Source organism: Lycium barbarum, chromosome 5 (genome assembly GCF_019175385.1).
Source record: "Lycium barbarum isolate Lr01 chromosome 5, ASM1917538v2, whole genome shotgun sequence".
Lineage (NCBI taxonomy): Eukaryota > Viridiplantae > Streptophyta > Magnoliopsida > Solanales > Solanaceae > Lycium > Lycium barbarum.
Window position 1 is genome coordinate 44,159,616 of NC_083341.1, and position 144,179 is coordinate 44,303,794.

Here is a 144,179-nt window from a genome sequence, read left to right on the forward strand (position 1 = left end):
ACACCGGACCCACGACCCACAAATGTGACTACAGGCCTCTAGACAAAACAGAACATATGAACATATGACGGGACAGGGCCCCGCCGTACCCACACATCCCCAAATGTACCGAACACACACACAACAGAAGGTATGTACCAAAAGTAGGCTCCGAATCAAGGGGAGCTCTCCAACACAGCAGAATGAGTAGCCGAAACTGGAGGACCACCCAAACGAGCTTCTGTACCTGCGGGCATGAAACACAGCCCCCGAAGAAACGGGGGTCAGTACGGGAGAAGTACTGAGTATGTAAAGCAGAAGGTACAGGAATCACAAACACAACTGGAGTTTAGAAGAAACAAACACGAACGTCAACGTAGCAAAGCAAACCTGTGCGAAAGGCAAATGTACAAATGCAAATCAAATCATGTATAGGGTTTAGGAACGTGGTCACCCCCGACGCTGGTGCCACAACACATCATAACTCCAAAAATTTTCAAATCTCCGTACAGTCTCCAGACACATCATATCACACACATATCACATCATCAGAACATATCAAATGCCATATCACATCATAACTCCATAGACGGTAACCGGCCCTATGGCGAGGCCTCGGAAACCGTAACACATCATAACTTCCGAATATGTTATAGCGCGCACGATCACAAAGCTGGCCCGGGTACCGACGAACGAAATCATAGTAAATGGAATGAACGGAGTAGTGCAGAAACCATATGCAAATTAAAAGTAAATTACCGAACTCAACACATGATTATCCATGGCATATACTTGACGTAAAAGGCTCGGAGTAGGAGTCAGGACAATAAAAATTTAGTAGGTAATAGTTACGGAGTTCCAAACTGCAAAGTCTTTGAAAAACAATTCACAAGTCATTTTCCGAAAATCTAACATCATTCAAAGTGCAAAACGTTCAATAACAGCATAGGGAATTTCAAACGGACCCTTAAGTCATACACAAACGATTGCCTTTCATATCGGACGAAAATGAGCCAAACGAACCAAATAAGGGAAGCCTCGGGGCTTGCGGGCCCACCTCCAGTCAAATTGAGGCGGCGGACACAAATCACAGACTTTAGGCTCCATAGAGCCATCCACAAAAGTTTCGGAGAGTTTCGGACACAACAGCAGAAGTTACGAAGGTTCGAACATTCTTTTAACTAAATGCAACAAAAAGGGTTCAATTACGCTGGATGAATAGTACCCAAACTTGAACCTAGATTTCCAAGAGCAGAGTTATCCCCGAGGGTCCGATCTTAACCTAGTATGACTAGGACATGCCAAAGGAAGGATAGGTAGGCTTTACATACCTGGTTGGCGCCTTACGCTCGTCAAATCGCGAATTCCCGTTTCGTCCGAAAACTGCAAATGGTCACTTTTACCAGTTACTATTCGTGAAAGTTAACATTTTCATCTTTGGGCTATACTTGGCTACCGAAATTTCGGCAGCATTTCCCCTATAAATCTAACACCCCCGAGACTTAGCTCGGCTCAAAATACAACAACAACAACAACAACCCCAAACATCATTACACAATACAAACCACAATCAAACCGCACTAGCTTCAAAATTTCACCTTATTACATAAGTTGGTAATTCTATATTCAAACTTCAAAATTCCAAATCTACATCCATATTATTGTATTCATTCAAGATTATTCAATCGCATTACAAACAAGTTCCAAACCATATACAAAGTTCCTCAAAACTCATTACTTTCCATATTTCTTTCAAAACTTCAAAACTTACAACGAACGTTCTAACTTGCGTCGTTTCATTCCGAATTCATTAACATCATTGTAAGTTCACATTTAAAGTCTTTAGCACCCTAAATATACAATGATATACACCATGATACCAAAGGTATACACTTTCCGATAATATCCGAAATCATTTTCTAACGCCAACTCAATTCTTTAATCAATCCTTTACGACATAAAGATCACAACAACACATTATTCAAACTAAACAAGATAAAATTCCTATGCCTTGCACTTCATGAAACTCACGGCCAAACACACCCTTTCTACACACACACGCCATGCACAAACACAACACCATCCCACAATCTTCATGCAACATCAATCACTATAACATATAAATCCATTTCATAATATAAAAACATAGATTTCTTACCTTTTTCTTGAAATTCCGATTTGCCGCAAACGAGCACCTTACGCCAAACTAATTGTACCCCGTTGAAGAGGGGCTCAAGTACTTCATAATATGTGAAGAACAAGAATTTTTGGATCAATAACCAAGCTTGGAAATTTTCTTTTTCTCTCTTTCTCTCCTACGGCCGAATGCCTCTTTCTTGGGTGTTCTTGAATTTGTTGTGGTTCTTGATAATTCTAAAGGCTAGCATGATATATATCCAAATAGGAGTCATGTGCATAGCACATGACTCTTTAAAAGTGGGCTTGGGCTTGCCTCTTGGCCGGCCACTTCAATGTTTTGGGCCTCAATTTTGTGTTGCATTTTTCTTAGCCCCAATCCACTAAACGTCCCGTTTTGTAATTCCCGAAACTAATTTCTGAAATTTCAAATTTACCCTCGGCCTTCCCCGATGCCTTAACATTAGTGATTCCATAACCAACATAGTCATTTTCACCAAAATTAAAATATCTCCTTATAACACACAAGTCGTGATTATTTCCCAATTTTTTTCTTATACGAAACACGGGACATAACAGACTTGGCAGGAATTCTCGAATGCTTTCTTGCGCCATCATATGCCACCTGAGTTAAGGCGGGCAAGAGTTGACAGGTTCCTTAACCTGCGGCAGGATAGCATGTCTGTTAGAGAGTACAACGTGGAGTCTGATTCTTTAGCCAGATATGCCCCTTCTATTGTGCAAAACATGGAAGATAGAATTCACCGATATGTGATGGGATTAGAGTCGGAGTTGCAGGAGGCTTGTATGGCAGTGGCAATGCAGCCGGGCATGGATATAGCTCGTGTTCAGGCTTACGCTCAGGGGTCAGAAGACCGAAAGCGTCAGCGAGAGGCTACCTCAGAGTGGAGTAGTGGCCAGCCCAAGAGGGCCAGGTCAGAGCGTCAGAATACAGGCGCCTCCAGAGAGAGCAGACCCCAGTATAGCGCACCCTTGTAGTTTCAAGGATCTCAGCGGGGTAGGGAGGCTTTCCCTAGGCAGAGACAAAATTCTTCTTATGCGTCGGGTTCTCAACAACAGGTGGGGTCAGGGCAGGAAGTGATGCCCCCTCCTCGATGTGCGACTTGCGGGAGGCGTCATGTAGGACGATGTCGATTGGGTGTGTGCTATACTTGCGGGGACCCGAGACATTATGCTAGAGACTACCCACAGAGTAGTGCCATTCCTGGGAATTCAGTAGCAACGTCGTCGCCCTCAGTAAGAGCACCCGAGACAGGACCCCAGACTTCTTCCGGCCGTGGTAGGGGCAGAGGTAGAGTACCTAGTTCCAGTACGGGGCCCCATCGTATTTACGCGCTAGGTGGGAGACCGGCTCTAGAGGCATCGCAGGATGCACCACCAGGTATATTCTTCTTCAGATAACCTATTGGTAGACTTAATCTATATATGAGTTGTCTCCTATCACTATGACATGATGTATTATGACACAAGTTAGAACATGAGCCTAGCGGCTAATAGAGTGGGTCAAGGCAAGAGGCTTCGTGAAACCCTTAGTTGAAACCTTAAGGGAGGAAGAGCCCATAACATAGCAAGATCATAGCTATAAATCTGAACTAGGGAAACGGATAAAAGGTTACCTTTGACAGAATCCTAAGAGGACAAATCCAACATTCGAGGCCGAATGTTCTAAAGGAGGGGAGGATGTTATATCCTGCATTTTGTGTATTCGAATAATTCAAGACAATTGCGGGGGGTTGAGAGCAAGCTTATATTTTTAACCTTGTTTAGCATACAAGTTGTTCATAAGAATTACGGATGTGGAAATATCGAGGAAGGCTAAGGGCAAAATCGGAAATCGAGGAAAAAAATAGCTTTCATGAGCTACAAGTTGTCATGAAGCAATTGGGCTTGAAAGACAAAAAAAAATATGATGCAAAGGCCCAAAGGTGGCCGGCCATGGAGCAAAAGGGCCCAAGCCCAAGTGATAATTTAATTCATGAGATAAATAAGATAAGAGCCTTGTATTTATCATCTAGAACCTTCAAGACAAAGAAAAGGGTGAGTGCAAGAACAAAGGGCCTAAGTTTCGGCCAAGAGAGGGAGAAACCAAACCCTAGAAATATTGTCCCAAAATTTTATTTCCTCTAGTATTCCTACTAATTTAAGGGTCCCTTTTAACGTGGTATAAGTATTGAATCAAGAAAACCGCTCTTGGTTGCAAAAATTGCAACCTTGGTCAAGTGGGAGGTTGAAGGAAAAGGTAAAAATTCTTCTACTTTTACATGTTATGGAAGGTTTGTTTATGTTTTAGTATGTGGGAATGGATAAAATTCATGAAAATATGGAGGTTTTGTATGGTGTGGCCGTATGTGTGCATGTGTTGAGAAGGCAAGATTAGTTAATTTTTATGTAGCATTCTAATTGTAGTTGTTGTGGGTTCTATATTGGAAATGGAAGTTTGATGAATTTAGTTGAAGTTGTGGGTAGTGGAAGGTGGCCGTGTATGTGTGTATATGGTGTGAGAAGTATGAGCCAAGCTCTATGTAATGAATTTAGTTGTTGTTGATATGTATTCTATGATGCAAATGAGAATACGATGATTTTAGTGAAGTTGTAATTGTTGGAAAGTTGTTGTAGAAGTTAATGTGAATTGAGTGTAGACTTCTTGCATTGATGAAAGATAATGTTGTTAGTATGTGGATTGTTGATGTTTTAGCCGAGTTAATTCTCGGTGATGTTAAAATTATAGGGGAGATGCTGCCCAAATTTTTGTAGACAAGTGCTGAATTAAGATTTAATTCTTAAAGGCATATAAACAAAGTTTGGTATTTGTGACCAATTGTAGGTTTTGGGCCATTCGAGATTTGAGATTGGAGAAGCGTGAGAAGCGAAAAGGTATGTAAAGCTATCCCATTCCTTCTCTTGGCATGTCCTAGATGTACTAAGTTTGGATTCGAGCCTCGGGGATCATTCCGTTCATAGGAATCCGAGTTTACTTCTAGCACTATTCCATTCAGTGAAATTGAATTAGAAACTTATGCTTTGTGAAAAGGAAATGTTCAAACATTCGAAACCTCCGTAAACATGACCGAATCACCCCTAAACTTTCATGGATGACTTCACAAGGCTTAATGTTCGTAATTTCTGTACGCCACTCCGACTTGATCCGAGGTGGGCCCGCAATTCCCGAGACCCTTTTGTATCGCCCCATTGGACTTATTTCTGTACGGTAGTGAAAGGAAACTTTAGGCCAACGTCCCTAACTTTTGTAGAAGGTCTGGAATTACCTGAAAGTGGTCGTAAAGGTCTTATGATGAATGCTGTCCATAAAGACACTTGAAAGGCATTTAAGTTCTCACTAGTCTGCACGTGCATACGGTTATTAATCCTTTAGGTTAAATTGGACGTATAAGGAACGTGGTTGTGGTTCACTAGCGATTTCAAAAGAAAACTTAATTAATTAAAATTTATTTATTATTAGTTTCAAGCTAAAGAAAACATAAAGTCGATTTTCAAAACCACTCCGAAGGGGGTGCGGTGGCCTCAGTTTAGGTGTGAGCGTGCTATGGCCTCGGTTGATCACTGAGTGTGCTATGGTCTCAGTTCGCGCCTGAGTGTGCTACGGCCTCAGCTTATGTCTGAGTGTGCTATTTTCAAAACCACTCCGAAAGGGGTGCGAGATTTTACTACCCCATTTCATTTATGACTTATATTTAATTTGTACATTACTATTTTTATGTCCGAAGGGACTACTATGTTATTGAGCCGGAAGCGGCTGTCCGAAGGGACTATTATTGATATTGAGCCGGAAGCGGCTGCCCGAAGGGACTATTCTTGATATTATGCCGGGAGCGGCTGCCCGAAGGGGGTTATCATTACTATGTCGGAAGCGGCACGTACGTGGTATCGCATTATTTACTTGAAGGAGATGTGTTAGATTATAACACTTCTTTAAATAAAAGAAAGAGGTTGGCTGAATTACATTACTTAATTAAGGACTGTTTTGAGGCCTTGTGTACACATTTATGTTTCGTCTAGCGAATGCGGCAGGTATTAGGTTTAAGTTATGACTTCTTCTTTTCTAAATTATGCGATGGTTATAATTTATTACCGCTTTACATACTCAGTACCTATTTCGTACTGACCCCCTTTCTTCGGGGGCTGCGTTTCATGCCCGCAGGTCCAGGCACGCGACCCGGCGATCCAGCTACTTAGGGGGAGTCAGCACTGGGAATCAGACAGCTCCACTTGTTCCGGAGGCTGTTCCTATTTTGGTATAATTTTGTATATATGTTTTGCAGGTCGTACTCTGTAGAAGTCTGCGAACAGTGCGGGTGTCATGGGTACTGTTTGGTTTTGTCGGTCACTACATTGTTGTATAGAAGTGGTGTAAGCCTCTTTGGCTCGCCTGGTCCTATGTCATGTATATGTCTGTATATATGTAAACACGCTTTGGGACGTTTTGAGTTACGTGTTGACTTGGTGTTCTATTTATACCTTTCAACCAAAAAAAAATAAAAAAATGAATGACGTAAGTTGGGTCATCGGGCAGGATAAGCTCGATCGCTTGTCATGGCCCTAGTTTGGGTCGTGACAAAAATACATATACCGTACCCGGCCCATTAAGGGACTCGGTGAACAATGCAGAGGAGTGCGCACAATAACACACCCGGCCCGGGACTCGGTGAATAGACATATTGAGCTTGCACGAACAGAGTAGTGAGAAACCATATGCACAAAAATCAAGACTCGATAGGTAAGTACATAAACTGACACTTGAGGTTCGTAAACACGTTCCGAGTCAATCGGAGTTCGTATGAAAAAGTTATGGACGTTCTAGTACATAATTTTTTCAAACGTTTCAGAAACCAGTTTTGGAAAATCAAAGCAACAATCATGTTAAGTACCTTTCGAATATCATTATGGATCAAATCAATATGCCGACATCATATATCATATATACATATAACAGATTCATGCATGCATACTCATAGAACATCAAACAGTGTATTGCTGCGGAATGTGCAGCCCGATCCATACAATATATTGTTGCGGAACGTGCTGCCCGATCCATAAATATATTGCTGCGGAACGTACAGCCCGATCCATAATTATATTATATTACTGCCGAGGAACGTTCGGCCCGATCCAAGACTGTATGCAAAGGTTAGAAACATTAATACTTACAGAACCATTTTAGGACATGAACTCTTATACCTGGCTCGTTATCCAATCAGGCCATAACCTCAACCATACTAAGTATGCTAATATCAATAGGCAAATAATAATCGTAGACACGTTCTAAAGCATATCCAATAGAACTTTGGAAACCATGGATACGTATCAAAGCTGTAACACCTCGTAACTTTGTCCGTTCATGCACAGTGAATTGACTGACGAAGGGCATGATGCATATGATGTTTCGATAAGTAAGGAATAATATTTAATGATTCTAAATGAGGTTTCAAAGATATTGGAGGTAGGAGACGAAAGTTGTTAAGGAAAGCAAGGTATATGTTGTGTATCGGGAAAGAATTTCGAGTATCGAATTAATGATGGCTTAATGAAATTTTGGAGAAGAGTTATAATGTCCCTTATATTGGTAATGAAGTGTTAAGTAAGTTTCAAGAAGGACCCATAAGCCAAATATGGGCATAAGCCATCCAAAAGGGCGAGTTAAGGAAAACGTTTTCGGATGATCTGATTTGAAGGGGCCGAAACGCTATTATAAAGTTGGAATTTGGGAAAAACACCACAGTACGAAAGTTGTAGATAATTGAAAGAGCCTTTAACCATATGTCGTGGGCCCTCACAGCATATCGGGATCAAAAGTTATGGCCATTTTACGGCAGATAGTTCATCACGTTCTGGCGCAACATGCGACTCGCATGTTCAACATGCGACTCGCATTTGGTGTCGCATGTTATGCCAGTGAGAGTTAGGCTGCTGGCATGATTTGCGACACAACATGCGACTCGCATGTTCCACATGCGACTCGCATATGGTGTCGCATGTTGTGCCAGTTCCGAACCTTCTGGACAATTATATATAGACCCAACTTCGTTTTTAACCCATGTTCTCACCATTTTTGGTCCGAAAACCCTCTAGAACCCTCTCAACATTTCATCCACAAGAAAATTCAAGGGAAATCCATGATCAATAACACCAAATCCATGAACCCAAATGTATGAAACCTAGCCAAAGTTCATCTAATTCAAGAAAACCCAAGGGAAGTGAAGTAGGGTTTTGGTGCTAAAGGAGTAACTCCACTCAAGACTTGTTCAACCACTATCTAAGGTAAGTTTCATGACTTTCTCATGATGATTAAAGTGTTGATGTATTCTTGGGAGAATAATAATTGGGTTTGATGAAGGGAATTATATGAACTATGCTAAAGTTGTTAGATTGTTGACTTGGGATTTGTTGTATTCATATGAGTGATGAAGAATGATGTTAATTACATCTAATTGAGATTGTAGAATCATCTAGAAGTAATAGAATGGGATTGGGTGAAGAAAACACCATTAATGAAGGTTGTGGAGCTTCATGCCCACCAAGTGTTTGATAAAATGCTTAGATGACCAAAGCATGAATATTATTGCTAATATAGAATCCCTTTGACTTGTATTGATATAGATCAAAGTTGAGAGGGTTGACGAACATTGTATTACGCTCAAAGGCTGGAATTGAGGTATGTGAGGCTAACTATCTACGTTAGGGAATGTTCATGATTCTCCCTACGCCTCATTCTTCATACTTGTTAGAAATTTGACTCAGAATATAGTTTAACTCTAGTTTCATGAAATGATATAGAGCTGTTATCTTCTAGGGTTGCAGTTATAGAATTCGTTCATGGTTGTCACTTTGAACATCATGAACCCAGCACGTTATCGTTATAGACTTATGCATTATTATCATATGAGTCTCAGTCAGTGTATAACCAGTTAACTGCAAGAGTCCCAGAATCAGAAACAGTTATCATGCTATCAGCTATAGCCCATCTTAGTTTTGTAAAATATCAATGTTGAACACCTGTATCTGTACTTTTGGGCCCTAGGCCACAGTTTATGCATACGTATTGCTTGGGCCAGAGGCCACAGTTTTTGTGCACATTATTTGGGCCCCAGGCCACAGTTATATTTACAGTTTTACAGGTGATTCTTCATCCAGAACAGGGAGTACTTCAGCTTCTTGCTTTCCTGTTTAGTTCAGTTTCAGTTTTCAGTTTCAGTTCCAGTATTTTATTGCTTCAGTTTCTTTACATACCAGTACAATTCAAATGTACTGATGTCCCTTTTTATTGCTTGGGGGCCTGCATCTCACGATGCAGGTAACGATACACAGGTTGACGACCCAGCTAATTAGGAGTGCAAGTATCAGCTACTGGTGAGCCCCACCTTCCTTCGGGGCGTTGTCAGCTATCCAGTTATTTCAGTTTATAGACAGCTCTATCATTCAGTACTCTTAGAGGCTTCATAGACACAGCCCAGACAGTCAGATATTTATTATGTTAGCCTTGTTGGCAGTTGTTCAATCATTTTGGTTTAGCCATGCCGGCTACTGTCAGATATATTTCAGATTGTCTAAGTATTTCCGCATTATGATATTTCAGTGAGACTTTTAGTTAATCAGCATGTGTTAGTTTTATTTTATAAATTAGTTATGTTTTGGTATCACATGTTGATTCAGCCAGCCAGTTGGTTCGCTCGGTCACATGCAGTCAGGCACCGGGTGCCGTGTTACGTCCAGGCCCAGGTTCGGGGCGTGACAAAGCTTGGTATCAGAGCTCTGGGTTCAAGTTTCTTAGGGAGTCTATGAAGCCGTGTCTAGTGGGGTCTCTTTTATATGTGTGAGGGCCCCAGACATATAAACAGTTGACCACCAAGACATTCAGGATTTGTTTCACTTCCTTCATACTCTAGATCGTGCAAGATAGAGTAATGTTTTTAGGTATTCTTCTAACTCGTGCGAATTACGTATTTCAGAAATGGCTCCAAAAAGGAAGTACAACAAGAAAAATATGACTACTAGCCAGTGGGCTACCGTTGATGTAGCAACAGAAGGGGGCACTCAGGCCCAGGCAGCCGCCACAGCTAATGTCGCTACTACGCCTTCCAATACTTCTTATGCAGATGTTAGAGGAGCTATTCAGCTGCTCACTCAAATTTTGGCAAATCAGGCCCAGCGACAGGAAACGGCCCCTAGCTCAGGCGCTAGTAGTGGGTCAAACAGTTCTAGGACTCAGGAGTTTATGCGGATGAAGCCGCCAGTGTTCACAGGGTTAAAGAAGGAGGAAGACCCCCATAATTTCATTGATGGACTCCAGAAAATATTTCGTGTGATGCATGCTACTGATACAGAGGCAGCAGAATTCGGGGCTTTCCAGCTGCAAGATGTGGCCCATATTTGGTATGAGACATGGGAACAGTCCCGAGGGGAGGATGCACCTTCTGCTACTTGGGACGAATTTGCAGACGCTTTTATTGAACACTTCATGCCAATTGAGGTTAGAGAAGCCAAGGCTATAGAGTTTGAGAATCTAAGGCAAAAGGACATGACTGTTCAGGACTATTACCTCAAGTTCGTGTCATTGCCCAGACTTGCTCCTCACATGGTTCCTGATATGAGAGCCGTGGTTAGGAGATTTGTACTTGGGCTTAAACCCGAGTTGCACAGGGATGCCAACACAGTTGCTCAGAACGACAAGATGACTATTTCCAAGATACTGGCATTCGTGCAGGGTAACGAGACAAGAATGAAGGAAGAAGAAGCCCTACAAAAGCAAAAAGATAGGGAGTTCAGCAAGAGGGCTAAGTCTGCAGGTAATTTCAGTCATGGGGGATCTCAAGGTGATGGCAACCGTCAGTTTTTTAAGAATAGGTCATCAAGACCTACTCCCTCAACAGCTAGTGCTCCATTTCAAAAGTCCAAGTTTAACTAGAAAGACCGGAACTTCGGAACGGCACGCTCACATTCACAGGCCAGCGTGACCAACCGTGGTTTTCAACACCCTACATGCAACACTTGTGGTAAGAAACATTCAGGAGTATGCCGTTTGGGCATGGATGGTTGTTTTGGGTGTGGTCAGCCGGGTCATTTTCTGCGGGATTGTCCGTCCGCAAGACGGAATACCGGAGGTAACAATAATGCAGCTCAGTCCACAAATTCAGCAACTCCGCGAAATTTCCAACCCCAGCAGGGGCGCGGAGCACCAAATCCCGGTAATACGAGTGGTGGTCAGAATCGTCTCTATGCACTGTCAGGTCGCCAGGATACAGAGGCTCGTGGAGATGTTGTCACAGGTATACTAACATTCTTCACCTTCGATGTATTCGCTCTTATGGACCCAGGATCCACTCTATCTTATATAACCCCGTATATTGCTAAGAAATTTGGGATAAAACCCGAAAAGTTGCAAGAACCTTTCGAAGTATCCACACCGGTTAGGGAATCAGTTATAGCTAGGCGTATCTATAGAGGTTGTCCAGTGTTAATCTACTATCGCAGCACCACAGCAAACTTAATAGAATTGGAGATGGTAGATTTTGACGTAATTATGGGTATGGATTGGTTAGAGTCCTGTTATGCCTCTGTGGGTTGTAGAACCAAAACTGTGACATTTGATTTTCCCGATGAACTTATAGAATGGAAAGGTAATTCAGTAGCACCTAGGGGTAGATTTATTTCCTACCTTAGAGCCAGAAAGATGATCTCCAAGGGGTGTATTTATCACTTAGTTCGAGTTAGGGATGCAGATGCCCAGACTCCAGCTCTTCAGTCAGTGCCAGTTGTCAGTGAATTTCCAGAAGTATTTCCAGATGACCTACACAGAGTCCCTCCCTATAGGGAAATTGATTTTGGAATTGACCTACTTCCCAGCACTAAACCGATATCTATTCCACCGTATAGGATGGCCCCAGCAGAGTTAAAGGAGTTAAAAGTTCAGTTGAAGGATCTTCTTGATAAGGGATTTATAAGGCCAAGTGTCTCACCTTGGGGCGCACCGGTCTTGTTTGTCCGAAAGAAGGATGGATCCTTGCGTATGTGTATAGACTACCGCCAGTTGAACAAGGTCACCATTAAAAATAGGTATCCTCTTCCCAGAATAGACGACCTATTTGATCAACTTCAGGGTGCTCAGTGTTATTCCAAGATTGACCTCAGATCAGGCTACCATCAGTTAAAGGTTAAGGAAGTTGACATTCTGAAGACCGCTTTCAGAACCCGTTATGGTTATTTTGAATTTCTTGTCATGTCGTTTGGGTTGACGAATGCACCAGCAGCTTTCATGGACCTTATGAACAGAGTATTCAAGCCTTATCTTGATTTATTCGTCATTGTGTTTATTGATGACATATTGGTGTATTCCCGTAGTGAGACAGATCATGCAGAGCATCTCAGAATAGTGTTGCAGACTCTCAAGGATCGTGAGCTTAATGCAAAATTCTCAAAGTGTGAGTTTTGGCTCAAGTCAGTGGCATTCCTAGGCCATGTAATTTCAGGTGAAGGTATTAAGGTGGACCTTCAGAAAATTGACGCTGTCAAGAACTGGGCCAGACCCACCTCAGCAACAGACATAAGAAGTTTCTTGGGTCTGGCAGGTTATTATAGGCGTTTTGTTGAGGGATTTTCCTCTATCTCAGCTCCGCTGACTAAGCTGACTCAGAAGAAAGTCAAATTCCAATGGTCAGAGGTATGTGAGCAGAGTTTCGAAGAGTTGAAGAAGAGATTGACTTCTGCTCCAGTTTTGACACTACCAGAGGGAACCGAGGGATTCGTCGTCTATTTCGATGCTTCGGGAGTTGGTCTCGGATGTGTTTTAATGCAGCATGGTAAGGTTGTTGCTTATGCGTCTAGACAGCTTAAGACTCATGAGAAGAATTATCCAACCCATGACTTAGAGTTAGCAGCTGTGATTTTTGCACTCAAGATATGGCGGCACTACTTATATGGAGTACATGTGGATATTTTCACCGATCATAAAAGCCTGCAATATATTTTCAAGCAAAGAGAGTTGAATCTTAGGTAGAGAAGATGGCTCGAATTGCTTAAGGATTATGATGTGGATATTCTTTATCATCCGGGGAAAGCGAATGTTGTAGCTGATGCTCTTAGTCGGCGTTCCATGGGAAGTTTAGCCCACGTGGACGTGGATAAGAGAGTTATGACGAAGGAAGTTCACCGTTTGGCCAATCTTGGAGTTCGACTTTTGGACTCCGAGAATGGTGGTGTGGTTGTTCAGAACATGGCCCTTTCCTCTTTAGTCGTGGAAGTCAAGGAGAAACAGTTTAATGATCCTTACTTGTTGCAGCTAAAAGAGGGAATTCACAAGCATAAGACAACGACTTTCGAACAGGGAGGAGATGATGGTACCTTGAGGTACCGAGGTAGATTGTGTGTTCCAGATGTAGATGGGCTCAGAGAGCGAATCATGATAGAAGCTCACAATTCCAGGTATTCCATTCACCCAGGTTCCACTAAGATGTATCATGATCTTAAGGAGATTTACTGGTGGAACGATATGAAGAAGAATGTGGCAGATTTTGTAGCTAAGTGCTCGAATTGTCAGCAAGTGAAAGCCGAACACCAGAGGCCTGGTGGCTTAGCTCAGAACATTGATATTCCTGTCTGGAAATGGGAAATGATCAATATGGACTTTGTATCAGGTCTACCTCGTTCAGCTAGGAGACATGACTCTATTTGGGTGATCGTTGACCGGCTTACTAAGTCAGCGCACTTTTTGCCAGTCAAGACCACAGATTCAGCAGAATATTATGCCAAGCTGTATGTTAGTGAGATTGTGAGATTGCATGGGAAACCAGTGTCCATTATTTCAGATCGTGGTGCTCGGTTTACAGCGAACTTCTGGAAATCCTTTCAGAAAGGATTGGGAACCAAGGTGAACCTCAGCACAGCTTTTCATCCACAAACAGATGGCCAGGCAGAGCGTACTATTCAGACTCTAGAGGACATGTTAAGAGCATGCGTTTTGGATTTCAAGGGTAATTGGGATGATCACTTACCTCTTATCGAGTTTTCCTATAATAATAGTTATCATGCTAGCATTGGGATGGCACCATTTGAAGCTCTGTATGGGCGAAGGTGTAGATCACCAATTGGTTGGTTCGAAGTTGGTGAAGCGGAGTTGTTAGGACCAGACATAGTTTATCAAGCTATGGAGAAAGTCAAGTTAATACAGGAGCGTTTGAAAACTGCTCAGAGTCGCCAGAAGTCTTACACAGATGTGAGGCGAAGGGACTTGGAATTTTCAGTCGATGATTGGGTGTTCCTTAAAGTCTCACCCATGAAGGGTGTCATGAGATTTGGCAAGAAGGGGAAGCTCAGTCCCAGATATATTGGACCTTACAGAATTCTACGAAAGGTTGGTCTAGTAGCTTATGAACTTGAGTTGCCACAAGATTTGGCTGCTGTTCACCCAGTGTTTCATGTATCCATGTTGAGGAAGTGTGTAGGAGACCCATCGTTGGTTATTCCTGCAAATACTATAACAGTTAAGGATGGCCTCACCTATGAGGAGATCCCTGTAGCCATTCTTGATCGTCAAGTTCGCAAGTTGAGAACTAAGGAAGTAGCCTCAGTGAAAGTCCTGTGGAGGAGTCAGAAAGTTGAGGAAGCTACATGGGAAGCCGAGGAGGATATGAAATCTAGGTACCCACACTTGTTTCAGCCTGCAGAAGAGATTTATGATGAAGCACCAAGATTTTGAGGTATGTAAGTTTTCTTTTCATGCTATTGGTCGTGTGTGGCCAATTTATAATGCTATTGTGATGTAGCCCTGTGAGGCAATGAAATTATGGGTTGTTGTGACAGGTTGGTAGTGCCTTATTACAGGGGAAACTCTGGCGAAATTTTTGTAGAATCCCGAATGGTTATCATTCGAGGACGAATGATCCCAAGGGGGAGATATTGTAACACCTCGTAACTTTGTCCGTTCATGCACAGTGAATTGACTGACGAAGGGCATGATGCATATGATGTTTCGATAAGTAAGGAATAATATTTAATGATTCTAAATGAGGTTTCAAAGATATTGGAGGTAGGAGACGAAAGTTGTTAAGGAAAGCAAGGTATATGTTGTGTATCGGGAAAGAATTTCGAGTATCGAATTAATGATGGCTTAATGAAATTTTGGAGAAGAGTTATAATGTCCCTTATATTGGTAATGAAGTGTTATGTAAGTTTCAAGAAGGACCCATAAGCCAAATATGGGCATAAGCCATCCAAAAGGGCGAGTTAAGGAAAACGTTTTCGGATGATCTGATTTGAAGGGGCCAACACGCTATTATAAAGTTGGAATTTGGGAAAAACACCACAGGATGAAAGTTGTAGATAATTGAAAGAGCTTTCCAACCATAGGTCGTGGGCCCTCACATAATATCAGGATCAAAACTTATGGCCAGTTTACGGCAGATAGTTCATCACGTTCTGGCGCAACATGCGACTCGCATTTGGTGTCGCATGTTGTGCCAGTGAGAGTTAGGCTGCTGGCATGATTTGCGACACAACATGCGACTCGCATGTTCGACATGCGACTCGCATATGGTGTCGCATGTTGTGCCAGTTCCGAACCTTCTGGACAATTATATATAGACCCAACTTCGTTTTTAACCCATTTTCTCACCATTTTTGGTCCGAAAACCCTCTAGAACCATCTCAACATTTCATCCACAAGAAAATTCAAGGGAAATCCATGATCAATAACACCAAATCCATGAACCCAAATGTATGAAACCTAGCCAAAGTTCATCTAATTCAAGAAAACCCAAGGGAAGTGAAGTAGGGTTTTGGTGCTAAAGGAGTAACTCAACTCAAGACTTGTTCAACCACTATCTAAGGTAAGTTTCATGACTTTCTCATGATGATTAAAGTGTTGATGTATTCTTGGGAGAATAATAATTGGGTTTGATGAAGGGAATTATATGAACTATGCTAGAGTTGTTGGATTGTTGACTTGGGATTTGTTGTATTCATATGAGTGATGAAGAATGATGTTAATTACATCTAATTGAGATTTTAGAATCATCTAGAAGTAATAGAATGGGATTGGGTGAAGAAAACACCATTAATGAAGGTTGTGGAGCTTCATGCCCACCAAGTGTTTGATAAAATGCTTAGATGACCAAAGCATGAATATTATTGCTAATATAGAATCCCTTTGACTTGTATTGATATAGATCAAAGTTGAGAGGGTTGACGAACATTGTATTACGCTCAAAGGCTGGAATTGAGGTATGTGAGGCTAACTATCTACGTTAGGGAATGTTCATGATTCTCCCTACGCCTCATTCTTCATACTTGTTAGAAATTTGACTCAGAATATAGTTAACTCTAGTTTCATGAAATGATATAGAGCTGTTATCTTCTAGGGTTGCAGTTACAGAATTCGTTCATGGTTGTCACTTTGAACATCATGAACCCAGCACGTAATCCTTATAGACTTATGCATTATTATCACATGAGTCTCAGTCAGTGTATAACCAGTTAACTGCAAGAGTCCCAGAATCAGAAACAGTTATCATGCTATCAGCTATAGCCCGTCTCAGTTTTGTAAAATATCAATGTTGAACACCTGTATCTGTACTTTTGGGCCCTAGGCCACAGTTTATGCATACGTATTGCTTGGGCCAGAGGCCACAGTTTTTGTGCACATTATTTGGGCCCCAGGCCACAGTTATATTTACAGTTTTACAGGTGATTCTTCATCCAGAACAGGGAGTACTTCAGCTTCTTGCTTTCCTGTTTAGTTCAGTTTCAGTTTTCAGTTTCAGTTCCAGTATTTTATTGCTTCAGTTGCTTTACATACCAGTACAATTCAAATGTACCGATGTCCCTTTTTATTGCTTGGGGGCCTGCATCTCACGATGCAGGTAACGATACACAGGTTGACGACCCAGCTAATTAGGAGTGCAAGTATCAGCTACTGGTGAGCCCCACCTTCCTTCGGGGCGTTGTCAGCTATCCAGTTATTTCAGTTTATAGACAGCTCTATCATTCAGTACTCTTAGAGGCTTCATAGACACAGCCCAGACAGTCAGATATTTATTATGTTAGCCTTGTTGGCAGTTGTTCAATCGTTTTGGTTTAGCCATGCCGGCTACTGTCAGATATATTTCAGATTGTCTAAGTATTTCCGCATTATGATATTTCAGTGAGACTTTTAGTTAATCAGCATGTGTTAGTTTTATTTTATAAATTAGTTATGTTTTGGTATCACATGTTGATTCAGCCAGCCAGTTGGTTCGCTCGGTCACATGCAGTCAGGCACCGGGTGCCGTGTTACGTCCAGGCCCAGGTTCGGGGCGTGACAAAGCTTGGTATCAGAGCTCTAGGTTCAAGTTTCTTAGGGAGTCTATGAAGCCGTGTCTTGTGGGGTCTCTTTTATATGTGTGAGGGCCCCAGACATATAAACAGTTGACCACCAAGACATTCAGGATTTGTTTCACTTCCTTCATACTCTAGATCGTGCAAGATAGAGTAATGTTTTTAGGTATTTTTCTAACTCGTGCGAATTACGTATTTCAGAAATGGCTCCAAAAAGGAAGTACAACAAGAAAAATATGACTACTAGCCAGAGGGCTACCGTTGATGCAGCAACAGAAGGGGGCACTCAGGCCCAGGCAGCCGCCACAGCTAATGTCGCTACTACGCCTTCCAATACTTCTTATGCAGATGTTAGAGGAGCTATTCAGCTGCTCACTCAAATTTTGGCAAATCAGGCCCAGCGACAGGAAACGGCCCCTAGCTCAGGCGCTAGTAGTGGGTCAAACAGTTCTAGGACTCAGGAGTTTATGCGGATGAAGCCGCCAGTGTTCACAGGGTTAAAGAAGGAGGAAGACCCCCCAGAATTTCATTGATGGACTCCAGAAAATATTTCGTGTGATGCATGCTACTGATACAGAGGCAGCAGAATTCGGGGCTTTCCAGCTGCAAGATGTGGCCCATATTTGGTATGAGACATGGGAACAGTCCCGAGGGGAGGATGCACCTTCTGCTACTTGGGACGAATTTGCAGACGCTTTTATTGAACACTTCATGCCAATTGAGGTTAGAGAAGCCAAGGCTATAGAGTTTGAGAATCTAAGGCAAAAGGACATGACTGTTCAGGACTATTACCTCAAGTTCGTGTCATTGTCCAAACTTGCTCCTCACATGGTTCCTGATATGAGAGCCGTGGTTAGGAGATTTGTACTTGGGCTTAAACCCGAGTTGCACAGGGATGCCAACACAGTTGCTCAGAACGACAAGATGACTATTTCCAAGATACTGGCATTCGTGCAGGGTAACGAGACAAGAATGAAGGAAGAAGAAGCCCTACAAAAGCAAAAAGATAGGGAGTTCAGCAAGAGGGCTAAGTCTGCAGGTAATTTCAGTCATGGGGGATCTCAAGGTGATGGCAACCGTCAGTTTTTTAAGAATAGGTCATCAAGACCTACTCCCTCAACAGCTAGTGCTCCATTTCAAAAGTCCAAGTTTAACTAGAAAGACCGTAACTTCGGAACGGCACGCTCACATTCACAGGCCAGCGTGACCAACTGTTATATCCCGTATTTTTGAACCTCGGAGCATCTGCTGGGGTGGGGCCCACATACCGAGATTTTTTTTGGAACATCTGAAAAGTCATATGAATCACATATGTAAAGTTAAACACAACTCATGAAGTACCTTTGGACCAAATCAAAGTGGAAACCCTCCAAACGAATATTTTTAAGAAAACGTTTTCGGGTGACCTGACTTTGGGGGGCAAAACCTGTATTGTAAGTTTGGAATTTCGAAAATACCTTGAAATAGAAGTTGTAGATAATTGAATTAGCTTTCCATCCATAGGTCGTGGGTTCCCAGGTGATGTCGGTACAAGGAGATATGAACGTTTTAAGGTCGATAGGTCAGTGGGCTAGGCCCAACTCGGGACCAACCGAGTTGTCCCAAAAAAATGAAAAAAAAAATTCAGGCCCAAGTGAGGAGCCATTCGGCCATGGTCCATAAAAAGGATCCAAGCCCATGGAATTAAGTCATGTGGTCAATGAATAAAAGACCACTTAATCATCCAAATTCCATAGAACTTTCAAGAGAAAGAATAGGAGGAAAAACAAGAGAAAAACAAGAACAAAAAGAGGGCATTTCGGGTTTGGCCATAGAAAAATCACCCCTCAAAATCTTGCCTCTAAAATTATTTTCTTGTTGAATTCCTACTAAATTAAGTGTCCTCTACAACTTGGTGTAATTGTTTTGGAAGAAGGAGCACTTATTTCTTCAAGTTGACAACTTGTTCAAGTGAAGAAGTTTGTAGAAAAAGGTAAGAATCAATTCCTTTTTCTTATGTTATGAAGGTTTGTTTATGTTGTGGTATGTGGAAATGAGTAGAAATTATGGAAATAAGGAAGTTTGCAAAGTGGGTATGTATATATATATGTAGCCATGGGTGTATATATGTTGTATACATATATGAGTTGAATTTTATGTTGCATTCTAGTTGTGGTTATGATGGAAATTATATTGGGAATGAAAGTTGAATGAATTTTGGTTGAAGTTGGAATGTAGATGATTATGTCACTTTAGAATAATTTTGTGATATTATGGAAATGAAGTTGTTAAGATGTGAATTATGATTATGGTTGATGAATTTGGAAGTTGGAAACTTGTTATGAAGTTGTATGCCAAAGATTTGATGTTTTGCATAAGTTATGATTTTGGCGGAAGATTGTATATCATGTATATCGAGTGTATATCTTAAGGAAAACGATATGAAATGTTTCTAGAACTATATGGTGATGATCATGATGGTTGTTGAATATGAAATTATTGATCTTAGTTGAAAGTTGGGTTGAATTGAAGATTATGTCAACTTGTGAGAAAAATGACTAGTTGAAGGATATTTGTGTTTTAATGTTCATTGTTGATATTGTTGTTGTCGTTTGGGTTGTTGTTGATGATTTATAGCCGAGTTGAATTCTCGGGGTGTCATATGTATAGGGGAAGTGCTGCCGAAATTTCGGTAGCCAAATATGCTTAAAGTTGAAATAATGGCATTAATAATTCACAATTGGTAAACTTGACCAATTGCAGTTTTTCGACGAAACGGGAAGTGAGTTTGGAAAGGCTTAAGGAGCGCGAAAGGTATGTAAAGCAACCCCAATTCTTCCCTTGGCATGCCCCTAGTGTGTTAGGGTCGGATCCGGGCCTCGAAGGACCTCTTGGCCCTCGGAATCCGCAAGACAAAATTTCAGTTTTTCCTTCAGTAGAATTGAACCATTTTGATACGCTTTTTCTGAAATTATGCAATTTTGCTCTAAATTATTCAGAAAGTCATAGAATGTTTGTATAACCTTTTTAGGTGATACTATATGCTTAGAGGGCACAATTTGAGCCCGCCGCCTTGTTTGTCCCAAGGCGGGCCCGCTATTTACGGTTTTGCCCCTAATGTGTTAAAGCTTCCTTTTTAAGCGATTTTTGAAAGAAATGTTTTAATTACCCTACTAATCGCTTAACGAATATTATTTTAAATATTCTGTTAAATATTATAAATTATTTTGACACTCGGAATGACTTCGGGAAAGTTATACTTCTGTAATTTATTATGATATCCGAAATACATTTATTATGATTCCGTCCGACCCCATTGGATTTGTTTGTCTTTGATACGCTTCATCGAGTCTTTGAAAACATTTATTATATTTTTAAATTGCATAAGTCTCTCACTACTCCATTCGTGGATGTCCCAATGTTTCCCACACTGAGCCCGGGCCAGGATATGTTGTCAAGCGTAATTCTCTGCATTGTTCGCCGCGCCCCGATGTGAGGGGGCAGGTATACGCGTACATGGGTCTGTGGAGTATGATGTGCCATGTCCGCCTATTCTGATCTGATCTGTTATGGCCATTCTGATATGACATTTTATGATACGGGGCCACGCCCCTTTTTCTGATTCCTCTGTATAGTGGCACCGGCGTCGGGAGGGTGGCCACATTCTGTCTGCCGAGTCCCGTGTCAGGGACCGGATATGATATGATATGACATATGTTTCTGTACGCATTCTGTCTGTTTTGGAAATATGCATTTGACACTCTGGATTTTGTACTCATTTTTTGTAACCATTATGATTTGACTTCTGTGATTCCGCTTTACATATTCAGTACATATTTCGTACTGACCCCCTTTCTTCGGGGGCTGCGTTTTCATGCCGCGCAGGTACTGACGACAGGTTCGCTGATCCACACGTTTAGGATCCTATTTCTGCTATTTGGGGCGCTCTCTTCTACAGAGCCCATCTTTTGGTACAGTCTGTCACTGCTATCTGGATATGTACTTTGTTCAGGGTATGACGGGGCCCTGTCCCGTCTTATGATTATGATATGTTCTGTAGAGGTCTGTGGATACATCTGTGTGGGTTCTGTACATATGTTTGGGATATTCTGTTCTGTGATGGCCTTATCGGCCTATGTGTGCCAAGTCTGTTTTTCTGCTAAATTCTGTAGCGACCACTAATATTATTATTATATTATTATTCTGTTAATATGCTAATTTGGGGTATCGGGTACGTATAGGTGCCCAGCTCGGGCACTGGTCGCGGCCCACGGGGTTGGGTCGTGACACCAACCGTGGTTTTCAACACCCTACATGCAACACTTGTGGTAAGAAACATTCAGGAGTATGCCGTTTGGGCATGGATGGTTGTTTTGGGTGTGGTCAGCCGAGTCATTTTCTGCGGGATTGTCCGTCCGCAAGACGGAATACCGGAGGTAACAATAATGCAGCTCAGTCCACAAATTCAGCAACTCCGCGAAATTTCCAAGCCCAGCAGGGGCGCGGAGCACCAAAGCCCGGTAATACGAGTGGTGGTCAGAATCGTCTCTATGCACTGTCAGGTCGCCAGGATACAGAGGCTCGTGGAGATATTGTCATAGGTATACTAACAGTCTTCACCTTCGATGTATTCGCTCTTATGGACCCAGGATCCACTCTATCTTATATAACCCCGTATATTGCTAAGAAATTTGGGATAAAACCCGAAAAGTTGCAAGAACCTTTCGAAGTATCCACACCGGTTGGGGAATCAGTTATAGCTAGGCGTATCTATAGAGGTTGTCCAGTGTTAATCTACTATCGCAGCACCACAGCAAACTTAATAGAATTGGAGATGGTAGATTTTGACGTAATTATGGGTATGGATTGGTTAGAGTCCTGTTATGCCTCTGTGGGTTGTAGAACCAAAACTGTGACATTTGATTTTCCCGATGAACTTATAGAATGGAAAGGTAATTCAGTAGCACCTAGGGGTAGATTTATTTCCTACCTTAGAGCCAGAAAGATGATCTCCAAGGGGTGTATTTATCACTTAGTTCGAGTTAGGGATGCAGATGGCCAGACTCCAGCTCTTCAGTCAGTGCCAGTTGTCAGTGAATTTCCAGAAGTATTTCCAGATGACCTACCCGGAGTCCCTCCCGATAGGGAAATTGATTTTGGAATTGACCTACTTCCCAGCACTAAACCGATATCTATTCCACCGTATAGGATGGCCCCAGCAGAGTTAAAGGAGTTAAAGGTTCAGTTGAAGGATCTTCTTGATAAGGGATTTATAAGGCCAAGTGTCTCACCTTGGGGCGCACCGGTCTTGTTTGTCCGAAAGAAGGATGGATCCTTGCGTATGTGTATAGACTACCGCCAGTTGAACAAGGTCACCATTAAAAATAGGTATCCTCTTCCCAGAATAGACGACCTATTTGATCAACTTCAGGGTGCTCAGTGTTATTCCAAGATTGACCTCAGATCAGGCTACCATCAGTTAAAGGTTAAGGAAGTTGACATTCCGAAGACCGCTTTCAGAACCCGTTATGGTCATTTTGAATTTCTTGTCATGTCGTTTGGGTTGACGAATGCACCAGCAGCTTTCATGGACCTTATGAACAGAGTATTCAAGCCTTATCTTGATTTATTCATCATTGTGTTTATTGATGACATATTGGTGTATTCCCGTAGTGAGACAGATCATGCAGAGCATCTCAGAATAGTGTTGCAGACTCTCAAGGATCGTGAGCTTAATGCAAAATTCTCAAAGTGTGAGTTTTGGCTCAAGTCAGTGGCATTCCTAGGCCATGTAATTTCAGGTGAAGGTATTAAGGTGGACCTTCAGAAAATTGACGCTGTCAAGAACTGGGCCAGACCCACCTCAGCAACAGACATAAGAAGTTTCTTGGGTCTGGCAGGTTATTATAGGCGTTTTGTTGAGGGATTTTCCTCTATCTCAGCTCCGCTGACTAAGCTGACTCAGAAGAAAGTCAAATTCCAATGGTCAGAGGTATGTGAGCAGAGTTTCGAAGAGTTGAAGAAGAGATTGACTTCTGCTCCAGTTTTGACACTACCAGAGGGAACCGAGGGATTCGTCGTCTATTGCGATGCTTCGGGAGTTGGTCTCGGATGTGTTTTAATGCAGCATGGTAAGGTTGTTGCTTATGCGTCTAGACAGCTTAAGACTCATGAGAAGAATTATCCAACCCATGACTTAGAGTTAGCAGCTGTGATTTTTGCACTCAAGATATGGCGGCACTACTTATATGGAGTACATGTGGATATTTTCACCGATCATAAAAGCCTGCAATATATTTTCAAGCAAAGAGAGTTGAATCTTAGGTAGAGAAGATGGCTCGAATTGCTTAAGGATTATGATGTGGATATTCTTTATCATCCGGGGAAAGCGAATGTTGTAGCTGATGCTCTTAGTCGGCGTTCCATGGGAAGTTTAGCCCACGTGGACGTGGATAAGAGAGTTATGACGAAGGAAGTTCACCGTTTGGCCAATCTTGGAGTTCGACTTTTGGACTCCGAGAATGGTGGTGTGGTTGTTCAGAACATGGCCCTTTCCTCTTTAGTCGTGGAAGTCAAGGAGAAACAGTTTAATGATCCCTACTTGTTGCAGCTAAAAGAGGGAATTCACAAGCATAAGACAACGACTTTCGAACAGGGAGGAGATGATGGTACCTTGAGGTACCGAGGTAGATTGTGTGTTCCAGATGTAGATGGGCTCAGAGAGCGAATCATGACAGAAGCTCACAATTCCAGGTATTCCATTCACCCAGGTTCCACTAAGATGTATCATGATCTTAAGGAGATTTACTGGTGGAACGATATGAAGAAGAATGTGGCAGATTTTGTAGCTAAGTGCTCGAATTGTCAGCAAGTGAAAGCCGAACACCAGAGGCCTGGTGGCTTAGCTCAGAACATTGATATTCCTGTCTGGAAATGGGAAATGATCAATATGGACTTTGTATCAGGTCTACCTCATTCAGCTAGGAGACATGACTCTATTTGGGTGATCGTTGACCGGCTTACTAAGTCAGCGCACTTTTTGCCAGTCAAGACCACAGATTCAGCAGAATATTATGCCAAGCTGTATGTTAGTGAGATTGTCAGATTGCATGGGAAACCAGTGTCCATTATTTCAGATCGTGGTGCTCAGTTTACAGCGAACTTCTGGAAATCCTTTCAGAAAGGATTGGCAACCAAGGTGAACCTCAGCACAGCTTTTCATCCACAAACAGATGGCCAGGCAGAGCGTACTATTCAGACTCTAGAGGACATGTTAAGAGCATGCGTTTTGGATTTCAAGGGTAATTGGGATGATCACTTACCTCTTATCGAGTTTTCCTATAATAATAGTTATCATGCTAGCATTGGGATGGCACCATTTGAAGCTCTGTATGGGCGAAGGTGTAGATCACCAATTGGTTGGTTCGAAGTTGGTGAAGCGGAGTTGTTAGGACCAGACTTAGTTTATCAAGCTATGGAGAAAGTCAAGTTAATACAGGAGCGTTTGAAAACTGCTCAGAGTCGCCAGAAGTCTTACACAGATGTGAGGCGAAGGGACTTGGAATTTTCAGTCGATAATTGGGTGTTCCTTAAAGTCTCACCCATGAAGGGTGTCATGAGATTTGGCAAGAAGGGGAAGCTCAGTCCCAGATATATTGGACCTTACAGAATTCTACGAAAGGTTGGTCTAGTAGCTTATGAACTTGAGTTGCCACAAGATTTGGCTGCTGTTCACCCAGTGTTTCATGTATCCATGTTGAGGAAGTGTGTAGGAGACCCATCGTTGGTTATTCCTGCAAATACTATAACAGTTAAGGATGGCCTCACCTATGAGGAGATCCCTGTAGCCATTCTTGATCGTCAAGTTCGCAAGTTGAGAACTAAGGAAGTAGCCTCAGTGAAAGTCCTGTGGAGGAGTCAGAAATTTGAGGAAGCTACATGGGAAGCCGAGGAGGATATGAAATCTAGGTACCCACACTTGTTTCAGCCTGCAGAAGAGATTTATGATGAAGCACCAAGATTTTGAGGTATGTAAGTTTTCTTTTCATGCTATTGGTCGTGTGTGGCCAATTTATAATGCTATTGTGATGTAGCCCTGTGAGGCAATGAAATTATGGGTTGTTGTGACAGGTTGGTAGTGCCTTATTACAGGGGAAACTCTGGCGAAATTTTTGTAGAATCCTGAATGGTTATCATTCGAGGACGAATGATCCCAAGGGGGAGATATTGTAACACCTCGTAACTTTGTCCGTTCATGCACAGTGAATTGACTGACGAAGGGCATGATGCATATGATGTTTCGATAAGTAAGGAATAATATTTAATGATTCTAAATGAGGTTTCAAAGATATTGGAGGTAGGAGACGAAAGTTGTTAAGGAAAGCAAGGTATATGTTGTGTATCAGGAAAGAATTTCGAGTATCGAATTAATGATGGCTTAATGAAATTTTGGAGAAGAGTTATAATGTCCCTTATATTGGTAATGAAGTGTTAAGTAAGTTTCAAGAAGGACCCATAAGCCAAATATGCGCATAAGCCATCCAAAAGGGCGAGTTAAGGAAAACGTTTTCGGATGATCTGATTTGAAGGGGCCAACACGCTATTATAAAGTTGGAATTTGGGAAAACCACCACAGGATGAAAGTTGTAGATAATTGAAAGAGTTTTCCAACCATAGGTCGTGGGCCCTCACAGAATATCGGGATCAAAACCTATGGCCAGTTTACGGCAGATAGTTCATCACGTTCTGGCGCAACATGCGACTCGCATGTTCAACATGCGACTCGCATTTGGTGTCGCATGTTGTGCCAGTGAGAGTTAGGCTGCTGGCATGATTTGCGACACAACATGCGACTCGCATGTTCGACATGCGACTCGCATATGGTGTCGCATGTTGTGCCAGTTCCGAACCTTCTGGACAATTATATATAGACCCAACTTCGTTTTTAACCCATTTTCTCACCATTTTTGGTCCAAAAATCCTCTAGAACCCTCTCAACATTTCATCCACAAGAAAATTCAAGGGAAATCCATGATCAATAACACCAAATCCATGAACCCAAATGTATGAAACCTAGCCAAAGTTCATCTAATTCAAGAAAACCCAAGGGAAGTGAAGTAGGGTTTTGGTGCTAAAGGAGTAACTCCACTCAAGACTTGTTCAACCACTATCTAAGGTAAGTTTCATGACTTTCTCATGATGATTAAAGTGTTGATGTATTCTTGGGAGAATAATAATTGGGTTTGATGAAGGGAATTATATGAACTATGCTAGAGTTGTTGGATTGTTGACTTGGGATTTGTTGTATTCATATGAGTGATGAAGAATGATGTTAATTACATCTAATTGAGATTGTAGAATCATCTAGAAGTAATAGAATGGGATTGGGTGAAGAAAACACCATTAATGAAGGTTGTGGAGCTTCATGCCCACCAAGTGTTTGATAAAATGCTTAGATGACCAAAGCATGAATATTATTGCTAATATAGAATCCCTTTGACTTGTATTGATATAGATCAAAGTTGAGAGGGTTGACGAACATTGTATTACGCTCAAAGGCTGGAATTGAGGTATGTGAGGCTAACTATCTACGTTAGGGAATGTTCATGATTCTCCCTACGCCTCATTCTTCATACTTGTTAGAAATTTGACTCAGAATATAGTTAACTTTAGTTTCATGAAATGATATAGAGTTGTTATCTTCTAGGGTTGCAGTTACAGAATTCGTTCATGGTTGTCACTTTGAACATCATGAACCCAACACGTAATCCTTATAGACTTATGCATTATTATCACATGAGTCTCAGTCAGTGTATAACCAGTTAACTGCAAGAGTCCCAGAATCAGAAACAGTTATCATGCTATCAGCTATAGCCCGTCTCAGTTTTGTAAAATATCAATGTTGAACACCTGTATCTGTACTTTTGGTCCCTAGGCCACAGTTTATGCATACGTATTGCTTGGGCCAGAGGCCACAGTTTTTGTGCACATTATTTGGGCCCCAGGCCACAGTTATATTTACAGTTTTACAGGTGATTCTTCATCCAGAACAGGGAGTACTTCAGCTTCTTGCTTTCCTGTTTAGTTCAGTTTCAGTTTTCAGTTTCAGTTCCAGTATTTTATTGCTTCAGTTGCTTTACATACCAGTACAATTCAAATGTACTGATGTCCCTTTTTATTGCTTGGGGGCCTGCATCTCACGATGCAGGTAACGATACACAGGTTGACGACCCAGCTAATTAGGAGTGCAAGTATCAGCTACTGGTGAGCCCCACCTTCCTTCGGGGCGTTGTCAGCTATCCAGTTATTTCAGTTTATAGACAGCTCTATCATTCAGTACTCTTAGAGGCTTCATAGACACAGCCCAGACAGTCAGATATTTATTATGTTAGCCTTGTTGGCAGTTGTTCAATCGTTTTGGTTTAGCCATGCCGGCTACTGTCAGATATATTTCTGATTGTCTAAGTATTTCCGCATTATGATATTTCAGTGAGACTTTTAGTTAATCAGCATGTGTTAGTTTTATTTTATAAATTAGTTATGTTTTGGTATCACATGTTGATTCAGCCAGCCAGTTGGTTCGCTCGGTCACATGCAGTCAGGCACCGGGTGCCGTGTTACGTCCAGGCCCAGGTTCGGGGCGTGACAAAAGCCATATGAAACAGCTTATGGAAATCAAGAACGTTAGCCATCCTAGTGGCTCTAAGAATAGGAATCTCTTTGAAATCATACATATACATCATATACTCGTTTCATAGGGATCATGCCAAAACAAAGAAAGGGTAAGCCTTACATACCTGTGCCACGCCTTATTAGCTACGCTTATTTGTCCCAAAGTTGCTTGTCTACATTCAAGAAGATTTTACATAATCATTAGACTCATCGACATATTGTCTTAGTATTCCAAATGAGTTCACTTATATTCTACCGAAATTTTGGCAGCATTTCCCCTGTAAACACATCATCCCCGAGAATCTAACTCGGCCAATTTATCAACAACAAACCCGAGAGTGCAACTCGGCGAAATTATCAATAGCAATACCAACAATCATATCTTCCAACTTCAACAATTATTTCAAAATACGTTCTAACATTAACAATTCTTTCTACACAATCCGACGGCATTCCATTTTTACTCAATTCAATCACATGAAATCAAGCCAACATCAACGCTTACACATTAAAATACTTGCCCAAGACCTTACAAACACAATTCAAGAATACTTCAAACAAGTCATACAATATTCAAAACAATCTAGCCAATATCCTATTTCACCCGAAACCTTCCAAAAGCAACAAGAACCATAACAACACACTTCCTTCTTTCAAATTCAATTACAACAACCCAACTTACAATCTTCCAAACACATGTCTCATTTCCAATATTCATGAATTATATTTACAACATACACAATAGCAACTCTATTCTTATAATTATAAGGAACCATACTAATGTCACATTAACTTCTTCCATAATCCACAAACGATTACAACTTCATTTTCAACCATTAAATCCTCATTTTACATCATAGAATCCACAACACAACAACAATCAAATTACTAAATAAAATCAATTCATTTGTTCTACACAATACAACTACATTCGGCCACAACATCAACCCACACGGCTACAACATAGCATCCACACTTTCATGAATTTCATCCCTTTCTTCACTCTACAACACATACAAACCACCCACAACATATAAAAGAAGATGAAACCTTACCTTTTTCACTTAGTTCTTCAACTTGGCTAGAATTATGCCTTGCAAGAATGAATGGTTTTATTTCTCCAACAACCACTCCATGTTAATTAGGTCCTTCAACTTGCTTGGAACACTAGGAGAAAACATTGTTTCTTGATGAATTTCCATGGCACTAAATTTTCTTGCCCTGGCCGAACCTAGCTCCTCTTCTTTCTTTTTCTTTCTTGTTCTCTAAGCTTCTTGAATCTTCCCAAATGTTGAAGGTGAATAAGATGATATACTTATCATCTTTTGGGACATTTATTTTAAACTTCCATATGGGCCAAGGCCCACTATAACTTGGACGGCCACATGGCCATTTTATTTCAAGCCCATCTTTATTTTTTTGTAATTCATGAAAAATTATTTTCCTAATTCCAAATTTGCCCTCAGCCTTCCTCATTATTTCCATGAGCCATCTTGTCAATTTCCCTTTTTACCCTTAGCCTTTCTTAATATTTCCATACCAATAGTATTCATAAATAATATTCACAAACAACTTGCACACTAAAATAGTTTTGGAAAATGGTCTTGCCTTCAACGTACCACGACTACCTCGAAATATCCGAACGTACGAAGTACGGGCTATAACAGAAAACTGAACTCTAACCCTAAGTTATGAAAATCAAGAACTAGGGAAAAATCATAAACTTGCTGGATTACTGGGAATTATGATTATTGAGGTATGAGGATGATTAAACAATGTTCCTCATGTAGATAGTATGCTTAACATACCTAGAATTGCTCCCAACTTCAATAATAATCTGGTCTTGGAAAAGAGTTCCAAGGTTTTGCTCTTTATGCTCTTTAACTGGGTTTTCTTGAAAACCCTATGTTAAGAACATGGTTTCATGATTAGATTAAGAGCATATATGATAGAATTGATTTGGAAGAGCTTGGAATGACATACCTTGATGTTTTGGTTTGTTGGGAGAAGAACACTTCGTTTCTAGGGCTTGGAATTATGAAAAATGAAATAAAATAACTGAAGGTTGGTATTTATAGGTTCTGGTGCGGGTTGGGAAATACAAACAAAAATATGGTCGGTATACTGAATTACGGTCCGTAAACCTGGACCGTAATTCAATATATTTCAAACAGAATCACTGCTTTATGTTTCCTTCTTAAATACGATCAAAGTTTACGGGCCGTATTTCAAAATACGATCCGTATTTAATAATATAAAATTCTACAAGCCAAATTCCAGAATGCACAGTGATTTTGGGTGTCACTTTACGACTTGAAATGCGGGCCGTATACTGAAAAACGATCCGTATTCTGGGGTGTATATCCCTATATGACGGCTGAAGAGAAATTTCCAATTCCCACATTCTTTATGTAGTTTTCTTAGTCTGGAACCATGGTCAAAGCTTAAGTTACATGTTACACCCCATAATTTCTATACGTTGAGATTCGTTAGGTATTAGCTATTCAATTGCAGACATCGGAGTTATTGTCGAGAAGATGCAAGATCATAGGTGCTCGTTTTACGATTATAAGAGTTCGAGTTTGCGTAACGGGTTATAGGAGGATTCGAAAATCAGTGAACTAAGGAGATTAAGGTTCCGAGGCTTTGAAGGAAAGTTGGGCAAGGTTTGGTACGGTAATTTTGGTCTAACTGGAAGAAAGAATATGTTTTTAGTATATTAAGAGTTTTGAAGTGAAACAAAAGTCTAAAGTGAAGTTCGGGAAGTCTAGTTTCCAACGCAACAAACTGCTCCTCAATAGGACATCAGGGTAAGCAGATATAGACGTTACAAGTCGGGCTGGTAGACCAGAAAATGGTCTGCGCGAACGCGCCAGGGAGTGGCGCGAACGCATAGGAGGCCAAGGGCCAACACAGTGCGAACGTGCCACCACGAGGCGTGAACGCGCTTAATAAATTTGAGGCCCAGATTCGGGATGAAGGTTATATTATAAGAGTGTAATAATATATATATATATATATATATATATATATATATATATATATATATATATATATATATATATATGACATTTGGAGACCATATGGTGTGAATTGGTTCATATGTTACTTGACGAAAAACCTTCGTTACAGTAAGCAAAGTAGGGCCCACACGCCGGGACTTGTATAAAGGACATATTAAAAGATATATGAGTAGTACATGAAAAGTTGAGCAAGTCCTAAGAAGGGACCTTAAGCCAAATATGGGCATAAGCACTCCAAACATACGATTTAAGGAAACATTTTCAGATGATCTGACTTGGATGGGCCTAAACGAAATTATAAGTTTGTAATTTGGAAAAACACAAATAATAAAAGTTGTAGATAATTGAACGATATTTCCAACCATAGGTCGTGGGCCCTCACACGATATCGGGAACAAGAGTGATGATCTTTTTACTGAACGAAGGCGCAGTTAGAAAAAACTAAGCCAGCGCGAACGCGCTGAAGGAAATTTAAGTCGGTCCAGGCAGAACCTGGACCGCTATTTAAAGGGGGAGACCCCATCATTTTCGTCCCAAACCACCCCAAAGTCTCTCTAATCTTCCAAAATATTTCCCAACCTTCCAACCATCAACCTTTTAGCCCGAAACCAGGTATAATTCCCAAATCCCGATCCAGACGGCGTATAGTTGCAACTACAAAATTGTGTATTAACGCGTTGTGGCTTAATATAAAGGTGGGGGAGTGAAGATATAGCATTCGTATTGAAATAAAGGTTTGAATCTCTTGCTATTAATGTTAATCTTGGTTTATTTACAGAAAAGGAGCTGTAAAATCGTTATAAAATGGTTCTGTGATGGAAATATGGGACAAACACCATATGGGATGTTTATGAAGTATTTTGGAGTTGGAAATATTATGGTTAATGTTGGTATTGTTGTGATTGTTGTTAGTTGTTGAATTGAGAATTCGGGCTAGGCATATAAACAGGGCAAATGCTGCCCGATTTTTGGCAGAATATAGAATAGTATAATTTGAAACTTGGTACAAGTGTGCGATGAAGAGGCTAATGTTAGTGAAAATCGTCATAAATGTAGACTTACGAGTTCGGACGCATAAGCGTAGCCAATAGGAGGTTTAACAGGTATGTTAAGGTTCGTCCACTTTCTTTCAAAGGCATGACTCCTATATTGTGATACCATAAATGTTTCCATAATATCCCTAGTGTCAAAGTTGGAAGTCCTTGAGTCAAAGGCATGGCTCCTTTTTCTAATAATCCATACATGTTTTCTAAATGCCCGTATTTTCCAAACCAAAGGTTTATGATTATTTGAACTCTTATGATAATAACGATGAGCATGTTTTCACATGATGACAGTGATGCCAAAGAGGAGAATATTTCTATGATGACTATGATGAGAACGATTTCATGTCCAAAGGATTCCAATTTATGATTTCAATGATGATATGAGAATATTGAGCTATTCCCTGATCCTTAACCTTATTCTTTGATAATGACTCTGTTTTAAAAAGACTTCAAAGTAGTATATGAATTGACGCCTCATGAGATTTATGATCTTATTCTATGTTCTCTTAATGCTATTCTTCATTGATAGTCTCACCTTATAATAATTGTTCCTTCAAGGAGAGAAAAAGTGTTATATCCCGTGTTTTAACACGTTGGAAAAATTTGGAAATATTCTTGGCTTGTAAGAAATAAGGTCATAATTAATTTTTATTTGACATAGGAGTTGTGCATGAAAGAATATTGTTGTGAAAGTGTGGGATAAGGCTAAGGGTAAATTTGGAATTTCAGAAAATTAGTTTCGGGAATTACAAAAGGTGAGCCATACGTCATTGGGCCCAAAATGAATGAAGAAAATTTGGGCCCAACACAAAGGGGGTGGCCGGCCAATATACTTGGCCCAAACCCAAGTCACATGGTAAGCATGTGACAATTTAATTAAGGGAGTATATACATGTGCTTATCCCTTAGATGGTTCAAGAAAATTAGAAGAGAAAGAACAAACTGTCACGACCCAGCCCCGTGGGCCGCGACTGGCACCCTACCTGGGTACCCAGACCAAATCGCATATTCATTTCCGAATCCAAACTTATTTCAGAATTTTTCAAATTTTATATCAAACATAATTTATATCGAAAATACGTCTTAAGCGGTCGTAACAAATCAAACTCAAACAAAGCGGCGGAAATAGGCATCGCCGGTCAAAATGCAAATATATACAGAAGGGCCATTTGGGGCCATCATATCAAACAGACCGCTTTAAGACCCGAAAACAAAATCAGACAACATACACATAGGACCCTCGCCCCACACAGATGACTACAGGCCTCTACGAATTCAAAACATAACATATGGCGAGACAGGGCCCCGCCGTACCCAAACCGTCAAATGTACAAAGTATATACAAAGTGGAGGAGTCTGTACCAAGAGTGGACTCCGGATCTAGCAAGAGTACTCCGAGAAAGAAATAGGTGAAGCCTACTGCGGAAGATCACCGGAATCTGCACCTGCGGGCATAAAACGCAGCCCCCGGAGAGAGGGGGTCAGTACGGAATATGTACTGAGTATGTAAAGCACGGAGTACAGAAATATGAATCAAAATCGAAAGCAAATCAGATGTCAAAGTCTGTATCGAAATCATATACATATATATTATGCAAGTAAAATCATGCAAACGCTTAAGAACGTGGTCGCCACTCCGACGCTGGCGCCACACACAGCATAACACCAGAAGGTTTCAAATCTCCGTACATCCCCGAACATAATCATAATCATCGGTGAGCGTATCGCATCCCGAGCCATATCACAGCATAACTCCAAACGGAACCGGGCCCTATGGCGAAGCCTCGGGAACCGTAACACAGCATACTGCCGAATTTATCATACAGCGCACGAATCAAAACCGGCCCGGGAACCGGTGAACGAAGTCATACTAAGGCACGAGCGGAGTCGTGAGCAAACAAATGCAAATCGTATTTCAAAATAGTCTTTCAAAGCAAAGTGAACTCATAAGTCATTTTACAATACAAGTAGTCGAGTACTTAGCCGACATAAAGTTTCATTTTGCAAAACGTTTCCAAAATGGTCCATATAGTGCAGAACATAGATTAGCGCATCGAATAGTCCAAACATACCCCGTAGGAGGATGTTCCAAAGATCAGAAGTAGTACGTTTCAAGGTTAAGTAGTGTTTGGAAATACCTTTCAAGCGAGGCGTTAGAATATATACATATGTATGCGTATGATATCCCATTTATGGTTGTATTAGCGGGTATGTGTAACCCAGTAATCGACGTTGCGGCATATTGAAGGCATTGATCGAACAGGGTAATAAAGTGCAAGTGGCGGAAGAACGTTACCAGATAAGCTGATGTTATTTTCACTACAGGTTAGGCTTGGAAAGTTCTAATGCAACGACATCTGGAAAGGAGAGAAAGTGAATATATGGAAGGTAAGGAGATCAAAATGTCAAAAGTAAGAAATATGAGTGAGTGGAGCCTCCAAGAGAGACGATGGGCAAAGCACGAGACTATTTGGGTAAAAATTTGAAGGTAGGCATGTGAAAGGGATAAAGTGTGGTAGCATGTAACAAAAGAGGAATGTCTGGGTTTCGAGAACAGAATTCTATAAGTGGGGCTAAAAGGATAGTTACCACGACAAGGAATGTAAAGTAAGAGAAAGAAAGATTAGGCGTTGCAACGATGCTAAGAGATTTCCAACTCTCGAAAGATATATTTATAAAGGGATAAATGTGTAGCCATATTGATATGGTTGCCTCGGACATGGAGAAGCTTTCCTAAAAGATGACTTAAGAATAGAACGGATTTGCACGTTTAAAGGAATGTCTCACGAACTTCAGGGTCGATACTATAAATAACAAGAGGAGAAGGGCGCTCGGGAAGGAAGGAACCTAAGGAAGGTTAAGGATGAAAATAGGGAAGGTATACTAATGGGCTGATCGAAAAAAAAAGGAGAGCATTTGGTAGCAAAGTAACTGGAAATCTTTAACGATGAGAGTAAGAAGGATACATTAACGAGTTGGTGGTAGGAAATCGATCAATCACCGAGATAAGAACGAGGATGATGGGGTGACCCATGTGATTAGAAAATTAATGATATGAGGCAAGAACTTCCGTAAAGACCGAGAGGTTCGATTATAAAGGAAATAGAATGAAATGTAAGGAACGTGCATGGAAGAGAAGACAACCTGGCCGTGACATTAGAAAGACGGATGAAGGCTCGATGAACGAGGATGGAGAGAGTGTACATTGTAAGAATTCTGTGCTAAGAGCAAGAAGTAGCAGGACACTCGGAAAACTTGGATGCGCAGCTGCAACACAAACGCGTAGTTAAGAAGAATTATGAGTAAGTGAGCTAAATGGGCGAAAGGACTAGTAGTGGATGGAAGGGCATGGAAATATTGACAAGAATGACGATATAGACATAAATGGAAGAAGAACTCAGAGTAAGAAGTTTTAGATATGTTATGAGCAAAGTCGGGAAGAAAGACGAGGAGTAAGGTATAATCGAAGACTTCATAAAAGGACGTGGTGAATCTCGATATCCCAGTAACTTGTGGGTCCAGGACACCATTAGTCATAAAAGACAGAGGTATGAAAAGACGAAAAAGAAGGAATCGGAATTGGATACCCTTATGGGTATTCCAATTGAACACAAGAGTGTAACTAGCAAAAAGGATAAATAAGGCAGACCATACGATGACAGAACCCCGACCTTGAGAAGGTCGTGAAGGGCAGCAGATAATTGCCGAAGATAATGGATATTCGAAAGCTATTGGTGTATTAGGACATCCTTAATAAGGGGAGAAGAACATATTGGACTTGAAAGGAATTATGACGTTCTCAAGCTCCAGAAGAAGAAATTTATTAGCTCAAGGCCAAAGTTTAAGGCGTATCGGCATATCAGGAAGGTACCAGAAAGAAACAGAAACGAATGGAAAATAAGTGTGCCATGAGGCAGACATAGAAAGAAAGTATGGAAGACAACTCAAGGGAATGCTTCACGTCGAAATTTCTAGACCATGGTTTGAACCCCCCGTATCGAGCAAAATTGCGCAGTGCCTAAGTATGCAGCGACATATCCTAAAGGGTAATAAAGAGAGCAAGAAAGGTCTACAAGCTAAGTTCACAAAGAATAATAGAGAGGATGCCAAATCCAAAGGACACTTCGGATGACAACGACTGTTATAACGAAAGTAACAACGATTGGTAGTTTGGTAATTTTCCGAAGAAAGGAAGAACGCTGCTCTTATGAATGGAAATAAAAGAGTTCACCGGATATTAGAAAACATTTTATGGATCGCTAATTATACTGAACATGAGAGTATATTCTATGGAATTATATGAACCATCAACGCGAAGCTATGCCCAACTACAATTGTAAGAAGGCCACACCGGAAAGCCAAGAAGGAATAACAACTGACGAAGCGACCGTCGGTACAAGGAAATCGAAGCTAGATATATATATATATATATGTTGTAAGAGAATCCTGATAAAGTGAGAATTGCTGTAGCCCTATGCTTCTGGGTTGAATTGCGAGATTTGGGAGCAGGAAGCTAAAGAAAAAGTTGTGGCAGGAGCCCCAGGGATTTAGCTTGAACTCGGATTATAAGTTTGCCATAAGTATAATGGTACTGCAAAGGATAATAAATGGTGAGGAAACATTATGTATATACGTATTTTGGATATTGATATAACTGGTCTTGGAAAGGAACTGGGGAGAATAACTTAAGGAACACGGCCATTATGCCCACCAGCAACAAGGTCATGTTGGATAAACACTCGGAATGTAAGGGTAAGAGAGATGGTGACAAGGATGTAAGGACTAATGAAGCTGTACAATGAACTACAAGGAGTCAGTAAAGTGTATATCCAAGACCAACAGATATCAAAAAGAGTAGCCCGAGATGGTACCGAAGGGATAAACGCAGAAAGGGCACCGTATATGAGAAAGGCAATGGTTCACTAACAAGGAAACAAGGAACGAGAAAAAGAGAAATACTTACGGGCCGATGAATAGTTATGGCACGATAAGTCAAGACTACAATAATGGAGACAAAACGAGAGCGAGATGCTAGTTACTTTTCGACTGTACATGAAGACAAAGAAGTGAAAGAACCTAACTGAAGGCAATAAAAGAGTTAAGGGAAGATGAGAAGAGACTGAACCAATTTATAGTCTAAGAAAACGGTAATCGGGCCCTAAGGGAAGAATGATGGTTCTAATGAATCACATATGGTGTTGTGGGTTGGAAATACTACAACATTCGAGGACGAATGTTTTTAAAGGGGGGAAGGATGTTACACCCCGTAATTTCTGTACGTTGAGATTCGTTAGGTATTAGCTATTCAATTGCAGACATCAGAGTTATTGTCGAGAAGATGCAAGATCATAGGTGCTCGTTTTATGATTATAAGAGTCCGAGTTCGCGTAACATGTTATATGAGGATTAGAAAATCAGTGAACTAAGGAGATTAAGCTTCCTAGGCTTTGAAGGAATGTTGGCCAAGGTTTGGTACGAAAATTTTGGTCTAACTAGAAGAAATAATATGTTTTAGTATATTAAGAGTTGTGAAGTGAAACAAAAGTCTAAAGTGAAGTTCGGGAAGTCGAGTTTCCAACGCAACAAACCACTCCTTAATAGGACATCGGGGTAAGGAGATATGGAAGTTACAAGTCGAGCTGGTAGACCAGAAAATGGTCTGCATCTGCATGAACGCGCCAGGGAGTGGCGTGAACGCGCAAGAGGCCAAGGGCCAACACAGCGCGAACAAGCCACCATGAGGCGCGAACGCGCTGAACAGTTTTGAGGCCTAAATTCGGGATGAAGGTTATATTATAAGAGTGTAATAATAATAATAATAATAATAATAATAATAATAATAATAATAATAATAATAATAATAATAATAATAATAATAATAATAATAATAATAATATATGACATTTGGAGATCATATGGTGCGAATTGGTTCATATGTTACTTGACGAAAAGCCCTCGTTACAGTAAGCTAAGTAGGGCCCACACACCGGGACTTTTATAAAGGACATACGAAGAGATATATGAGTAGTACATGGAAAGTTGAGCAAGTCCTAAGAAGGACCCTTAAGCCAAATATGGGCATAAGCCCACCAAAAGGATGATTTAAGGAAACATTTTCAGATGATCTGACTTGGAGGGGCCTAAACAACATTATAAGTTTGTAATTTGGAAAGACACAAAGAATAAAAGTTGTAGATAATTGAAATACCTTTACAACCATAGGTCGTGGGCCCTCACACGATATCGGGAACAAGAGTGATGATCTTTTTACTGAACGAAGGCGCAGTTAGAAAAAACTAAGCCGGCGCGAACACGCTGAAGGAAATTTAAGTCTGTCCAGGCAGAACCTGGACCGCTATTTAAAGGGGGAGACCCCCTCATTTTCGTGCCAAACCACCCCAAACTCTCTCGAATCTTCCAGAATATTCCCCAACCTTCCAACCATCAACTTTTTAGCCCGAAACCAGGTATAATTCCCAAATCCCGGTCCAGACGGCGTATAGTTGCAACTACAAAATTGTGTATTAACGCGTTGTGGCTTAAGATAAATATGGGGGAGTGAATATATAGCATTATTTTCGAAAGAAAGGTATGCATCTGTTGCTATTAACGTTAATCTTTGTTTATTTACAGAGAAGGAGCTGTAAAATGGTTCTGTGATGGAAATATGGGACAAACACCATATCGGATGTTTATGAAGTATTTTGGAGTTGGAAATATTATGGTTAATATTGGTATTGTTGTGATTGTTTTTGGTTGTTGAATTGAGAATTCGGGCTAGGCATATAAACAGGGGAAATGCTGCCCGATTTTCGACAGAATATAGAATAGTATAATTTGAAATTTGGTACAAGTGTGCGATGAAGAGGATAACGTTAGTGCAAATCCTCTTAAATGTAGACTTACGAGCTCGGACACATAAGCGTAGCCAATAGGAGGTTGAACAGGTATGTTAAGGCTCATCCCCTTTCTTTCAAAGGCATGACTCCTATATTGTGATACCATAAATGTTTCCATAATATCCCTAGTGTCAAAGTTGGAAGTCCCTGACTCAAAGGCATCGCTCCTTTTTCTAATAATCCATACATGTTTTATAAATGCCCGTATTTTCCAAACCAAAGGGTTATTATTATATGAACTCTTATGATAACAACGATGAGCATGTTTTCACATGATGACAGTGATGCCAAAGAAGAGAATATTTCTATGATGACTATGATGAGAACGATTTCATGTCTAAAGGATTCCAATTTATGATTTCAATGACGATATGATAATATTGAGCTATTCCCTGATCCTCAACCTTATTCTTCGATAATGACTCTGTTTTCAAAAGACTTCAAAGTAGTATATGAATTGACGCCTCATGAGATTTATGATCTTATTCTATGTTCTCTTAATGTTATTCTTCATTGATAGTCTCACCTTATAATAATTGTTCCTTCAAGGTGAGACTAAGCGATGATGATTATTCTATAAAATAATCGGAGGTTACCGACCTTACGTCACTCCGATTGAGACATAACTTTCCTTGGGCTATCCTGCATGCTGCTTCTATGATATATGTATATGATACATGAACATGATATATGTACATGATACATGAACATGATACATGTATATGAATATGGGAAAGAGGGCCAGAGCACTATAGACACGTAACCACCTGATCAGTTGGTATTATATGACAAGATACCATCCCGGATGTGGGATGCCCGGACGCGGCACATATGTGGCTAAATGGATCGGAGCCGACGCCTCGGAAACATGATATGTTCTATTTTATGTATACGTGAACAAGAAATATTTTTCAAAGAAAGTTAAGCATGCATGGCATCCGCCCTAAGAGGCACTCATATGTACAGGTTAATCTTTTATCTTACGATATGCTCTATATTTCCTTATATGCTATTATTCATGCTATGTATCCCTCATATGTTATTGTTCATGCCTTACATACTCGGTACATTACTCGTATTGACATCCCTTCTTGTGGACGCTGCGTTCATGGCCGCAGGATCAGGTAGCTAGTCAGACGATTCACAGCAGTAGTGTTATATCCCGTATTCTCGCGTATTCGGAAAAATTTGAAATAATTTTGATTTGTAAGGAATAAGGTCATTTGGTGATTTGAATTAGTATATGTGTGTGTTGTTCATGTAAAATATTGATGTGGAAGTGCGGAGGAAGGCCAAGGGCAAAATTAGAATTTTGGAAATTAGTTTCGGGAATTACAAAAATGAGAATTATCACTAATTGGGCTCAAAATAAAAGATGAAAAATGAGGCCCAAAAAAATTGAAGGGTGGCCGGCCATGGGTTAGGCCCAAACCCATGGAATTGGTCATGTGATTCATCATGTGACCAACTAATATAAGAAAGGATAAGTCTCATTATTATTCAAGAATGTTCAACAAAAAAAAAAAAACAAGAGAAGGGGAGCAAGAACAAGGGGAGATTCGGCCCCTTCAAGGAGGAAAAAAAATAATTCCAAGTCCCTTAGTTGTGATCCAAAAATCATAATTTTCTAGCAATATTACTAACTCAAGGGTGCTCTTCAAGATGGCATAATTTTTAAGGCAAGAAAGTACTTGTGATTGGCAAGTGGAAGTTGAAGAAGTTGAAGAGAAAAGGTAAGAATTCATTCCATGTTATTATGTTATGAAGGTTTGTTTGTGTTGTAGTATATGGAAATGAGTAGAATTCATGAAAACATGGAAGTTTGCAAAGTGGGTGTGTATGTATATATGTGGCCGTGTAAGTGCATGGTTGTGTAGTTAAGATGTGTTGAATTTTATGTTGTATTCTAGTTGTGTGTATGATGGAATTCATATTGAGAATGAAAGTTGAATGAATTTGATGGAAGTTGGAAAAATGGAGTGCGGCCGTGTGGTATTTGAATTTTGGAATGAGAATGAATTAATTTGGTTTAACATGTTAGTTATGTTGTTGCGATGCTTGCAATGTAAATAAAGATAAAATGATGCAAGTTTGCATTGAAATGGAATATAGAAGTTTATGTCGTTTAGGTATGATCTTACGACATTATGAAAATGAAGTTGGTAGGGTGCAAATTATGATGATCATTGATGAACTTGGAAGATGGAATCATGTTATGAATAAGTATGTTAAAGATTAGAAGTTTTGAATGAATTATGACTTTTGGTGGAAAGTTGTATATTTTGTATACCGTATGAATATTTTGTACAAATGATATGAAATGTTTCTAAATTATATTGTGATGATCTTGGTTAATGATGAATGTGAAATCCTTGAGATTTGTTAGGAAATTTGAAATTTGAAATGGAAGTATTGCTTTATGTAGAAGAGAAGAATATTGACGTTAGAACCATTTTAATGTGATTCGTGATAACATTGGTATTGTGGGTTGTGTTGTTGATATATATTGAGCCGAGCTAAGCCTCGGGGGTGTTATATGTATAGGGGAAGTGCTGCCGAAATTTCGGTAGACAAATATGAAGTTAAGTGAATTCTTAAGTCTTGAAATTCTTAATTGGTAACTTTGACCATTTGTAGATTTTGGACGAAACGGGAATCGAGTTTGAACAAGCGTAAGAAGTGAGAAAGGTATGTAAGGCTACCCCATTCCTTCTTTTGGCATGTCCTAGGTATACTAGGCCGATATTGGAGCCCCGGGGGCAATTCTGTTCCTTGAAATCCGAAATGGAAATCGAGTACTATTCATTCAATTGAATTGAACTATAAAACTCATATTTTGTTAGAAAGTGACCATATGTTCAAAACTTTTGTAAATGTAATCGATTTGCTTCGAAACCTCCACGTATGATCCCATAGACCCCAAATGTCCGTAACTCATGTCCGCCACCTCGACTTGACCCGAGGTGGGCCCGCTAACTCCGAAACTCTTTTGTTTGCCCTATAAGGCTCATTTTTGTATAACGTCGGCAAAAGACTTTTGTTTATGAATTTGGCTATTGTAAAATAATGTTTTGATTGCCATGATGTCCTAAATTATATTTTGAACCATAATTACCGTTTTGGAAATACTTTTGTGAAATGAACCTCGTTTTGATTAATTGTTCGAACTATTTTTGACTAATGAGTCAACATATGATTTTGTCAAGTTTGCAAAAGTATTTTGATATGTAAATTGCATTGTTTGCTCACGACTCCGCTCGTGCCCTTATTATGATTTCGTTCACCGGTTCCCGGGCCGGTTATGATTCGTGCGCCCTATGATTAATTCGGCCGTATGCTGTGTTACGGTTCCCGAGACCTCGCCATAGGGCCGGGTTCCGTTTGGAGTTATGCTGTGATATGGCTGGTGATATGTTATGATGATATGTGTGTGTTCGGGGATGTACGGAGATTTGAACCTTCTGGTGTTATGCTGTGTGTGGCACCTGCGTCGGAGGGGTGACCACGTTCCTGAGCTTTGCATGATTTTTATCTGCATTATGTACATACGTTTTGGTACAGATTTTGATATACTGGTCAGTATTCCTTTATTTTTGTATCCCGTTTGGTTTCAGTTATGGTTTATACTTCTGCACTCTATGCTTTACATACTCAGTACATCTTTCGTACTGACCCCCTTTCTTCGGGGGCTGCGTTTCATGCTCGCAGGTACAGACGCCGGTGATCCACTACTGTAGGCTCCCCGTCCTGCTATTACAGAGTGCTCCTTTTGATTCGGAGCCCATATGTCGGTATAAATCTTTTGTGATGTACATGTATCTGTATATTTGACTATTTGGGGTACGGCGGGGCCCTGTCCCGTCATATGTTTTCGTTTTGTATTTGTAGAGGCCTGTAGTAATGTTTGTGGGTCGAGGGTCCTATATGTGTCTGTTCGATTACGATCTGTGTCTTAATGCGGTCCGTCTGTTATGGTGGCCAAAATGGCCCTTATGTTTATATTTGTACATATGATCGGCGATGTGCATTCCGCCGCTTCTATTTGTTCCGATATGATCTTTTGGTATGCGACCGCTTAAGACAAGTTTTGTTTTAAATTATGTTTAAAATAACTATTGTGAACTCTGAGCTAAGTTTGGATATGATAATTGGATATGTAAGTCTGTCTGGGTGCCCAAGTAGGGTGCCACTCATGGCCCACGGGGCTGGGTCGTGACAAGTAGGACCTCCCCTCAGCGGCAGTCCGTACGCTCCATTGATCTAGAGCTTCAGTCCGTTTGGTATGCCATATTGTTACGTACATATATGGGTACGGCAGGGCCTTGTCCTGTCCTTTCTACAGTTTGTATTATATAGAGGTCTGTAGACAGTAATATGTAGTCGTGTTGTTATGCAGCCTCGTCGGCACTTATTTTGTTGTACAGTATATACGTAGAGGCCAAAACTGGCTCACGCTGTTACTCTCAGTGTTTACATTCATATGTATGTGTTGGCCGTGAGTTCCCGGTGCAGTGTCTCTTATGTTGATTGCTCGAGAGACAGTACAGCTTAGTTACAGATTGTATATGGGCCCAGGATAGTCAGTGAGAAGTAAATGCAAGCACAGGAGTGCTTGGTCAGTAGTTGTTACACCTCGGAAAATTTTCCGTTGATGCACAGTGAATAGACCAACAGAGAGCACGAAGTATATGGTATTTCGATAAGTGAGAGATGACATTTGATGCCCCTAATTAAGATTTCGAAGACATTCGGGATAAGGGAAGAAAGCTGCCGAGGAAAGGCTAGGTATATGTTATGTATCGAAAAAGATTTACGAGTACCAAGTTAATGATGACTTAATGATGTTTTGTAGAAGAGTTATAACGTCCCTTAGATTGTTAATGAAGTATTATACAAGTGTTAAGAAGGTTCCATAAGGATTGGAGATCGAACGAAATGATGGAAACCATTTCAAAGAAATGGAGTCATACGACCACTTATACGGTCTGTATAACTTTATACGGTCCGCATAAGGTGTCCGTATAACTCCCAGCAGGGAGATGGTTTTCTGGTTGGTGAACCACGACCGCTTATACGGACCGTACATGTCACGACCCGGCTAGGGGCCATGACGGGTACCCGGGGCTAACCACCGAGCACTACTCATTAAGCGTACGTTCATTAATATAATACTCAAATCATTTTTCATTTGGAAATATAATCACTTCCATCTACTTAAGCCCTTTGGCTATCAAAATAATAAAATATATACAATAGTAACATCGTGAGACCATACTACCCACACATGCGTATCTACGAGTCTCTACTAGAGTACTAGACATATGGACGGGACAAGACCCCGTCGTGCCCAAAATACATATATAAATATATACACAAAAGAATAGACCAAATAGCACCTCCGGAATAATGGAGTGCTCCTGTAAATCTGTTGATAACTTATACGAGTCCGGATCACCTCCCTGTCTACCTGTGGGCATGAACACAGTGTCCAAAGAAAACGGACGTCGGTACGAACATTGTACTGAGTGTGTAAGACATGAATGAAATGAACATAATAAGACATAGGATGAAGATATAACCTGCAGGAGTTTTATGGGTGAATACATTTCATACATATATCATATATATATATATATATATATATATATAGTCATAGTACATGTATCATCATAGCGCATATATCATCGCATCATAATCATCATCGTTAACTCACGTTCGGGTAATCATCATATGCCGCCCACTAGTGGTGATCATACCCGGCCCTCTAGGCTCGGTGTAAACATAGCAGCCCATCTTAGCGGTGACATGCCCGGCCAACTAGGCGCGGTGGAATCGTATCATCATATAATCAATCATAAATTTAACCTTTTCATACATTACCTAGGCATAACATAAACTTACATTATTTTACACCTCATAGACATATCATGACTTAGCATCATTATACATTTATCATCAAAACATACCTCAGAATATGAAGGCAACTATGGCTATGCCGGGGTGACAGGAGGTCGTGAACCCCCGATTATATTATGGAGTAATCATCAACATCATATCTCACCTTGAACGAACTAACATTTTAAGGTGAGTGTACACAAGGAAAAGCATCAATGGAACCATACTTAGAATCATTAGCTTCATGAACATCTTACTTTACTCTAGGATTCTTCATACTTAACTCATCATCGTCATTATCTTGCTCGTCGTATCTCTTTTCTTTATCTCATACATATATAGCTCATTACAGTCATAGACTCATAGTTCCTTTATTTAGGAAGATTATGGAAAATTTAGAAGATTCATGTCATAGGAGTCATGCCTTAGAAAGAAGGGGATAGCCTTACATACCTCTTTTATTTAACAGTTTTATCGCTTGATCGTTCTCCTTCGATGCTCGCGTTTCTACCTTCAAGAGGGTTCACATCAACATTAGTTAATCGATTATAAGAACGTGTTACTATTTCTAGAGAAAATTGTGCAGAATTTCCTTTGTTTATACAGCTTTCCACATTTTACATATCAACTCCCAACATCCATCACAACATTCACAATATTATACACAAAAATCATCATTCATCTACGTTATCCGCATTTCACAATTCACTTCGATTCCTCCATAATGGTGGTCATCGTTCGCTATCATGTTTTCCCATATATAATAGTTATCCCATGTTCTAAATGTCACTTAGAGCAGACTTATAATCACAATATATCAATATTCATAATTCACTCCAAACTACTACTCCACAATGACACTATTCCCACATTCATGACCCAATTTCTACACCCTTCTACAATCCAAGTGTTTTAACTTTTCAATATCTTAAATAACATGGAATGATCATAAAACGCACCTTAGGTAATGGAGGAATAAGCCTTGAGTGGAAATTCTCTTCGTGCACCAAAACCCTAGCTCACTTCCCTTGGGATTTCTTGGCTTAGATGAACATTGATATGTTTCATACACTTGATTTTGTGGGTTTGATGAAGTTGGTCATAGATTTCTCTAGGGTTCTTGTGGATGAAGAGTGGAGAGGATTCTAGAGTGTTCTTGAGGTGTGGAGAGTGGAAAATGAAATGAATTAAATGAGAGAGAGGGTCCTTATATCAACTTAAAAATCTATCCCGACCTGAACATACGGTTTGCATATTTTATACTGACCGTATGTCTGGACCGTATGTTTGGTCTAGTGAAGACCCTCATTATGGGCAGAACATACGGTTGGACATATAGTCCGTATGTTTTATACGGCCAGTATGTTTGGCCGAATAATGCCCAGCTTTTTGAAGTTTGTTCTCGTTGACTCGTTTGATCTCCAATCCTTATGAAACCTTCTTGACACTTGTTTAATACTTCATTAGTAATCTAAACATTCATGTAGATCGTTCTCAAGGCCTTACCAACAATCCTAAACGCATTAATTTACGAAATATTTCCTACACCCCATTTATACTCCACTTGTCCTTATCAATCCTTATTTCATCAATTCATATAACTTCAAAATCTTAACGTATGCATTCTAAAACCACTAAATATCCATCTTATAGTCTTAAGAACTTCCTGTTATCCTTAAACTCGCATTGGTTTATTCACTACACGACAACATGAAATTTCCAAGGTGTAACACTCTTCCCCCCTTTTAGAACAATCGTCCTCGAATGTTAAGCACTCGGGAATTCTATGAACATTTCGCCAGAGTTTCCCCTGTAATATGACACTACCATCCTGTCACAACTGTTATAACCCATATTTTCATACATTGGGACGTTTGAAAATAAACGCGACAAGTTAAAGACAAGACTATCTTAAGATACGAAGTAGAGACTTTAACTTCCGGCTTCGTTTCAAGTCACAAATTACCTACGAATTTCGTTTGGCATGGAAGTATTAATGGGAAATTGCGATTAAATTAATCATGATTAGATTATTAGTGGGATTGGGAACAAAAATCAGTCCATTATTTTAAGCCATGTTTGGCCGTGTAGTTGAGTGAAATGGTCAAAGATTCTTGACCCAAAAAACTTGAGTGGGACACTTGTCCAAACCTTGTAACCCATATATAAGGTAAAAATCTGATTATTCATCAACTCACTACATCATTTCAACATTAAAAAGTGTAGGAAAATATAGTGTTAGAGAGAGAAGCTCTCGGCCTAGAGCTAGCCAAGAGTGGTGAGGTGAAATTGCTCCAAAAAAAATCAGTTTCTCCATCAAATCAACTCCTCATCAAGTGCATAAGAACGTGTAGTAGTTGTTGGAAAGAAACAAGGAGGTGTAGCATTTCAATAGGGTTTAAGATTCGGCCAAGGTTGAAGAACAAGTTGTAAGGTAAGAATGATCATTGTTCTTGTGGTGCATGATGATTTGAATGTATAATTCATGCATGTTGTTGTTGGATTGTTGTTGTGGTTGAACTTGAGGGTGAGCCATGAGCTTGGTGAAGCCATGGTTGGTCTCATTTTGCATGTATTATTGACGGAGTGAATGTGTGTCAAAATATGTAAATGAACAAAGATTGTACAAGTTTGTTTATGATGTTGCATATTGGTATTGGACTGTTTTTCTTAAAAATTGAAATGAGCCGTGTAGACTTAATGGAATCATGTTTAATCTTCTTGTACATATATTGCAAATGGATTGAATGTGTTGTGGTTTGGATGAATGGATGAAAATCATGAAGATGTGGTAATTGTGTTGAAGCCGTTTAAGGAGACTGTTTTAGGGGAGTTTGTGGACTGTTTTGTGCCAAGTTTTGATTGTTGTTGTTATGGACATTGTGGTGTATTGTATGCATATTTAATATGTAAATTGAGGTGTTAAAGAAACGAATCATGTTGAAGTATACAAGCAGCCCAAAACCGTGGACTGTTTTAAGGTTAGAAGTGAATTAGTGTATGTTAAATGTTGAATGTTGTTATGAACATATAGTGAAAGTGAAGTGCAATGATTCAAGTTGAAATTGAAATGATTTGTGGGCTGTTGTAAGAATAAAAATGATGCTAAAACAGTTCCAAGAATCGTGAAAGTAATGTTATTAAACGTGTTGTTGTCGTTGTAAGTTAAATCTGGAAAATTGCTAAGTGAAAATGGTATTGTGGTATGTGTTGTTTGGCCGTGAGTTTGGGACTGATTTGAATGATGTGCAAGCTGTCCAAAGTCCCCTAAGTCATGTTAAACAAGTTTGGATTGATATATGAAAGAATGATTAGCAATGTTTGCTTGTAGCACTAGTGGGTTTGAATGCGAACGAAACGTAGTTTAAATGTTAGAAAGGGATTCTGAGCGTCAAAATACGTATTAAATTCCTTTGTAGACTAATTGTAGCTCTTGATATCTTGATATAGGATAAGTGTTTTGGGCAGCAAGTACAAGTTATGATACGACTAAACGCTAAAGGTATGTAAAGCCTATTCTTTCTTTCTTTTGGCATGTCCTAGACGTAAGTATGAAATGATATGAACCTTGGGGGTAAATTCTATTCTATAGCTCCATGCATGACTTATGATTCTATACTCCCTTAATGCTATTTTCACGAGCCTACTACATGATTGACTAATGAATGATGTATAGAAGTTCTTACTCTTAAAAGAATGGCATGAACAGAAGCATACTTGACTTTCAAAAACTACATCATGGAAATTGATACATGTACATGAAAGCTGAAACGTTCCTTGCTATAACTTATAATAAGAGTTTAAAAGAATTGAATATGATTATTATCCCAATACTTTAGAGCTGGTTAGTTGCTTATCTATTGAGTCTCAAAAGATGAATTGCGTATATGTGGTTGCTTATTATTCTGTTCGTGCTTACCGCTATATCCTTCACTGAGTCCCGGGCCAGGACACGTTCTCGTGCGCATATTTACTATATTAATCACCGAGTCCCTCACTAGAGGGCCGGGACACGTTATATATATATACATATGATGATATGATGATGTGATGATGATGACATGACGATATGGAGATGGTGGCCAGGAGGGCATATTCCCTATTACCGAGTCCCTCACTAGAGGGCCGGGACACATATTTGTTTATGTTTATGATGCTATGATTTTAATTACCGAGTCCCTTACTAAAGGGCCGGGACACGTTATATATGTTATATACAGAATGACTATGCAGCTTTGATTACAACACTCTACATTGATATTGAAATGAGAATGATACTGATGAAATATGTTCAAAGGCAAATTTTATGAAATTCTGTTTGTTGCATTGGGTCCTATACACCTTGTCTCAGTATGAGTCCATTACAATATTTCATGCTTTACATACTCAGTACATGTCCCGTACTGACCCCCTTTCTTCGGGGGGCTGCGTTCATGCCCGCAGGTACAGATGCTCGTTTTGGAGATCCGCCAGCTTAGGATACCTATTCAGCTACTTTGAAGTTCTCCTTTGTTCCGGAGCCTAGCTTGTGGTATAACTCCCTTTTATTGTATATGTATGTGTTTATTCGGGGTACGGCGGGGCCCTGTCCCGTCATATGATACTATCACTACTCCTAGAGGTCTGTGGACATCTATGTGGGTCTATGTATAGTTGACGTTGTGTTGTATGAACATGACTTATGTTTGGGGCGTACCCATTCGTGATGGCAGCCTTGTCGGCTTGCATAAGTATGTATGTTTGGAATGTTGCGTGTAATGGCAGCCTTGTCGGCTTGCGTATATATAAATATATGTTGTTGTTGAAAATGGTAACTCCTCAGGAGACAGGTGCTTATGACATACGGAATCGTGACAGCTTTAAAATAACGCCCTGCCTTTTTATACAAATAAGTTCATGACATGCTAGTTATAAATGATTACAGTTAACAGGCAATTTTAGTGTCCAATTCGGGCACTAGTCACGGCCTACGTGGTTGGGTCGTGACAAAAGTGGTATCAGAGCGGTTAAATCCTCGGAGTGTCTATAGGCCGTGTCTAGTAGAGTCTTGTTTATCGATGTGTTGTGCACCACGTTTATTAACAGAAGGCTACAGGACATTTAGGATGTCATCTTTCCTTCTCATTCTAGATCGTGCGATAGAGCTGTATTATCAGGATAATCTTTCCCTAACAGATTGTTATGTTTACAGCGATGCCTCCAAAGAAGGCAACAGCCGCCCAGAAGGGCAAAGCGGTAGTTGGAGAGACCAGTGGGACCCGGAGGGTCACTAGAGCTTATTCCCAGTATGTGCCTGAGATTAGGCTTCAGTCAGCGAGCTCCGCTACACCATCATTATCAGAGGAGCCTAGGGCAGCAACAGCTGCAGATCAGGAGACAGAGTTACCACCAGCTCCTGAGGCTCCAGCACCCGAGCCTCCAGCTCCCCAGTTTGGGGCGGAGGACAGGGCTATGCGTGACGCAGTACAGTTATTGACCAGGTTGGTGGCGGGGCAGGCTCGCAGACGCGGGTCAGGAGGTGATTATGCGGGCAGACACGATAGTTTGAGGGTCCGTGATTTTTTGACTTGTAACCCCCACAGAGTTTTATGGGTCAAAGCCCGCAGAGGATCCACAAGAGTTTATTCGACAGATGCTGCGTAGGTTGCGGGTGACTAATGTCACGACCCATCCCCGTAGGTTGTGACTAGAGCCCGAACTGGGCACCCCTACGCGCTCATTTATCAGATTCAGCATACAGACGACTCGTACACAATAAATACTAGACGTGGCTCCACACTGGTGCCTACATTCATATATACTGCACAGAAGCCGGCAAGGCTATCATACTATACATAACTTACCAAAGCATACATACACCCGGCCGATAGGGCTGCCACGGCGGATGGGCCGCCCAAACACAATTCACACAACGCGCCCAAACAAAACTGTACATTACCCACGTCTATGTCTACAGACCTCTAACACGGAACAACAGAATCAGATGGCGGGACAGGGCCCCGCCGTACCCTGAATAAACATAAACATATACATCGGAAGAGTATGTACCCAAAACGTCGGCTCCGGAACAAAGGGAGCACTCCGAACCGCAAAAGGGAAATCCTACGCCGGTGGGTCACCAAAACGTGAATCTGTACCTGCGGGCATGAAACACAGCCCCCGAAGAAAGGGGGTCAGTACGAAAGATGTACTGAGTATGCAAAGCATGAAGTACAGAAAACGAAGACATAACCGAAGTAAAATGTACAGAAGGTGAGCACAATAGCCAAAATACCAAGGTGTTGCATCTGACGTACAAATCATACATAAAAGGTTCCGGAAGACAAATACGGAAATCAAAATGCCAAAATACTTTGCTTTCCTTTGAAAAACATTTCCGTCTCATACACACAGAAAATCAAACACACAATTACCGCGGCCAAAAGTCCAGCGGACACTATCACACATACCGCGACCAAGTGTCCAGCGGTTAGCATCCCAAACCCGATATACCACGGTCAGGGGTCCGGCGGTCAATGTCGCAGATACCGCGGTCAGGAGTCCAGCGGTCAATATCACAAATGCGGCATGCCGTGGTCAAGAATCCAGCGGTCAATGTCGCACACACCGCGGTCAAGAATCCAGCGGTCAATATCACAAATGCGGTATACCACAGTCAAGAATCCAGCGGTCAATGTCGCACACACCGCACTCAAGAATCCAGCGGTCAATATCACATAGTGTGCACAATAATATAAATGCATACTTTATTACTATCCAAACATAAATCACACATGCCAGAATCATGCATCACACAAGAATCGTATATCAGGAAAAATATAGAAGGTAAGTAGCTTATCCAGAATATCAGAATACTTAATTTTATATCATACAAGAATAGCTCAAGTGAGACAAACGAAGGAAGTTTCGGAACTTGTGGGCCCTCCTCGGGCCGAACCGAGGTGGCGTACGTAAATTATGGATCATAGGTCTTATGGAGTCACCCATGAGAGTTTTAGGGCATTCCGACTTCATTTGTGAGAGTTGCATACATATAGGTCATTTTGTCGACGAAATATTAAGAAACCAATTCAATCTCATTGAATGAAATGGAGCCAATTTCTATCTCGGATTTCTAGGAACAGGGTCGTATCTAAGGCTCGCGTCGAAGCTTATTATGTTTAGAACATGCCAAAGAATGAAGGGAAAGACTTTACATACCTTAGTTGCGCCTTACGCTCGCTCAAATTCGATTCCCGTTTGGCCCAAAATCTACAAATGGTCATATTTACCAATTGTCGAGTTATAGCTTCTAAGAGTTCAACTTAAAGTCATGTTTATCTACCGATATTTGGGCAGTATTTCCCCTATACATATAGCATCCCCGAGACTTAGCTCGGCCCATTATATCCACAACAACAACCCAACAATCCAACAACATCAACAATTATCATAAAACGCACTATATCACAAATAGTCCTCTTTTTACATGAAACGACACTTTCCATTCCAACTTCACCATATCAAGCTAATATCATTATTCTCATATTCATTCACTAACTCAAGGTTATTCAAACATATTCCAATAACATTCCAAACATCATTCACGAATTCAAGTATTTCCACCAATTCCATATTCCATCCGAAACTTCAATGAATGCAACAATACTACCAACTTACATTGTTTTCTTCCAAATTCGTCAACAATTACCAAAGTTCACATTTAAATTCTTATTTTCACAATTATACGAAAATCATATAAAAATCACATAAATTCCCCATAACAACATACAACCCATTTCAACCAAATTCATTCAACTTTCACTTCCAATATAAATTCCACCTTATCCACAACTAGATTACAACATAAAATTCAACTCATATTATCTATCCCATATTGCACATACACGGCCACACATATACACACACTTACACACGGCTTACACACACCACACCACAATTCCATGATTTCCATTCAATTCTACTCACTCTAACATCTATAAATCTTCCATAACATAAAAGAAACAAGAAATCCCTTACCTTTTTCCAACAAATTCTCCTTGCCACCAAAGTCACCTTTTTGCCAAAATAATTATATCATCTTGAAGAGAATCTTGAACTTAGTAGTAATTCCAAAAGAAATGGCTTTTTGAACCAAAGAATTGAGCTCCAAGAATTTGTTTCTTTTTTTTTCCTTTCTCTTTCTTTCACTTGGTCGTGCCTCTCCTTCTCTTTTTCTCTCAATTTCTTTTGATTTCTTGAAGCTTCTTTGGATAGAGATGAAAATATAACCCTCTTTATCATATTTAGCACATGGAAAATATTAGAGACCATGGGTTGGGCCTCACAATGGCCGGCCACCCCCCTATCATTTGGGCCTCATTTTTCTTTTCATTTTTTTTTGAGCCCAATTGGTTAAAATTCTTGTTTGTAATTCCCGAAACTAATTCTCAAAATTCCAATTTTGCCCTTGGCCTCCTCCCGCATTTCCACACCAATGTTGTCATAGCCGACACATTCATACTAAGTAAGGTCCAAATATAGCCTCATTCGTTACAAGTCAAAGTTATCTCGAATTTTTCCGAATGTGCAAAAATGCAGGATATAACATCCTCCCCCCCTTTAGAACATTCGTCCTCGAATGTAAAATTAGCCCTACAAGTCTTACAAACGTCTCGGGTGAGGTCCTCTTTCCAGCTACATACTCGTATCTAATCAGAGAGCCTGTGGGGGGGGGGGGGGGGTATTCATTTCACAACTCCTGCTTGTCACACTTCTCGGTTCCTTACAACGTTATCATAATTCCACGTTATATCAAACAGGCTCATAATTAGAGCCAAACGCACAGAAGCATATCGGACAGGTCCATAATCAGAGTCAAATATACTGAACTACGTCGGACAGATCTGTGGTCAGAGTTGGACGTATGGAAGTATGTCAGACAGATCCGTGATCAGAGTCAGAGGTACAGAGATGTATCAGAAAAATTTGTAATTAGAGTCGAACGTACAGAGGCATATCAGACAGAAACGTAATCAAATTCAGAAGTACAGAGGCATAATAGACAGAGCCTCATCAAAGTCAGAGGCGCAGGCGCATAACAGACAGAATTATGGTTAGGATCTGACCACTTCCACGTATTCTAATTTCCTTTGGGTTGCCCCATATTTCCCATCTGTCCCTTATATCTACATTTATGAAAATTTGGGTATACTTCCTAGAAGGGTCACCCATCCCAGAATTACTCTGGCCCCAACACGCTTAACCTCGAAACTTTCATGTGTTTTGATGCGTTAATGCTAATATAATTGCGTCGACTGCTCCACACGGCCTTTGTCACGCACTTTAGGGCAGATCGGGATCTTAGTAAATTTTCGAAAAGTTTTCGTAGCGGGTCCCACCCCGGTCTAAACCATACAATTATCATATCGCCACTCTGAATCCTCAGTATCCATTTCCATCTGTATATTTATAGCTATCTCATATAGTTCTATTGGGTTGAATTACCTTACTTTTACCAACACCCAGAAGAAGAAAATCACGTAATATGGTAGAGTACAGATCTATCCATACACATATCTCTTAAGAAAAAATTAATAATATACCTGGGTCTGCACCTGGTGACGCTCCTGGGTCCTGCCGGCTGGTCAAAGCCTATAGGCTGTTCGATGGACCGCCGGAACTGGAGGCTCCACCACGGCCTCGGCCATGGCCTGCTGGTGCCGGTGTGCCCCTTCCCATCGGGCGCATAGCTACGGAAGGGGAAGACGAACCGGCGACTGACCCGGTAGGCTGAGCTGCTCCCTCGGCATTGTCCCTGAGTGGGCAATGTCTCATATAGTGGCCCTGCTGGCCGCAGGTAAAGCAAGCACCCGTGGCATGACGACACTCCCCCTCCGGGTGGTGTCTCCTACAGTGAGGACATCGGGGTAGGGGTGGCCTCAACTGGCTGGAACCTCTGTCCATCTGAAAGCCAGAAGACCTAGAGCTCTGGCCTGCCCTTGAATACTCTGCACCATCCAGTCCCCAGCCGAGGAACTGTGGGGGCGTGCTCTGTACTGGTTGGGGAGGATATCTGCTCTGCTGCTGCTGGGGCTGCCTGCCTCGCGATTCCCCCAAATATCTCGCGGATTTGGACCTCTTGGGCGGACCCCTGTCATAATCTCTTTCAGGCTGACGCCCTCGGTATCGGTCCTCCATACTCTGGGCGTGGGCCTGTATACGGGCAATGTCCATCCCTGTGTGGGCCGCCATCACTGTGCAGCTGTCAACCAAATAATCATCCAACCCTATCACATACCGGTGCATCCGGTCAGTCATATCGGCGACATAAGCGGGCGCATATCTGGCCAGCGAATCAAACTCCAGCCTGTACTCCCTGACACTCCTGCCCCTATGTCTCAATAGCAGGAATCTGTCTACTCTGGCCCGCCTCACCTCCGGAGGTAGAAAATGGGCCAGGAAGGCCTCTGTAAACTCTCTCCATACGGCTGGAGGGGCACCCTTGCCTCTGGACAGCATCCAAGACTCGTATCAATTAGCCGCTACATCGTGCAACCGGTACGACGCCAACTCAACCGACTCTGTCTCGGAGGAACTAATGAATCGCAGGGTACGCTGCATCTGTCGGATGAACTCCTGAGGGTCTTCTGCGGGCTTTGACCCGAAAAACTCTGGTGGGCGACAAAGCAGAAAATCACGGGCCCTCTGACTATCGCGCCTGTCTACACGATCATCCCCTGCTCCCTGTCTGTAAACCTGCCCCGCTACCAATTGAGTCAATAACTGGACTGCCTCTCGCAGGGTCCAATCATCCGCCCCTGGCTGGGGGGCTGGAGGTACAGGTACTAGTGCTGCGGGAGCTAGCGGTGGAGCCGCCCCCTGTGCTGCAGCTGTGGCTGCTCCAAATCCCTCCGATACTGGTGGCGTAGCAGAACTGGCCGTCGAAGGCACAACATCTGGCTCAATCTGGGCATGAGCCCTAGTAGTCACCTGAGCTCGGCTGGTCTCACCTGCCGCAGTAGACTTGCCCTTCTGGGCGGCTGTGGCCTTCTTCGGAGGCATCGCTGAAAATGAAAAAATTCGTCAGGGAAGAACCATCCTGATTACACAGCTCTATCGCACGATCTAGGACCAGGAGGAAAGATAACACCCTAAATTCCCTGTAGCCTCCTGTTTATAGATGTGGTGCACAACACACCGATAAACAAGACTCTACTAGACACGGTTTATAGACAATCCGAGGACGAACCGCTCTGATACCACTTCTGGCACGACCCATCCCCGTAGGTCGTTACTAGAGCCCGAACTGGGCACCCCTACGCGCTCATTTACCAGATTCAGCATACAGACGACTCGTACACAACAAATATTAGACGTGGCTCCACACTGGTGCCTACAATCAAATATACTGTACAGAAGTCGGCAAGGCTATCATACTATACATAACTTACCAAAGCATACATACACGCGGCCGATAGGGCTGCCACGACGGATGGGCCGCCCAAACACAATTCACACAATGCGCCCACACAAAACCGTACATTACCCACGTCTATGTCTACAGACCTCTAACACGGAACAACAGAATCAGTTGGCGGGACAGGGCCCCGCCGTACCCTGAATAAACATAAACATATACATCGGAAGAGTATGTACCCAAAACGTCCGCTCCAGAACAAAGGGACCACTCCGAACCGCAAAAGGGAAACCCTACGCCGGTGGGTCACCAAAACGTGAATCTGTACCTGCGGGCATGAAACGCAGCACCCGAAGAAAGGGGGTCAGTACGAAAGATGTACTGAGTATGCAAAGCATGGAGTACAGAAAACGAAGACATAACCGAAGTAAAATGTACAGAAGGTGAGCACAATAGCCAAAATACCAAGGTGTTGCATCTCACGTACAAATCATACATAAAAGGTTCCGGAAGACAAATACGACAATCAAAATGCCAAAATACTTTGCTTTCCTTTGAAAAATATTTCCGTCTCATACACACAGAAAATCAAACACACAATTACCGCGGCCAAAAGTCCAGCGGTCACTATCACACATACCGCGACCAAGTGTCCAGCGGTTAGCATCCCAAACCCGACATACCGCGGTCAGGGGTCCAACGGTCAATGTCGCAGATACCGCGGTCAGGAATCCAGCGGTCAATATCACAAATGCGGCATGCCGCGGTCAAGAATCCAGCGATCAATATCACAAATGCGGCATACCGCGGTCAAGAATCCAGCGGTCTATGTCGCACACACCGCGGTCAAGAATCCAGCGGTCAATATCACATAGTGCGCACAATAATATAATTGCCAACGTTATTACTTTCCAAACATAAATCACACATGCCAGAATCATGCATCACACAAGAATCATATATCAGGAAAAATACAGAAGGTAAGTAGCTTATCCAGAATATCAGAATACTTACTTTTATATCATACAAGAATAGCTCAAGTGAGACAAACGAAGGAAGTTTCGGAACTTGTGGGCCCTTCTCGGGCCGAACCGAGGTGGCGTACGTAAATTATGGATCATAGGTCTTATGGAGTCACCCATGAGAGTTTTAGGGCATTCCGACTTCATTTGTGAGAGTTGCATACATATAGGTCATTTTGTCGACGAAATATTAAGAAACCAATTCAATCTCATTGAATGAAATGGAGCCAATTTCAATCTCGGATTTCTAGGAACAGGGTCGTATCTAAGGCTCGCGTCGAAGCCTATTATGTTTAGAACATGCCAAAGAATGAAGGGAAAGACTTTACATACCTTAGCTGCGCCTTACGCTCGCTCAAATTCGATTCCCGTTTGGCTCAAAATCTACAAATGGTCATATTTACCAATTGTCAGTTATAGCTTCTAAGAGTTCAACTTAAAGTCATGTTTATCTACCGAAATTTGGGCAGCATTTCCCCTATACATATAGCATCCCCGAGACTTAGCTCGGCCCATTATATCCACAACAACAACCCAACAATCCTACAACATCAACAATTATCATAAAACGCACTATATCACAAATAGTCCTCTTTTTACATAAAACGACACTTTCCATTCCAACTTCACCATATCAAGCTAATATCAGTATTCTCATATTCATTCACTAACTCAAGGTTATTCAAACATATTCCAATAACATTCCAAACATCATTCACGAATTCAAGTATTTCCACCAACTCCATATTCCATCCGAAACTTCAACGAATGCAACAATACTACCAACTTACATTGTTTTCTTCCAAATTCGTCAACAATTACCAAAGTTCACATTTAAATTCTTATTTTCACAATTATACGAAAATCATATAAAAATCACATAAATTCCCCATAACAACATACAACCCTTTTCAACCAAATTCATTCAACTTTCACTTCCAATATAAATTCCACCATAACCACAACTAGATTACAACATAAAATTCAACTCATATTATCTATCCCATATTGCACATACACGGCCACACATATACACACACTTACACACGGCTTACACACACCACACCACAATTCCATGATTTCCATTCAATTCTACTCACTCTAACATCCATAAATCTTCCATAACATAAAAGAAACAAGAAATCCTTACCTTTTTCCAACAACTTCTCCTTGCCACCAAAGTCACCTTTTTGCCAAAATAATTATATCATCTTGAAGAGAATCTTGAACTTAGTAGTAATTCCAAAAGAGATGGGTTTTTGAACCAAAGAATTGAGCTCCAAGAATTTTTTTCTTTTTTTTTGCTTTCTCTTTCTTTCACTTGGCCGTGCCTCTCCTTCTCTTTTTCTCTCAATTTCTTTTGATTTCTTGAAGCTTCTGGATAGAGATGAAAATATAACCCTCTTTATCATATTTAGCACATGGAAAATATTAGAGACCATGAGTTGGGCCTCACAATGGCCGGCCACCCCCCTATCATTTGGGCCACATTTTTCTTTTCATTTTTTTTAGCCCAATTGGTTAAAATTCTTGTTTGTAATTCCAGAAACTAATTCCCAAAATTTCAATTTTGCCCTTGGCCTCCTCCCGCATTTCCACACCAATGTTGTCATAGCCGACACATTCATACTAAGTAAGGTCCAAATATAGCCTCATTCGTTACAAGTCAAAGTTATCTCAAATTTTTCCGAATGTGCAAAAATGCAGGATATAACAACTAAATCTTCCGAGACTGAGTCGGTCGAATTGGCTTCATATCGGTTGCGGGATGTGGCAGTTAATTGGTATGAGTCCTGGGAGTTGTCCAGGGGTGAGGATGCTCCACCAGCAGTATGGGACGAGTTCGTAGAGGCTTTTCTGGGTCATTTCCTGCCTCCGGAGATGAGGCGAGCCAGAGTTGATAGATTTCTACACCTGAGGCAGAATGGCAGAAGTGTTCGAGATTATAGCCTCGAGTTTGATTCACTGGCTATGTCACGACCCAACCCCGTGGGCCGTGACTAGTGCCCGAATTGGGCACCCGAACACAATCACAAATCCGAATGGTAAACAGATGACTTATACCGACACAAATGTCAAACCCTGCCTCAGATTATATCAAACCCATCAAGGTATATAACAGAAGCCGACAAGGCGGTGTTTCAAAGTTATAAGATTTCTAAAGAAAATTTCGGCAGAGTTTCCTTTGTTTTTCGGACTATCCAAAATAACCCTGTACACAACAAATACCAACAAAGGCCACACAGGGCCAACAGAACAACATATACATGCGCGAGCCGACAAGGCTGCCATAACGAAAGAGATCATAGGGATACAACTGTACAAAAGTAGGCACACACACCCACAAATAAGTCTACAGACCTCTAAATAGACCGAATGAATCATAAAGCGGGACAGGGCCCCGCCGTACCCAGAACAAATGTACACATACATAGCGAACGAAAGTATATACCAAAAGTGTATGCTCTGAATAAAAGTGTTACATCCGGCATTTTTGCATATTCGAAAAATCCGAGATAACTTGGCTTGTAATGAATGAGGACATATTTGGACCTTACTTGGTATGAACGTGTCGGTTAAGAATACATTGGCGTGGAATTACGAAAGGAGGCCAAGGACAAAATTGGAATTTTGGAAATTAGTTTCGGGAATTACAAAACAAGAATTCTAACCAAATGGGCTCAAAAATAAAAAGGAAAAATAAGGCCCAAACTTGGAGGCCCAACCGGCCATGTTGGCCCAAACCCATGGCCATAAGTCATGTGATTAGTCACATGACTAATTAATATAAAGAGGTAATAATACATGTTTATTCATAGAAGGTTCAAGAAAAATTGAGAACAAGAGAAAAAGAAGGAGAGAATTCGGCCAAAGAAAAGAGAAAGAGAAAAAGAAAGAAAAATTCTTGGATCTTAATTCTTGGTTCAAAAATCCATCTCTATTAAAATTTCTACTAAGCTCAAGGTGCTCTTCAAGTTGGTATAATTATTGTGGCAAGAAACTACCAATTGTGGCAAGTGGAAGAGTTGGAAAAAGGTAAGAATCCATCCCTTTTTTATTATGTTATGGAGCTTTGTTCATGTTGTGGAATGTAGAAATGAATAGAATTTGTGAAAATATGGAAGTTTGCAAAGTGGGTGTGTTTGTTGGAAAGTGGCCGTGTGTGTGTGTTGATGTATTGATGTAATGAGTTGAATTTTTATGTTGTATTCTAGTTGTAGTTATGGTGAAAATTGTATTAGAAATGAAAGTTGAATGAATTCGACGGAAATTGGAAATATGGAATGTAGCCGTGTGGTGTTGTGTTGATGGTAGAAAATGAACTAAATTTTGTTAGTATGTTAATTGTGTTGTAGTGAAGTAGATGGAAGAATAAGGGGTTAAGCTAACATGAAGAATTTGTTGTTAAGTTGTTGTCGGAAAGTATGTTGTTTAGTATGATCTTATGAAATTAAGAAAATGAAGTGGTTAAGGTGCAAATGATGGTTAATGTTGATAAACTTGGAATATGGAAATGTGTTATGAACTGGCATGTTAAAGATTAGGAGAATTGGATAGATTATGGCCTTGATGGAAAGTTTGCGTGTTTGTATATCTTGTGTATATCTCGTGTATATATTGTAGAAATGTTATGATAGGATTCCGAATGGTATTGTAATGACTTTGATTAGAATAAATGAGAGAATGTTGGTATTGATTTGGGAGCGTGAAGTCGAAATGAGGATTATTGTATTATGTCGTAAAGTAGACTAATTATGTATATTATGAATTATGATAATTGTTGATGTTGTTGATATTGTTGTTGGGTTGTTGTTGGTTGTTTGGAGCCGAGTTGAATCTCGGGGAGGCTATATGTATAGGGGAGGTGCTGCCCAAATTCTTATAGACAAGTATTGGTTAAGGTTAGAAATGTTAAGTCTTATGAATAGTAACTGGTAAATATGACCATTTGCAGTTTTTGAGCGAAACAGGAATTGAGTTTGGACGAGCGTAGGACGCAACCAAGGTATGTAAAGCCTACCCCTTCATTCTTAGGCATGTTCTGAATGTAATAGGCTCGGCCGCGAGCCTTAAGTACGACTCCGTTCCTCGGAATTCGAGATGGAAATCCGCTCCAATTCCTTCAGTAAGATTGAATCATTTCTCTTATAACTTGTCCCTAAAGTGAACTTTTGTATAAAACTTTCCTAAACGGAGTCGGAATACTTCCAAATGATTATGGATGACCTCATAAGGTCTATTATCAGTAATTTACATATGTCACCTCGAGTTGGTCCGAGGCGGGCCCACAAGGCCCGATGCCTTCTGTATAACCTTAATTACTTTGGTTCTGTCCGATTTTCTCAGAAAACATCTGGACTATTATTGTGATTATGAAATGACTATTTTTATGCAAATCTTACAAAATGATTTCTAGACATCTGAGAATCTGATCCTGATGATAATCTGTCGTGCCTTCCCAAGTAGGACATAGGCGCGTATTATGCATACTATCCGGATACTCTGACTTGACTCGCCGTCTGGCACCCTTCAGTTCGATTGAGTCTGTATGTATATGGTTTCTCATTAATCTGTTCGTGGATGTCTCAATGCATCCTTCACTGCGTCCCGGGCCAGGTTCTGTTATCGTGCATATTCCTCCGCATTGTTCACTGCGTCCCTCGGTGTGCGGGCCGGGATCTGTTTATATCTGTATGATATTATGATCTGTGTATGGGGATGGCGGCCAGGATGGCACATTATCTGATTCTGTCTGTCCACCGCGTCCCGTACTAAGAGGGCCGGGTTCTGTTTACCGTGCCCCCATGACAGGGTCGGGATCTGTATGTATGTATGTATGTGCTATCAGCATCTATATAAGCACATGACTCTGTATGATTCTGTATGACTCTGCATGCAATATTCTGTCTGGTACGCCAATTCTGTCAGGTAGGTACGTATGGGTATCCAGTTAGGATACCAGTCGCGGCCCACGGGGTTGGGTCGTGACAGAAAGAGCACTCCAAAAGAGCAGAATAAGGTCCTATGCGGGCGGATCAGTAAACCTGTCGTCGGTACCTGCGCGGCATGAAAACGCAGCCCCCGAAAAAAGGGGGTCAGTACGAAATATGTACTGAATATGTAAAGCCTGAAGTACAGAAACAAAATCATAACCGGAAACAGAACGAACAGAAAAGGAATGCAAAATCCAGAATATCAAATGCATATTTTCAAAACATAAGAAGTGTGTACAGAAACATATGCCATATCATATCCGGCCCCCGCCAAGGGACTCGGTAGACAGAACGTGGTCACCCTCCCGACGCTGGTGCCACAACACATAAGGATCGGAATAGGGGATAACCCCATAACATAGCATATCATATCAGATGGCCATATCAGATCATATCATATCAAATAGTGTACATGGCACAGCATACTCCACAACCCATGTACATGTATACCTTCCCCCTCACATCGAGGCACGGCGAACAATGCAGTGGAAGACGCTTGAGAACATATCCTGGCTCGGGCTCAGTGTGGGAAACATTGAGGCATCCACGAATGGAGTAGTGAGAAACTAAATGCAATAAAGATACCATATATATTTTCAGAGACTCAATGAGGCATATCGAGTAACAAATCAAATCGATGAAATCGGACGGAATCATAGTAAGTGAATTCAGATGTCATAATGGGTTACGGATGCATAATCTTTCTGAGATCATTTTCAAGATCCAAAACAATTCATAAGGCTTAATGGAATATCCAAAACAGTTTCTATTTAGTAGTTAAGGAGTAGTTAGAATATTTCCAAAGAAAACGATTGAAGACAAGTCATAAACACGTAAGGGTAAAATCGGAAATAGTGGCCCACCTCGGAACAAATGAAGCGCTGGGCTCAAATTACGTATTTTTAGGCTTATGGGGTCACCTACAAAGGTCCTATGGCATTCCATAACTTTCTATGCAATTTGGGAAAATTTTCATAATTCTCCAACAAAGGATACTTAAAGAGTTCAATTCTATTGAACGAAAGTGCGACAATTTCAAACGCGGATTCCGATGGACAGAATATTCCCCGAGGCGTAATTCCAACCCTAGTACATCTAGGACATGCCAAGAGAATAATCGGGATAGCTTTACATACCTTTCAAGCTCCTTACGCCTTTCCAAGCTCACTTCCCGTTTCGTCACAAATCTGCAAATGGTCACATTTACCAAATGTCACCCATAAGGCCTTAGGGCTAAAATCTCAATTCAACACTTTTCTACAGAAATTTGGGTAGCATTTCCCCTATACATATAGCATCCCCGAGAATTCAACTCGGCTAAAACAATCAACCACAACCCAATAACAACACCAACAACAACAATAATCACAATATAACACGATATAATGCAACTAATTCTACTTTCCGACATAATGCAATAACGTTCATTCCGACTTCACAATTCCAACCCAACCTTAATATTTTCATACTCATCATTAATCAAGATCATCACAATATAATTTAGAAGCACTTCATATCATTCCTTCAAATTATTCACACGATATACATAATATACAAACTTTCCGCTAAAGTCATAATTTATCCGAAGCTTCTAATATTTGGCATTCATATTCATAACATGTTTCCATCTTCCAAATACATCAATGATCATCATAATTTGCAACCTAACAACTTCATTTTCATAATGTCATAAAATCGTACTAAAACGACATAAGCTTCTACATTCCATTTCAATGCAAACTTATATCATTTTACCTTCATTTACATTGCAAGCATCACAACAACACAACTAACATGTTAAACAAAATTGATTCATTCCCATTTCCCTAAGGGTTACCTCACGGCCATATGCTTCTTTTCACAACTTCAACCAAATTTATTTCACTTTCACTCTCAATGTGAATATCATCGTATACACAATTAGAATACAACATAAATTCAATTCATCATAGGTATACAATGCATGCATACCCACGGCCACATACCATGATGCTAACCCACTTTGCAAGCTTCCATATTTCCATACTTTCAACTCATTTCTACATACTACAACACAAACAAGACTTCATAACACAATAAATAGGGATGAATTCTTACCTTTTTCTCTAGTCTTCTTCACTTGAATATGTACTCACTTTGATGAAATAAGTGCTCCTCCCTCCAAAACAACTACACCAAGTCGTAGAGGGGCCTTGAATTAGTAGGAATTCAACAAGAAAATAATTTTTGAGGCAAGGTTTTGAGGGTTGATTTTCTATGGCCAAACCCGAATGCTCTTTTTTGTTTTTGTTTGCTTTGTTCTTTCTTGAGTCTTCTAAGAGATAAAGATGATATATAATATGGTCCCTTGGTTTAATTCATCACATGGAAATTTAATTAAGGGCCATGGGTTTTGGGCCATTGTTGGCCGGCCACCCCATCTCTTTTTGGGCCTCATCTTATTTCTCATTTTTTTGAGCCCAATTGGCTTATATATCATATTTTACAATTCCCGAAACCAATTTCCGAAATTCCAATTTTTTTTTTTTGCCCTTAGCCTTCTTCGACACTTCCACATTAATATTCTTTCATAACAACTCATGCGCTAGATGTAATCAATTATAACCTTATTTCTTACAAGTCAAGATTATTTCCAATTTCTCCCAACGTGTGAAAACGCGGGATATAACAGCCTCCGGCATATCGGGCCAATGAATCAAACTCCAGACTATAATCTCGAACGCTGCGGCCCCTCTGTCTCAGCAATAAAAACCTGTCAGCCCTAGCCCGCCGTAACTCCGGAGGCAGGAAATGGCTAAGAAAAGCCTCAGAAAACTCGTCCCAGACTGCTGGGGGAGCGCCGTCGCCTCTGGCTAACTGCCAAGACTCGTACCAATTAGCTGCTACATCATACAACCGGTACGAAGCCAACTCAACTGACTTTGTCGCTGAAGCCTTAATCAAATGTAGCGTGCGCCGCATCTTTCTGATAAAATCCTCTGGATCCTCCTCGGGCTTTGTCCCGAAGAACTCTAGTGGACTACAGGTCAGGAACTCACGAGCTCTCGAACTATCACGTCTTCCTACCCGATCATCTCTAAGTCCGTGCCCCTGAACCTGTCCTGCTACAACTCTGGTCAATAACTGGACCGCCTCTCTCATAGTCTGATCCTCAGTCCCTGGCCGTGGAGCTGGAGGCTCAGGTACTGGAATCTCGGGAGCCGGCGGTGAGGCCGCCCCCTGATCTGCAGCTGCGGCCGCTCCAATATCCTCTAGGTGTGGCGGTGTAGAAGAGCCCTCTGCCTGGGGCAAAGTCTCAGGAATAATATATGAACGGGCCCTGGTAGTCCTCTGGGCCTGGCTAGTCTCCCCCGCTGCCACTGACTTGGCCTTCTGGGCCGCTGTCGCCTTTTTCGGAGGCATGACTGCAAATGTAACAATTCGTTAGGGAGGAATAATCCTGATAACACAGCTCTATCGCACGATCTAAGACAAGAAAGAAGGGTAACATCCTAAATGCCCTGTAGCCTCCTGTTTATAGGTGTGGTGCACAAAACACCGATAAACAAGACTCTACTAGACACAGTCTGTAGACACTACGAGGACGGACCGCTCTGATACCACTTTTGTCACGACCCAACCCCGTGGGCCGTGACTAGTGCCCGAATTGGGCACCCGAACACAATCACAAATCCGAGTGGCAAACAGATGACTTATACCGACACAAATGTCAAACCCTACCTCAGATTATATCAAACCCATCAAGGTATATAACAGAAGCCGACAAGGCGGTGTTTCAAAGTTATAAGATTTCTAAAGAAAATTTCGGCAGAGTTTCCTTTGTTTTTCGGACTATCCAAAATAACCCTGTACACAACAAATACCAACAAAGGCCACACAGGGCCAACAGAACAACATATACATGCGCGAGCCGACAAGGCTGCCATAACGAAAGAGATCATAGGGATACAACTGTACAGAAGTAGGCACACACACCCACAAATAAGTCTACAGACCTCTAAACAGACCGAATGAATCATATGGCGGGACAGGGCCCCGCCGTACCCCAGAACAAATTTACACATACATAGCGAACGAAAGTATAGGTATACAATGCATGCATACCCACGGCCACATACCATGATGCTAACCCACTTTGCAAGCTTCCATATTTCCATACTTTCAACTCATTTCTACATACTACAACACAAACAAGACTTCATAACACAATAAATAGGGATGAATTCTTACCTTTTTCTCTAGTCTTCTTCACTTGAATATGTGATCACTTTGATGAAATAAGTGCTCCTCCCTCCAAAACAACTACACCAAGTCGTAGAGGGGCCTTGAATTAGTAGGAATTCAACAAGAAAATAATTTTTGAGGCAAGGTTTTGAGGGTTGATTTTCTATGGCCAAACCCGAATGCTCTTTTTTTTTTTTTTTTGTTTGCTTTGTTCTTTCTTGAGTCTTCTAAGAGATAAAGATGATATATAATATGGTCCCTTGGTTTAATTCATCACATGAAAATTTAATTAAGGGCCATGGGTTTTGGGCCATTTTTGGCCGGCCACCCCATCTCTTTTTGGGCCTCATCTTATTTCTCATATTTTTGAGCCCAATTGGCATATATATCATATTTTACAATTCCCGAAACCAATTTCCGAAATTCCTTTTTTTTTTTGCCCTTAGCCTTCTTCGACACTTCCACATTAATATCCTTTCACAACAACTCATGCGCTAGATGTAATCAATTATAACCTTATTTCTTACAAGTCAAGATTATTTCCAATTTCTCCCAACGTGTGAAAATGCGGGATATAACAGGCTAGGTATGCGCCCACTATTGTAGCTGACATGGCAGACAGGGTGCATCGTTACGTAATGGGGCTGGATAATTACTTGATTGATGGCTGTATGGCAATGGCTTCTCAGCCCGACATAGATACCGCTCGAGTGCAAGCATATGCACAGGGGGTTGAGGAACGACAGAGAGGCCGTCGATTTGATAGGGAGCAGGACAGGGGTCAGCATAAGAGAGCGAGATCAGCGGGGTACTCTTCTGGTGACTTTCGGGGCAGGAATCCCCAACAGCAGTACAGAAGATACCCTTCCCAGCCGGCACAGAGTGCACCTTCACGATTTACTGGCAGGAGGTTTGATAATACGGGGCATTCGTGAGCTGGTCAAAGCTCCATGACTTCAGGTTATCAGATGCACAGGAATTCAGGCCAGATGAGACCACATATACCTCCATGTCCTCGATGTGGCAGACGCCATCCAGGGGAATGCCATCTTATTACTGATGCTTGTTTCTCTTGCGGCCGTCAGGGCCATACTATGAGGGAGTGTCGATTTGGGGGTGGTGCAGGTGGCCCAGCTCAGCCTACGGGATCAGTTGCGGGTTTTTCTTCTTCGGTGGCTATGCTCCCTATGGGGCAGGGTATTCCGACACCAGCAGGCCGTGGCAGAGGCCGTGGGCGGGCTTCCAGTTCTGGCGGTCCTTCAAACCGCATATATGCTTTAGCCAGCAGAAAGGATCAGGAGGCGTCTCCAAATGTAGTCACAAGTATACTATCGATTTTCTCCCGAGACGTATATGCATTGATAGACCCAGGCTCCACATTATCATATATTTCCCCTTTTGTTGCTAGTAAAATTGGAATAAAATCTGAATCTATAGAACCATTTGAGGTAGCTACACCAGTAGGGGATTTTGTTTTAGCCAGATTAGTGTATAAGGATTGTTCGGTGGTCATATGTAATCACTGCACCAAGGCAGATTTGATAGAACTAGACATGACTGAGTTCGATGTTATTATGGGGATGGACTGGTTAGCTTCTTGTTATGCTAACGTTGATTGCAGAGGCAAAGTAGTTCGGTTTCAGTTCCCAGGGGAACCAATTAAGGAATGGAGGGGGAATACAGCATCGCCGAGGGGTAAGTTTATTTCATACCTCAAGGCAAGGAAGATGGTTAGAAAGGGCTATATTTATCATCTGGTTCGTGTGCATGACTTGAAAGCAGAAACACCGACTCTTCAGTCAGTCCAGGTAGTTAAAGAATTTCCAGATGTGTTTCCAGAGGAACTTCCAGGCCTTCCTCCTGAGCGTGAGATAGAGTTCACTATAGATGTACTGCCAGACACTCAGCCCATATCTATTCCTCCTTACATAATGGCACCTGCATAATTGAAAGAATTGGAGGAGCAACTGAGAGATTTGTTAGAAAAGGGCTTTATTAGACCCAATACATCACCTTGGGGCGCACCGGTATTATTTGTACGAAAGAAGGATGGGTCGCTGCGGATGTGCATTGATTATAGGCAGCTGAACAAAGTCACAATAAAGAACAGATATCCCCTCCCCAGGATTGATGATTTATTTGATCAGTTGCAGGGTGCTAGCTGTTTTTCAAAGATAGACTTGCGGTCAGGTTATCACCAAGTGCGGGTAAGGGAAGCAGACATTCCGAAGACTGCATTTAGGACCCGATACGGGCATTACGAGTTTAAAGTGATGTCTTTTGGGTTGACTAATGCTCCACCAGTATTTATGGACTTGATGAACAGGGTGTTTAAGCCATTCCTTGACTTGTTCGTGATTGTATTTATTGATGATATTCTGGTCTATTCACGATCGGAAGGAGAGCATGCAGATTACTTGAGGACAGTACTTAAGGTCCTCCAGCACCATAAGTTATATGCTAAGTTTTCTAAATGTGAATTCTGGTTGACTTTTGTAGCATTTCTGGGGCATATTGTTGGAGCAGACGGTATTCGGGTAGACTCGCAGAAGATTGAGGCAGTCAAGACTTGGCCTAGACCTACGACGCCTACTGAGGTACGTAGCTTTCTGGGGCTGGCAGGGTATTACAGGAGATTTGTGGAAAAGTTTGCTTCTATCTCAGCGCCTTTAACAAGGCTAACACAGAAAGCAGCAAAATTCCAGTGGACCGATGCCTGTGAACGGAGTTTCCAAGTATTGAAAGATAAGTTGACTACAGCTCCAGTTCTAACTCTTCCTGAAGGGCCAGATGGCTATGTTATTTATTGTGACGCTTCTGGTGTTGGGTTGGGTTGCGTGTTGATGCAGCACGGCAAAGTTATAGCCTATGCCTCCCGACAGCTCAGGAAGCATGAAAGAAATTATCCTACACATGACCTGGAGCTGGCGGCGGTGATACATGCTTTGAAGATATGGAGACATTATGTATATGGCGTGCATGTGGATATTTATACAGACCATAAAAGTCTCCAGTATATCTTTAAGCAGAAGGAGCTGAATTTGCGACAAAGGAGATGGCTAGAGTTACTGAAACATTATGATGTCGATATTCTATATCACCCAGGAAAGGCTAACGTTGTGGCAGATGCACTCAGCCGTAAATCTATGGCTTGTTTGGCAGGCGTGCAGCTAGGAAAGAAAGAGATAGCCCGTGAGATTCATCAGCTAGCTAGTCTTGGAGTTCGTTTGGCTGATTCTGATGATGGTAAAATTTTGGTGTGAGGTGTTGCTGAGTCCTCTATTGTGGAAGAGGTGAAGAAGCGTCAATATGAGGATCCTGTCTTTGTACATTACAGAGACACAACACTTCAGAAGGACGAGACCCCATTTAGGATGTCATCTGATGGAGTACTACGATACAGAGACAGATTATGTGTACCTGAGGTTGCAGGATTACGACAGCAGGTAGTCACGACCCGACCAGGGGCCGTGACGAGTACCCGATACTTGTACCGAGCACCCCTTAGCTATCCTGTATAAGCAGTGCCATATATTTTTTTTTTTTAAACATTAACATTTGCAGTAAACTTTCTAATATCGCCTTACACCAGAACGCGGACCATTCGGAATAAAATACATTAAACTGTACATAGCTGACTGTGTATATCTGTCTACGAGCCTCTAGACATAGTACATTTATACAGAGAAAAGGGCCGAGTACTGTCGCGCCCGAAAATACATACACAAAATAGTACCGGTGAAATAAGGCTCCGGAACAACTGGAGCGCTGTCGAATGCTGCTGATAGGGCACTAGGAATCTGGTCCGTATACCTGCTGACCTGCGCGGCATGAAACGCAGCGTCCACAAGAAGGGACGTCAGTACGAATAATGTACCGAGTATGTAAGGCATGGAAAACAGTTCAAGCAGTAACATAAAGTACGATCAATAATAATATCACAGAGTCATAGCGCGTATAATGAGGCAAGAACGTAACCTGTAAGTAGGGAGGCCCCTTTTCGGGCCGGCTGTCATGTAGACTTGCCTTTCCATCCTTGAACCGTTTCTTTTCATAGGCATAGGACTCAACATTTTCATATTACTTATTCTCGTGTACAGAAATAAAACAGTACGTTTCAGTAACGGTATCTTTTGCTTACATTTACAGACGCCGAATACAATCGGCTCCCCCAATCCCCTCCCCAACGATAACCCAACATATTACATCACACATGTATCACACATTATATATATATATATGTACAGACGCCGCGTACGGCTCATCCCATATCCCGCGTCCGGGCATCCCGCGTCCAGGATGGAATCCAGCTGAATCAGGTGGTGGTATAACAGTGGCCCTTCCCTTTTTCCCCATATACACATACATATACGCTTACTCCTCTTTTATGCATATACATGTCTCATATACAATTTCTTTATCTAATATACATACATATCCATACACGTTAACTCGCTTTATATACATATATCCTATAAGCACACAAGAGAGCCAAGGAAAATCATGTGTCCATCGGAGTGACGTAAGGTCGGTAACCTCCGATTACAGTACGAAATGCTAGTGATAGCTTTGTCTCACCTAGAAGGAACAAGTATTTTAAAGTGAGATTATTAACGGAGAATAGTGTTATAGTAACCAAAAATGAAATCGCAGGCATTTTAGGTGACAGTCATAGGTTTTGGAGTCTTAGAAAATAAGATTATAACTAGAAGGTATAAATACGATTTAGAAAATTAGTTTATCAATTTAATGTTTACATAAGGTACTTGGCTTAGTCATAGGGTCGTTCCGGTCGTATTTATCATAGCTACATCCTCTTGCCCGACATTGTCATTAACATTATCATCATAGGGGCACTCCCGTTGGGGTAGTCATAGCACTTATTACTTGGTGACGGAATCGGGATCAAAGGCCCCCTTTAGATTCACTTCAAGTACGCTAACCAAGACTATAGGAAAATCCGAGAGTATCGGGCCCACCTCGGGCCGGACGAGGTAGCGTATACAATTTACCCATATTACGTGTCATAGAGTTACTTGTATGAGTCTTAGGGTAATCGGGTCCCACTTAGGCAAGTTATAGGGGTCTAGGAGGCCTTTTCATCATTTTGCACACTTTCTACTTCAATTCAATTGAACGAAAAGTTGAAAACTTTAGGTACGGATTCCGGGGAACCGGGTTGTCCCCGAGGCTCGTGCCCGACTCATTATATCTAAGACATGCCATAGAAAGAAGGGCGAAGCCTTACATACCTCTTTCCGCTCCTTTGGCTACTCCAAATTCACATCACAATCTCGTCGAAATCTGCGAATTGGTCATTTTTACCAAAACTTTCATTAGTACATTTTGAGTTAGAATCTTAAGGAAGCACTTTGCTACCGAAATTTCGGCAGCATTTCCTCTGTAAATATACCATCCTCAACATTCAATTTCGTCAAATTCTCATCAAACACAACCCGGGAATTCAAACCCGGCCAAACGGTTAACATAATTCAACAACCACACTAGTAATTCACATATTCCATTCAAAGTACATTATATCGATTTCCTACTATCGTCAACACCTTCCGACTCCAACGAGCACAATAACAACTTCATAAATATACATATATATATATATTCCAACAACATTATACCAATACCATTACATACTATCCATGCAAGAGCATTATTTCCAACTTACACAAACTTCCAATCACCAATACTTCACCAAACTTATTGAGTCTTTATTTGCAATATAAGATCTACAACACAACAACTAAAATTTTAAATTCAACTTGCCCCTTATTCCTTCACAATTCAACACATTCACACGATTATACATGCCTTATACACGGCCTAACATCAAGCACACCTACACGGCTTCAACCTTAGTAGAGTCATTCAACTTTCATCATCAACATGGCATTCATAACAATAATAACTAAACATTAGATAAAATGATTAACACATAATTTCTACACACACAATCATGCACCACACCTCACGGCCTCCACCCCCACTTCCCTATTCTTCACAAATTTCACTCACTTTGCACACAACAACATGCATAATTATTCATAACATGAAAAAAAAAGGGCATAAGTTCTCACCTTGCTTCTTCTCCACTTCTTCACTTGACTACACTTCCAACTTATAAGTATTTGTATTGTTCTTGCTCCAATAAACACTCCATCTTGTTAAGCACCCCCTACTTGGTTAGAAATAATTTTTGAAGGAATTTTTGTCACTTTTTCTTGGAAATTTTTGTAGGGCCGAAATCCTCCTTCTTGTTCTTTCTTCTATGCTTTTGTTTTTTTGTTCTTATCTTTTCTTGTCTTGAATTGGAAGATAATACCAATATATATCCATATATATCCTATGCATGTGAGGGGCACATGCCCCTCTCTAGAAGACTCCCCAATTTTCTTTTTTTTCTTTTGGATTACTTTATTTGGTCAAAGAAGACCAAATGTCTTCTTGATACACTTTAGCCCCCCAAAGAAATGTGGGCACATACTTATGCCACACAACCAACATGGAAATTTTTATAAACTTTCAAAACTTTTATGAAGTTCCCATTTTGCCCCTCGACTCTTCTCATTATTACCACAAATCATTTTGTGAATTCCCCTTTATGCTCTGAACCATTTTCATTGTCTCCACTTCTAGACTTTTCATAAACAACCCGTGTGTCAAACAACAAAAATGTTGCCTTGATTGTTGTCTCCCCGCGATTATCTTGAATTATCCCATTTCACAAAACAGGGGATATAACATCCTCCCCCCCTTTAGAACATTCGTCCTCGAATGTTGAACTGGCCTCATAGCGTAGCGCATTATTTCGGGGAGGTCTCCGTCATAGATACCTCATGTCACTTTGCATATCCATCTTAGAAGCTTAGGTTGCCCTCTTTGCGTTTTTTACAATTGTGCTCCTTTCTCCGTGTAGTCTGCTGCGTCTATCCCTTCACTATACATGTTCCTGTATATCGCCATATTAGGAATTCCTTGCCTTAGACAGTGTGGACTCAATATTGGTCCCACCCTGCGACACCTGTACTTTTCTCCTTCATTCCCAAGGCTTTCTGTTGTCATGGCTTTTCTTTTTCTGTTAGTTTAATCCGTCTTAGCCTATATGGCTCGTATGGGGTTTCTAACCACTTTTCACACCCCAACTTACTCTGGGCTGCCTAATTTTACACTCGTCTCTTGTTTCCTCATTTATGAATTTTTCAGCATATTTCCCAGGGGGTCACCCATCATAGAATTACTCCCACCTGAGCACGCTTAACCTTAGAACTTTAATGCATTCCGATGTCTCGGCGTCAATATTTTTACTTCCGCTTCCCCGTACTACCTATATCATATAATATGGTACGAGTTGGGGTCTCGGCAGTTTTCGAAACGTCCGTGTAACACGTCTTTTCTTTTATTTACAGTTCTGACCTTCGCAATTTCCAGTATTCACCTTTTACCTATGTGTATGGCCACTTTTCGCCCAAATTTCCAAATTTTTAATGTGCCCAGTAATGCAGAGGACGGTATAGGAAAAAATAAAATTCGAATTAATTAGCACACGTTTATCACAGAAAATACTGAAAAGGTACCTGTGGCCGCGTCTGCAGAAGGCTCAGGATCCTGTCGTCCTGTCAGTGCATATAGGCGGTGCGGAGGACCGGCTGAACTGGGTGCTCCTCCTCTACCTCGGCCGCGGCCTGCTGGCGCCTGAGAAGTCTGCCCACGAGGGCGCACGGTCGACGTCGAACCGATCGCTGATCCGGCTGGCTGAGTTTGGCCTCCTCCATCCTTTAGCGGGCAATCACGTACAAAATGGTCAGTCCGACCACAGGCAAAACAACCACCGGTGTCTAAGTAGCACTGCCCAGAGTGCGGCTTGCCACACCGGGCACATCGTGGTGGGGGAAGCCCCATCCTGCTGGAATCAACTCTGTACTGGGACTCCAAAGCTCTGGCACCCTGACCTGGTACCGAATAAGTAGGGCGATCAAACCCCCTATCCGCAAATCGAGGTTGGGCACTGGCCGCTGATTGGCCCGAATACCTAGATTGCTCTTGTGCCTGCCCCCCTCTATACTCACTCCTAGCCCTGGAAAATCTGCCTCTTTTTCTGGAGCCCCTATCTGGAAAACTCTCCTCTCTCCGTGGCTGATATTGTTCTTCCAGATTTTGGGCGTGGGCTTGGATGCGGGTAATAGTCATCCCGTCCTGGAGTGAGGCCGTCAAACACTCCTTAACCAAATGTGGCCCTAGCCCACTTACAAACCGGTGCACATGGTCTCCCCTATCAGCTATCAGGGCGGGGGCATACCTGGCTAGCGAGTAGAAACGAAGACTGTATTCTCGAACGCTCATATTTCCCTGTCTCAGGTTCAAGAACATATCGGCTCGAGCCCGTCGAACCTCTGGCGGTAGGAAATGTCGTAGGAAAGCCTCAGTGAACTCCTGCCAAACCGGAGGGGGTGCATTTGCTCCCCTCGATGATATCCAGTTACCGTACCACAGAACTGCCACATCCCGCAGCCTGTATGAAGCCAACTCTACGGACTCCGTATCCGAAGCATGTATGATCCTCAGAGTCCTCAGCATCTCGTCTATAAAACCCTGCGGGTCCTCCTCTGGCTTCGATCCATAGAACTCTGGCGGCTTCAGGGTAATAAAGTCTCGGGCCCTTGCGCTTACCGCCCTGCCGCCTGTGTCCACATCTTGCCGCTGAGCTTGTGCGGCGACTAGCTGGGTCAATAACTGGATGGCCTCTGCCATCTGCTGGCCCGGAGCTGCTGGCGGTGGAACTGGAGGTGCGGGGGCTGGAGCTGGAGCTCTTCCCTGCTCTGCCGGTGCAGGGGGTGCAGGAACAGTCTGAGGGGGAGCTTCATTGTGAGATTCTTCTTCGTCTAGCTCCTGTTCAACTCTGCGGGCCGCCACCCCCTTGGCTTTCTCGGCCGTCGTAGCCTTTCTCTTCGGCGGCATTACTGAAACCATAACATCGGTTTTAGAAAAGGAGCATGGAAGCCTGGTAACATAGCTCTATCGCACGATTTCAGAATACAAAGAAGGTCACATTTCCTAAATGCCCTGTAGCCTCCCGTCTACAAGTGTGGCGCGCTACACACCCATAGACAAGACTCTACTGGACACGGCTCGTAGACAAACCCTAGGACCGAACTGCTCTGATACCACTTCTGTCACGACCCGACCAGGGGCCGTGACGAGTACCCGATACTTGTACCGAGCACCCCTTAGCTATCCTGTATAAGCAGTGCCATATATTTTTTTTTTTTAAACATTAACATTTGCAGTAAACTTTCTAATATCGCCTTACACCAGAACGCGGACCATTCGGAATAAAATACATTAAACTGTACATAGCTGACTGTGTATATCTGTCTACGAGCCTCTAGACATAGTACATTTATACAGAGAAAAGGGCCGAGTACTGTCGCGCCCGAAAATACATACACAAAATAGTACCGGTGAAATAAGGCTCCGGAACAACTGGAGCGCTGTCGAATGCTGCTGATAGGGCACTAGGAATCTGGTCCGTATACCTGCTGACCTGCGCGGCATGAAACGCAGCGTCCACAAGAAGGGACGTCAGTACGAATAATGTACCGAGTATGTAAGGCATGGAAAACAGTTCAAGCAGTAACATAAAGTACGATCAATAATAATATCACAGAGTCATAGCGCGTATAATGAGGCAAGAACGTAACCTGTAAGTAGGGAGGCCCCTTTTCGGGCCGGCTGTCATGTAGACTTGCCTTTCCATCCTTGAACCGTTTCTTTTCATAGGCATAGGACTCAACATTTTCATATTACTTATTCTCGTGTACAGAAATAAAACAGTACGTTTCAGTAACGGTATCTTTTGCTTACATTTACAGACGCCGAATACAATCGGCTCCCCCAATCCCCTCCCCAACGATAACCCAACATATTACATCACACATGTATCACACATTATATATATATATATATACAGACGCCGCGTACGGCTCATCCCATATCCCGCGTCCGGGCATCCCGCGTCCAGGATGGAATCCAGCTGAATCAGGTGGTGGTATAACAGTGGCCCTTCCCTTTTTCCCCATATACACATACATATACGCTTACTCCTCTTTTATGCATATACATGTCTCATATACAATTTCTTTATCTAATATACATACATATCCATACACGTTAACTCGCTTTATATACATATATCCTATAAGCACACAAGAGAGCCAAGGAAAATCATGTGTCCATCGGAGTGACGTAAGGTCGGTAACCTCCGATTACAGTACGAAATGCTAGTGATAGCTTTGTCTCACCTAGAAGGAACAAGTATTTTAAAGTGAGATTATTAACGGAGAATAGTGTTATAGTAACCAAAAATGAAATCGCAGGCATTTTAGGTGACAGTCATAGGTTTTGGAGTCTTAGAAAATAAGATTATAACTAGAAGGTATAAATACGATTTAGAAAATTAGTTTATCAATTTAATGTTTACATAAGGTACTTGGCTTAGTCATAGGGTCGTTCCGGTCGTATTTATCATAGCTACATCCTCTTGCCCGACATTGTCATTAACATTATCATCATAGGGGCACTCCCGTTGGGGTAGTCATAGCACTTATTACTTGGTGACGGAATCGGGATCAAAGGCCCCCTTTAGATTCACTTCAAGTACGCTAACCAAGACTATAGGAAAATCCGAGAGTATCGGGCCCACCTCGGGCCGGACGAGGTAGCGTATACAATTTACCCATATTACGTGTCATAGAGTTACTTGTATGAGTCTTAGGGTAATCGGGTCCCACTTAGGCAAGTTATAGGGGTCTAGGAGGCCTTTTCATCATTTTGCACACTTTCTACTTCAATTCAATTGAACGAAAAGTTGAAAACTTTAGGTACGGATTCCGGGGAACCGGGTTGTCCCCGAGGCTCGTGCCCGACTCATTATATCTAAGACATGCCATAGAAAGAAGGGCGAAGCCTTACATACCTCTTTCCGCTCCTTTGGCTACTCCAAATTCACATCACAATCTCGTCGAAATCTGCGAATTGGTCATTTTTACCAAAACTTTCATTAGTACATTTTGAGTTAGAATCTTAAGGAAGCACTTTGCTACCGAAATTTCGGCAGCATTTCCTCTGTAAATATACCATCCTCAACATTCAATTTCGTCAAATTCTCATCAAACACAACCCGGGAATTCAAACCCGGCCAAACGGTTAACATAATTCAACAACCACACTAGTAATTCACATATTCCATTCAAAGTACATTATATCGATTTCCTACTATCGTCAACACCTTCCGACTGCAACGAGCACAATAACAACTTCATAAATATACATATATATATATTCCAACAACATTATACCAATACCATTACATACTATCCATGCAAGAGCATTATTTCCAACTTACACAAACTTCCAATCACCAATACTTCACCAAACTTATTGAGTCTTTATTTGCAATATAAGATCTACAACACAACAACTAAAATTTTAAATTCAACTTGCCCCTTATTCCTTCACAATTCAACACATTCACACGATTATACATGCCTTATACACGGCCTAACATCAAGCACACCTACACGGCTTCAACCTTAGTAGAGTCATTCAACTTTCATCATCAACATGGCATTCATAACAATAATAACTAAACATTAGATAAAATGATTAACACATAATTTCTACACACACAATCATGCACCACACCTCACGGCCTCCACCCCCACTTCCCTATTCTTCACAAATTTCACTCACTTTGCACACAACAACATGCATAATTATTCATAACATGAAAAAAAAAGGGCATAAGTTCTCACCTTGCTTCTTCTCCACTTCTTCACTTGACTACACTTCCAACTTATAAGTATTTGTATTGTTCTTGCTCCAATAAACACTCCATCTTGTTAAGCACCCCCTACTTGGTTAGAAATAATTTTTGAAGGAATTTTTGTCACTTTTTCTTGGAAATTTTTGTAGGGCCGAAATCCTCCTTCTTGTTCTTTCTTCTATGCTTTTGTTTTTTTGTTCTTATCTTTTCTTGTCTTGAATTGGAAGATAATACCAATATATATCCATATATATCCTATGCATGTGAGGGGCACATGCCCCTCTCTAGAAGACTCCCCAATTTTCTTTTTTTTCTTTTGGATTACTTTATTTGGTCAAAGAAGACCAAATGTCTTCTTGATACACTTTAGCCCCCCAAAGAAATGTGGGCACATACTTATGCCACACAACCAACATGGAAATTTTTATAAACTTTCAAAACTTTTATGAAGTTCCCATTTTGCCCCTCGACTCTTCTCATTATTACCACAAATCATTTTGTGAATTCCCCTTTATGCTCTGAACCATTTTCATTGTCTCCACTTCTAGACTTTTCATAAACAACCCGTGTGTCAAACAACGAAAATGTTGCCTTGATTGTTGTCTCCCCGCGATTATCTTGAATTATCCCATTTCACAAAACAGGGGATATAACACAGGTAATGGGGGAAACACACTATGCTCGTTATTCTGTTCACCCAGGATCGACAAAAATGTATCATGACCTTAGGTGTTTGTATTGGTGAGATGGTATGAAGAAGGACACAACAGAATTTGTGGCCTAGTGTCTGAATTGCCAACAGGTCAAGATAGAGCACCAGAAGCCTGGAGGGCTATTGCAGGAGATGGAAATTCCAACCTAGAAATGGGAGGTAATTAATATGGATTTCGTCACAGGTTTCCCACGCACTCCACGGAATTATGACTCTGTCTGGGTTATTGTTGATAGACTGACAAAATCAGCCCACTTTCTTCCAGTCAAGACTACGTATTCAGCTGGGGATTATGCCAGATTGTATCTTAAGGAGATAGTGAGACTTCATGGAGTTCCCATAGCTATTATCTCGGATAGAGGGGCCCAGTTTACAGCTAATTTCTGGAGATCCTTCCAGGAGGGATTGGGGACACAAGTGAGTCTCAGCACAACATTTCATCCTCAGACTAACGGACAGGCCGAGCGTACCATTCAGACGCTACAAGATATGTTACGGGCCTGTGTCATTGATTTCAGGGGCAGCTGGGATGATCACTTGCCACTTATCGAGTTTGCTTATAATAACAGCTACCATTCTAGCATTCAGATGGCACCGTACGAAGCTCTGTATGGCAGGAAGTGCAGATCCCCTATAGGTTGGTTCGATGTGGGTGAAACTAAGCTAATAGGCCCGGATATGGTTCAGCAGGCTGTGTATAAGGTGAAGCTTATTCAGGAAAGATTACTGGCGCCCAGAGTCGACAGAAGTCATATGCAGATAATCGACGTCGACATTTGGAGTTTCAGGTTGGCGACTGGGTGTTCTTGAAGGTGTCACCCATGAAGGGTGTTATGAGATTCGGCAAGAAAGGGAAGTTGAGCCCGAGATACATTAGACCTTATCATGTTATCCGTAAGGTAGGCCAAGTTTCCTACGAGCTAGATTTACCAGCGGATTTAGAAGCAGTACATCCGGTCTTCCATTTGTTAATGCTTCGGAAGTATATAGGCGATCCTTCCAGGGTGTTTCCGGCAGAGGATGTCCAGGTAACAGAGGAGCTATCATACGAATAGCAACCTATAGCTATACTTGATCGACAAATCAGAAGGCTGCGAACTAAAGACGTGGCTTCGGTTAAAGTGTTGTGGCGGAACAATAATAGGGAGGAGATGACTTGGGAGGCCGAAGAGGAGATGAAAAAGAGATATCCTCACTTGTTTTCCACGCCTACAGGTAATTTAAACTCCCTTACTTGATTCTGTTAATTGTCTGCTCAATTTATATGTTAGCGATAAGGAAAACCCTTCCCAAGACTCTTATAGAACCCGACGGGATGAAAATCGACATTCGAGGACGAATGTTCTAAAGGGGGGAGGATGTTATAACTCATATTTTCATACATTGGGACGTTTGAAAATAAACGCGACAAGTTAAAGACAAGACTATCTTAAGATACGAAGTAGAGACTTTAACTTCCGGCTTCGTTTCAAGTCACAAATTACCTACAAATTTCGTTTGGCATGGAAGTATTAATGGGAAATTGGGATTAAATTAATCATGATTAGATTATTAGTGGGATTGGGAACAAAAATCAGTCCATTATTTTAAGCCATGTTTGACCGTGCAGTTGAGTGAAATGGTCAAAGATTCTTGACCCAAAAAACTTGAATGGGACACTTGTTGAAACCTTGTAACCCATATATAAGGTAAAAATCTGATTATTCATCAACTCACTACATCATTTCAGCATTACAAAGTGTAGGAAAATATAGTGTTAGAGAGAGAAGCTCTCGGCCTAGAGCTAGCTGAGAGTGGTGAGGTGAAATTGCTCCAAAAAAAATCGGTTTCTCCATCAAATCAACTCCTCATCAAGTGCATAAGAACATGTAGTAGTTGTTGGAAATAAACAAGGAGGTGTAGCATTTCAATAGGGTTGAAGATTCGGCCAAGGTTGAAGAACAAGTTGTAAGGTAAGAATGATCATTGTTCTTGTGGTGCATGATGATTTGAATGTATAATTCATGCATGTTGTTGTTGAATTGTTGTTGTGGTTGAACTTGAGGGTGAGCCGTGAGCTTGGTGAAGCCATGGTTGGTCTTATTTTGCATGTATTGTTGACGGAGTGAATGTGTGTCAACATATGTAAATGAACAAAGATTGTAGAAGTTTGTTTATGATGTTGCATATTGGTATTGGACTGTTTTTCTTAAAAATTGAAATGAGCCGTGTAGACTTAATGGAATCATGTTTAATCTTCTTGTACATATATTGGAAATGGATTGAATGTGTTGTGGTTTGGATGAATGGATGAAAATCATGAAGATGTGGTAATTGTGTTGAAGCCATTTAAGGAGACTGTTTTAGGGGAGTTTGTGGACTGTTTTGTGCCAAGTTTTGATTGTTGTTGTTATGGACATTGTGGTGTATTGCATGCATATTGAATATGTGAATTGAGGTGTTAAAGAAACGAATCATGTTGAAGTATACAAGCAGCCCAAAACCGTGGATTGTTTTAAGGTTAGAAGTGAATTAGTGTATGTTGAATGTTGAATGTTGTTATGAACATATAGTGAAAGTGAAGTGCAATGATTCAAGTTGAAATTGAAATGATTTGTGGGCTGTTGTAAGAATAAAAATGATGCTAAAACAGTTCCAAGAATCGTGAAAGTAATGTTATTAAACGTGTTGTTGTCGTTGTAAGTTAAATCTGGAAAATTGCTAAGTGAAAATGATATTGTGGTATGTGTTGTTTGGCCGTGAGTTTGGGACTGATTTGAATGATGTGCAGGCTGTCCAAAGTCCCCTAAATCATGTTAAACAAGTTTGGATTGATATATGAAAGAATGATTAGCAATGTTAGCTTGTAGCACTAGTGTGTTTGAATGCGAACGAAACGTCATTTAAATGTTAGAAAGGGATTGTGAGCGTCAAAATACGTATTAAATTCCCTTGTAGACTAATTGTAGCTCTTGATATCTTGATATAGGATAAGTGTTTTGGTCAGCAAGTACAAGTTATAATACGACTAAACGCTAAAGGTATGTAAAGCCTATTCTTTCTTTCTTTTGGCATGTCCTAGACGTAAGTATGAAATGATATGAACCTTGGGGGTAAATTCTATTCTCTAGCTCCATGCATGACTTATGATTCTATACTCCCTTAATGCTATTGTCACGAGCCTACTACATGATTGACTAATGAATGATGTATAGAAGTTCTTACTCTTAAAAGAATGGCATGAACAGAAGCATACTTGACTTTCAAAAACTACATCATGGAAATTGATACATGTACATGAAAGATGAAACGTTCCTTGCTATAACTTATAATAAGAGTTGAAAAGAATTGAATATGATTATTATCCCAATACTTTAGAGCTGGTTAGTTGCTTATCTATTGAGTCTCAAAAGATGAATTGCGTATATGTGGTTGCTTATTATTCTGCTCGTGCTTACCGCTATATCCTCCACTGAGTCCCGGGCCAGGACACGTTCTCGTGCGCATACGTACTATATTAATCACCGAGTCCCTCACTAGAGGGTCGGGACACGTTATATATATATATATGCATATGATGATATGATGATGTGATGATATGATGATATGATGATGTGATGATATGATGACATGACGATATGGAGATGGTGGCCAGGAGGGCATATTCCCTATTACCGAGTCCCTCACTAGAGGGCCGGGACACGTATTTGTTTATGTTTATGATGCTATGATTTTAATTACCGAGTCCCTTACTAAAGGGCTGGGACACGTTATATATGTTATATACAGAATGACTATGCAGCTTTGATTACAACACTCGACATTGATGTTGAAATGAGAATGATACAGATGAAATATGTTCAAAGGCAAAGTTTATGAAATTCTGTTTGTTGCATTGGGTCCTATACACCTGGTCTCAGTATGAGTCCATTACTATATTTCATGCTTTACATACTCAGTACATGTCCCGTACTGACCCCCTTTCTTCGGGGGGCTGCGTTCATGCCCGCAGGTACAGACGCTCGTTTTGGAGATCCGCCAGCTTAGGATACCTATTCAGCTACTTTGAAGTGCTCCTTTGTTCCGGAGCCTAGCTTGTGGTATAACTCCCTTTTATCGTATATGTATGTGTTTATTCGGGGTACGGCGGGGCCCTGTACCGTCATATGATACTATCACTACTCCTAGAGGTCTGTGGACATCTATGTGGGTCTATGTATAGTTGACGTTGCGTTGTATGAACATGACTTATGTTTGGGGCGTACCCATTCGTGATGGCAGCCTTGTCGGCTTGCATAAGTATGTATGTTTGGAATGTTGCGTGTAATGGCAGCCTTGTCGGCTTGCGTATATATAAATATATGTTGTTGCTGAAAATGGTAAATCCTCAGGAGATAGGTGCTTATGACATACGGAATCGTGACAGCTTTAAAATAACGCCCTGCCTTTTTGTACAAATAAGTTCATGACATGCTAGTTATAAATGATTACAGTTAACAGGCCATGTGAGTGTCCAATTCGGGCACTAGTCACGGCCTACGGGGTTGGATCGTAACAACAACAACCCATAATAACATTGCCTCACAGGGCCACAACACAATAGCAATATAATTTGGCCACACATGACCCATATACATAAAAAGAGAGCATAAATGCCTCATACTCTTGGTGTTTCATCTTGGATCTCTTCTGGGGGTTGGAATAAGTACGGGTACCTGGACTTCATACTCTCTTCTGCTTCCCAAGTCATTTCCTCTCGGTTGTCATTTCGCCATAAGACTTTAACTGAGGCTACTTCCTTATTTCGAAGTCTTCGTACTTGCCTGTCTAATATGGCAATGGGCACTTCTTCATAGACTAGCTTTTCTGTCACTTGAACATCATCTATTGGGAAAATCCTTATAGGATCTCCAACACACTTGTAGAGCATGGAGACATGAAAAACTGGATGGACTGATTCAAGTTCTGAAGGCAAGTCCAATTCGTAAGCTACTTGACCCACCTTGCGGATAATTTTATAGGGTCCAATGTATCGAGGACTTAATTTCCCTTTCTTGCCAAATATCATCACACCTTTCATTGGTGACACTTTTAAGAATACACAATCATCAACTTGAAATTCTATGTCTCACCGGCGGTTGTCCGCATAAGAATTTTGGCGACTTTGGGCTGTCAACAATCGATCTCGGATCACCTTGACTTTCTCTACTGCTTGTTGAATCAACTCAGGGCCTATTAGCTGTACTTCTCCTATTTCAAACCATCCAATTGGGGATCTACACTTCCTTCCATATAAAGCTTCATACGGAGCCATTTGGATACTAGAATGGTAACTATTGTTGTATGCAAACTCGATTAGAGGTAAGTGGTCATCCCAAATTCCACCAAAATCTATGACACATGCTCTTAGCATATCCTCCAAGGTCTGAATGGTACGTTCGGCTTGCCCATCAGTCTGCGGATGAAATGTCGTGCTAAGCTTCACTTGAGTACCTAGACCTTCTTGGAAGGATTTCCAGAATTTAGCTGTAAATTGCGCTTCTCTATCTGTGATAATGGATATTGGAATACCATGGAGTTGCACAATTTCCTTGAGATACAACCTTGCATAATCTTGTGCCGAGTATGTGGTTCTGACTGGAAGAAAATGAGCCGCTTTCGTGAGTCAGTCCACGATCACCCATATGGAATCATACTTGCCTTAGTAACGAGGTAACCTCACAATAAAATTCATATTGATCACTTCCCATTTCCAAGTAGGGATTTCCATTGCCTGCAATAATCCTCCTGGCTTTTGATGATTGATTTTTACTTACTGGCAATTTGGACATTGAGCTACAAATTCTGCTATGTCTTTCTTCATGCCGTCCCACCAATATGTCAACTTGAGATCATGATACATCTTTGTTGCACCTGGGTGAATAGAATACTGAGAATAATGAGCTTCTTCTAGAATCCGACAACGCAATTCTGCAACATTCAGAACACATAGCCTACCTCGGTATCTAAGAATTACATCCACAGAAATTTCAAATGGAGACTTCTCTTTTTCATGAGATGTGTCTCTGTAATGGCACAAATGAGGATTTTCATACTGACGCTCTTTCACTTCCATATTCAGGGACGAAACTGTGGGATTATTAATGTCAATTCTTGCACTACCTGAATCAATTAGACGTACTCCAAGATTAGTTAGCTGGTGGAGCTCATGAATCATCTCTTTCTTTTCCGGAGGAACCTCACACAAGCTGCCCATTGATCAGCGGCTAAGCGCATCAGCTACTACATTTGCCTTTCCGGGGTGGTATAAAATGCTCACATCATAATCTTTCAATAATTCTAACCACCGCCTCTGCCGCAGATTCAACTCCTTCTGTTTGAAAATGTATTGAAGACTCTTGTGATCTGTATAGATATCAACATGCACACCATACAAGTAATGTCTTCACATCTTTAATTCATGAATAACTGCAGCCAATTCTAGATCATGAGCTGGGTAGTTCTTTTCATGTTTCCGCAGCTGTCTCGAAGCATAAGCAATGACTTTACCGTGCTGCATTAACACACATCCTAACCCAACACCGGAAGCATCACAATATACAACGTAACCATCTGGCCCTTCTGGGAGTGTCATGACTGGGGCTGAGGTTAATTTGTCCTTCAACTCTTGGAAGCTACGTTCACAAGCATCATTCCACTGAAACTTAGTTGACTTTTTGGTTAGCTTCGTCAATGGGGGATGAAATAGCCGAAAAGCCTTCTACGAACCTTCTATAATACCTGCCAATCCCAAAAAACTACGAACTTCTGTAGGCGTCGTAGGCCGTGGCCAAGTCTTCACGGCTTCAATTTTCTGAGTATCAACTCGAATGCCATCATATGAAATAACATGACCCAGAAATGTCACAAAATACAGCCAAAACTCGCACTTTGAAAATTTTGCATACAATTCTCGAGTTCGAAGAATTCCAAGAACAATACGTAAGTGATCGGCATGTTCTGATTCTGTGCGAGAGTATACCAGACTATCGTCAATGAATACTATTACAAATAAATCCAAGAGAGGCCTGAATACATTATTCATCAAATTCATGAACACTGCCGGAGCATTAGTTAGCCCAAATGACATCACCCGGAATTCGTAATGGCCATATCTCGTTTTGAAAGTTGTTTTGGGAATATCTTCTTCTTTAACTCCCACTTGGTGATAACCTGACCTCAAGTATATTTTGGAAAACCACTTGGCACCCTGTAGTTGATCAAACAAATCATCAATCCTTGGGAGAGGATATTTGTTCTTTATCGTCACCTTGTTCAACTGCCTATAATCGATACACATTCGTAGGGAACCATCTTTCTTTCTCACGAATAGGACTGGAACTCCCCACGGTGATGAACTGGGTCTAATAAATCCCTTCTCAAGCAAATCTTTCAGTTGTACCTTTAATTCTTTCAATTCTGTCGGAGCCATTTGGTAAGGAGGAATAGAAACAGGCTTGGTGTCCGGCAACACATCAATAGCGCAATCAATCTCTCTTTCCGGAGGATGACCTGGAAGTTCATCTGGAAATACGTCCGGAAATTCATTCACTACCGGAATGGATTGGAAAGTTGGTGATTTTGCTTCGGTATCATGAACTCGGACTAAGTGATAAATATAGCCCTTAGCTAACATCTTTCTTGCCTTAAGGTAGGAAATAAACCTACCTTTTGGAGAGGTTGTATTACCCTTCCATTCAAACACAGGCTCTCTCGAAAATTGAAATCGAACCACTTTCATTCGGCAGTCAACATTAGCATAACATGAGGCCAACCAATCCATGCCCATAATCACATCGAAATCTAGCATTTCCAGCTCAACTAAATTAGCTTTAGTCTGGCTGTCGCATATCACAATTATACAATTTTTATACACTTGTCTAGCTATCACGGGATCACCAACCGGAGTAGATACCTCAAAAGGTTTTACTAGCTTAGGTCTCACCCCAATACGACCAGCAACATACGGAGTAGTATAAGATAGGGTAGAACCCGAATCTATCAATGCATACACATCATGGGAAAATACTGATAATGTACCTGTAACCACATCTGGGGAGGACTCAAGATCCTATTGTCCGACTAATGCATACTTACGGGGCTAAGTGAGACCTGAAGTAGATGCTCCCTCTCTTCCTCTACCTCAACCTGCTGGAATCTGGGAAGTCTGCCCTACCGGGCGCACTGAAGAGGAACAAGCTGCTGATCCTGTGGGCTGAACCCCACCTCTGCAATACCTCGAGGGACAATATTGCATCAAGTGCCCAGACTGTCCACAAACATAGCAAGCATCTGTGCCTTGGCGACATAGCCCTGAATGTAATTTACCGCACTGACTAGATCGCGGCACTGGTGGTCTCCTCTGGCTATGATCACCGCCAAACTGAGAACCTGAAGCTCTCGAACTCTGACCCTGTCCTGAAAGAAAGGATCGATCAAATATCCTATCTACAAATCGTGGAGGCGCACTAGTCGCCGGCTGGCCTGAATGTCTGGGATATGTCTGCCTTGATCCCCCTCTGTAATCACTACCTGCACCCTTAGATATGTTCTCTTGCTTTTCCTTCTATCAATATCATGACCACCCCTTTGCGGATGCTGTCGTCCTTCTAAATTCTGGGTATGGGCTTGAATTCGAGAAATATCCATCTCATCTTGCAACGAAGTCGTCAAGCAATCCTTAAATAAATGTGGCCCTAAGCCACTCACAAATCGGTGCACTCTATCTCCCATGTCGGCCACCATAGTCAGGGCATATCTAGCCAATGAATTTAATTGAAGGCTATACTCCCGGGCACTCATATTTCCTTGTTTTAAATTTAAGAATTTATCCGCTCTAGCTCGGCGGACCTCGGGTGGCAAATAATGGCGGATGAAGGCATCTACAAATTCTTGCCAAACGGGAGGAGGCGCATCCTCTTTTCTTGACGATATCCAATTATTATACCATAATACCGCCACATCTCGGAGTCTATAAGATGCCAACTCCACAGATTCAATTTCAGAGGCGTGAATAATCTTCAACATCCTCAACATTTCATCAATAAAACTTTGCAGGTCTTCATTCGGCTTTGACCCGAAAAACTCCGGAGGATTAAAACTCATACAATCACGAGCTCTGGTACTAGCTACCCGATCACTTGGACCCGCATTCTGCCACTGTGCCTGGGCGGCAACCAACTGTGTCAATAGATGGATAGCCTCAGTCACTTGTTCACCCGAAGCAACCGGTGGAGGAACTGGAGCTGAAGCTCCTCCTTGTTCTTCTACATTGGGCGGGGTGGAGGAAGTATTAGATGGGGCCTCATTATGTGACTTGCCCTCTTCTACATTCATTGGCGGCTCACTTTCTACCCGCCTTTTCATCGTAGTCTTGCCCTTCTGGGCGGCTGTATCTTTTCCCTTTGGCGGCATTTCTGAAATCATAGCACACTATTAAGAGGAGAAAATCTTATAACACAGCTCTATCGCACGATCTCTTAAGATGAAAGATGGTCATTTTTCCTAAATGCCCCGTAGCCACTTGTTTATTAGTGTGGCGCGCAACACACCATAAACAAGACTCTACTAGACACGGCTCGTAGACACTTCCTAGGACTGAACTACTCTGATACCACTTTTGTCACGACCCGGCTAGGGGCCATGACAGGTACCCGGGGCTAACCACCGAGCACCACTCATTAAGCGTACATTCATTAATATAATACTCAAATCATAGGAAAACCATTTTTCATTTGGAAACATAATCACTTCCATATACTTAAGCCCTTTGGCTATCAAAATAATAAAATATATACAATAGTAACATCATGAGACCATATTACCCACACATGCGTATCTACGAGCCTCTACTAGAGTACTATACATATGGAGGGGAAAAGACCCTGTCGTGCCCAAAATACATATATAAATATATACACAAAAGAATAGACAAAATAGCACCTCCGGAATAATGGAGTGCTCCTGTAAATTTGCTATTAAATTCTACTTGTCCGGATCACCTCCCTGTCTACCTGTGGGCATGAACACAACGTCCAAAGAAAACCGACGTCAGTACGAACATTGTACTGAGTATGTAAGACATGAATGAAATGAACATAATAGAAGAATCATAAGACATAGGATGCAGATATAACCTGCGGGATTTTTATGGGTGAATACATTTCATACATATATATATATATAGTCATAGTACATGTATCATCATAGCGCATATATCATCACATCATAATCATCATCGTTAACCCGCGTCCGGGTAACCATCATATGCCGCCCACTAGTGGTGATCATGCCCGACCCTCTAGGCTCGATGTAAACATAGTAGCCCGCCTTGGCGGTGACATGCCCCACCATTTAGGCACAGTGGAATCGTATGCAGCCCGCATTCGCGGTGACATGCCTGGCCAACAAGGCACGGTGGAATCGTATCGTCATATAATCAATCATAAATTTAACATTTTCATACATTACCTAGGCATAACATAAACTTACATTATTGTGCACCTCATAGACATATCATGACTTAGCATCATTATACATGTATCATCAAAACATACCTCAGAACTTAAAGGCAACTATTGCTATGTCGGGGTGACAGGAGGTCGTGAACCCCCGATTATATTATGGAGTAATCATCAACATCATATCTCACCTAGAAGGAACTAACATTTTAAGGTGAGTGTACACAAGGAAAAGCATCAATGGAACCATACTTAGAATCATTAGCTTCATGGACATCGTACTTTACTCTAGGATTCTTCATACTTAACTCATCATCATCATTATCTTGCTCGTCGTATCTCTTTTCTTTATCTCATACATATATAGCTCATTAAGGTCATAGACTTATAGTTCCTTTATTTAGGAAGATTATGGAAAATTTAGAAGATTCATGTCATAGGAGTCTTGCCTTAGAAAGAAGGAGCTAGCCTTACATACCTCTTTCGTTTAACAGTTTTATCGCTTGATCGTTCTCCTTCGATGCTCGCGTTTCTACCTTCAAAAGGATTCGCATCAACATTAGTTAATCGATTATAAGAACGTGTTACTATTTCTAGATAAAATTGGGCAGTATTTCCTTTATTTATACAGCTTTCCTCATTTTACGTATCAACTCCCCAACATCCATCACAACATTCACAATATTATACACAAAAATCATCATTCATGTACGTTATCCACATTTCACAATTCACTTCGATTCCTCCATAATCGTGGTCATTGTTCGCTATCATGTTTTCCCACATATAATAGTCATCCCATGTTCTAAATGTCACTTAGAGCATACTTATAATCACAATACATCAATATTCATAATTCACTCCAAACTACTACTCCATAATGACACTATTCCCACATTCATGACCCAATTTCTACACCCTTCTACAATCCAGGTGTTTTAACTTTTCAATATCTTAAATACCATGGAATGATCATAAAACTCACCTTAGGTAATGGATGAATAAGGCTTGAGTGGAAATTCTCTTCGTGCACCAAAACCCTAGCTCACTTCCCTTGGGATTTCTTGGCTTAGATGAACTTTGATATGTTTCATACACTTGATTTTGCGGGTTTGATGAAGTTGATCATAGATTTCTCTTGGGTTCTTGTGGATGAAGAGTGGAGAGGATTCTAGATTGTTCTTGAGGTGTGGAGAGTGGAAAATGAAATGAATTAAATGAGAGAGAGGGTCCTTATATCAACTTAAAAATCTGTCCCGACCTAAACATACGGACCAACATACGGTCTGTATATTTTATACTGACCGTATGTCTGGACCGTATGTTTGGTTTAGTGAAGACCCTCATTATGGGCAGAACATATGGTCTGTTTGTTTTATACGGCCAGTATGTCTGGCCGTATAATGCCCAGCTTTTCGAAGTTTGTTCTCGTTGACTCATTTGATCTCCAATCCTTATGGAACCTTCTTGACACTTGTTTAATACTTCATTACTAATCTAAACATCCTTGTAGCTCGTCCTCAAGGCCTTACCAACAATCCTTAATGCATTAATTTACAAAATCTTTCCTACACCCGACTTATACTCCACTTGTCCTTATCAATCCTTGTTTCATCAATTCATACAACTTCAAAATCTTAACGTATGCATTCTAAAACCACTAAATATCCGTCTTATAGTCGTAAGAACTTCCTGTTATCCTTAAGCTCACATTGGTTCATTCACTACACGACGACATGTAATTTCCAAGGTGTAATAGTACAATACTATATGGACCGTATAAGTGTCCGTGGAAGTCCCGACGGGCAGATTTTTAGTGTTTGTATAAATAGATGCCTTGGGTTCTTTTACTTAATTTTTCATATTCTACAAGTTTTGAGAGCTCAAAAACCCTCCTCTAAGCATATTCCACTCAAGTCCAAGAGAACACAAAGATCAAAGACTAGAATCAAGTGTTTATGTGTTAGAAAGCTTCCAAGGGTTAGAGGACTACAAGAAATTCCATTGTAGGAGAACTAGGGTTTGGTTCAAGGGAAGTCTTTCCACTCAAGATTCATTTCCACACTATCTAAGGTAATTTTTATGGTATTTCCATGTTGTTTAATGTATTGGGAAGTTGAAACACTTAGATTGTAAAAGGATATAGAAAATGGGTCTTGAATGTGGGAATAGTGATGTTTGTGAGTAGTAGCTTGGGTTAAGTAATGATTCTTGATATGCTATGATTATAATCATGTTATAAATGATATTGGGAACATGGGATAGAAATTTCATATGAATGAATGTAATCGTGTGTTTTGACCATGGATATGAATGATTGGAAGTGAATTGAGAAATATGGATAATGTGAATGAATAAAGACTATTGTTATGATATTGTGAATGTGTTATTGATGTTTGGGAGTTGATGTATGATATGGAGGAAGTCGTATAAATAAAAGAGATGCTGTCCAATTCTCTCTAGCTTTAGTCATGTAAGTTAAGTTATCGACTTTCTAATGATAGTATAACTCGAATGATGGTAGAAATGTGAGCATTGAAGGAGAACGTGCAAGTGATAGAATAGTTGAACGGAAAGGTATGTAAGGCTAACCATTCTTTCATACGGCATGGTTCTTTGGCCAAATATCTATTCTTCTATGAGCCTATGATGTCCTCCAAATGATTCTATCTTAAAAAGCTACTAAGCTTATGATTCTCGATATGTTACGATTGTACTAGATTCCTCATATGACGAGTAACCCTATAAAGATAGATGTAACGAACGACGATAATAGTGATAACGATAATGATAACGATGATAATAGTAATGATGCTAAAGATGCTTATGAGATTTTATGTATATGTGTTTATGTATGACTATTATGGAACCCCCAGCTTATATGGCTGGGTAGAATATATATTTATGTAACGCGCGCGCACCTCTGCAGTTGGGTACAGATAACCCTGAAGCCTTGGTAGGGACAGGTATGTGTAACCCTGAGCCTTGGTTGGCCAGGTATGTATGATAACCGAGCCTAGCCATGGTCGGGTACATGAAACACCGAACCTTCGTGGTCGGGTATGCTATGTAAATGCTATGTTATTGATATGAATATGTATATGATATAGATATGAGTATGAATACGAATATGATACGAATACGAATAAGAATATGTATATGAATACGACTATGGATATGAAATGTAAATGTGTACGGATATGAGTACGGATACGAATACGGATGTATGTACACAATCACGCATTAGAAATGGAAAGTCCCTATGAAAAGCACGTAAGTGCTTATGTCGATGATGCTACTATCTCCCATCTTATGCTATTTCTTATGTTGCTTATTATGCTTCTATAATCATATTGATCATGATTTACATACTCAGTACATTCTTCGTACTGACGTCCTGTTGTTTGTGGACGCTGCGTCATGCCCGCAGGTGGCCAGGGAGACAGGCTTGATCCATAGCTATATTTCTCAGGGACTACAAAGCGGAGCTCCATTTCATTCGGAGCTATAGCTTTTTGGTATTGATTCTTTTGTGTACATATTTATGGGCATAGCGGGCTCCTGTCCCGCCTATATGATATGACATACTCTCCTTAGAGGCTCGTAGACATGTGTATATGGTTAGATGTGTCTGGCCTTGTCGGCCTATATTTTGGATGTCATTTTTTTAGCCTCGTTGGCTCATGTACATTGCTACGGGCATTGCTATTAATGGTGGTATGTATATATGTATTGTTGCCCAATGGAAATAGTATGATTGATGGATAGAAAGTATGATTTAATATGTGGCTCACCTAGATGTAAATGTAAAGGTATGTTAAGAGGTGCCCGGAGGGCTAGCACCGGGTGCCCGTCGCGGCCCTTCGGTTGGGTTGTGACAAAAGTGGTATCAGAGCAGTTCTATCCTAGGATGTGTCTACGACCCGTGTCCAGTAGAGTCTTGGTTATGGGTGTCTTGCGCGCCACACTTATAAACAAGAGGTTGCGGGCATTTTAGGAATGAATGACCTTCCTTCTTCATAAGATCGTGCGATAGAGCTATGACATAAGAATTTCTTTTTACTTAATGGTGTGTTATGTATTTCAGAAATGCCTATAAAGAGAAAGGCTACGGCAGCCCAAAAAGGGCAAGACAGTGGCAGAAAAGCGGGCTGAAAGAGCACCGCCAACAATTGTAGAGGAAAGTGAGTCCCAGAATGCGGCTCAATCTCAGTCCTCCCAGACAGTGCCTATTTCTAAGGAGCGTGAGGGAGCCTCAGCCCCAGCTCCAGCACCTCCGGCTCCTCCACCAGATGCTTCAGGCCAAGATGTAAAACAGGCCATTCATTTGCATACTCAATTGGTTGCTGCCAGACTCTGCGACAAAGTACAGGGCAAGGTGATAGGGTTGTTAGTGCAAGGGCCCGTGATTTCATTAGCTTGAACCCTCCGGAATTCTTTAGATCAAAGCCGGACGAGGACCCTCAGAATTTTATTAATGAAATATTGAGAACGCTTCAGTTGATACATGCTTCGGACACCGAATCGGTGGAGTTAGCGTCCAATAGATTGAGGGATGTTGCGGTTCATTGGTACACTATTTGGATGGTTTCACGGGGAGCCAATGCGCCTCCCCCGGTATAGCAAGAATTTGTAGATGCTTTCCTCCGACACTATTTGCCTCCAGAGGTTCGGCGAGCTAGAGCCAATGAAGGTTTTTCTTCTATTTCTACACCACTCACAAAGCTGACCCAGAAATTAGCAAAGTTTCAATGGACAGATGCTTGTGAACGTAGTTTCCAAGAGTTAAAAGATAGATTGACTTCTGCCCCCGTCCTGACACTTCCAGAAGGATTGGAAGGTTATGTTGTTTATTGTGATGCTTTATGAATTGGGCTAAGCTGCGTGTTGATGCAACATGGTAAGGTTACTGCGCATTCTTCAAGGAAATTACGGAAACGTGAGAAAAACTATCCAACCCATGATCTGGAATTGGCTGCAGTGATTCATGCTTTAAAGATGTGGAGACATTATTTATGTGGTGACCCTGTGGATATTTATACAGATCATAAAATCCTTCAGTATATCTTCAAGCTGAAAGAGATGAATTTGCGGCAATGACGATGGTTGGAATTGCTAAAAGATTATGATATTGATATCCTATATCACCCTGGAAAGGAAAATGTTATGGCTAATGCTCTTAGTCGTAGATCCATGGGAAGTTTGTGTTATATCCCGTAATTTCGCACATTCGGAAATTTTGAAATAATTTTGACATGTGAGAAATATGGCCATATTTTGATTTTATTAATATATATATATATATATGTGGGTTGTTCGTGAAAAATATTGATGCGAAAATATGGAGGAAGGCTAAGGGTAAAATTGGGATTTCGGAAATTAGTTTCGTGAATTACAAAATAAGATTTATAATGAATTGGGCTAAAAAAATGAATGAAAACAAAGGCCCAAGAGTTTAGGGGTGGCCGGTTATGGCCCAAAGGAAAATAATAACCCAAGCCCATGATTTTATAATTAAAGCCTAGCAAATAAATAAAGGGATTAGTTGTTCATTTCTAGAGTTTTCAAGAACAAACAAGAAAAAATAAGGAAAGGGAGAGCAAGAAGGAGAGGCCTACGGCCAAAGCAGAGAAAAAGGAAAAAAAAAATGGAGCTCAAATTCTTAGTTCAAAAAAATTCATCTTTTGTGGAATTACTACTAAGCTCAAGGTTCTCTTCATTGTGATACAAATTTGGGAGCAAGAGAGTATCTTTTTTTATCAAGTGAAGAGTTTGGAAAAAGGTAGGAATTCTACTTCTTTTATCTTGGGAGAATTCTATATATATGTTGTAGTATGTGTAAATGAATGAAAAGTATGAAAATTTGTGTGTTGTGGGTGTTGTGTGTGGTGGCCGTGTGGGTCACATTAGTGAAGGAGCAAGAATTAAATTATTTAGTATGCTAATTGTGTTGTTGTGACCTTGTGATGTAAATGGAAGGCTTATGGTTTTAGTTGGTGCGGAAATTTGTAGTAAGGTTGTTGTAGGAAAGTAATGTGATTTTAATATGATTTTATCTAATTGCGGGAGTGAAGTTGTTACGTGTAAAGTATTGTTTTAGTTGTGAAATTGAAAGAAGGAAATGTATCGTCGTTGTTTTATCGCACTGGTGGGAAATTTGGGTGAAGTATGTGTTGGTGGAATAGTTTGAATATTTCGTGGATTGAATGAAATGCTTATGAATTGTGTTTGGTTGATCTTGGATTAGTAATGAATATGTGAGCGTTGGAATTGGCTTGAAAATGTGTAGTGAATTGAATGTTAATGGATTATGTAGCAATGAAGACAACTAATGTTAGAATATGTCTTAAATTGATTGTTGGTATTAATTGGTATAATCGTTGGTATTGTTGTTGATATTGTGGCCGAGTTAAATTCTCGGATTTGTTGTTGTATTTCTGGCCGAGCTGAATTCTCGGGGATGGCGCATTTATAGGGGAAATGCTGCTGAAATTTCCGTAGAAATAAGGTGTTGGATTGGAATTGAGTTCTTAAGTGTTTGTAACTAATGTTTGGTGCGCCTTAATGTGGTTGTAGATTTTGTGGAGCCAAGGGCTTGAATTCGGATTTGCGTAGAGAGCGGGCAAGGTATGTAAGGCTTACCTTTCTTCCCTTTGGCATGATCTTCGAAATGAACAAATAACGTATATGTATGTCACTAAAGAGAAACTCTATTCTTAGAGCCACTAGGATGGCCATCGTCCTTGACTTCCATAAGTATTCCATATGGTTTGATATGCATATGTATATATGATGATGTTCGAAGAATTCAGTTGGTATATTTCCGAACGTGGGTCGAAAGCAAATCGATATGACTTGAGTCCTTGGTAAATAATTCGATATGTATACATGGTTCTAGAGTCTCTATTCGGTTTGGTCCATAATGATATTGGAAAGTTACTTAATATGTTTGTTACTTGAATCTCCAAATACGGCTTACGAAATATCGTTAGGAGGCCCCGTACTTCAAAGGCTCTAATTAATAAGTTCCGAGTTTGTCTACGATCCCTATTGGTCTATCGATACGAGTAAACGTAGAATGGTTAAGATTATTGCATAATTGGGTATTGAGCTAAGTATAAGAATTCATGACCTTAAAATAATTCTATAAGTATTAATGTTCTTAACTTTTGTATACAATCTCGGATCGGGCCGAACGTTCTTCGGTACTAATACGTTATATCCGTGGATCGGGCAGTACGTTCCGCAGCAACACACTGTATGATATTCTATGAGTATGCGTGTATGAATCTGTTACATATGTATATGATATATGATGTCGGTACCTTGATATGACTAAAGTTTGATTATTAAATGCCAGCACGTCGATTATTTTACCGAGTCCTTGACAGTCCTTGATACGTGTGAATGATTCCAAGAGTTCTATTTGGTTTGATCCATAACCATGTCTAAAAGGTAGTTAACCTGATTACAGCTTTGACTTTCCAGAAAGAGCTTTTGAAACGATTGTAGAGCGTTCTGTACTTCAAACGCTCGTAACTTTTGTATACTAATTCCGATTGACCCGAAACTTGTTCTGAACCCTCATATGTCGATAAGCATGTTGTATATAAGTATGTTGTATCTCGGGTCTTGATTTACGAGTATTTGGTTTCGTACTATTCTGTTCGTGCAAGCTTGATATGTCTATTCACTGAGCCCGGGCCAGGACATGTTATCGTGCGTACTTCTTTGCATTATTCACCGAGTCCCTCTCACTTGCGGGTCGGGACACGTTATATGTATATGCATGTGATGATATGATGATACAGGGGCGGTGGCCAGGATGGCACGTGATGACTTTATCCACCGAGACCCGCAATAGAGGGCCGGGACACGTTATGTACATATATATGACATATGACTCTACCATGCATGATTCTATCTACCGAGTCCCTTAGAAAAGGGCCGGGACACGTTATGTATACATATGATATATGACTCTGCCATACATGATCCTATGCACCGAGTCCCTCACAAAAGGGCCGGGACACGTTATACGAATGTATGGTATGTGATGTTGATATGTCTGACCTTATTCACCGAGTCCCTTACTAAAGGGCCGGAACACGTCATATATATGCAGGTATGTATATGTATATGTATATGATTCATGACTTGAGAGATATTACTCCGTTACCTAAGAGAAAACGTAATGATGCTTTTATACAGTTTTACCGGTTCTGTAAAGTTTCCATTTCTGACTATGTTTCTTCGTTCTATACTTCATGCCTTACATACTCGGTACATTTTCCGTACTGACCCCCTTTCTTCGGGGGCTGCGTTTCATGCCCGCAGGTACAGGCACAGGTGATCCACCACTGTAGGCTCCACTTCCTGCTATTTTCGGAGTACTCCCTGTTGATCCGGAGTCTACTTTTGGTACATACATCTTTTGTTATGTATATATTTCTGTATATCTTACTATTTGGGTACGGCGGGGCCCTGTCCCATCATATGATTCTGTCGGTCTGTTTAGAGGTCTATGGACATGTTTGTGGGTTTGGGTCTTTCTGTTCGGATGTGTGTATATGATGTGTTTGGGCGATCCCATTCGCCGCGGCGGCCGGTCCGCATATGTTTACATGTTGCCTTGTTGGCCGGCGTGGCCTTTGTTGGTATTTTCTGTGCGCAGGGTTATTTTGGATAGACTGTAAAACAAAGGAAACTCTGCCAAAATTTTTCTGGAAATTATCTAAATTTAGAATATAGCCTTGTCGGCTTCTGTTATTGTTACACTCCATAATAATCCGTGCTACTTGAAGTAAAACAAGAAAAAAATGAGTTATGAAGGTTCAAGGAAAGTTAGTCGAGTTAGTAAGAATATCGTTATATATATGGTTGCCTTAAGTATCCCGAGGTGACATGGTAACCTAAAGGATTTGAAATCATGTTATGAGTATGTATATGAGTGTGTATATGTATGTATAAGAGGTTACATGAGGTTGGAAGAGGATTAGAAGTTAAACGAAATGAATCGGAACAACTTCAGTAAAAATTTCGGACCAGATTTTAGCCTATATTGTAGGAGGAAAATCTCCTAGCATATGAGGAGTTTTAAGATGTTTCAAAAGCCTAAAATTAAGTTCATTGGGTCTAGTTTCCAACGCAACAAACCGCTCATCAAAATGATATCGGAATAAGGAGATATGGACGATGAAATTTGGGCTGGCAGGGCAGCAAGTTTGGACCCGACCCAAACACTCATATTTCGGCCCATGAGGCCCATTAAACTTAATATATAAGCCACCACTTTTCCCTATATCACTTCACACGACTTAAACAGATCCAAGAACCCTTATTTTCTCTCCCAAACCCCCTTTCTAATTGAGCCATCATATAAGCTAAATCCTAGACCCTTGACATGATATTAGTTAAAGAGAAGTTGTAGCCTAAGTTTTCCTTGTGTTGTTAAGCAAGAAGCTGGAAAGAGGAACAAGATTCTTGAAGATTCTGATTGTTAAAGGTAATTTCAACCTCCTACTCATGTTATTAATTTGGATTAAAGGTTTAATATGGTGTATACATGGAGGAAACGTTGATATACAAGCGATATACGGACTTAGATGTTATCGTAAGTTAGGGACTGTTGTTGTTGAAGTTGAAGTGGGTTGTGTGCTATAAACCTAGGTGAAATGATGCTTAATATTCTTGTACATGTATTGGAAATGGATTGAATGTGTTGTAGTATGGATAAATGAATGAAAATCATGAAGTTGTTGTAGTTGTGTTGAAGCCGTGTGAGGGGGCTGTTTTAGAGGAATTTGTGGACTGTTTTGTGTCACATTTTGATTGTTGTTGTTATGGACATTGTGGTGTATTGTGTGCATGTTGAATATGTGAATTAAGGTGTTAAAGAAATGAATTATGTTGAAGCATATAAGCAGTCCAAAACAGTGGACTGTTTTAGTGCTAGAGGTGAAATTGTATGTGTTGAGTGTTGATTCTTGTTATGAACGTTTAGTGGAAGTGAAGCATAATGATTCAAGTTGAAATTGATATGAATTGTGGGCTGTTGTAAGAATGGAAATGATGCTAAAACAGTTCCAAGAATCATGAAAGTAATGTCATTAAACATGTTGTTGTCGTTGTAAGGTTTTTGTGTCGACAAGGTAGTTGTTTGCGTACGAATTTGGTGATGTATTTGTCGTGTGGATAGCTGGTCATAACCTACTGAAAATATATGAAAAGAAGGCATGAAATAATGTGTAAGAATCATAGGTGGTTTGCTTAGTATGTTCGTAAATGTTTGCAAGAATTCCGAACATTGTTTAGGGACTGTTTTAGGCGTGTTGTTGATTAGGGACTGTTTTGGACGTGTTGTGGTTAGGAACTGTTTTGGACATGTTGTATTCTTTAAATTGGAAATACTAATGATAGTTAAGAATATATATTGTATTTACGTTGTTTGGGTTGTTGTAAAGTTGTTACACGAAAACGTTAAGGCTACGGATTATTAGGAGTAACTTGAGAATGTAGTAGCCGTATGTGAATCGTTATGGAATGTTGTGAATGTGGGCTATTTGGAATGTTATGTGGGCTGTCCGGATTGGTATTGAACATATGATTATTGATGTTGGGGTGGTTGTATGTAGTTGATTTGAATGCGAACGAAACGTCGTCTAAATGTTTGAAAGGGATTATTGACGTTAAAGTACGTATTGAATTCCCTCGTAGACTAATTGTAGCTCTTGATATCTTGATATGGGATAAGTGTTTTTGGGCAGCAAGTACAAGTTATAATACGACTAAACGCTAAAGGTATGTAAAGCTTATTCCTTCTTTTCTTGGCATGTCCTAGACGTAAGTATGAAACGATATGAACCTTGGGGTAAATTCTATTCTCTAGTTCCATGCATGACTTATGATTCTATATTTCCTTAATGCTATTGTCACGAGCCTACTACATGATTGACTAATGAATGATGTATAGAAGTTCCTACTCTTAAAATAATGGCATGAATAGAAGTATACTTGATTTTCAAAAGCTACATCATGAAAATTGATACATGTACATGAAAGCTGAAACGTTCCTTGCTATGGCTTATAATGAGAGTTGAAAAGAATTGAATATGATTATTATCCCAATACTTTAGAGCTGGTTAGTTGCTTATCTATTGAGTCTCAAAAGATGCATTGCATATATGTGGTTGCTTATTATTCTGCTCGTGCTTATCGCTATATCCTTCACTGAGTCCCGGGCCAGGACACGTTCTCGTGCGCACATCTACTATATTATTACCGAGTCCCTCATTAAAGGGCCGGGACACGTATATGTTTATGTTTATGATGCTATGACTATATTCACCGAGTCCGTCACTAGAGGGCCGGGACACGTTATATATATATGATGATATGATGATATGGAGATGGTGGCCAGGAGGGCATATATATTCCTTATTACCGAGTCCCTTACGAAAGGGCCGGGACACGTCTATGTGCATGTTTATGATGCTATGATTTTAATTACCGAACCCCTCACTAGAGGGCCGGGACACGTATATATGTTATATACAGAATGATTATGCAGCTTTGATTACAAAACACTATGTGGACATTGATATGAGAATGATACAGATGAAATATGTTCAAAGGCAAGTCTTTATGAAATTCTGTTAGTTGCATTGAGTCCTATACATCTTATCTCAGTATGAGTCTATCACTATGTTTCATGCTTTACATGCTCAGTACATATTCCGTACTGACCTCCTTTCTTCGGGGGGGCTGCGTTCATGCCCGCAGGTACAGACGTTCATTTCGGAGATCCGCCAGCTTAGGACACTTATTCAGCTATTTTGACTGCTCCTTTGTTCCGGAGCCTAGCTTGTGGTATAACTCCCTTATGTTGAATTCATATGAGTTTATTTGGGTACGGCGGGGCCCTGTCCCGCCATATGATACGGTCATTACTCTTAGAGGTCTGTGGACATTTGTGTGGGTCTGTTTATGGTTGTTGACGCGTTTTATGATTATGACATATGTTTGGGGCGTACCCATTCGTAATGGCAGCCTTGTCAGCTTGGATATATATGTATGTTTGGTATGTTGCATATCGTGGCAGCCTTGTCGGCTTGCGTAGAAAAATATATGTTGTTGTTTAAAAATTGTAACTCCTCAGGAGACAAGTGCCTACGACATACAAAAAAAAAATATTTTGACAGCTTTAAAACAACACCATACCTTTTTATACAAATAAGTTCATGACATACTAGTTATAAATGATTATAGTTAACAAGTGACATGAGTGTCCAATTCGGGCACTAGTCACGGCCTACGGGGTTGGGTCGTGACAGTTATATACTTGAATGCATTTGATAAATGGGTTTGGGTGCCCAGATCGGGCACCAGTCACGGCCTACGGGGCTGGGTCGTGACAGTTTGTGTGATGTACGACCAGAGAAAAGAGAAATGGCTCGTGAGCTCCAGTAGTTAGCTTGTTTGGGAGCTCGAGTACTGGACTCGGGTAGCAGGGGAACTACCATTCAGAATTCAGCAGTCTCGTCACTAGTAGTGGAAGTAAAGGAGCGATAATACGAATATCCCATGCTAATGCATTACAGAGATACACTCCCTCAGAAGGAGAAGTCATCATTTGAGATTGCAGGAGACGGAGTTCTCCGATGCCGAGGCAGATTATGTGTTCCTAATGTGGCAGGTTTACGCCACCAAATATTGAGAGAAGCTCATTGTTCCCGTTATTCTGTCCACCCTGGAGCGACGAAAATGTGGCATGATCTTAAATCTATATATTGGTGCAATGGGACGAAGAAATATATAGCGGAATTCATAGCTCAATGTCCCAACTGTCAACAAGTGAAAATCGAGCACCAAAAGCCGGGCGGATTGTTGCAAGCTATAGAAATTCCAACTTGGAAGTGGGAAGTGATTAACATGGACTTCATTACAGGCTTGCCCCGTTCTCGACGTAGATATGGCTCTATATGGGTGATTGTTGATAGACTCACGAAGTTAGCTCATTTCTTACCAGTTAGAACGACATATGTGGCAGAAGATTATGCAAAGCTTTATGTTAAAGAAATAGTGCGACTCCATGGTGTCCCAACATCTATTTTCTCAGATAGAGGAACTCAGTTTACAGCTAATTTTTTAAAGTCCTTCCAAGAGGGTTTGGGGACTCAAGTGAGTCGTAGCACGGCATTTCACCCGCAGACTGATGGACAAGCTGAGCGTACCATTCAAACTCTTGAGGATATGTTACGGGCATGTATGATAGATTTTGGAGGTAATTGGGATGACCACTTACTACCCATTGAATTTGCTTATAACAATAGCTATCATTCTAGCATCCAAATGGCACCGTATGAGGCTTTATATGGGCGAAGGTGTAGATCCCCAATCGGGTGGTTCGAGGTAGGAGAGACTAAATTGATAGGGCCAGACTTGGTACAGCAAGCCATAGAGAAATTTAAGCTTATACAAGATCGGTTATTAGCATCCCAAAGTCGTCAAAAGTCCTATGCGGATAATCGTCGAAGGGACTTAGTGTCACGCCCCGAACCATGGCCTGGGCGTAACACGGCACTCGGTGCCTGACTGCATGTGACCGAGCAAACCACATGGTTTGCTGAACCATCATGAGGCATATATGAGCGGAAATATAACGTGAAATGCATGATGAGTTTTTATAAAATATAGTAAGTCATAATATTAAACATAAATACTTGATTAAGTCATGAATGCGGACAATATCATAAGTGAGCCAAACCGGCTAACCAACTTTGAAAGTCTAACATGACACTTGTCTTGTCTATGAAACCTCTAACATGAGTCTGAAAACATGTAACATACTTGCTGGGACAAGGCCCCCAACATACCTTTAGATGCAAAACTAGATAAAGAAAGATAATGCCTAAACCCCGAATGAGATGAGGCTCACCAATAAGCTGGTACGTGCAGATCCCAATGAGTAGAGGCGTCGTCCTGTAAATTCGTACCTGCATCGTGAAATGCAGGCCCCCGGGCAATAAAAGGGGACGTCAGCACATTGAATGTATTGGTATGTAAAGCAACTGAAAGAAATAACATGGGACATGGAATAACATGATAAGAACTGAAACTGAAAACCAGGACATGAACATGAGCATGAGCATAGGTATATATATATATGATATAAGCAAAACATGATAAGTAGGGAGAGCATTTCATAAACCGACATATGATATCACCACGTGGGTACGTGGAGTCTGGTACCTCGCCGGACCAGCAGAGCCCTCATACCTTGCCAAGGTATAAGGTGGTAACGTGCCTGATGGATCCATTCAGTGTAAAATTAAGGTATCGGCCTAACTGGGCTGAGCGATCCTTGTCCTACGGTGGCTACATAGTTTCAGGCAATCTGAACCTTCTCGGTAATTCGTGCAACTCCCAAAAACATGAACATAATATAGTTGGCTAAGAAGACCATGATTTTCGTTAAATAACTTGTAATCGTGATTTTACGAAGTAACTTGTAACATAGCTTGTATCATGGTTTCATGAGGTAACTTGTAGCATGGTGTTATATCCCGTATTTTATACGTTCGGATATTCCAAGGTAGTCGTGGCAAAGTTAAGGGAATGACCATTTTCCAAATGTATTTCAATGTACAAGTTGGTTATAAATATTATTTACGAACATTGGTAATGTGGAAAGATTGAGAAAGGTTAAGGGTAAAAAGGAAAAGTCGCAAAATGGTCCATGATAATATTGTGGAAGTCTAGGGGCAAAATGGGAATTTCACAAAAATTCCTTGAAGATTCTTGAAGGGCTTGGCCGTGTGGCACCTAAGTATATGCCCACAATTTTCATGGGGACTAATTATATATATATATATATATATATATATATATATATATATATATATATATATATATATAAGTGTGTGGACTAAAGCTTATATAAGAAGCTACTTAGTCTTCTTTAGCTAATTAGTTGTAAGAAAATTCTAGAAAACAAAAAAGAAGAAATCTCTAGAGAAGGGGCATGTGCCCCTCACATGCTTGTGGAGTTAAATATATATATATGTGTGTGATGACCAAATAAAATACAAGACATCATTTGGCAACTCTAGAAAATTCAAGAAAGACTTGGAGGAGAAGGGGAAAACCATTCGGCCAAGAGCTAGCCAAGAATGGTCCCCAAAGTATTGACATGAACAAGTAATTTTCTTCAAGCCTTTCAACTAAATGGAAGGTCCTTAACAACATGAAGGAGATGTTGGAGCAATTAAATCATCCATTTGTGCAAAACATGTCCTAGCCGAGTGAAGAGACAAGTGGAGAAAGGTATGTATTCAATCTTCTTTTCATGTGTTATAGATGAATTGTGAAGTGTTGTAGAGTGAAGGAATGAATGAAATTCATGAAATATGAATATATAGGGTATGGCCGAATGGGTGGCATGTTGTCAAGATATGATGAGTTGATTTTATTTAGTAATTTGATTGTTGTAGTATGTGGAATTGGATGGAATTCATGCAAAATGTGGGTGTGTGGTGGTGGCCGCATAGGGGCTGCCCTAGTTGGGGGTTGTGATGATTTTATTTAGTGTTATAATTGTTGTTGTGTTATGGATCTTATGATGTAACATGAATTTAATGATTGGAAATGAAGTTGGAATCATTTGTAGGTTGTTGGCGAAGATAATGTGATTTTCATATAGTTTTTGTGTTATTGTGGTTAATGTTGTCAATGTGTGGAATGTTGATGTAGTTTATAGATTTGGAAGATGGTAAGTTGGGTTGTTATGATTGAATTTGGAAGGAGAAATTAAGTTGTTATTGTTCTTGTTGAAATTGGAAGGTATTGGACAAAGTAGTATGTTGATTAAATCGTTTTGAAAGTTATGTGAACTGAATTCAATTGAATTGAATTGAATTGAAGTGTTGCTAGAATACTTGTTGGTATTGTTGTTGATAGTTTGGCCGGGTTAAATTCCCGGATTGTTGTTGATCAAAATTGGCCGAGTTAGAATCTCGAAGGTGGTATAAATATAGGGGAGATGCTGCCGAAATTTCGGCAGACCATAAGTGAATGAACTTGAAAGGTTAAGACAAGCACATGTCGATGAACCTAACGATAATGTCAATCTTCTTGCATGTAGACTAACAAGTTGGATGAATAAGTGTAGCTAGTAAGGCACGGCACAGGTATGTGAAGGCTCGTCCCTTTCTTTCAAGGCATGATCTCGGTTTTATGATTTCATAATTGTTTCCATATCTTACTTGTTTTTCAAAATTTATATGGTTATGATTCCAAGGCAAAATTCTCTTTTCCGATAACCGGTCAATGTTTTCCAAAATGTTCTTATTTCTCCAAAACAAAGGTTTGTGGTATTGTAAGCTTTTATGATAAAATAATGGATATGTTTTACGACGATATTGATGATATTAAGGATGAGAATATTTTTTAAGAAGACCATGACAAGAATGATTTTCCAAAAATGGCTTCTGAAATGATCGTAGAAAGTCTGTACTTCAAACGCTCCTAACTTTCTTATACTGAATCGGATTGACCCGAAACTTGTTTTGAGTCTTCAGAATCAGTTTACGTATGCTGTTATTCATTGCTCGTCTCATCTTATAAAAATTGTTCCTTCAAGGTGAGACACGACAATCCTGATTGTTCAATAAGATGATCGGAGGCTGCCGACCTTACGTCACTCCGATAGATACATGACTTTCCTTGGGCTCTCCTGCATGCTACTATATGATATATGTATATGTATATGTATATGTATATGGGGAAGATGGGAAAAAGGCAAAGCGTTATATACGCGTAGCCACCTGATCAGTTGGTATCGGAGCCGGTGGTGGGGCAAACCCAATGGTGGGGCAAACCTCAGCAAGAACGCTGAGTTAGGCAAATCCCACATTGGTTTAGGCAAATCCCACATCGGGTAATATCGTCCCGGACGAGGGAGATACGTGGGCGAGCCGACGTTGTTCGGCGCTATGATATGATATGATATGATATGATCTGATATGATCTGATATGATAAGATATGATATGATAAGGTATGATATGACATGATCAGATAAGCATGCATGGCATCCGCCCTGAGAGGCACTCACAAGTACAGGTTACTCTCTTATCTTATGACATGTTCTATATTTCCATACAGTTAATATTCATATGTTTCATCTCTTACTATGTTATTATTCATGCCTTACATACTCAGTACATTGCTCGTACTGACCCCTCTTCTTCGGGGGCTGCGTTTCATGCCGCGCAGGTACACCCAGACGAGCAGAAGCTAGTTTAGAAGAGGTTCCAGCGAAGTTGGTAGACCCCACTTGTTCCTGGGAGTGCTGCCGAGTCAGAGTATATGTGCTATGACGTTTTGTTCGAAGTTAGAGACTTTGCAGACAGAGTCGTGGGTATAGAATGTCGGTTCTGTAAGCGGCTCCATCAGCCGACGTGTCTTTATGTGTATACTATAAAGTTTCATATGATTACATATTTTGAGAGCAACAGAAAGAGAGTTTTTTTAAAGTCTTATTATGTATTTCATGATTTTTTTTAGTTTAGAGTCTAGAGAGATTAAGTACGTAATAAGGGTCAGCGGGTTCGCTCGGCTCCGAGTGTGGGGTAGGGTGCCCACCACACCCTAGTAAAGTCGGGGTGTGACAAAGTGGTATCAGAGCAGGTCGGTCTAAGGGTTGTCTGCAAAGTCGTGTCCAGTAGAGTCCTGTTTATGGGTGTGAAGCCGGCCACACTTATAAGCAGGAGGCTCCGGGGCATCTAGGGATTGTTGACCTTCTTTCTATCTTAGATCGTGCGATAGAGCCAAGTCATAGGAAATAAGATTCCTGATACTAATCGTTGATTTTCGCAGACGTCCAGTAGCGACGGAAAAAGGCGAGTGACGATATGCCAAGTCGCAGAGATAAGTCTGGATATTTTGTTCTGTTACTTGGAAATGGAAGTTCTGGACGGCTGGAATATGTCATATAGCCGCATGTTCTGTGAAGTATTGTCGATATTTGTTACGTACAGATTTTGAAAAGTAAGAATGGTAAAGGAGGTTTTGTCAGAATAGATACGCCTAACAGGAAGAAACGGGGACAGAAGATACTGTAAATAGGTAATAAGTGACATGCGTTGTTTCGGAAAGGTTATGGATTTGGCAGGGCGACGAAGATGTGATCGCTACCACGGGAACCTGGAAGCCCAGGATAAAAGGCAGGCATACAAATAAGTGAAAGGTGAACATTGAGAATCAAAAAGGGTAAAATCGTAATTATAAAAGAAAGGACGTGTTACGAAAATGTCCCGGAATCTGTAAGACTTCGATTTGCTCCAGAACATGTAATAAAGGACTTGTGAGGAAGCGGACGCGAAAATATCAGCATTAAGACATCGAATTCCAGTGAAGTTTTTGGGTTAAGCGTGCTCAGGTGGGAGCAATTCCATGATGGGTGACCCCCTGGGAAGTTGGCAAGAAATTCTATAGATTGAGACATAAGAGACAAATGAAAAGCTAAGGTAGTCTAAGGAAAACTAGGATATACGGGATGGTTGGAGACCATAGGAAGACGTGTAGGACGAGGCAGACTAGCTCGGTGAAGGGACAGAAGGTACATCACAGCCCTAGAATTAGGATAGGCTTGAACAGCGTTTGGAAGTATTTTGTGGACTAGTTGATAGAAAAAATATATATGAATGTGTAGGATATCCCACATATGATGGTATTGGTGGACATGTGAGTTTCAGCAACCGGCACTACGGCAAGGAAGGCATTGATCACGTAAGGGTACCGAAGTTCGAGGGATGGCAAAAAATAAACAGTGCAAGTGTTGGCAGGTAAACTGCTATTATTTTTACTATAGGTAAAGATTAGAAATTCTTGTATAACAAAATTTGGAAAATAAAGAGTGAGTATATGGAAAACAAAGAGATCATAGTATCGTAAGGAGGTGAAAGGTAAGAAACCTCAGAGAGATGAGGAATAAGGTATAGACAAAGACTTTATAAAAGGACTGTTGACATATAAGGAGCCCCTTAAAAGGGGGGAGACCATACTATATTAAGCCAAAAAGGGGTCGCGATATTTTCAAGTACCTGAAAGGGAAACCTACGACACGGAATGAGGACTCGTGTAAGGCCTAGGAGTTCGAGCATAAGGAGAATAGAGTAAAGGATAAGGAATGGGCATAAAGAGAAGAACGACTATAAAAGGGATCCTCCCAAAGTATTATGACGCCCCACAAGATCAGTTGAACATTCGAGGACGAATGTTCTAAAGGGGGGAAGGATGTTATATCCCGTATTTTATACGTTCGGATATTCCAAGGTAGTCGTGGAAAAGTTAAGGGAATGACCATTTTCCAAATGTATTTCAATGTACAAGTTGGTTATAAATATTATTTACGAACATTGGTAATGTGGAAAGATTGAGAAAGGTTAAGGGTAAAAAGGAAAAGTCGCAAAATGGTCCATGATAATATTGTGGAAGTCTAGGGGCAAAATGGGAATTTCACAAAAATTCCTTGAAGATTCTTGAAGGGCTTGGCCGTGTGGCACCTAAGTATATGCCCACAATTTTCATGGGGACTAATTATATATATATATATATATATATATATATATATAAGTGTGTGGACTAAAGCTTATATAAGAAGCTACTTAGTCTTCTTTAGCTAATTAGTTGAAAGAAAATTCTAGAAAAAAAAAAAAGAAAGAAGAAGAAATCTCTAGAGAAGGGGTATGTGCCCCTCACATGCTTGTGGAGTTAAATATATATATATGTGTGTGATGACCAAATAAAATACAAGACATCATTTGGCAACTCTAGAAACTTCAAGAAAGACTTGGAGGAGAATGGGAAAACCATTCGGCCAAGAGCTAGCCAAGAATGGTCCCCAAAGTATTGACAAGAACAAGTAATTTTCTTCAAGCCTTTCAACTAAATGGAAGGTCCTTAACAACATGAAGGAGATGTTGGAGCAATTAAATCATCCATTTGTGCAAAACATGTCCTAGCCGAGTGCAGAGACAAGTGGAGAAAGGTATGTATTCAATCTTCTTTTCATGTGTTATAGATGAATTGTGAAGTGTTGTAGAGTGAAGGAATGAATGAAATTCATGAAATATGAATATATAGGATATGGCCGAATGGGTGGCATGTTGTCAAGATATGATGAGTTGATTTTATTTAGTTACTTGATTGTTGTAGTATGTGGAATTGGATGGAATTCATGCAAAATGTGGGTGTGTGGTGGTGGCCGTATAGGGGCTGCCCTAGTTGGGTGTTGTGATGATTTTATTTAGTGTTCTAATTGTTGTTGTGTTATGGATCTTATGATGTAAAATGAATTTAATGATTGGAAATGAAGTTGGAATCATTTGTAGGTTGTTGGAGAAGATAATGTGATTTTCATATAGTTTTTGTGTTATTGTGGTTAATGTTGTCAATGTGTGGAATGTTGATGTAGTTTATAGATTTGGAATATGGTAAGTTGGGTTGTTATGATTGAATTTGGAAGGAGAAATTAAGTTGTTATTGTTCTTGTTGAAATTGGAAGGTATTGGACAAAGTAGTATGTTGATTAAATCGTTTTGAAAGTTATGTGAACTGAATTGAATTAAATTGAATTGAATTGAAGTGTTGCTAGAATACTTGTTGGTATTGTTGTTGATAGTTTGGCCGGGTTAAATTCCTGGATTGTTGTTGATCAAAATTGGCCGAGTTAGAATCTCGAGGGTGGTATATTTATAGGGGAGATGCTGCCGAAATTTCGGCAGACCATAAGTGAATGAACTTGAAAGGTTAAGACAAGCACATGTCGATGAACCTAACGATAATGTCAATCTTATTGCATGTAGACTAACAAGTTGGACGAATAACTGTAGCTAGTAAGGCGCGGCACAGGTATGTGAAGGCTCGTCCCTTTCTTTCAAGGCATGATCCCGGTGTTATGATTTCATAATTGTTTCCATATCTTACTTGTTTTTCAAAAGTTAGATGGTTATGATTCCAAGGAAAAATTCTCTTTTCCGATAACCCGTCAATGTTTTCCAAAATGTTCGTATTTCTCCAAAACAAAGGATTGTGGTATTGTAATCTTTTATGATAAAATAATGGATATGTTTTACGACGATATTGATGATATTAAGGATGAGAATGTTTTTTAAGAAGACCATGACAAGAATGATTTTCCAAAAATGGCTTATCAAGTGATCGTAGAAAGTTTTGTACTTCAAACGCTCCTAACTTTCTTATACTGAATCGGATTGACCCGAAACTTGTTTTGAGTCTTCAGAGTCGGTTTACGTATGCTGTTATTCATTGCTCGTCTCATCTTATAAAAATTGTTCGTTCAAGGTGAGACACGACGATCCAGATTGTTCAATAAGATGATCGGAGGCTGCCGACCTTACGTCACTTCGATAGATACATGACTTTCCTTGGGCTCTCCTGCATGCTACTATATGATATATGTATATGTATATGGGGAAGATGGGAAAAGGGCAGAGCGTTATATACGCGTAGCCACCTGATCAGTTGGTATCGGAGCCGGTGGTGGGGCAAACCTCAGCAAGAACGCTGAGTTAGGCAAATCCCACATTGGTTTAGGCAAATCCCACATCGGGTAATATCGTCCCGGACGAGGGAGATATGTGGGCGAGCCGACGTTGTTTGGCGCTATGATATGATATGATATGATATGATATGATAAGATATGATATGATATGATATGATATGATAAGGTATGATATGAGATGATCAGATAAGCATGCATGGCATCCGCCCTCAGAGGCACTCACAAGTACAGGTTACTCTCTTATCTTATGACATGTTCTATATTTCCATACAGTTAATATTCATATGTTTCATCTCTTACTATGTTATTATTCATGCCTTACATACTCAGTACATTTCTCGTACTGACCCCTCTTCTTCGGGGGCTGCGTTTCATGCCGCGCAGGTACACCCAGACGAGCAGAAGCTAGTTTAGAAGAGGTTCCAGCGAAGTTGGTAGACCCCACTTGTTCCTGGGAGTGCTGCCGAGTCAGAGTATATGTGCTATGACGTTTTGTTCGAAGTTAGAGACTTTGCAGACAGAGTCGTGGGTATAGAATGTCGGTTCTGTAAGCGGCTCCATCAGCCGACGTGTCTTTATGTGTATACTATAAAGTTTCATATGATTACAGATTTTGAGAGCAACAGAAAGAGAGTTTTTTTAAAGTCTTATTATGTATTTCATGATTTTTTTTTTGGTTTAGAGTCTAGAGAGATTAAGTACGTAATAAGGGTCAGCGGGTTTGCTCGGCTCCGAGTGTGGGGTCGGGTGCCCATCACACCCTAGTAAAGTCGGGGTGTGACACATGGTTTCATGAAATAACTTGTATTTAGCATGCATATTTCTTGTATAATGGCATGAAAGTAATTATATGATTTAATTGCATGAAAACTTGTAGACATCTAGGATATTCATGAAATAATCATTCTTTGTCAAAAACATGCATGCAAGAACCCATGGAATACAAAATATGAGTTTTCATGGATTATGAACAGATTCTCAATAATCATAATGAGTATCAAGAACACAATGATCGAATAATAGCAATTCAAACATAATATAGTCATAGACATGGATCTAGGGTTATCATGAGCATAGTATAGAATATAAACCCTAGTTTTGTAAAGTTTCATACTTTATGGATTAGGAGGCGTGGGGATGAACAATGATGTTCCCACACGTAGATAGTAACTCTACATACCTGGTAATGCTCCAAACTTTAATTAAAGACTTTAACTTTGAAGAAGATTTCCAAAATCTTGAATCTTGAACCTTGAGATGGGTTTTCTTGGAAACCCTAGGTTAGGAATGATTATTCTTGTTTAGATTACAAGGATATATATTATAATTGACTTGGAATGATTAGAATAGGCTTACCTTAGTGTTCTTGATGATGGGAGAGAATAGAAGGCCGTTCTAGGGCTTGGGGGTGTGAAGAATGAAGTGAAAAAGCCTAAAAACGAAGTTTTAAAATTGCTGTCGGACCCATTTTACGCCCTATTTTATGGCCCATAAAGGTTTTACGGACCGTATATCCCACCGTAAATCAATTACAGTGATTTGGGCTTTCTGGACCAACTTTACGGCCTAAATATACGGCCCGTATAAATTTCACGGCCCGTATATTCCACCGTAAATCGGCAGAACACTGTTTTAGTAAATCGGGCATAACCTTTTGTATAGATGTCTGTTTGACCTCCATAATATACCGTTGGAAAGGTATTTCAATGATATACAGCTTTCAAGAAGGAGATTTTCCCAAATTGCTTACATATATTTCCGTATACGCATTTTAATTGAGACGTGGTGCAAACTCACTTGAAAACACGCTCCGTAGGGTAGCTTCCAACTTTCCTTTGCTCAAGGACTCTTCTTATGTCTTGATTGGGTTTCGAACACCATTTATACACTACTCAAATTGGGTTCATTATACCCCCGTCTTATGAGTCAAATCTTAGCCCGAATGCACGAGGTGTTACAAGATCTCCCCCTTGGGATCATTCGTCCTCGAATAATGGGTCATGGTTAAGAATGTGGCTGGACATAACTTGAATATATGAACGTGAAGAAACATGACATGGAACATGGAAAACTGACATGACATAGTTTCATGAAAACATGAGTGCTAAAACATGTGACATGAATATAGAATACATGAACTTGAACGTGAAACGTGAGGCATGAATACATAAGGGACATGACACGAATACTAAAGGTATTTACCTTGAAGTCTATCTGCTTGCTCTTCAAACAAGTGAGGGTATCTGGATTTCATGTCTTCTTCGGCTTCCCATGTAGCCTCTTCAACTTTCTGGCTCCTCCATAAGACCTTTACTGAGGCTACTTCCTTAGTTCTCAACTTGCGAACTTAACGATCAAGAATGGCTACAGGGATCCCTCATAGGTGAGGCCATCCTTAACTGTTATAGTATCACCAGGAACAACCAACGATCGGTCTCCTACACACTTCCTCACCATGGATACATGAAACAGTAGGTGAACAGTAGCCAACTCTTGTGGCAACTCAAGTTCATAAGCTACTAGACCGACCTTTCGTGAAATTCTGTAAGGTCCAATATATCTGGGACTAAGCTTCCCTTTCTTCCTAAATATCATAACACCCTTCATAGGTGAGACTTTAAGGAATACCTAATCATTAACTTGAAACTCTAAGTCCCTTCGCCTCACATCTGTGTAAGACTTCTGGCGACTCTGAGCCGTTTTCAAACGCTCTTGAATCAACTTGACTTTCTCCATCGCCCGAGAGACCACATCTGTCCCTAACAACTCTGCTTCACCAACTTCAAACCAACCAATTGGTGACCTACACCTTCGCCCATACAAAGCTTCAAATGGTGCCATCCCAATACTAGCATGATAACTGTTATTATAAGAAAACTCAATGAGAGGCAAGTGATCATCCCAATTACCTTTGAAATCCAAGACGCATGCTCTCAACATATCCTCCAGAGTCTAAATAGTACGCTCTGCCTGGCCATCTGTCTATGGATGAAAAGCTGTGCTGAGGTTCACCTTGGTACCCAATCCTTTCTAAAAGGATTTCCAAAAGTTCGCCGTGAACTGAGCACCACGATCTGAAATAATGGACACTGGGGTCCCATGCAATCTAACAATTTCATTAACATACAGCTTGGCATAATCTTCTGCTGAATCTGTGGTCTTGACTGGTAAAAAGTGTGCCGACTTAGTAATCCTGTCAACGATCACCGAAATAGAGTCATGTCTCCTAGCTAAACGAGGTAGACCTGATACAAAGTCCATATTGATCATTTCCCATTTCCAGACAGGAATATCAATATTCTGAGCCAAGCCACCAGGCCTCTGGTGTTCGGCTTTCACTTGCTGAAAATTCAGACACTTAGCTACAAAATCTGCTACATTCTTCTTCATATCATTCCACCAATAAATCTCCTTAAGATCATGGTACATCTTAGTGGAACCTGGGTGAATGGAATACCTGGAGTTGTGAGCTTCTGACATGATTCGCTCTCTGAGCCCATCTACATCTGGAACACATAATCTGCCTCAGTACCTCAAGGTACCATCATGTCCCTCTTGTTCAAAAGTCATCGTCTTATGCTTGTGAATCCCCTCTCTCAGCTGCAACAAGTAGGGATCACTAAACTGTTTCTCTTTGACTTCAACCACTAAGGAGGAAAGGGCTCTATTCTGAACAACTACACCGCCATCCTCGGAGTCTAAAAGTCGAACTCTAAGACTAGCCAAACGGTGAACTTCCTTGGTCATAACTCTCTTATCTACATCAACGTGGGCTAAACTCCCCATGGAGCGCCGACTAAGAGTATCGGCTACAATATTCGCTTTCCCCGGATGAAAGAGAATATCCACATCATAATCCTTAAGCAATTCGAGCCATCTCCTATGCCTAAGATTCAGCTCCCTTTGCTTGAAGATATACTGCAGGCTTTTATGATCTGTGAAAATATCAATATGCACTCCATACAAATAATGACGCCATATCTTAAGTGCAAAAACTACAGCTGCCAACTCTAGGTCATGAGTCGGATAATTCTTTTCGTGAACCTTGAGCTGACGAGATGCATAAGCTACAACCTTACCATGCTGCATTAAGACACATCCGAGACCAACTCCCGAAGCATCACAATAAACCACGAACCCTTCGGTTCCTTCTGGTAGTGTCAAAACTGGAGCAGAAGTCAATCTCCTCTTCAACTCCTCAAAGCTTCGCTCACAAGCATCTAACCATTAGAACTTAACCTTCTTTTGAGTCAACTTAATCAACGGAGCAGAGATAGAAGAAAATCCTTCTACGAAAAGTCGATAATAGCCTGCCAGACCCCAAGAAACTTCTTATATCAGAAACTAAGGTGGGTCTGGGCCAACTTGTTATGGCAACAATCTTCTGAGAATCAACTTGAACACCTTCAGCTGAGATCACATGGCCTAAGAATGCCACTGACTTAAGCCAAAACTCACACTTTGAGAATTTTGCAAAATGTTCGCGATCCTTAAGAGTCTGCAACACTATTCTGAGATGTTTTGCATGATCAGCCTCATTACGGGAATACACCAACATATCGTCAATGAAGATAATGACGAATAAGTCAAGATAAGGCTTGAAGGCCTTGTTCATAAGATCCATGAAAGCAGCTGACGCATTTGTCAACCCAAATGACATAACAAGAAATTCAAAATGGCCATAACGGGTTTTTAAAGTGGTCTTCGAAATATCAACTTCCTTAACCTTTAACTGATGATAGCCTGATCTGAGGTCAATCTTGGAATAACATTGGGTGCCCTGCATGTCACACCCTAATCTTGATCAGGGCGTGATGGGCACCCGACCCCATATTCGGAACCGAGCGAACCCACTGACTCTTATTGCACACATAATCTCTTTGGAGTTTTAAATCCAATAAGGATGAAATACATAGTAAAGCTTTCAGAAACATTCTTTTCATCGTACTCAAATCAAGTAGAATCTGTAATCACAATACATAATGGACACATCGGCTGGTGGAGCAGCTTACAAAACTGACATCCTATACCCACGACTCTGTCTGCAAAGTCTCTAACTTCGAACAAGACATCATAGCATAATACTCTGACCCGGCAACACTCCAGGGGCAAATGGAGCTTGCCAACTCCGCCGGAACATCTTCTATAATGGCTTTTACTCGGCTGGGTGTACCTGCGTGGCATGAAACGCAGCCCCCGAAGAAAGGGGGTCAGCACGGAATATGTACTGAGCATGTAAGGCATGGAATACAGAAAAGAGGATCATAACTGAAACAAAGGTTTACCAGAACCAAGTATGACCTTTTAAAACATCAAAGCACTTGCCTTTTGAAATGAAAGTCATATATGTCATCATCATATCTCATATATACATATAGCGTGCCCCAGCCCTCTAGTGAGGGACGCGGTGAACAAAATCATGCTTGTCAATATCAAGTGTCATATATGCATGTAACGTGCCCCGTCCCTCTATTGAGGGACGCGGTGAATAAAATCATGTATGCCAATATCATGTATCATATGTGCATGTAACGTGCCCCGGCCCTCTATTGCGGGACGCGGTGAATAGAGTCATTGTCACACCCTGACCTTACTAGGGTGTGATGGGCACCCGACCCTTACTTAGGGCCGAGCGAACCCTCAGACTCTTGCCGCACATAAAATTACGTCAAACTTTTTAAATCAAATCAGGCAAAATACGCAGTAAATTTTTTTTTTTTTTGAAATATTCCTTCTCGAATCTTCCAAGCGAACAAATCTGTAGTCATACACAATTCAATACACAACACAGATCAACATGTCGGCTGACAGAGCTGCTTACAGATTGAAACACCATACCCACGACGTTGTCTGCAAAGTCCATACCATATATCAGACATCACAGCACACATACTCTGACTCGGCAGCACTCCAGGTGCAAATGGAGTTTGCCATCTTCGCTGGAACATCTTCTATAATATCTTCAACTCATCTGGGAGTACCTGCGCGGCATGAAACGCAGCCCCCGAAGAACAGGGGGTCAGTACGGAATATGTACTGAGTATGTAAGGCATGAAATACAGAAAGCAGAACCATAATCGAAACAAATAGTACAAAGGGTAAGCATATTATCCAGATTGCCGAATTACATACTTCTCAGACACAGATCATACAGACCAATACAGATCATACAGGCCGACACAGATCGTACAGACCAATATAGATCATACAGACCGTACAAATCATACAGAGCATATAGAATGCTGACATACTCACTTTCTAGACATAGATCGTACATATCGTTGTCAGATATCAGAAGGAGTGTGGCACGTACAGAACGCACAGATAATGTCATACGTCGGACGGAGTTCAGAACGTACCGATTGCTCCGATGATGTCATATATCGGACGGAATACAGAACGTACAGTATACTCGGATAATGCCATATATCGGACGGGATTCAGAACGTACAGATTACTCAGAGGATGTCATATAGCAAACGGAATACAGGATATACGGAAGGTCAAAATGCTTACTCTCCAACACAAGTCATGCATATCAGAATCGGATATCATATCACATACGCGGTAACCCCGGGGACATATAACACACCGAGGGACCGGTCACATCCTATCATATACATGGTAACCTCGGGGACAGGAAACACGCCGAGGAACCGGTGAAAAATGCCAAGGGATGCGCACGATAACATAGGAACGTGGTCGCCACTCCTACCTTTGGCGCCACAACACATCATATTTCAGAAAATTTGCTCCGATCTCCGTCACACATCATAACATAACCACGGTACCCGAGGGCGGACAGATAACACGGCACCCCGAGCCCGGACACATCATACTTCATAATATATCCTCGGTAACCGGGGACGGACATAAAACACAGTACCCCGGAACCGGACTCATCACGCTTCGGAATTCATATATGGAACCCGACCCTCAACAAAGGACTCGGCGAACCATCCGCACGATACATGGACTCGGTGAAGGAAATCATAACATATGCACGAACAGAATAGTGAGAAACCACATGCATGGGAATCAAGAATCGACAGAGCAGTATACTTACCGATACCTGGGGACTCGGAACAGATTTCAGGTCAATCCGACGTAGTATGAGAAAGTTACAAGCGTTCAAAGTACAGAACGCTTTATAAGCATTTCAGAAGCCTTTTTCGGGAAATCAGAATCATAGTCATATCAAACACCTTCAGATGTCCTTACGAATCAGATCAAATAGAGATTTTGGAACCATACTTACGTATCAGAAATTTATAGACGTCTTGATACAGAAACCTCTTCGAACATTTCAGAGCAATCCGAGATCGTATACGGAAGTTAGGGACATTAAATCTTACAGAAGTTCTCGAACCAGAATAAACATATCAGAATGCTCTTATCAGGATACTGATTTCGAAATTCTCATATCAGGATACTTATATCGGAATACTTATATCAGCATACTTACATCAGAATACTTATATCAAAATACTCATATCGACACACTTATATCAGAAGACTGATATCAAAATGCTTATATCAAGACACTTATATCAAAATACTTATATCAGAATACTTATATCAAAATACGTATATCAGAATACTTGTACCAAAATACTTATATCATAATACTTATATCAAATACCTATATCAAGGGATGAACTAGGATCACAAACTCAGGTCAAGAAGTGAATTAGAATCATAATCAGACTCAGCATCACAGAACAGAGCTACCCCAAGGCAGCATATCACATTATACCTTACTTGGCTCTAGGACATGCCAAAGAAAGAAAGGGTAAGCCTTACATACGTGCGCCGCGACCAACTAGTTACGCTTGTGCCTCCAACTTGTTAATCTACATTCAAGAGGATTCATCCATTCATTAGATTCGTTGTCACATACTTGCCCTAATCTTTCAAACACATTCTCTTATATTCTGCCGGAATTTCGGCAGCATCTCCCCTGTAAATGTACCAACCCAGAGAATATGGCTCAGCCCAATTCAACAACAACCCAACCAACAACCCAACCAACAACCCAGCTATGGCATCAATAATCAATTCAAGAATACATTCTAACATTAGTAACTCTTTTCTACATAGTTCATCAACATACCATTCACTACATGTCTCAAGCTAATTCCAATGCTCATACATTCATTACTAACGCAAGATCAACCAAACACCATTCAAAAGCATTTTATACCATTCTACAACATATACAAATTTTCCATCAAGACCACAATCCATCCGAAACCTCCAAATTTTTAGCATATACTTTCACAACACATTTTCATCTTCCAAATTCATAAACCACATTAGCAACTAGCATGTTAACTACATCATTTGTACAAATACAAGAAATGACACTATAATCTCATTAGCTTCCAAATCAGTCCATAATCATTCCAACATCAATTTAAACCACCAAATTCCCATTCCCATCATAGAATACATATCAACAACAATCAAATTGCTACATAGAAATTTATTCATTTTTCCTACACAACACACATACCACACGGGCAAGACTCCAACACCTATAACCAAATGAGTTTCATCCACTTTCATTGTCAACATAGAACTTACAACAACTAAAACACCAAACAAAATAATTACACCATTATTCCTACATACCACATGCATGCACGACCAACACCCAATTTCCATGCTTTCATGAATTTCATCCATTCCTATATACAACAACATACACAAGCCTCCTATAACATACAAAAGAACATGAATTCTTACCTTTTCCTCTCAACTTCTTTACTCAACCAAAGTGCGGAAAACAATGAAACGGATGGCCTATCTTCTGAAACAATTACACCAAGTTGTAGAGGGCCCTTGAATTAGTAGGAATACATGAAGAAAATAATTTTTGGAATTAAAATTGAAGACTTGGATTTCCATGGTCATGGCCGAAACCATGGCCTTCTTGCTCTCTTATTTCTTTCTTGAATTGTCTAGAATGCAAGTGATAGATTTTTCTCTCTTTTTCAAGACTTTAGTCCTATATATACATATAGTTTTAGTGGCATGTGAGGGGCACATGCCCCTCTCTAGAATTTTCTTGAAATTCCATAAAAAGAAGACTAATTTGTCATCCTTTTTTAATTCTTTTTGTTTTTCATTTCATATATATATTTTTTGTCACATGGCCAATATGGCCCTTTTTAAATTCTCATGAACCTCTTGGTGAAATTCCCGTTTTGCCCCTATTCTTTCCGCAATATTTCCATAAGCCATTTTGCGAATTTCTCTTCTTGCCCTTAGCCTCTTACCATATTTTCATACTAATAATAGTCACAAATAATATTCATGACAACTTGTGCATTAATATAACTTTTGAAAATGGTTTCGCCCTTAACTTTCCACGACGACTTTAGAATTTCCAAACGTACAATATACGGGCTGTAACAGTCATCATATGCCATCCTGGCCGCCATCCCCGTATCATCATATCATATACATACATATAACGTGCCCCGGCCCGCAAGTGAGAGGGACACGGTGAACAATGCAGTGGAATACGCACGAGAACATGTCTGGCCCGGGACTCAGTGGAGGATACATTAAGGCATGCACGAGCAGAGTCGTGAGAGACTATATGCATATAAAACAATTTTTAAGACTCGATGAATACGTACACAAACGACACTGGAAGGATCGTAAACATGTTTCGAGGCAATCCGAGTTAGTATACGAAAGTTAGGGACATTTTACTACAGAAACCTCATTGAACGTTTCAGAAGCTATTTTTTGGAAAATCAAAGCAATAGTCATATCACGTACCTTTTCCATATCACTGTGAACCAAATCAAAACAAAACTTTTGGAACCATACACACGTATCAAAACATAGCAAAACAACTTTCAGAAGTCAAGAACGTTAGCCATCCTAGTGGCTCTAAGAATAGGAATTTCTTTGAAAGCATACATATACTTTGTCTGTTCGTTTCACAAGGATCATGCCAAAAGAAAGAAAGGGTAAGCCTTACATACCTGTTCCACGTCCTATTAGCTACGCTTATTTATCCAAGCTTGCTAGTCTACATGCAAAAGAATTGACACAATCATTAGACTTATCGTCATATACTTGTCTTAATCCTTCAAATAGATTTACTTATAATCTGCCAAAATTTCGGCAGCATTTCCCCTGTAAATACATCCATCCCCGAGAATCTAACTCGGCCAATTTATCAACAACAATCCGAGAATTCAACACGGCCAAATTATCAACAACAATACCAACAATCATGTTTCCAACTCCAACAATCAATTCAAAGTGCATTCTAACACTAGCAATCCTTTCTACACAATTCGACGGCATTTCATTTATATTCAATTTGATCACATATAGTCAAGCTAACTCCAATGATCTCACATTCAAGTGTTAATCCGAAATCATTCTAACATGGTTCAAGAACATTCAAACAATTCACATAATGTTCAAACAACCCAACCAACATACCACTTCACCCGAAACCTTCCAAATTCAACAAAAACAATAACAACACATTTCCTTCTTTCAAATTCAATCACAACAACCCAACTTACCATCTTCCAAATTCATGTCTCACTTCGAAATTCATGAATTATATCTACAACCACACGTTCACAACATTATCTTCACAACACAAGAAACCATGCTAGTGTCATATTAATTTCTTCAATAATCCCACAATGATCACAACTTCATTTCAAGTTATCAAACCTTCATTTTTGTCACGACCCAGTTAGGGGCCGCGACGGGTACCCGGAGCTAGTTACCGAGCACCGCTCACTCTACTACTTATCTTGCTCATTTAATATTCTTTTATCAATTTACATACCAGTTGTAGGAAAATCATAATTAAACAAACATAAATACTTTATATACAATTGCCTTTCGGCCATCAAAATAATATACATGCATATGAAAATGTCTTGTGAGACCATCTAACCCACACTGCGTATCTACGAGCCTCTACTAACATAATGTATATACATGGACGGAACAAGACTCCGTCGTTCCCAAAATATACATATATACCAAAAGGATAATCCTAAGCACCTCCGGACAATGGAGTGCTTTCAACCAGCTGACTGCTACTGAGGATCTGGGCCAAGCTCTCCTCTCTGTCTACCTGTGGGCATGAACACAGCGTCCGAAGAAAGGACGTCAGTACGAATGTTGTACTGAGTATGAGAAGCATAAACAATGAAAGAAAACATCAACAACATAGTGATAACATCAACGTGAAATATCTGGATCTGTCTGATAATCATAAAGGAAATCATGCGTACCATCTTACTCATACTCATCCTCATAACATATATGCATCATATGCAAGCTGCCCGTCCATGTCGGAACGGTGTGATAATCAATAATATTAGCCCGCTTCCAGGCCTCCCGCGTCCGGGGTACCATCTCATGCCCGAAGGTCATGGTGTCTGCCCATGCCCGAAGGTCATGGTGTATCCGTATAGCTGCCCGCCTTGGCGGTGACTGCCTGGCCAACTAGGCTCGGTGTGAAATGCTCATAATAATAATATACTCATCATAAAATACTTATCTCATTGTAATACATGCATAAGACTCAAGATCAACTTTATTCTACCGGGGTGACGTAAGGTAGTGATCCCCCGATTCCATTATGGAACAACTATTGATACTCTACCTCACCTTGAAGGAACTAGTACATAAGGTGAGTGTAAGCGATAATTAACATCATCATTATACTAGCATCATCATATCGTTTTCCTCATCTTATATAGACATTAAGGAGTTAGACTCTTAGCCTTTCGGACTATAAGAACTCATAAAGCGAATAGGAATTTCGTGCAACAAGATTCATGCCATCAGGAAGAAGGGACTAGCCTCACATACTGTCACGACCCAGCCCCGTGGGCCGCGACTGGCACCCTACCTGGGTACCCAGACCGAATCGCACATTCATTATCAAATCCAAACCTATTTCAGAGTTTTACGAAATCATATCAAACGTAATTTATATCAAAATATGTCTTAAGCGGTCACGCCAAATCAAATACCATCTCAAATACAAACTGAGCGGCGGAATAGACATCGCCGGTCAAAAGTGTAAGCATAAGCATAAGGGCCATTCGGGGCCATCATAACAAACAGACCGCTTTAAGACCAGAAAACGAAATCAAACCAACATATACAGGACCCTTACCCCACATATATGACTACATGCCTCTACGAATTCGAAACAAAGACATATGGCGAGACAGGGCCCCGCCGTACCCAAATAGTCAAATGTACAGAATATATAAAAAGCAAAAGGAGTCTGTAACAAAAGTGGACTCCGGATCGAAGAGGAGTACTCCGGAATAGCAAAGAGTGAAGCCTACTGTGGAGGATCACCAATGTCTGCACCTGCGGGCATAAAACGCAGCCCCCGAAGAAAGGGGGGTCAGTACGAAGTATGTACTGAGTATGTAAAGCACGGAGTACAGAAATATGGATCAAAACCGAAAGCCAAATCAGATGTCAAACTGGAGTACAAATCGGTATGTCAAAATCATATACGTATACATAATGCAAACGAAATTATGCAAACGCTTAGGAACGTGGTCGCCACTTCGACGCTGGCGCCACACACAGCATAACACCAGAAGGTTTCAAATCTCCGTACATCCCCGAACGCAAACATAATCATAGGTGAGCGTATCGCGTCACGAGCCATATCACAGCATAACTCCCAACGGAACCCGGCCCTATTGAGAATCCTCGGGAACCGTAACACAGCATACGGCCGAATTATCATAAAGCGCACGAATCAAAACCGGCCCGGGAACCGGTGAACGAAGTCATAATAAGGCACGAGCGGAGTCGTGAGCAAACAAATGCAAATCATACTTCAAAATAGTCTTTCAAAACAGAGTAATCCCATAAGTCATTTCATAATACAAAGTAATCGAATACTTAGTCGATATAAGGTTTCATTTCACAAAACGTTTCCAAAATAGTACGTATAGCTCAAAACGTAACTTAGCGCATCGTAATATTCAAAACATATCCCGTAGGAGGAAGTTCCAAAATCGAAAGTAGCATGTCAAACTTTATTCACAAAGATAGCCCAATAAGACAATTAGGGCGTTTCGGGGTAGCGGGCCCACCTCGAGTCAAATTGAGGTGGCGAACATATTTTCCGAACATTTATAGGCCAAAGGGTCATACATAATCATTTCTAAGTTACCCGACCACATTTCGATAGGTTTCGGACGAGTGGTGGCATTCTAGCCAAAATAGAGCCCTTAGGCTTCAATTGAATTGAATGAATAGTAACCTTTCTGTGGATCGGGTTTCGAGGAGCAGAAATGCTCCGGAAGTTCTCATATTCGCCTATCATACTAAGATATGCCAAACGAAGGAGTGGGAAGCTTTACATACCTCACAGATGTCGTATGCTCTCCCAAAAGTCCAGTCCCGTTTCGTCTGAAATCTGCAAATGGTCAAAGTTACCAATTGAGATTCTTAGGCTTAAAAATGCCTTTAACTTCATTTTTGCCTACCGAAATTTCGGCAGCATTTCCCCTATAAATCTAACATCCCCGAGGCTTAGCCCGGCTCAAAATACATCAATAACAACAGCCCACACATCACCAAACAACACAAGCAATAATCAAACCACTCTAGCTTCAAAGTTCTACTTTATTATCTAAGTTGGCAACTTTCATTCAAACTTCCAAAACTCCAATTCTATATCTACATAATTGCATTCATTTCCTCATGCAAACTTATACAATCACATCCTAACTACAATCCAAGCCATACACGAAATTACCCCAAAATCCATTACTTTCCATAATTCTTCAAAACATCGAAAATTCACGACGAACATTCTAACTCGCGTCGTTTCATTCCGAATTGATTAACATAATTATAAATTCATATTTAAAGTCTTTAGCACTCTAAATATACAATGATATACATAATGATACCGAAGGTATACGCTTTCCGATAATATCCGAAATCATTTTCCAACGCCAATTTAATTCATCAATCAATCATTTACGACACAAGGATCACAACAACACATTATACCAACTAAACAAGATCAATTCACCTCACTTTCTTCTCCCTATGGCTCACGGCCAACACACAATATACACACACACCCACGGCTTTTTATTTACATCAAAGTTACGGGATTCTCCTCTATTCCCAATCTTTAACATATTCATATCAATTCTATAACATTAAAGGGGCAAAATTCTTACCTTTTCTTGAAAACCCGACTTGTCGTAAACAAGGTTCTTGTGCCAAACTAATTATACCCCGTTGAAGAGGGCCTTGAGTACTTCACAACTATGTAGAAATTGAGATTTTTGGATCAACAACAAAGCTTGGATAATTTTTTTTTCTCCTCTCCTTGCCTTCGGCCGAACCCTCTTTTGTGGTGTTCTTTGAATTTTTGTTCTATTTTCATGATAATTATCAAGTGTACATGATATATATCCTTTTAAGAGTCATGTGCTATGCACATGACATCAACATAATGGGTTTGGGCCTTGCTAAGGCCGGCCACCCTAATCCCTTGGGCCTAAACTTTGTGTCATATTTTCCTTGGCCCAATTCTCGAAAAGTCCCGTTTTGTAATTCCCGAAACTAATTTCCGAAATTCCAAATTTACCCTCGGCCTTCCCCGAGGTCTTGACATTAATGATTCCATAACCAACATGGTCATATTCACAAAAATCAAAATATTTCCTTATAACATACAAGTCGTAATTATTTCTCGATTTCCAATTATACGAAAACACGGGACATAACATTCTCCCCCCCTTAAGAACATTCGTCCCCGAATATTAAATAAATCTTATGAAGACTCACAAACATAACGGGAAAACCATTTTATATATGAATAGCACACATGGTTCATCCGTTCTTTGGTACAACAACTACAAAAGTCTAGATTACAAGAGGCGTAGGGAATAAATGGGGGTATCTCTTCTTCATCTCATCCTCCGCCTCCCAAGTCATCTCTTCCCGGTTATTATTGCGCCACAGGACCTTGACAGAAGGCACCTCCTTAGTGCGCAACCTCCTCACCTGACGATCCAGAATAGATACAGGCTGCTCGTCATAAGACAACTGCTCTGTCACCTGAAGGTCATCTACTGGGAATATCCTGGAAGGGTCACCAATACACTTCTGCAGCATAGACACATGAAACACCGAGTGCACGGACTCCAAATCGGATGGCAAGTCTAGCTCGTAGGCGACTGCGCCTATCCTCCGAACAATCTGGTATGGCCCGATGTACCGCGGACTCAACTTACCCTTCTTGCCAAATCTCATAACGCCCTTCATGGGCGACACCTTCAGGAATACCCAGTCGCCAATCTGGAACTCCAACGGTCGACGTCGTCTATCAGCTTAAGCTTTCTGTCGACTTTGAGCAGCCAATAGTCGCTCCCGAATAAGCTTCACCTTTTCTACAGCTTCCTGGATCACCTCTGGCCCAATCAACTTAGTCTTGCCCACGTCAAACCAGCCAATAGGAGACCAGCATCTCCTGCCATAAAGGGTCTCGTACGGGGCTATCTGAATGCTGGAGTGATAACTGTTATTGTAGGCAAACTCTATAAGCGGCAAATGATCATCCCAGCTGCCCCTAAAATCTATAACGCAGGCCCGCAACATATCCTCGAGCGTCTGAATAGTGCGCTCGGCCTGCCCGTCGGTCTGAGGATGAAAAGTTGTACTGAGGCTCACCTGAGTCCCTAATCCCTCCTGAAATGACCTCCAGAAATTAGCTATAAACTGGGCACCTCGGTCAGTAATAATAGATACAGGGACCCCGTGAAGTCTGACTATCTCTCTGATATATAATCTGGTATAGTCCTCAGCCGAATAAGTAGTCCGGACCGGAAGGAAATGGGCTGATTTCGTCAGCCTGTCCACAATAACCCAAATAGAGTCGTACCTGCGTAGAGTACGCGGCAACCCAACAATGAAGTCCATATTAATCATCTCCCATTTCCAGGCTGGAATTTCCATCTCCTGTAGCAGTCCACCGGGCTTCTGATGCTCGATCTTAACTTGCTGGCAGTTCGGGCACTATCTAACAAACTCAGCAATGTCTTTCTTCATGCCGTCCCACCAATACAAACACCTGAGATCCCGATACATCTTAGTGGAACCAGGATGAACAGAATACCGTGCATAATGTGCCTCGCCCATAATCTGCTGTCGTAAGCCCGCAACGTCCGGTACACAGAACCTGCCGTCGTACAATAATACTCCTTCAGGCGAGATTTCAAACTGAGTCTTTGCTTTATTAAGGGCCACATCCCTGTACTGAATCAAAAGAGGATCCTCAAACTGGCGCTGCTTTACCTCCTGAATAATAGATGACTCAGCAACTGGGCGAACAGAAATCCCAGAATCTCCAGAATCTGCCAAACGGACTCCGAGGCTTGCCAGCTGATGAATATCACGAACCAAATCTCTCTTATCAGATGGAACATCAGCCAGACTGCCTACGGACTTGCGGCTAAGCGCATCAGCTACCACATTGGCCTTCCCTGGATGGTACAGAATATCGACGTCATAATCCTTTAGTAGCTCAAGCCATCTCCGCTGCCGCAAATTTAACTCCTTCTGCTTAAAAATATACTGGAGACTCTTATGGTCCGTGTAGATATCAACGTGGACCCCATATAAATAATGCCGCCAAATCTTCAAAGCATGAATCACCGCGGCCAACTCAAGATCATGAGTGGGATAGTTCTTCTCGTGCGGTCTGAGCTGCCGGGAAGCATAGGCTATAACTCGACCGTGCTGCATCAATACACATCCTATCCCAATACCAGAGGCGTCGCAATAGACAACATACCCGTCAGATCCCTCTGGAAGAGCCAAAACTGGTGTTGTAATCAATCTCTCCTTCAGCATCTGAAAGCTGCGCTCGCAGGCATCTGTCCACTGGAATTTTGCTGCTTTCTGGGTAAGCCTCGTCAGTGGTGCTGCAATAGAAGAAAAATCCTCCACAAACCTGCGATAATACCCAGCCAATCCCAGAAAACTGCGCACCTCTGTCGGTGTAGTAGGCCTGGGCCAATTCTGCATAGCCTCAATCTTCTGCGTGTCGACCCGAATACCGTCTGCGCCGACAATATGGCCCAAGAATGCCACAGAAGTCAACCAGAACTCACATTTAGAGAATTTAGCATATAACTTCTGCTGACGGAGAATGCCAAGTATCTTCCTCAAGTGATCTGAATGCTCCTCGGCTGATCGCGAGTAAATAAGAATATCATCGATAAACACAATAACAAACATGTCCAGGAAAGGCCGAAATACCCGGTTCATCAGATCCATAAATACTGCTGGAGCATTAGTCAGCCCGAAAGACATAACTCTGAACTCATAATGCCCGTACCGGGTCCTGAAAGCAGTCTTCGGGATATCTGACTCCCGTACTCGCACCTGATGATAACCTGAGCGCAGATCTATCTTTGAAAAATGTCTAGCACCCTGCAGCTGATCAAACAAATCATCAATCCGGGGAAGGGGATACTTATTCTTAATAGTCACCTTATTTAGCTGCCGGTAGTCGATACACATCCGCAATGACCCATCTTTCTTTCTGACAAACAATACCGGCGCTCCCCAGGGTGATGTGCTGGGTCTGATAAAACCCTTATCCAACAAATCTTTCAGCTGCTCCTTCAACTCTTTCAACTCAGCCGGTGCCATCCTGTACGGAGGAATAGATATAGGCTGCGTATCCGGCATCAACTCTATAGTGAAATCAATCTCCCGCTCAGGCGGAAGGCCAGGAAGCTCGTCGGGAAAAACATCGGGAAACTCACTGACGACCGGAACAGACTGAAGGGTAGGTACCTCCGCGGCAGTATCATGCACACGTACCAAATGATAGATATAACCCTTCTGGATCATCTTCTTAGCCTTGAGGTATGAAATAAACTTACCCCTCGGCGATGCAGTAGATCCGAACCACTCTATAACTGGTTCCCCTGGAAACTAAAAACAGACTACCTTTTTCTGGCAGTCGACATTAGCATAACAGGAAGACAACCAGTCCATACCCATAATGACGTCAAACTCAAACATGTCTAACTTTATCAAATCAGCCTTAGAGCTACGATCATAGATGGTCACAGAACAGTCCCTATAGATCTGTCTCGCTACAATAAAATCCCCAACTGGCGTAGCTACCTCAAATGGCTCTATAGGCTCAGACACTATCCCAATCTTACTAGCAACGAGCGGGGAAATATATGATAAAGTAGAGCCAGGGTCAATCAATGCATATACAGATCTGGAGAAAACCAGTAATGTACCTGTGACGACGTTTGGCGAAGCCTCCTGATCCTGGCGGCTGGCCAAATCATATATGCGGTTCGAGGGACCGCTAGAACCTGAAACGCCACCGCGGCCTCGACCGCGTCCTGCCGGTGCTGGCATACCTCGCCCTCCAGGGCGTGCAACAGATGGAACAGATGAAGAACCGGCGGCTGACCCTGTCTGCTGAGCGGCACTACTAGAACCGCTAGCCAATGGACAGTCTCTCATAAAGTGGCCCTGACCGCCACAAGAAACGCAAGCTCCAGTCGCTCGGTAACACTCCCCGGGATGAGACTTCCCGCAATGAGGACAACGGGGTCTGGGTGGTCTGGCCTGGCTGGGACCCCTGGGTACCTGTGAACCTGCCACTCTGGAGCTCTGACCGGCCCCAGACGGTCCTATACTATCGAATCTCCGGCTGCCTGACTGAGTACTCCGGCCGGACAAAGGAAAATGCCTATCTGACTGCTGCTGCTGAGGCTGTCCGCCTCGAGAATCTCCAGAATAACCTGCGGACCTAGCCCTCTTGGGCAGCCTCCTATCTCGATCTCTGCCAGCAGGATCAGACCTGCGACGGTCCTCCATACCCATCGCATAGGCCTGAAGTCGGGCAATGTCCATGTCTGCCTGCAATGACACTGCCATACAGCTATCAACCAAATACCGGTCCAATCACATAACATATCTGTGCATCCGATCGGACATATCTGCTACCACGGCCGGTGCATATCGGGCCAGAGAGTCAAACTCAAGATTATACTCGCGAACACTTCGACCCCTCTGCTGCAGACGTAAGAATTGATCAGCCCGCGCCCGCCGTAACTCTGGGGGCAAAAAGTGGCGGGTGAATGCTGTCACAAACTGATCCCAAGTGGCTGGAGGGGCACCCTCTCCTCTAGACAGCTCCCAAGTCTCGTACCAGTGGGTAGCCACATCTCGAAGCCTGTGCGAAGCCAGCTCAACCGACTCGGTCTCTGAAGCCCTGACCAAGTCCAGTGAGCGTCGCATCCCCCGAATAAATTCATGGGGGTCCTCGTCGGGCTTAGACCCGAAGAACTCTGGAGGGCCACATAACAGAAACTCCCGAACTCGCAGGCTGTCCCGCCTGTCATCCTCATCATCGTCCCTCCGCCCGCGTCTGCGAGCCTGTCCTGCTACCAATGTAGTCAGCAACTGTACAGCCTCCCTCAGGGTCCGATCCTCCGCCCCTGGCTGAGGAGCTGGAGTCTCAGGTGCGGGTACACGGACCTCTGGAGCTGCTGAAGGTCCTACTCCAGGCTGTACTAGTGGAGGTGTAGCAGACCCCTCAGAATGAGGCACATCCTCAGGCAAATCATAAACACGAGCCCGGGTAGCTCGCTATGCCTGGCTAGTCTCTCCCATCCTCGCTTTGCCCTTTTGGGCCGCCGTTGCCTTCTTCGGAGGCATCACTGCAAACACAATAGCGAGTCAGATAAAAATCATCCTAATAGCACAGCTCTATCGCACGATCTAAGATTCCAAAGAAAGTAACATCCTAAATGCCCTGTAGCTTCCTGTTTATAGATGTGGTGCACAACACATCGATAAACAAGACTCTACGAGACACGGCCTGTAGACATTCCGAGGACAAACCGCTCTGATACCACTTTTGTCACGACCCAGCCCCGTGGGCCGCGACTGGCACCCTACCTGGGTACCCAGACCGAATCGCACATTCATTATCAAATCCAAACCTATTTCAGAGTTTTACGAAATCATATCAAACGTAATTTATATCAAAATATGTCTTAAGCGGTCGCGCCAAATCAAATACCATCTCAAATACAAACTGAGCGGCGGAATAGACATCGCCGGTCAAAAGTGTAAGCATAAGCATAAGGGCCATTCGGGGCCATCATAACAAACAGACCGCTTTAAGACCAGAAAACGAAATCAAACCAACATATACAGGACCCTTACCCCACATATATGACTACAGGCCTCTACGAATTCAAAACAAAGACATATGGCGAGACAGGGCCCCGCCGTACCCAAATAGTCAAATGTACAGAATATATACAAAGCAAAAAGAGTCTATACCAAAAGTGGACTCCGGATCGAAGAGGAGTACTCCGGAATAGCAAAGAGTGAAGCCTACTGTGGAGGATCACCAATGTCTGCACCTGCGGGCATAAAATGCAGCCCCCGAAGAAAGGGGGGTCAGTACGAAGTATGTACTGAGTATGTAAAGCACGGAGTATAGAAATATGGATCAAAACCGAAAGCCAAATCAGATGTCAAAGTGGAGTACAAATCGGTATGTCAAAATTATATACGTATACATAATGCAAACGAAATTATGCAAACGCTTAGGAACGTGGTCGCCACTCCGACGCTGGCGCCACACACAGCATAACACCAGAAGGTTTCAAATCTCCGTACATAGGTGAGCGTATCGCGTCACGAGCCATATCACAGCATAACTCCCAACGGAACCCGGCCCTATGGAGAATCCTCGGGAACCGTAACACAGCATACGGCCGAATTATCATAAAGCGCACGAATCAAAACCGGCCCGGGAACCGGTGAACGAAGTCACAATAAGGCACGAGCGGAGTCGTGAGCAAACAAATGCAAATCATACTTCAAAATAGTCTTTCAAAACAGAGTAATCCCATAAGCCATTTCATAATACAAAGTAATCGAATACTTAGTCGATATAAGGTTTCATTTCACAAAACGTTTCCAAAATAGTACGTATAGCTCAAAACGTAACTTAGCGCATCGTAATATTCAAAACATATCCCGTAGGAGGAAGTTCCAAAATCGAAAGTAGCATGTCAAACTTTATTCACAAAGATAGCCCAATAAGACAATTAGGGCGTTTCGGGGTAGCGGGCCCACCTCGAGTCAAATTGAGGTGGCGAACATATTTTCCGAACATTTATAGGCCAAAGGGTCATACATAATCATTTCTAAGTTACCCGACCACATTTCGATAGGTTTCGGACGAGTGGTGGCATTCTAGCCAAAATAGAGCCCTTAGGCTTCAATTGAATTGAATGAATTACCTTTCTGTGGATCGGGTTTCGAGGAGCAGAAATGCTCTGGAAGTTCTCATATTCGCCTATCATACTAAGATATGCCAAACGAAGGAGTGGGAAGCTTTACATACCTCACAGATGTCGTATGCTCTCCCAAAAGTCCAGTCCCGTTTCGTCTGAAATCTGCAAATGGTCAAAGTTACCAATTGAGATTCTTAGGCTTAAAAATGCCTTTAACTTCATTTTTGCCTACCGAAATTTCGGCAGCATTTCCCCTATAAATCTAATATCCCCGAGGCTTAGCCCGGCTCAAAATACATCAATAACAACAGCCCACACATCACCAAACAACACAAGCAATAATCAAACCACTCTAGCTTCAAAGTTCTACTTTATTATCTAAGTTGGCAACTTTCATTCAAACTTCCAAAACTCCAATTCTATATCTACATAATTGCATTCATTTCCTCATGCAAACTTATACAATCACATCCTAACTACAATCCAAGCCATACACGAAATTACCCCAAAATCCATTACTTTCCATAATTCTTCAAAACATCGAAAATTCACGACGAACATTCTAACTCGCGTCGTTTCATTCCGAATTCATTAACATCATTATAAATTCATATTTAAAGTCTTTAGCACTCTAAATATACAATGATATACATAATGATACCGAAGGTATACGCTTTCCGATAATATCCGAAATCATTTTCCAACGCCAATTTAATTCATCAATCAATCATTTACGACACAAGGATCACAACAACACATTATACCAACTAAACAAGATCAATTCACCTCACTTTCTTCTCCCTATGGCTCACGGCCAACACACAATATACACACACACCCACGGCTTTCTATTTACATCAAAGTTACGGGATTCTCCTCTATTCCCAATCTTTAACATATTCATATCAATTCTATAACATTAAAGGGGCAAAATTCTTACCTTTTCTTGAAAACCCGACTTGTCGTAAACAAGGTTCTTGTGCCAAACTAATTATACCCTGTTGAAGAGGGCCTTGAGTACTTCACAACTATGTAGAAATTGAGATTTTTGGATCAACAACAAAGCTTGGATAATTTTTTTTTCTCCTCTCCTTGCCTTCAGCCGAACCCTCTTTTGTGGTGTTCTTTGAATTTTTGTTCTCTTTTCTTGATAATTATCAAGTGTACATGATATATATCCTTTTAAGAGTCATGTGCTATGCACATGACATCAACATAATGGGTTTGGGCCTTGCTAAGGCCGGACACCCTAATCCCTTGGGCCTAAACTTTGTGTCATATTTTTCTTGGCCCAATTCTCGAAAAGTCCCGTTTTGTAATTCCCGAAACTAATTTCCGAAATTCCAAATTTACCCTCGGCCTTCCCCGAGGTCTTGACATTAATGATTCCCTAACCAACATGGTCATATTCACAAAAATCAAAATATTTCCTTATAACATACATGTCGTAATTATTTCTCGATTTCCAATTATACGAAAACACGGGACATAACACATACCTTGGTCGTTTAGCTAAGATATCGCTCACTCGTTCTCCTTCAATATCGCGTCGTTACCTTCATAAAGAATTCATATCAACATTAGCATACTAACTACAAGAACGCGTCGCTAATTCTAAGAGAAGTCGGACAGCGCTTCTCTTGTTTATACTATTTTTCCCATGTTTTATATTAGCTCCCAACATTCATAGCATTACTCACAATATCAAAATCAACAATCATCGTTTACGTACATTTAGCAAAATCCACCATTTTCCTCCAATTTCCCTCATAATTAGCCTTAGGACTTGTCCTTGCATTTTCATGCGTTTAATGCTTGTTTCATGATATAAACATCATTTATAACGTATTTGTATTCACAACACTTCAACATTCATAATTCAATCCCACTATCATTCATTTATGGCACTATTCACTCAATAATGGTCCATTTCTATGTTCTTCTACATTTCAAGTGTCTAAGCTTTTCAATACTTCAAACAACATAGAATGATCATGAAACGTACCTTGGATAGTGGTTGAACAACCCTTGAGTTGAAATTCTTCACTTAAACAAAACCCTAGTTCACCTTCTTGGGAATTACTTGACTTAGATGATCCCTTGATGTGTTCTTGCACTTGATTTCATAGGTTTTGTGTTGTTGATCTTTAGCTTTCCCTTGATTCTCTTGGATTCTTATGGAGGAAGTATTTGGAGAGTTCTTAAATTGTATGAATGAAGAATGAAATAAAATGAGGCCTAAGTTCCTTTTAATAACTCAAAAGTTGATGTTTAATGAATTCGCGTCGGGTGAACAGTGGTCGTAAACTGCAGTTTACGGACCGTATTTTGATTTACGGGTCGTCCACTGTGGTCGTATTTAAGCATTTCAAAAACAGAGAGTTTGGCTGGTGGACATGGCAGTTTACGACCTGGTTTACGGTCCGTAAACCAGTTTACGGGCCGTATTCTGGGTCGTCTTTAACCATTTCAACACTTAACAGAATCTTGAGATTTTTGACGCAATGAAAGACGATTGCACTATACGGTCCGTAAATCACTTTACGGGCCGTATAGTTCCATATACGACCACTGGGTGAAATTTTTTTCTGCAAATTTATTATTTCCAAAAATGCAAAATTAGCCATTCTCGACTTAGTAAAACACCATACACTCATGTCCTTCATTGTTCTACTCATCACACAAGTACGGAAAAAAACTCCCGAGGTGTAACATTCTTCCCCCCTTTTGGAACATTCGTCCTCGAATGTTCGACACTCGGGGATTCTAGAAAAATTTTGCCAGAGTTCCCTTTGTAATTTGGCACTACCAATTTACCACAACGACCCATAATATCATCGCCTCACAGGGTTATGTCACAATATCAACACATTTATGGCCACACACGACCAAAAACATAAAATTAAAACATTCATACCTCATATCGTCGACATCTCATTTTGAATCTCTTCTGGGGATTAGAACAAATGGTGGTACATAGATTTCATCTTTTCCTCCGCTTCCCAAGTCATTTCTTCCCGATTATTGTTCCGCCATAGCACTTTGACTGAAGCAACCTTTTTATTCCGAAGCCTTCGCACTTGTCTATCCAAAATAGCAATGGGCACTTCTTCGTATGTCAACTTCTCTGTCACTTGTACATCATCAATCGGAACAATCCTCGTGGGGTCTCCGATACACTTGCGGAGCATCGAAACATGGAATACTGGGTGTACAGATTCGAGCTCTGAAGGCAAGTCCAACTCATAGGCTACTCTTCCCACCTTGCGGATGATTCGATAAGGTCCAATGTATCTTGGACTCAATTTCCCCTTTTTGCCGAACCTCATTACTCCCTTCATTGGTGAAACTTTCAGGAATACCCAATCATTAGCTTGAAATTCTAAATCCCGTCGGCGGTTGTCCGCATAAGACTTTTGGCGACTTTGAGCTGTTAACAGTCGGTCTCGAATCACTTTAACCTTTTCAACTGCTTGTTGGACCAAGTCGGGGCCTATCAATTGTACTTCTCTGGTTTCAAACCATCCAATTGGAGATCTGCATTTTCTTCCATATAAGGCTTCATACGGGGCCATTTGGATACTGGAATGATAGCTGTTATTATAGGAAAATTCAATAAGAGGCAAATGCTCGTCCCAACTACCACCGAAGTCCAACACACATGCTCGTAGCATATCTTCTAAGGTCTGAATAGTGCGCTCGGCTTGCCCGTCGGTCTATGGGTGGAACGCCGTGCTGAGCTTAACTCGAGTACCTAGACCTTCTTGAAAGGACTTCCAGAACTTGGCTGTGAACTGCGCCCCTCTATCCGTGATAATGGCCAAAGGAATACCATGAAGTCGTACAATCTGCTTGAGATACAATTTAGCATAGTCTTCCGCTGAATACGTAGTCCTGACGGGGAGAAAATGAGATGCTTTTGTGAGCCTGTCCACGATCGCCCATATAGAATCATACTTCCCTCGCGTACGGGGTAATCCTACCATAAAATCCATATTAATTTCTTCCCATTTCCACGTAGGAATTTCCATTGCTTGCAATAAACCTCCTGGCTTTTGATGTTCGGTTTTCACTTGCTGACAATTTGGACATTGGGCTACCAACCCTGCTATGTCTCGCTTCATGCCATCCCACTAATATAGCAACTTAAGGTCGTGGTACATCTTGGTTGCACCTGGATGAATAGAATACCGGGAATAATGTGCTTCCTCTAAAATCTGTTGGCGTAAGTTTGCCACATCCGGTACGCATAACCTGCCCCGATATCTAAGGACCCCTTCTATGGAAACTTCGAATGGAGACTTTTCTTTTTCGTGAGCCAGATCTCGATAATGAATTAGCTGGGAATCCTCATATTGCCGTTCCTTCACCTCTAGATTCAATGATGAAACTGTGGGGTCATTGATGCTAATACTTGCATCTCTTGCATCAGTCGCACGTACGCCGAGACTTGCTAGTTGATGGAGCTCACGAACCATTTCCTGCTTTTCCAAAGGAACTCCACATAAACTACCCATCGATCGGCGGCTAAGTGCATCTGCCACTACATTCGCCTTCCTGGATGATATAGAATGTTCACATCGTAATCCTTTAGTAATTCTAACCATCGCCTTTGCCGCAGGTTCAACTCCTTCTGTTTGAAAATATATTGGAGGCTTTTGTGATCCGTATAGATGTCAACACGTACACCATACAAGTAGTGCCTCCATATTTTTAAGGCGTGGATAACCGCGGCCAATTCGAGATCATGAGTCGGATAATTCTGTTCATGCCTTCGCAACTGTCTCGAGGCATATGCAATGACTCTCCCATGCTGCATTAATACGCATCCTATTCCCACACCGGAGGCATCATAATATACGACATAGCCATCGGACCCTTCTGGAAGTGTTAGCACTGGCGTTGAGGTCAACCTGTTTTTCAACTCGTGGAAACTACGCTCACAGGCATCATTCCACTGGAATTTAGCCAACTTCTGAGTTAACTTCGTCAATGGGGCTGAAATAGATGAGAAGCCCTCTACAAATCTCCTGTAATACCCTGCTAACCCAAGAAAACTATGAAATTCTGTAGGTGTCGTAGGCCTTGGCCAAGTCTTCACAGCTTCTATTTTCTGAGTGTCGACTCGGATACCATCATCTGAAATAACATGACCTAGAAATGCCACGGATTTTAGCCAAAACTCACACTTCGAAAACTTTGCATACAATTCCCGATCTCGAAGAATGCCAAGAACAATTCTTAGATGATATGCATGTTCTGACTCTGTGCGAGAATATACCAGGATATCGTCGATAAACACTATCACAAAAAGATCCAAGAAGGACCTGAACACATTATTCATTAAATTCATGAACACCGCCGGGGCGTTTGTCAACTCAAACGACATTACTCGGAACTCGTAATGGTCGTACCTCGTTCTGAAGGCTGTCTTGGGAATGTCTTCTTTTCTGATCCTCACTTGATGATAACCCGATCTTAGGTCTATCTTAGAAAACCACTTAGCACCTTGTAATTGATCGAGCAAGTCGTCGATTCTGGGAAGGGGATATATGTTCTTCACAGTCACCCTGTTCAACTGTCTATAATCGATACACATTCGTAGCGACCCATCTTTCTTTCGCACGAACAAGACCGGTGCTCCCCACGGTGATGAACTGGGTCTAATAAAACCCTTCTCAAGTAAGTCTTTCAACTGTGCCTTTAGCTCTTTCAACCCTGCTGAAGCCATTCGATAGGGAGGAATAGAAATAGGCTCGGTGTTGGGTACTACATCAATAGCAAAATCGATTTCCCGTTCTGGAGGAAGGCCTGGTAACTCATCGGGAAACACATCTGGGAATTCATTCACTACCGGGACAGACTGGAAAGCTGGCACTTCCACTTCCGTGTCATGAACCCGAACTAGATGATAAATATAACCCTTGGCTATCATCTTTCTCGCCTTAAGATAGGAAATAAACCTACCCTTTGGGGAAACTGTATTACCCTTCCACTCGAGTATGGGCTCTCCCGGAAATTTGAATCGAACTACCTTTGTCCGGCAACAAACATTAGCATAGCATGACGCCAACCAGTCCATACCCATAATTACGTCAAAATCTATCATCTCAAGTTCAATCAAATCAGCCTTTGTCTGACGATCACGTATAATGACTACACAGTTCTTATATACTTGCCTCGCTATTACAGGATCACCAACCGGAGTGAATACTTCGAAAGGTTTAATTGGCTCGGGTCTCACCCCAACACAATCAGCAATATACGGAGTAATATATGAGAAGGTAGAACCTGGATCAATCAGAGCATATACGTCACGGGAAAATATAGTCAGGGTACCTGTGACAACATCTGGGGAAGACTCGAGATCCTGTCGCCCAGCTAAAGCATACACACGGGGCTGAACAGCACCTGAAGTAGATGCTCCCCCTCTACCTCTACCTCTACCTGCTGTAGTCTGAGGAGTCTGTGCTGTCGGGCGTGCTGAAGAAGAACCCGCTGCTGAACCTGTAGGCTGAGTCCCAGCTCTATCCCTCGCTGAGGGGAAATTTCTCATCATGTGACCAACTTGCCCGCAAGCATAACAAGCATCCGAACACTGACGACACCGTCCGGAATGTAATTTGCCACACTGGCTACACCGCGGTACTGGAGGTCTCCTCTGACTAACATCTCCCTGATACTGAGAACTTGGGGCCCTCGAACTCTGACCCTGCCTTGATTGGAAAGAGCGATCGAACCTTCCGTCTGAGAATCTGGGAGGCGCACTAGTCGCGGACTGACCTGAGTGCCTGGGATGTGTCTGTCTCGATCCCTCTCTATACTCACTGTTCTCTCCCATAGGTCTAGCCCTCTTACCTTGTCTTCTGTCACCATCACGATCACTTCTTTGCTGTCGTTGTCGTTCCTCGAGATTCTGAGCATGGGCCTGTATCCGGGAAATATCCATTCCGTCTTGCAAGGAGGCCGTCAAACAATCTCTGTACAAATATGGCCCCAGACCACTCACAAATCTATAGATTCTGTCTCCCATGTCGGCCACCATAGTCGGAGCATATCGAGCCAATGAGTTGAATTGCACGCTATACTCTCGGGCACTCATACCCCTTTGCTTTAAATTCAGGAACTTGTCCGCTCTAGCTTGGCGGACTTCGGGTGGCAAGTAGTGACGAATAAAGGCATCTACAAACTCTTGCCACACGGGAGGTGGAACATTTTCTCCTCTTGTTATCACCCAATTCTTATACCATAACACCGCCACATCGTGGAGTCTATAAGAAGCCAACTCCACGGACTCGGTCTCGGAAGCATGGATAATCTCTAAAGTCCTCAACATCTCATCGATAAAATTTTGCGGATCTTCATCTCGCTTTGACCCAAAGAATTCTGGAGGATTTAAGGCCATAAAGTCACGGGCTCTCGTGATAGCTGAACGATCTCTTGGACCCGCATCCTGTCGTTGTGCCTGAGCGACAACCAATTGTGTCAATAAATGGATGGCCTCGGACACTTGTTGACCCGAAGCACCCGGTGGGGGAATCGGCGCTGAGGCTCCTCCCTGCTCGTCTACATTGGGCGCGGCCTCACTTTGCGATTCGCTTTCCTCTACATTTGCCGGAGGCTCTCTTTCTGCCTGCCTCTTTGTCGTAGCTTTGCCCTTCTGGGCAGCTGTAGCTTTTCCCTTTGGCGGCATTTTCTGAAACCATAACGCACTTTTAGGAATAACATAATCCTAAGCATGACTCTATCCCACGATTTCATGAGAAGAAGGATGGTCATTTTCCGAAATGCCTGTAGCCTCTTGTTTATTAGCGTGGCGCGCAACACGCCATAAACAAGACCCTACTAGAAACGGCTCATAGACACTTCCTAGGATGAACTGCTCTGATACCACTTCTGTCACGACCCAGTTAGGGGCCGCGACGGGTACCCGGAGCTAGTTACCGAGCACTGCTCACTCTACTACTTATCTTGCTCATTTAATATTCTTTTATCAATTTACATACCAGTTGTAGGAAAATCATAATTAAACAAACATAAATACTTTATATACCATTGCTTTTCGGCCATCAAAATAATATACATGCATATGAAAATGTCTTGTGAGACCATCTAACCCACACTGCGTATCTACGAGCCTCTACTAACATACTGCATATACATGGACGAAACAAGACTCCGTCGTGCCCAAAATATACATATATACCAAAAGGATAATCCTAAGCAACTCCGGACAATGGAGTGCTTTCAACCAACTGACTGCTACTGAGGATCTGGGCCAAGCTCTCCTCTCTGTCTACCTGTGGGCATGAACAAAACGTCCGAAGAAAGGACGTCAGTACGAATGTTGTACTGAGTATGAGAAGCATAAACAATGAAAGAAAACATCAACAACATAGTGATAACATCAACGTGAAATATCTGGATCTGTCTGATAATCATAAAGGAAATCATGCGTGCCATCTTACTCATACTCATCCTCATAACATATATGCATCATATGCAAGCTGCCCGTCCATGTCGGAACGGTGTGATAATCAATAATATTAGCCCGCGTCCAGGCCTCCCGCGTCCGGGGTACCATCTCATGCCGCCCACTAGTGGTGTCTGCCCATGCCCGAAGGTCATGGTGTATCCGTATAGCTGCCCGCCTTGGCGGTGACTGCCCGGCCAACTAGGCATGGTGTGAAATGCTCATGTCATGCTTATCATAAAATGCTCATAATAATAATATACTCATCATAAAATACTTATCTCATTGTAATACATGCATAAGACTCAAGATCAACTTTATTCTATCGGGGTAACGTAAGGTCGTGATCCCCCGATTCCATTATGGAACAACTATTGATACTCTGCCTCACCTTGAAGGAACTAGTACATAAGGTGAGTGTAAGCGATAATTAACATCATCAATATACTAGCATCATCATATCGTATTCCTCATCTTATATAGACATTAAGAAGTTAGACTCTTAGCCTTTCGGACTATAAGAACTCATGAAGAGAATAGGAATTTCGTGCAATAAGATTCATGCCATCAGGAAGAAGGGACTAGCCTCACATACCTTGGTCGTTTAGCTAAGATATCGCTCACTCATTCTCCTTTAATATCGCGTCGTTACCTTCATAAAGAATTCATATCAACATTAGCATACTAACTACAAGAACGCGTCGCTAATTCTAAGAGAAGTCGGACAGCGCTTCTCTTGTTTATACTATTTTTCCCATGTTTTATATTAACTCCCAACATTCATAGCATTACTCACAAAATCGAAATCAACAATCGTCGATTACGTACATTTAGCAAAATCCACCATTTTCCTCCAATTTCCCTCATAATTAGCCTTATGACTTGTCCTTGCATTTTCATCCGTTTAACGCTTGTTTCATGATATAAACATCATTTATAACGTATTTGTATTCACAACACTTCAACATTCATAATTCAATCCCACTATCATTCATTTATGGCACTATTCACTCAATAATGGTCCATTTCTATGTTCTTCTACATTTCAAGTGTCTAAGCTTTTCAATACTTCAAACAACATAGAATGATCATGAAACTTACCTTGGATAGTGGTTGAACAACCCTTGAGTTGAAATTCTTCACTTAAACAAAACCCTAGTTCACCTTCTTGGGAATTACTTGACTTAGATGATCCCTTGATGTGTTCTTGCACTTGATTTCATAGGTTTTGTGTTGTTGATCTTTAGCTTTCCCTTGATTCTCTTAGATTCTTATGGAGGAAGTATTTGTAGAGTTCTTGAATTGTATGAATGAAGAATGAAATAAAATGAGGCCTAAGTTCCTTTTAATAACTCAAAAGCTGATGTTTAATGAATTCTCGTCAGGTGAACAGTGGTCGTAAACTGCAGTTTACGGACCGTATTTTGATTTACGGGTCGTCCACTGTGGTCGTATTTAAGCATTCCAAAAACAGAGAGTTTGGCTGGTGGACATGGTAGTTTACGACCTGGTTTACGGTCCGTAAACCAGTTTACGGGCCGTATTCTGGGTCGTCTTTAACCATTTCAACACTTAACAGAATCTTGAGATTTTTGACGCAATGAAAGACGATTGCACTATACGGTCCGTAAATCACTTTACGGGCCGTATAGTGCCATATACGACCACTGGGTGAAAATTTTTTCTGCAACTTTATTATTTCCAAAAATGCAAAATTAGCCATTCTCGACTTAGTAAAACACCATACACTCAAGTCCTTCATTGTTCTACTCATCACACAAGTACGGAAAAAAATTCCCGAGGTGTAACAATTTTCATCATGGAATCCACAACTACAACAATCAAAATACTAAATAAAATCAATCCATCTCATCTTACCAATACACTTCATTCGGCCATGACCTACCCATACATATTTCATGAATTTCATCCATTCCTACATACTTCAATATACATAAATCATCTATAACACATGTAAAAGAAGATTGAATACATACCTTTCTCACTCCACTTCTTAACTTGGCTAGGGTTGTAAACTTGCACAAATGAATGGTTTTCTTGCTTCAACAACCACCCCAAGTTAATTAGGGTCTTCAAATTAGTTGGAATACTAGAAGAAAATAATTTTTCTGGATCAATTTCCATTGGCCAAATTTTTGGAACCATGGTCGAATGGCCCCTATTTTCTTCTCCTAGTTTTTCTTCTCCAAGCTTCTTGATTTAAAAGATGAATATGCCTTATTTTGTCATCAATTATATATATATATATATATATATATATGGCTTCTACCAACACAAAGTGGACACATGTCCCCTTCTCCCTTTTTCTTGAAGTTTCTCAAAATAAACAAGATGAATAATTGTCTTGTTATGTAAGCTTTGGTCCATATATATATAATTAGCCCCATTAAATAAAAATGTGGACATATGCCACACGGCCAAAATGGTCCCTTCAAGATCCTTCCTGAATTGTTTATGAAATTTCCGTTTTGCCCCTAGCCTTCCACAATATTGCCATGAACCACCTTGTGAATTTCCCTTTTTACCCTTAGTCTTTCTCAATATTTACATACTGATAAAAAACTTGTACATTAAATAACTTTTGAAAATAGTCTTGCCCTTAACTTAGCACGACTACCTTGAAATATCTGAATGTACAAAATACGGGATATAACACTGCAGTTGGTGACCTTGTTCAACTGACGGTAGTCTATACACATACATATGGAACTATCCTTCTTTCGGACAAATAAGACTGGCGCACCCCAAGGCGAAACACTGGGCCTAATAAACCCCTTGTCAAGAAGATCTTTCAACTGGGCTTTTAACTCTTTTAACTCCGCTGAAGCCATTCTGTATGGCGGAATAGATATCGGCTGAGTACCGGGAAGTAGATCAATTCCAAATACAATCTCCTTGTCAGGAGGGACTCCTGGAAGATCTTAGGGAATTACCTCTGGAAATTCATTTACAACTTGGACGAACTGGAGAGTTGGAGCCTGGGCATTTGAATCCTTGACTCGACCTAGGTGGTAGATATAACCTTTGGAAATCATTTTTATGAATTTTAGTAAGAAATAAATCTACCCCTAGGTACTACTAAATTACCCTCCCATTCTATGACTTGCTCATTAGGAA